The following is a 104,876-nucleotide window of genomic DNA, read 5'->3' as shown; positions in this document are numbered from 1 at the left end:
AAAGAAAAATAGTTTTCATGCAGGATGGTGCTACAGCCCATACAGCAAAAGCGAGTTTGAGTCTCATCAAGACGCAAGTTTCAACGGTCTGGAGCAAGGGGGTGTGGGCCGCTAACGGCCCAGATTTGAATCCCCTGAAGAACCAGTGGTCCATACTTAAGGAAAATGTATACAAAGAGCCACAACCCCGAACGAGGGAAGAGGTAGTAAAAAAAAGTTCAAGATGTATGGAATTCGATTTCCAGAGGCACATTGGAAAAATTAGCACAGAGCCTTAAACAAAGAGTTGAGGGCATGGTTAAAGTAAATGGTAACAAGACCAAATACTAAGGTAAATATGTCGAACATTTTTTGTAAGTATCACGGGTAGTTTTTTTTTATACTAGCCTTCACTTTTTTACAGGAAAAATGGGATCGGACTTTATTAACACCCTGTATAAAAAACTTTTTGCTGTGGCATCAAAGATGAAATTAACCCCCTCATCCTCACCCATTCGGACATCCGTATATATTCTCGTCAAGACTATTTAGCAACCAATGATCCCATACATACATATGTAAATATGTATGTACATATTGTAACATGAATTAATAGTACGAGTAACTCTTAAAATTAAGGCCATGTTTTCTGTCAAAAAATACGTCCAGCTTTTCTAAAAAATCCAAAGGTTTTATTGAATGATTTTAAGCTAAATTTAATGTTGTAGGACACACTAAATCTGACGATTTAACGAGCAACTGCAGGAAAGCAATCCACTTTTATTTGGATGTAGTAAAAGGATACTACATAATTTCTCCATACGAAAAGCATCCAAAATTTTCCATTTTTTATGAAGTTCAACTATGTATACGTACTTCTTTTGGAATGTGAACATATGTTGTCACCATTTACAGAAATTATAATCCATTATTTGCATACATACTTTACATACATAATGTATATATATATATATGTATGATACATATATTCCCACAAATATATGAATTAACGGCTTGCTGTTTAACATCCTGACACCCACAAGAAAGACTTGTAGCAAATTTGTGAGACAACCGATTTTATTCAGATATACATAAAATCACAGAAACGTGAAAAACTCAAAAAATTAAAAATTTCATTTTTTAATATAGACTCAAACAAGTAATACAGATACAGAAAAAGTTAAAATTTTTGGTTGAAAAATTTCACTACAATTTTTCCACCAATAAAATAAGATTCACATTTTCATTTTTCGAATGTAAAAAAAATAATAAAATATTTTGAAATTATCCCCGTTCCAGATTTCCAGAACGCTGCAAAAATTAAAAAAATTTCAGTATGTTTGCAAAACTGAATATAATCCCATTGCTTCTCTTCATTGGAATCTTATTAATTATTTCAATAAACGAAGCGTCCGCCCAATGTGCTTGGCATTGTCAGAGACTCCGAAAATGTACCGGGTTGGGTTTCATAATGCCCACGTTGGACTGTAGACCTGCTCCGGCAGGATGCTCTTGTTAATGTCATCACTTCCATTGGAATATTTCCTCACATTTTTGTAATTCCTACTTAAACAAGAGAATATCTAGGTAAATATATACATAATTACACACCATCAAATGCATAAATCGCTTACGAGGAAAACCTTTTTGGTGCCATGAGCTCCCAGCATAACCACTATATACATTGGACGTATTTTTTAATACTAGTCCAATGATGTGACAATATTTACGTGTTAAAATGACATTTGGTCACGTGGTGACGACTTTTCTGACGCGCGGAACGGTCACTTTCGCCCATGCTATTAGCAGCGTAGGCATACTTTTCACCTCACGCCCCTCGCTCATCTCGCTTCTGAAATCTGAACCCATTTACTCACAATCTGAAATTTTTAAAAAATGTCTGAAATTTCGAAAAAAATTTTTTGAACACAATCCTGAAATTTGGAAAATGCTACAATTTTTGAAAAAATTACAGAATTTTTTTTCAGAATTTCAAAATTTTTCAAAATTTCAGAAAAAATCAAAATTTAAAAAAAATTCTTAAAATTCAAAAATTTAACTTTCAAATTATGAATTTTTAAGAAATTTTTTTGAATTTTGATTTTTTCTGAAATTTTGAAAAATTTTGAAATTCTGAAAAAAACATTTTTGTAATTTTTTCAAAAATTGTAGCATTTTCCAAATTTCAGGATTGTGTTCAAAAATTTTTTTTCGAAATTTCAGACATTTTTTAAAAATTTCAGATTGTGAGTAAATGGGTTGAGATTTCAGAAGCGAGATGAGCGAGGGGCGTGCAGTGAAAAGTTTGCCTATGCTATTGAAATCATGGGTGAAAGTGACCGTTCCGCGCGTCATAAAAGTCGTCACCACGTGACCAAATGTCATTTTAACACGTAAATTTTGTCACATCATCGGACTAGTATTAAAAAATACGTCGAATGTATATAGTGGTTATGCTGGGAGCTCATGGCACCAAAAAGGTTTTCCTCGTTAGTTAGCAAATTAAAATCACGATCACAAGTTTGTTTCAATTACGAGTTGGAATCAGTCCAGAAAACTGAAACATGTATTTTTACAAAATTCAATACTCTGCTGAACATTTCTAGCCGTGTGTATGCACAAATTGATAATGTACGTAAATAAACTTGATACTGTCTTAAACAAGATTTAATTCCGTACTACTTGTTTTTCTCATTTGCGCACTACATTTTCATTACAAGTTTCATGGTCTAATTATTATCCTGAATAGTTTCTCCGCCGGTTTCTCAAAATGTAAGAAGGATGGGTTGGGTTGGCACAGGACTGCACAACACAGCTCTAAAAATACATAATAAAAAATATATAAATATTTTACATAATTACTTTTAGCACATACTAAAAATGCCGGAAATAAGTGAACCAACTCGGACTTCTTTAGGGCAGTGAAACATTGCTAATTTTTTTCAACTGAATTTTTTTCGACCATTACTGAATACACATTCATTTTCACTTCACTATCAAATCCACTTACTAGGAACCCTACCAAATTTCAAAATTTTCTCAAAATTTAAAAAATTCGTTTTTTTTTAATTTTTCAAAAAGTTTCAAGTTACGAAATTTTGAAAATTTTTGAGAAATTTTTGAAATTTTTAACACAAATTCTGAAATTTAAAATTTTTTGAAATTTTGAGAAAAACTGGTGAAAAAATCAGTTGTTTAAAAAATAGACAAAAATATTGGTGGGATTTTGAGCATGGATTTTTTCATCAACAGGGCAGTGTAAACAAACGGAGAGGATGAGCGGAGTCGATCTCTCCGGAGAGGAGAGAGAGGAGTCCTGGGCTGAGTCATGGCAGACACACAGTTTTATCGCTCTCTATATATTATATTTTTACTGAGTTGTTTTTACTTGTATTTCGTAAAGTTTTATATCGAAATACTCCCAGTTGATTCCGCTACACAACAAGCTAACTCTCCAGATTCGAAACCGCAAGATAAGTGCAAATTCAATCGAAAACCAGAAACACGGAAAATATCTAGTGAATTAAATATTCATAAACAGAGGTGCACGAACCCAACTTCACTGGATCATCTACATAACGTGATAGTGAGTCCAAACTACACAAATTCCACATTACTCAGAATAGTGATAACAGAAAAGTGGAACTATGTTGGTTCAGCACAACTACAATCTCGTCATAAGTGTAGAAAACTTACCTTGACCTTCACGTATCGAAGGTCTCGACGACAATTACTTCTCTATCTATTGCTATGCGGCACTAACCTAATCAATCCGGGCCCCACATGTTACAAATGCTCTCAGCCACAAAAAGCAAATCAGCTAATGATAAAATGCACAAAATGCGACCGCCACTCCCACAAGTTCTGCCTAGATGGTAACATTTCCTACAAAGAGTTCCATTCCCTCAAAGTGAATCCGGATTGGAAATGTTCAGTTTGTAATGCAGTCTGTAAAATCTGCAACAAAACTGACCGACGGAAAAAAACAATCCAATGTGACCAATGTCCCAACTTCTATCATACAACATGTATATTAAAACATTACCCTCTAATTGACCTGAAACTTCGTCCTTGGACATGCTGTAACGAGAGAGATAGCACGCCACTTACTCCACCCATAGTATACTTGGTAGAGAAGTGTGTACGTGACACGAGCCACGTCCACCAAATCCATCAGTCACTTTATAATGTAGTTGTTAGTGTGTTAGTGAGTCAGTCGTAATAAAGCGGACCTCGGAAGAAGAACTTGTTGTCCTCCTCCGGGCTCATTATTTGTCGTCGCCTCCCACCAGCATACTCCAGCATTTACATCATCATCCTCATCATCCACGGGTCATCATCATTGTCATCTTAACGGGAAGGTAGCGGTAATTGTGAGACCGGGTATTTCGGGTATTTAGTAATATATTCGAATAAGGAGAGCATTCACAGTTTCAATGCTGGGACTGCAGTGCATCTTCAACTTCGTCTACAACTCAATCTGCAAGTCAAAACTACGCCCCACTCGTTCTTCCCAAAGGCTTTAAAATTGGACATGCCAATGTTCGCGACCTGTGCTCCAAAAACAAAAAAGATGATCTAAAAAGCATCATTCTTCAACACTCCTTCGATATATTTGGAGTCACAGAAACATGGCTTATGACTGATATGCATAACGACGACGAATTCCACATTCCTGGCTATCAGATTGTCCGCAAAGATAGACCCGACGTAAAAAAATGGAAAGAACGAGGAGGTGGACTTCTACTCTACGTTAAGGACACATTTGACATCATCGAATGCAAATCTACGTTCACAATTCCAACTGAATATTTGAATGTCACTATAAACAAACAATATCTTCCACCAATTAACCTTACCCTACTTTATCGTGCCCCAACTGCCAAAAAGTGTTTCGAAAAGGAGCTCGAGAACCACCTTATCCAGTGTCAATCAATGGAATCTTATCTCATTGGAGACTTCAACCTTAAACCTCAACCAACCTCACGACCAATTATCCAATGATGCATCAGTAATTAGCTTCAAACAAATGCTAGCACAGCTCAACTTCAACCAGTTAATAAAACTTCCCACCCGCATTACAGAGAATACTCAAACCCTGATTGATCTGATTGTGACAAATAAGCTCATATTAAATCGGCACAGTGGGGTACTACCCGATGTCATCAGCGACCATGAAGTCATCTACACCATTCGCAAGAAAGGAAGGACAATGCGATGTCCAACAAAATATGTGCTGATTCGCTCCTTTAAAAAAGCCCAACCGGAAGCCATCTCCAACATGATAAAAACTGCGCCATGGTGGATACTTGACTACTGCACTACAGGATTGCAAAAATATGACATGTTTTATAAAATACTAACATTTATTCTTGACACACATGCACCACTAACGAAGATGAGAGTTAAAGCAAACAGACCTTTCTGGATGACAAAAGAATATTCTGATCTAAATATCCAACTTACGAAATCACGAAAGAGTGCACTCCAATCCAAAAACAGCAATGAATATGCACAATTCAAACAATTACGCAACAAAGTCTCACACCTTAAAACTCGTTTGAAAGCTGCACAAATACGTAAAAAAGTGGGAGAAAGCAATTGTGATTCCAAAACATGCTGGAAAATATTCAACAATGAAATCGGAAAACTCAAGAAAGATGAACGTATCCCAGACTTGAAACTTGACGGAAGAACTGTAACCGATGCAAAAAGTAAACTCAACATAATGTGCCAGTCATTTCTTAAAAATTCTCAACCAACAATTATAAACATTCAAAATCACCAATTTCATTCAAAACCTTGCGATGAAGAGCAAACGATTGACCAAATTACGTTAAGCATAAACGAGGTCACACAAGTAATTAAGGAGCTGGAAACTTCTAAACCGATGGGATATGACAACATACCAGCCGAGATTATCAAATCCAACCACGAAATACTTGTCCCAATTCTGACCGATATCTTCAATAAATTACTGGAGGAAGGACAAATGCCAACGATCCTTAAAAAAACTCTCATCGTTCCACTGTATAAAGGGAAAGGAAGCAAATCATCCATTGACAGTTATCGCCCCATCTCCATTCTGTCAACAATTGCCAAAATTTTGGAAAAAGCAATCTATAACCAACTTGTACTGTTTCTCGACAACCATGGAAAGATGAACGACCAGCAACATGGCTATCGCCGATGCCGATCAACTACCAGCGCTACATTGCTGTTGACAGAGTCGATACGTCACGCCGCCGACAATAAACAATTCTCCATTGTCACATATGTAGACTTTAAAGCTGCCTTTGATTTCATTAGCCATGAGATCATGATAAAAAAGCTTGAAGAAATTGGGATTACTGGACAGCTACTACAATTTTTCAAGTCATACTTCGTTGAGAGGTACATCATCGCCAAAAAAGACGTCATCTCCTCGGACTCCTTCCTCCTGACCTCTGGAACAGCCCAAGGAAGTTCCCTCTCAGGGCTTTTTTTCTCCCTGTACCTTGATGACCTTCCTGAAAAACTACCCAACTCCCAGAGCATTCTTTTTTGTGACGACCAATCCATGAGGACCAGCCACAAAAACTTGAAGGAAGCCCAAGTACAAATGCAGGCGGATCTCGACAGACTTTATCTTTGGGCTGAAGAAAATGGCATGGTCATAAATACATTAAAAACAAAATTCATGGTATTCAGCCCACCCGGGACCCGCACAAAAGCGGACATAACACTACACCTGCGAAATGAGAAAATTGAATGCGTCGATAAGTTTAAATATCTAGGTATAATATTAGATAATAAGCTTAGTTATAACGACCAATTTAATAACGTATGCCAACTCATGACACGACGGACTTACCTACTTAATAGATACAAAAGACTATTTGATTTTAAATGGAGACAGATATTTTGTACATCACTTATTATTTCACTATCTGACTATTGTCTCTCTGTATGGGGTAATCTTCCCAAATCAAAATATGATCGACTTGATAGAATCATTTTTAGAGCAGGGTCACTATTTGTACTTAATCAAAAATTGTCATTTACCCAATTTCACAATGTATTAGAAAAATTGAATTGGTTAACGGTAGCAGAAAGATATGAGCTATTCTCATTAAGATTTATGTACAAAAACGTGTGGAATTCTTCAACTCTCTCACTGAGCTTCTCCAAATTCTTCAGAAAGACACCCAAACAGAAGTCTCTAAGAAGCTAGAGCAACTTTGACCTACCCAGAATGAACACTGAATTTGGTAAAGCGTCATTCAGCTACCAATTTATCAATGCATGGAACCATTTGCCTCATTAACTACTGGAACTTGAAAATTATGCTCACTTTGATTTACAACTTCGACGTCTGCTACTCAAACATCGGAATAACAATCATGAATACTGTAAAACTCGAATTGTTTGTCAAAGAATACAATATTAATATGAAGGCACATTACGAATGGAAATATTAGAATAGGACTTACTTGTTAATTTTAATTATTGATATATTATTCAATTTTACAATATTTTAAATAGCTAGTGTGACTAAATGTTGGAAACAACGTGAACCCATGTTATACTTTTTTGTCACTCGAATAAAACATTCAATCAATCAATCTCCCCATTGCACTCGATGGTCAACCGCTCGTCACAAACATCGTCACAATTTGACGAAAAGTGAGTTTTAGACGGAAATTCTTTCAGTTCACCAAATAAGTCATGCATTATGCATATTTTGGTATAGGTAGGAACCCTGGGTTCGACCGGCACCTCGGTAGTATCCCTAGTTAATTTAAACTTAACCAATAATTATATTTCGTTAAAATTTACACAATTTACAGAACTTACACACAATTTTAAGTACGATCAAAATTATATTGCTGTAAATCACTTATGTATATAGGTGGATGGAAATTACTTTTGCTTATTTTTTAACTAGTTTTATAAAATCAGGGAAATTATAGATTGATGTGCTGCACGTGATCATGTCAGGAATCTTTTTGACATACATATTTTTGTTGTAAATTCCCACAAGTTAATTCTCTTGAAATTCAAGAGATCTTTAACACGGAGAAGTTCGAATTAGTCCTAAGTCAGCAAAACCCTTCTTAAGGATTCGTAGAGTGTAGGCTGTACATAAACCAGACTTGTGTATCTCACATGTATACATATATTAATTTAAGAAACGCTGAAGAGCTAGGAATTTAAGGGTTTTTTTCTATTAACACCCAAATCAGTCCACTTCCTTATCCTTCTCCTGAGGATAACTTTCTCCTGCCAAATGACCGGCCAATACTGTTTCATTCTGGTAATAAACGATACCCTTCTCTTAACCGTATACGAAATGTATGTAGCGATCGTTATATTGACCTGAAATCCAAAGAATCCACCAACATTTTAAAGATGCCCAGCACTTAAGGAATAACCCTTTATACTTTTCCAGTATCTTAACACATACATATGTATAACACTAAGCATACGGGAGGATAATTATAGACAGGCTACATTTTCCAAAAGTTATTCTTTCCTACTAAATGAATACATGCTGTAAATCGGCAAGACTTTCATAAATAAGTGGTTGCGTTAATATATACTTATAAGCAGCCCATGAAAAAAGGTGCTGTCGACCTTTTCTCTGATTATCTTATTAGCCGTATGGTGGATTATCGTTCAAATGGAAATAGAAATAATCCCTTGAAAATATTTAAAACATACCACTAACAGTGGAACTTTTGTTAAACTTGGTACATTGGCCTGAAGTACTTCGTTGTTAGGAAAATCTAAAATTTAGTCGCATTTTTTTTTACTTTTAAGTTAGTTTTTGGTACACACGGCACACGTAAATATCCACTTTAATTTTAGGAACAGTACATTTTTGGTGTAAAACTGTTGAAATAATTTTTGTTAAATAAATTTTACCATGGACTCCCCCCTCTCAAATCAAGTGGTAAGTAGTGTCATTTTATTTACCAAAGATTTCCGCCCATACTGACACGAGGAATGTTTGTAAATTCTAAATATTTTCAGATTTTGAACAAAATATTTTCAAAGTTGGACCTCCACACAATCAAGTTAGTACGTTTCGTGTCACAAGAATGGTCTGAAATTGGCGCTTCTTGCATCGGTCGTCAAATCATTCTCGATCCTTACGACGTTTTCCTTCCCAAAAGTTCTGAGCTTGTTGAAAATCCGGGAACCGTTTTCACTTTCAATCCTAGATTAGCACGAAGGATTAACATGCATGACAGCTACTATTGGCCTGCTCGAAAACCCCACAATCTACCCGTTGATAAAATTGCTGCCATGCTATCCCTTTTCTCCACCCATATTAATCAATTCACTACCCAGGTAGAATTTTTCGTACAAAAGGCTACCTGTCAAAAATACGTGACAGCGTTACTAACCAGGAATGAATTTCCATGTCTGAAATCCATCAGTGTGACTGTAGAGGAGGATGTATTTCACGTAATCGATGACGAATACCGCATGGAAATCGATCCACTCCCTGTTCGACCGTCGATAAAAAGTATAACTTACAAACTGGACCCACTCGTAAATTGCATTGTAGCGAATACGTTTCCATTTCGTGGCGTCTTCAACGCTATGTTAGCTTCAGCCCCAAACTTGCAAAAAGTTTCGATTGTGGATAATTTCTATCCGAATTTGGAAAACTGCCGTGCCCTGGATTCCTTAAAGTTGGTGGGTTCCTTAATCACTCAGAAACCTCTTGTTGGCCTCCATGGCTTGGGCGGGTATTCTTACATTTTTGGTAAGGATGACGCATTCGAAGAGAAGAAATTTCTTAGAACGATTCTCCAAGTGCAGAAAACACTTCGACATTTAGTTATTGGAGCGGGACCAGAGGATACACCGTTTGGCTGGAATCCATCATCGATACCTGACACAGCAACAGATTATCGACTTCCATTGCTCCCCAATTTAGAAAGCTTAGAGATTCTTGGGTTCGGCTGTTTCGATAAGATTGGAGAAACTTTGAATTCTATTATCTTACCTAGAATGAAGTACATTTCCCTCGTGGAAACTGAATTAGGGAGTACAACTATGGACCAGATTTTGGCCAAGGTAAAACCTGACAATAGAGCGGTGGAGGAATTATCTCTTCAATTTTTGCGAGACCCAGAAGCCTTTCATAGATTTGGTGTATTATGGCCGAATGTGAAGAAATTGACGGTATCCTTCAAAGGAAAATACCGTTTGGCCGCGTCATTGAATTACGCGGTGATAATTCAATCTCTTTCCAACTGCTGGGATAAGCTGGATCAATTCCATGTTAAGCTTCAGTTGTCGTGTTATGAGTGGGGGACGTTTTGCTCAGAAGCGGTAAAGAGCCTAGCGAAATTTTCAGGTGGGGCAATTTCAGATTCTTTTGTGTATGTAGTTAAGTTTTAAATATGGAGCTAATAGGTTAATTATTTTATTGACTAGGTGTCAAATCCATTGATGTGCAATCAAGTGTCATCCCAGACTTTTACTATCGAGAGGCCGCAGTATATCCGGTGGATTGGGATTTCTTACTTTTGACGAAGACATTCAATTCGTTTACATTTCGTGATACTGAGGTTTGTCAACATAATAAAAATACAATGGAAGTTATGATACATATATTGTATACATTTTTTAGTTTACCATCCCCACGTTGGAAGGGATAGTTCGGTTGAGAGAGGCCCATCAGCTGCCAATCCAGTTTAATAAGTGTCAAGCTTCAAGGCAGGGTTTTAGTTGGGCAACCACGTTGACAATTCCGTTGGATAAGTGGGTAGACTTTTGAGAATTTGAACAGAATTTGTTATAAATTCAGAACATTGTTTTTAATTTCGTTTAAAAACTTGCAAACTTTTATCATAAAGGATAATGTTTGTATTGCCAAAACTGCTAATCAATATTTCCACATATTTCAAAGCTTACGTCGTTTGTTAGTTTGGCTATAACTACATAAACATTTATAATATTCAGTTAGCATAATTTAATTTCCAATTTCAAATTTGGTATGACACACTACAATAAATTACATACATACATATATATATATATGGTTTTTTAAATTTATTGCACAGTTTCTTCTACGGGCACTCAAATGATAACACCCATACTAGTTCGTGATGAAGAGGAATGCCGAATTTCTTGATTCATATCTTTTGCAAATTTATACAGTTTACAAATTACAATTTATACGTTTTTGAAGTGAGTGGGAAAACTTGTTTTGACGGCCTTTAGTATTTTGTTTAAGTAGTATCCATCCATTCCATTCCTATTCATAAACAATAAAAAAATTCCATCCATTCCATTCGTTATTTAAAAAAAAACCATTCCATCCATTCCATTCGTTATTTAAAAAAAATCCATTCCATCCATTCCATGGAGTACACAATCCATTCCATTCCATGGAATAAAAAATCAATCCATTCCCATCCGTTAATTTCAATAAATTCCAACAAATCCGTTTTCTATGTAAATTAAAATGACAGCTTGCCTTAAAAATATTTGCAAAGCGCGTCAAGTAAAAGCCAATATTAGAAATTATTTGTTCTCCACCATTTAAATAAAATTGTAATATCAATTCCCTTAATTTTATTCTAAGCTGTCATTTGTCAAATAGCTTAACCTCTTATGCACTACTTTTTAAATCGAACTTTCCGAAATGATTCGATTCTCGACAATTTCCGTGACAAAGACTCAATTGAAACTTATCTCTTTTTTCATACATGTACCAATTTGCATCAGGCAAGAAGATGGTAGAAATTTCGTCTTTATAATATCACGCCAGGCACTACGTAAAGATCGTAACTGGTTGAAAATAAAGATATCGTCGTACTAATTCTAAAAGGCCGTAAGTGCAGTCAGATCTTAATTTTAAAAGGCCGTAAGTGCAGTCGGATCTTAATTTTAAAAGGCCGTAAGTGCAGTCTATACTTAATTTTAAAAGGCCGTAAGTGCACTAAAAAAACTGGTAAAAAGCCCTAACTGCAATTCTAAAATTCTAAAGCTAACTTGGAAGTGTAAAATTATGAAAAAATTTAAAAACCATTAATATTTCCAAAAATGTAAGACGATGGGCCAAACATGCCTTCTCATATTTTTCAATTGGACGATAAAAACCTGATAATGTGGTCATGAAAACACGATCAACCTTTTTAATTTGAATAATTCTTGACGAAAACTGTGAATGTACTCAGGTCATAAAACACAACGGTTATTCACATCGGCTGGTTTGGTGTGATAGTGGGGGTGGTAGCGTATAGTCAAAAAACAAGTACAACTAGCTGGCGATAATGGGTGTGGCTATCGCCGCTTTTGTTAGTACCCAAGTAATGCATGCCATGCGACATATTATTTTTCTCAGGTACTCGACGCGATCTCTACCAAACAATTTTAATGTGCTAACCACACCCTTTGGGGGCGTGGTTCTGCCAGAACCGTTCTGGGGATAGTTAACCATGTAATGGTAACCCGCCCCGGAATATGTCAATTTACTCTGCTGGACAAGTTGGTATATTAATTTTGTTGTGGTTCATTTTGCATTCTTCAAGCTAAAGAACTAATTAACGCATGCTATTTTGGCATGTGATTTTGTCGCTTTGTGATATGTCATTTTGTTCGGTCGTTAAAAAAACATTACAACCATATTATTCAATTTGAGTACCCCTAATTTGACCGTACTTAGGATTATTGGATTAACTGACAATATTTTTATTGCAAATTCCAATATTACAATGTCATTTTTGATGTATGTAAATACCGTTTCAGGGAATTAAAGTAGGGGGGTTTTTCATCATTATCATAACTTAAATAAGCAGTAAAAATAAGCAATAAAAATGATATTCATTCAAGTTCATGGATTATTTAATCCCTGTAGAAAATGTTTCCAAGTTTAATTAGGTAGATTAATATAAAATTGATGAAATTGTTGTGGGATAACGTCCAGTAGATCTTGGAGATCGTCGTATTTCCGTTTTGGAATTTTTAATCTCGAGTCATACAGCTGAGGGAAAAAAGTTTCTTGGAGAAGTATGGGATTTCTTGGGAGCGTCATCCAGACAGAACGGTAGTTCAGCTTGTACTCAATGGTGCCATCTGGTTTGTAATTAAGTTGGCGGATGTCTGTTACACATGGATCTCCGGTTTTGGATCCAGGGCGAATGCTGAGGTATCGCTGCAGGTCTTTGCAAGAATAGTTGACGAAGTAGCTGTGGTTCAAATACAGGACCTCGTATGGAGAAGGTCTTGTCCTAGCATCTAGACAAACTTGGATGTAGTCTGTTGGTAAATAAATCACCTTGTTTTTCAATTTGCATTCTATGGCACTGTGCACAGAATCAACCTCCATTTGCGTGTGACCCTTCTCTAAGAATTTTTGTGTAATGCTGATGTTCATTTTAATTGAGAGATCCAATAACGCGTTCGACATCATGGCATTCCTATTTTGGTTTGTACATCCATCACTATAAATTACAATTGGGAGACCGTCTGTGAATTTATCTTCAATGTATTTAACCAGGCAGGTGGCGAAAACTGAAGCGACCAATTCGCCTTCTGACTCATCCCAAAGACAGCATCTCGCATTGTTACTTTTGAGGTCGTAAATGGTGAAGTTGTGGACAACAAGCTTGGTCTTGTAATAGCATGCGCTGGCGTTGAGGAGTGGGGCGATTTTTACCGCTTGAACATCGATAACCAACACATGACAATTCCCCTCGGCGGCTCCTCGTTTATCGGTAGCCTTTGCGTCGCGTGCATCGTCCTTTTTCTGTAGATGACTTTTCCACACTTCGCCACTTATATTTCATACTTCATAAGCACAACATGTATCACATTTGTCCTTCTTCGGCTTGTATAATCCAATACTCATATCGTGCAAGATGGAAATAAATTTTGGCATTGATACGACTTGTTTTTCGCGATGTTTGGTATGGGCTGAATATTCTGAGTAAAGCTGACTCTTGGACGTGAAAATAGGTTCGAGATACAATTTTGCAGTGGATTTACGGCAATAATGAGAAGGCAGTTTTGGCATTTGATCCAAGAATTCTCGAGCAGTTTGAGATTTGTCGATTCCTATATTGTTGTATGGTCCTTTCCTCCTCGTGGTACGATCAACTTGGTCATTTTTAAGCCAGCATCTCAACTGCTTTTCTCGAATCCCCAAAGTATTCAAAAACATACTTTTACAAACTTGATGTTTCTCGCCATCCAATTTTAGATAGAAGATATAAGTGTTCGATCTGCGAGACCCTCCCCCTTTCTTTACCTCCCTCTTCGGCGAAATCTTGTCCACATGGGATATAACATAAGCACGCTTCTGACCCCAGTCCATTTCCTTCCAGAAGTTGTGAAATAAATACAGCCGACGAGATTCCGAGAATTTTTGGCAGTGCCTGGTTTGACCCTTCTTGCATTTGCTTGATTCACAAGTCTGCCCGATTGATCTCGGAGGTCTCTGCTTGCGAATCGCTGATGTCGAGGAATTATTCTTTGTTCTAACAACGCCTAAATATGCATCTCCCTTCATTCTTCGCATTTTTTGTTGCTCGACTGTCCATCCTTGCTTGTCTGGTTTTCTTAACCTTTTTCGTCCCAATGTCAGATCACCGTGGAAAACGTTCCCCGGATCCAAATTTTCAACCTATAAATACGACAATGCAATGTAATAATATAATCATAAACGCCGATGTATGCAACATTGTTAAATGTAATTATACAATAAATAATAGAAACGGATAAAAATGTATTAAGTTTATTACATCTGTGCCACTGCATGAATTTTCTGCTTGTGGCGTTGTGCACGGTGTGTTTGGTGGAGCCTAAATATTTAATTGATATAATTATTTAGACGCCTGTGCAAATTTCAAATATCTTCAAAATAAACATTCCGAAATTAACATTCATTATTTTTACCTGTTCCGACTCCGTGGTTCCATACTCTACCAAATTGGTAAAATTTCCTGTAATCGGAGCAAAGTATATATTTATATGTACATATATTTGTTTGTTATTAATTTGTGTCACAAGTTTACCAAAGTCAACACCCGCTGCTTGTACAACCTCCTGAATGGAAAATATAGGGTCACTATCTTCGTCCTCCGTGGTCCCTTGATAGGAGCAATCAGACGAATCATCCTCAGTGTCAGACCCTGACATAGTTGCGAAGTGCAATTTGTGCCAACGTTGACAAACAATAAGAAAATCTAAACTTTATGAATATTCGGACGGCAAAAACATTCTTAACACCATTCCAGAAATCATCCAGATGATCGTCCACCACTGCCGCCTGTAAAAAGTGGCACCATACCCCAGCAAAATTTTGCCGTCATGAAGTTTTAGTATGCTTTTTGGTACAATTTCATGAGAATTTTTAGTCCATTAGGTGTAATATACACAATAATGATGTATACTGCAAACTTAATAAATATAAATATCCCCTTGTTAACTATCGACAGAACCACGCCCCGAAAGGGTGTGGTTAGCACATTAAAATTGTTTGGTAGAGATCGCGTCGAGTACCTGAGAAAAATAATATGTCGCATGGCATGCATTACTTGGGTACTAACAAAAGCGGCGATAGCCACACCCATTATCGCCAGCTAGTTGTACTTGTTTTTTGACTATACGCTACCACCCCCACTATCACACCAAACCAGCCGATGTGAATAACCGTTGTGTTTTATGACCTGAGTACATTCACAGTTTTCGTCAAGAATTATTCAAATTAAAAAGGTTGATCGTGTTTTCATGACCACATTATCAGGTTTTTATCGTCCAATTGAAAAATATGAGAAGGCATGTTTGGCCCATCGTCTTACATTTTTGGAAATATTAATGGTTTTTAAATTTTTTCATAATTTTACACTTCCAAGTTAGCTTTAGAATTTTAGAATTGCAGTTAGGGCTTTTTACCAGTTTTTTTAGTGCACTTACGGCCTTTTAAAATTAAGTATAGACTGCACTTACGGCCTTTTAAAATTAAGATCTGACTGCACTTACGGCCTTTTAGAATTAGTACGACGATATGTAGGGTAGCCGGGGGCGACTGCGGCCACTTTTTTACGAAGCTGTGTGCTTTAGTGAAACAAAAATACTTCGGAGGCAAAAATACTTATTTTAAGAATTTTGTATTCCTAATTAACTATTTGACTTTACATTAAGATCAACAAGTAGTTAAAACAATAATTGCAATCAATAGTTTTAAATCATTGATAGCAAAAAAACAGGTGGCCGCAGTCGCCCCTGCAAATGGGGCGACTGCGGCCAGTGGTTATACAATTGTTTAATTTTAAAAATATAAAAAAATACATGGTTTTTAGTTATTTTTCTTGTTGCTGAGTTTCTTGTTGACATATTGACGGGTTTAGCTTTTGTTAGGTTTCATATTTCGTATTTGTGGAGATATGTTTGTCGGCTTGGCTCTTTCTTGGCGTCTTCCGGATTCAGCTCCTCAGTTTGAGCTTAAGTTAGGTTTTGCTTTACGCATATTGCGTTTTTCTTATGTTTTTTGATCTTGGAGATGCAGGAGATAATTTTGGGCTGAGATAATTTCTGCGTTGTTAAGTTTCCTCCCTGTTTTAATTGGTGCCTCGCTATATGATTCAATCGTTTTCTTTGAACGACTTTCAAATTAGTTAACTGGAGGAGTAGAACAAAGATATCTAGTGAATAATGGTAATGATAATCAACTAATAATTTATGGTTCAATTTAGGGTGAGGGGTGTGGAGGGGGAGGAGTCAGAGGGTCAGACTCTTAGCATCAGCGTGGTTGGCGCCAATACTGTGCTGGCATCGATATAATTAATCAGGACAATTTTTTTTGGGTCAACAAACATTTTGTTGACAAGAAATATTCCACTGACAAACAAAACCAGAGCCGTACCGCCAAATTCTCAGGCCTGGTATAGACCGGCATTCGGGGCCTTTTTATGGCATGTTTATTTCGCACGAGAAATTGGCACTTGTTTGAATCGGTGTTTCTTTTTGTGCGGACAATATTATTTTTATATTCGTGCACACAAATGCAAAAAAATTAATGTAAAGGCAGAAATCAATTAATTCCATACTTCACTTTCATGGACGATACCATTTTATAATAGTTGAAATGGTAGAAAGTTGTAAATTATTACAAACGTTTTCAAATTCAAAAAGTTGCATAATGGGTTGGTATTACTAATATTGATTTAAAAGTGTCGCAGCACATCCCAACATTATTCCAAAGCATTCAACATTTAACCAATAGCGTTGTACGCAATTACATTATTTTTGCGCGTTTTGTGCATTTCTTTGCACTTTTTCGGATTTTGGGTGGGTGCTATTAAACGCATAAAAATATTATTATGCACTAATTTTGTGCAGGTATTTTGTATCAGCAGAAACACTGGTTTAAATATCCCAAACAAAAAACAAACATTTGGGGGACTGTAATTGGCCAAAATTACTTGTACGATTTGAGTTACAAAGAATTGGATTACATGTTTTATATAGTTGTGGTTAAACACATATTTATAGTGTACGACAGAGGTCGACGCCGACCAATTTTCGGCGGCGGCGGCGCCAATTATTGGTGATTTTTCGGCGGCGTCGGCGGCGCGGCGCGGCGTCGCAATGTTAAAGGTATAGGAAATCGGATTTATCGGCGGCGGCGGCGCTTAAAATGCTACCGGCGTACGGCGCGGCGGCGGCGTGAGATCGGCGGCGTCGACCTCTGGTGTACAAGCAATTGTATAAAAGTAATAAAATTTAAACACAAATTGCAAATTACTGTAATCAAAATATGTATTTGCTACTTCTGGGGGAGGTTTAATTTTTATAACAACTAACTTGCATAGAATTTTGAGAACAAAAAGTGTTGAAATGCAAATGGGCACATATATCCACGCAACTTAGTCAATCCAGTTGTACAGCGAATCAAGAAGATCAAGAATTGGAAAACGGTAGCTATTGTTTTTCATTGGTACTACCAGACCAATTAGTAATCTGAAACTAGTTTCTTTTCGCAATGAAGGTTAATATTAAAATTTATTTTTTTGATCTTTCAAGATAATCATTTCCAAATTCAATAAAACTAATAAAAATATGTTTCATCTGATTCATTTCTGCACGAAAACATGTTCAAGGACATTTAAGACACTACGACAGGTATTTATAAATACCTGTCCTAGAAAATGCTTTACCATAGTTGTAGCTACATATTTCGTTATTGGTAATAAAGAATAACGATTCAGCTAGATAAACGAAATCATGGCTTTGTATTTGGCTTTAATGTGATTACCACTTATAAGTATGTATGCGCACCCCTCACCATAGGAAAACAACCTATTGTGTATCGAATCTATTTAATTACAGACAATCACCACAAAGCGAATTTGCAGAATGCATTTGGCGGGAATTTCACAGTCTCCGTATTAGTTTTTATTGAAGGATAAACCTAAAACTTTTAACACCTCCCACACGTTACGCACATAGTTTTAAATTCTAGCAAATTTTACACCAGATCAACTTGTTACTTTGTTGGGCATCGGAATGACTGAATATCACAGTAGTGAGATTTGACATTGGAAAATATATAAACATACCAAATTCTTTAAAACGCGTGTCGTATGCAAAATACCGATGTCGGACACTAAACACATTTTTGGATGTTTATGCATGTTCCAGGTTTTCGATCTCTTCTCCAAATATGTATTACCGCATCAGGAGGAACTTACTCTTACACTTGTATCGTGAATACCTTAATTGCTAAGCTGAATTATGTTGATAGCAAATTTCTGGAGTTATAGGCATTTGTCATATTCACATACATGTGCTAGGCGACAATCTGCATTTGCATGTACATATTTACATACGATAGAACCTACGTATGTATGTATGTAGTGGAGAACCACCATGTGAAAGTGATAACAATGAGGGAGTAAATAATATGTACCAACATATTTAGTTATTGATAATGCTCAGTTGAGAATTTAACCAGACAAGAAAGAAAATAATAATAATAATAATAATAATGGTTTATTCTCAGCATTTCTTGAAAATTATATATTAAATGAGAACATTCATACCCTGTAAACAGGAAATACATGAATGTCTTAAAAGTCACAAAATCAAAATCAGCTCAGCATATGATGACACAAAACCATATAATCAAGTTATAAAAGCCACAATAGATCAAATTTAACCTTATTTTAAACCTTATTTTAAGCATCTCAATGTAACATTAGTATTTTTAATTTGTTTTTGAAAATGGAATATGAGCTTTCCTCTTTAACATCAATCGGTAATGAGTTCCAAAAACCAATGGCTCTGTAATGGAAAGATTTTTTAACAAATTCAGTTTTTGGTTTGACAATACTCCTAAAATTATTTGATAACCTAGTACCGTGCTCATGAATACTACTCGCTCGCGTGAAATAATCATTAAAAAACGGGACCTTGTCATATTTTATAAGTTTGTACATAATACATAGAGTTTTAAATTCACCCAATTTACGAGGAAACAACCATTTCAAGTCAGAATTAATTAAATCGGAAACTGGGTCATATTTTTTAATTTTAATACCAACCTAGCAAGACTCCTAATAACTATTTCTGCAATTTTTAAATATTTTGCCGAGGTAGCACACCATATACATGACATATAACTCAAAATGGATAACACCATTGCAACACCAATAGTGGTCAGGGAGGAGGTCGAAAAATACTGCTTAACCGAATACAAACATCTTATTCTATAATACGCACGCTTTGCAACATAATTAATATGATGTTCAAAAGTAAGATTACCATCAAGTACAATTCCAACACATTTTAACCTATCGGATGGAGTGATTACAACATTGTTTACAGTGATATTAAACCATTATCTCTTACATATGTAACAACATGGTTCATATCCTGATTTACCGTATCCTGTAGTAACTTTCCATGAAAGCATTAATTCAGAAATGGTAACGTTGTGTACATAAAATTTACCATCCTTAGTATCATCTGAAGAGTAATTACCTAAAGTATCATAAGGATCAACCCCTTCTGGAAACCCCATATTAATAAAGAACTTATTTATATCATCTAAACAAGCATTATTACCAATATCACCCACATTCTTGCCAAAATTTAAACCAAAAGTTTTTAGCGCTTTCCATGGACCATTTTTAAAAATCATATGTTGAGTATGATTGTACATATCAAATTGAAGGGATTTCTTGATTGACTTGTTTAACAATTTGTACTCACAATAATTATAAGCAGCTTTGGATAGTTTCCATAATTGGTAGTAGTGGTCACGTTGAGTGATGAGTTGCTTGGTTCGCGACGATACGAACTTGACTTTGGAATCCTGATTAAATTTAACACATTCAATTGGAGCATGTCTGGTGAAAGCAGAAATAATCGTATTAATTAGTTGACAGCATTGCATGTTCGTATTACCATCACTACAATTTTTATCCAACATTTGTACAATTTCAGGAATAAATAAATCATAATTAATATTTGCAAAGTGTCTTCGCTGAATTATCTGAGTACGAGATTTGTTGACAATTGTCTCAGCAGAACATAAACAGAATTTGTGGTCAGAAATGCCTAAGTCTAAGACTTGTACGTCGTGAATGTCAGATTTCTGTTCGCTTTTAATCATGATAAGATCAAGTAAATTATCCCCCCGAGTAGAAGATTTTACGATTTGTACAAAGTTCTGACGTGATATTAAATTGTGCGTCCGCTTTGCATCTGAGGAGAAATTTAACAAATTTACGTTGAGATCACCAACAAGAAAAACTTTGTTAGGCAGAGTATTTAGGTAAGAAAGTATGGTCTCTAAATTTTTTAAATCATTCAAACAAGATGAGGTTTGGTTTATACACGAGGTTTATATATAACACCGAAAACAATAGAACGTCGATGACTAGTTTGAACTTTAAGTAGTAAGTATTCAAGACAGGTTTTTTCTAAAAGAACAATTTCAGATTTATCAATAATACTGACCTTGTAATCAGACCTCGTAATAATAGCTACACCTCCTCCCCTTGAACCTCTATCACATCTATACATTTTATATCCGGGTGGAGTACAATATTCACAATCAGAGTTAAACCAGGTTTCCGTAAGGCAAAGTATATCTAGATTGTAAGTACGTATTAAATTTAAGACCAAAAGATATTTGTTATTGTATGAACACATATTTTGATGACAAAAAGTGATTAAACCTTTCCCCGAGTGTAGTCATTCCCCATGGTCCGAATTCCCAGTGTCCATCCTGATTTCTTTAGATGAAGGGGAAGATCCGGTGTCGGAGTGCTTTCTCTTTGAACTTGATTGGCTTCGAGTAGCCCGTCGAGATTGCCGTTCCACAGCTTGAGCTTTCCATTCGGCTTGTTGTTGTTTAGTGAGGTCCTTCCTTACTGATATGGTCTTATATTGATCCAGTCCTTTTAATAATGTGCAGTTCTTAAGGGCAGAAATCTTCCCTTGAGCAGATCGACAGGTTATGCGCAAAGGTCGAGGGATGGATTGGTTTGGTCGATTTGGATCCCCAATACGGATGTCCGGAATCTCGTCACACCATGATGGTACAATTATTTTCATGATACTATGCGCCGCTTTGATCCCTTCTTCTGATTCTGGTACACCCATCATAACAATGTTCATAATTTTATGCATCCTCCTTGATTGTTCATGAATCTCTTCTCTAACTGTTGCAATTTCTACGTGCATCTCATTAGCTACGGTATCAATTCTTGATTCAATTTTGTCCTGACGTTTTTCTAAATCAGCCACTTTGTCCACAATACTACTGATTTTGCACATAAAATCTGATGCAAGAGTTGAGAACTTAGTATTCATCGTTTCACCGACCACTTTGGCAATAGTTTGTTCCAATATTGGTAACGACACTGTAATTTCACCCCCACCATTTTTATTTGGACTGTGAAGAGTAGGCTAAATTATTGAAAAAATTTCACACAAGCAAAAACTCAGACTTCAACAGTGTAGAATAAATAGCACGTCTTATGCCATAGAAGTAAGTAACTTTATACTGCGAGGTTAGCTGGTAAGAGTCCAAACATTCACACTCGAAAAATTGAGTTAAAATAATTAAGATTACGTTGATAAATTATAAATTTTATGACTGACTTCCGCTTCAACATTATACCCCTACCTTCCGTAATACGTTAGATGTACTCCAAATATGTACTCCAAATATACTCCAAATATGTAAATACATATGTAATGGAATCACATTACATAATTATTTTTGCAACAAAAGTTTTGCTAAATACTAAAATTCTAATTTAATTTTGTCATAGGCGGATTCAATTATATCTAGTGTAAAGCTACCGGTCAGGCCCGGGCCCTTCGGGCCCCGGGCCTGGTTATCCATACCACCTTATACCACTGACGGTACGCCTCTGCTACAAGGTGAAATTTTTCGTTTTTGAAAAATATGCGGTTTTGACCTTGAAAACTTCACTGGCCACAATTGCCTCGTGGCCGCAGTCGCCCCCGGCTGCCCTATTCTGTTTAAGCGTATACTCTTTATTTCTCTTATTTAACGGATTGTGTTACCTTGGATTGAAAACCTTACATCTGGACGAAAAAACTTTGATAGCCCTTATTTCGTTTTGCATTCCTGTAGTAGCATTTGTCTCGATAAGGTCGTGGTATCAGTGCCCAGACGATTTGGTATCATTGTTAAATATGCAGCTAATCCATGAAAGAAGAATATTTTACGATAAAGAAGGAAGTCGCAAACTTGCAATATTCCTGAAACGCGCATTACAACTAGTGGGAATTGGGGGCACTACGGCCGTACAACTTTTCCTAGTTATTCTAATATTTGTCAAACCGGGAAGGCCACCATTTCTGGGATCGATGGTTTCAGGTAGTAACATGAATTTTGATATTTGAATGTAAACAAACGGATAATTCTTGATTTTAAATTTGCTGTCTTTTCTGATTATTAGTTAATATAAGCAAGTTCATCCGAAGCAGATATGTCACTAAAGTTCGACTAGTCGGACATCTTGCCGCTCTGCTAATTGAATGTTGGCAATACGGCGTATTAAGTCGGCTAACTATTACAACGACTATAAATATATTTATGACCTCCATATTCTGCGTGTTCCATGGGCTAGGCTGGATAATAAGGTAGCGGTTGATATTTGAAATTTAATACATTTATTCTACATTACATTGATTTTATACTGTCACAGAATTAATACAGCTAAGAAGGACATCAGATACAAAACCAAACTCGAGCAGTACATACAACTTCAAATTATTGTCGCGCAAATCAATACCTGCTTTCGAAAAGTGTTCCTGCCTGGAATTTTCTTCGCTTTCGGCATCTGCAACATTACCTGCTCCTACTTTTGTGTATCCTATGCGTCCAGTTTGTTTCAAAATTTGGAGAATTTGTTCTTTTTCTCTTGCCTGATACAAAGTAGGATTTTTTTACGTTCGTTGGTGGTTTGTGCGGTATGCTGAATAAGAAGTCAGAGATTTTACTCACTCAATTAAAATTTCCCCGTGTGGGTAAGAAGTTTGACAGGACGCGGTTTGTCATGCGGGTTTGATGAAAACAATCTGTCAATTTGTATTATTTAGTCTGGCTAATTGTTCAGTACTGTGCAATGTATTTAATATTGTCATTTTTCATGCTCAAATCTTATGTATGTACTTGTGGATGGGAGTCGATTTCTGTCCAGTTTCTCGTAGTCTCTTCGGCTCCTCCACACTCTCATTCGGCCAGTCAATCAGCCAAGATATTATTTTATGTTACTCGTCAACTAAATTCATTTCGAGAGTCAATGAGTCCACTTTGTAATCATTTAAAAACCTACATAGACCACACCTCCAAACACTAATTTTAAAATGCTCCAATTTCTTAACCCATTTGAATACGCGTTAATTTTCGGTGTAAGTTATTGTTGGATAAAACCTGTAACTTTTCTGAAATCGAGGTAAATAAAATTTACAATTTCAACTTGGATGCCGTTTTGTATTTTTTGTATTTAAACAAGTAGATAATCAAAGATCCATTTCTACAGTACTTGAGCGCATACGAGATACACATAGATATGCACATACGAGAGGCTACAAATAAATAGTGGCAATCTATACGAAGGAGATAAGATACTGGACTAAAATTATTTTCATTTTAATCCGCTTTCAGAAAGAACATAGGATGCCACAAAACATGGAAATCCGCTCATTCTTCTACAATTTACCCACAAAGTTGAATGTGATCCCATATCTTGCGACCCAGATTTTTATGTATAGAAAATTGCGCAAACTTTTGCATAAGTACATAAGATTATGGACATGGCAAAGTTCTTGTGTATATTTTAATATTAAATTTTGCACGGTTACATATTCTCGTACGCTAATTCACTCAGTTTTCAAGTATAATATTTAGCCTTTAATTCAGCCTACATATTTCTGAAGGAGTAATCCATGCATACTTATTTACAACCCATTTTTAGATGGTTTTTGAATTTCAAAATCTGCAACATCCCGAAAAAAATTCGAAATTTCAAAAAATTTTGAAAATGGATTTTTATATTCTAGAGCACGTAATTCTAAGCAAACATGTTTTTAGTTTTTTGAATTCGCGCCAAAATTCAAAAAGTTATAGCCATTTTAATAACAGGTGTTTTGGCTGAAAAAATGTTTGAAATGCCCGCCACGCGCTTAAATTCGCGCATTATCGAAAGAGCAAAAATACGGGTCCGCTTATTTTTTCTGATGAAGAAACTAAAATTGGTCCCATGCAAATCCGAGCGTACCACTTCACGGCTTCGCATTGTAAGTCGTTCCATCCTCCTCAATCCCAACTTCGATGACTTTACAGTAGGTAAAACTGCAACTCTGTTAGATCATGATAGATAATCACACGCAAATCACAAAGTTGGGTTTTACCTGTTTTTTATTGAACAACAATTCTGTACATACATACATTTAAATTTCACAGGGTTTTTGACATTTTTTTATACAAACTAATACATACGTGCATAGGATACTACATTTAAAATTTGTTAATTTAATATATCATCAAACTACATATTGTGATAATATGCGAACTTGCCTGCTGTTGCTGGCAACCTAGATAAATAAACCAAATCATCTTTTATTAAACCAGTTAGTCGATTCTGCCTTGTGCATTTAAGTGGCTGCCCAGTACGAGCAACTCATGCTGGTAAAAAGTGACCGATATCTGCATTGCATGAATAAGCCAACATTTTTTGAGGTACATATTATTCGTCATCGCCCTTGCGATATCTGACCGCTAGCAATCTGCATTGTTGCCCAGCTTTACAATAAATGTTTCACATTCTCAAATACTTACTCATGTATTAAATAGCATCTTGCGGACCACATGACACACGTGGTTGGTTGTGGTGTGGGAATCTGCTGTTGCTGCTGCTACTGTTATTGATGAAACCTATGCATAATTAAACATAATGTTATTCATTGCGAAACGATGAAGCATTTCTTAGCGAGTTACATACCGCTAACAATCGTATGTTGCAGGTCATGTCTGACTCGAGAGTTTTGCATCAGAAAGTCTAACATTTGCATAATGACAGGGGTAACAAAGGCATTGTGAATATTCTACGTTCTGTGGTTATTGAATCCACTTTCGTATTGCTGGCATTGACGTCTGGATTGATAGCCCCAATTACTAAACCAGAGCACTCCCACCCCAGATGCAGCACAAGCAGGATGAAGAGATGACCATCCAAACTATTACCAAAGAGTACTACTGCTAAGAAAGAAAGCAATTCCGTGGATTTAGTGAGGGAAGGGATGGCAATTGGTTTGGACCAAATTAAAATTGTTCTTCATATATACGGGGTTTGTATTTGCTTGGTAAGTTTTGTTTACTTTATGGAGAGGAAAGAAAAAGTTCGCCTCAGGTGGAATTTCAAAATTAGAACAGTTACATCCAAAAGGAGAAAAGAAACAAAAGTGGAAAACAGTATATTAAAATCTATAAAAGTAAATACTGGTATGGTATGGTACTATTTAAAATGAATTTAGTATCGGAAATATGTGGGTCACTACTAACAAGGTATGGTCCTGGAGTGTTTCCCGACTTAAGGGTTCTCACCATATACATTTAACGTATCATCTAATACTAGTGACCCAATCTAAGAAAATTTTCGTGTAAAAATCATAATTGGTCAAGAAATGACGATTTTTGTGACGCATGAATTCACACTTTTCTCATGCAACTCGTCGCCATCACGGTCAGCTGCGACCGCTTGGCTCCAACCCTTTATCCACTACATTACTACTCTCATTTTCACATTGGATTTTAAACTTTAGTTTTAATAATTTCGAATTAAACTAATTAAATTTAATTAAGAATTTCATCTTAACTCACCTTCACTATTTTGTTGCACCAAATAGTTAATCCTGACGATTAATGTGATTATGATTTTCGACAAAGAAATGATCAAAACAAAGATGTAGATTGCAATGACCACACCGGATAAAGTTCTCGTTTTGGCACATATCACTTTCACATTTATCATAACTCATTGTAAATAAAATCTCGTTTACATTTTTAAATTCAATTCATCTGTTTATGTACAAGCATACCATGCATATTGAAACATTGGAACAAAAACTTCCGAGTTCATTTGATCAAAAATTAATGAGTGATTAATTAATGAGTGATTAATAACCTAATCTCAAAACATTTTCTCGTTTACGCATGTCCAAGTTGATTTCATCAAGAACAACTCTTTCAAAAATCTTTCTTCTGAATATTTTATATTGGCGAAAAATGTACTTGTCCAATGGTTGAATCAAGGACGTCGCACCGGCTGGTATTTGTTCGCGCTTGCATTTTTCGCCAAGATCAGAATATATTTCGTCATCTACTTGACCACACCACGAATTATAAATCAACATAATTTCATTTTAATTTATAAGAGGCTTCAAACAATCGTTTGCCCAATTTTTCATTATCCGTTTGTCCAATTTTCCTGATTTTGAAGTTGTTAGATAAATGTTGTCCGGAATTAAAAGTGATTCTGAAACTCGAGGCCCCAGGACACCTGTTGCTTCTTGTAGACAAACGAGAAGTTTTCCAGCAAGGCCACCAGCCATTGAAATGAGTGGCATTATGGTATAGGAATGACTTTTGGCATTTTGAGATTTGACTAATCCATACGTTTCCTTCTCTCCCTTATGGGATAGAGTCCGTTTCGGCGAGTACTCATAGTTGAAGCCCGACTGGTCAAAATTAAAAATGAACTCTTGAGAAATTCCGACACGATTCATATTCACTTCTTGTACAAAACAACAAGCTTCATCTTCAACACTACTTTGATTCTCAATTTCTCTTGCTGTAACATATTTCGTAATTTTTCTTGCAACTATCCTGTTTCGAACCTTAAACGAATGCAACCAATTCCGACTCGCCTTGAAATCAACCTCGACCTCTCTAGCTTTTGCCATTCCCCAGCGTTTTAAGTCCAGCTCGCTCACATGCAACATCCAAAGTCTGGCACAATTAAATCTGTGAATAACAAAATTTTCGACTTCCTTGAATTAATTTGCAACCGTGTTCTTTTTATTCACATATTCGCGAATCCTTAAAATTGTGGTGCGATGTTGTACTTTTTTATAACGATGTTTTGTCTGCTCCAATTTCCGTTTTTTGATTTTGTCGTAAAATGATAAAATGTTCACCATTTCTTGATAAGTAAGCTTCACATTATCTATCACCGTTTCCTCCTCTTGCGAAGTAGGCTGGGAAAGTGTATCACTATTTCCTTCACCTTCACTGTCGTCGTCACTATTTTCATAAACACTTGCACTTTCATGGGTATTATTATCTGGATAAATGTTGAGATCTCTATCATAATCGTAATCTAGAGATGTTATGGTTTCAAGATCAACGAAATCTGGATCACTAATCATGTATTTAACTATGTGAATAACTTCTTCAGCAATCTCTATTTTATTCGGAATGTCTACTAAATTTTCGCCCCAACTTCCATACCGGTCTCTTGCTAATGTAAGCGCTGCTTCAAAAACACTAACTATTTTTGCCATTATTATTATAAGTAATTTAAAACCCGTATTTGAGTTAAAAAATGTATTTCTCAAAGCTAATATTATTGTAAGTCACATTAATGAAAGAGTGGCACGAGCGACGCGTCAGCTGGAACTCAGCTCAGCCCGGCGACCGGGAGGTTGTGACGAGTTGCATGAGAAAAAATTCATGCGTCACAAAAATCGTCATATCTTGACCAATTATGATTTTTACACGAAAATTTTATTAGATTGGGTCACTAGTATTAGATGATACGTTAAATGTATATGGTGAGAACCCTTAAGTCGGGAAACACTCCAGGACCATACCTTGTAAGAATAAGATTACTCATTGTCCTAATTTAGATTATGAATTTTTTACGTTAATTTTTTTAAACTCATTGATCGAGGTTGAGCTTTATTGCTTTCATTCTTAAAATTTACTGTAGCTTACATATATAATGATCCCGATATGACTAAAGAAATCAGTAGTTTTTTGCGCAGCAGGAAATTTCCAAACCTGCATTCCATATTCCATTTAATCAAAGAAAGTGGTCAATAAATATAAATATTAGTTACTTCTTCCACGGCTTCAGAGGATATTGTTTGAAACTTGATTTATTAAATCAGTGCTGGCGAGCTTTTTTCTTAAACTTTAGACTTCATCAGACAAAAAGTTGGAAAATATTCTCAATTGTACATTAGCAATCTTGACCATTAAATAATTATGGTATATAGTTGCCTTACAAGTTGCATAGGTAGGTATGTTTACATATACCATTGAAATTAATTATTTTCATGATTGACGTTGTAAATATTGCAGAAGCAATCTGCATTTCTCTACCTTTTATAATACACAGTACGCTTAATTTTAAAATATTTGAAATTTGCCCAGCTTTTGAAGTATATCAAAAGCATTAACCTACACTCCACAGCCAAATAAGTAGCTGCCGTGGTGACGGAACATCCAAACAATATGAATGCTGTTAAAAGCGACCCGGTTATCCTAACCGGCATTTCGCCGTCTTGATAACTATTTCTCTGGACGATTGCTTTCCTGCCCACATATTCATTACTCCATTGTTCCATTTCCAGCCTGCCATATATTCCAGATTCAAGCATAAACTTGAAATATGTTGGAACCCTCGAGATTCCTTCATAACTAAAAACTAAACCAAATGGTAAGGCATATATGGGTTTCCCCTTGTAGAAATGTATCCAATGATAGTTCTTCCGCACAAATGATAATTCCGAATGTACTGATTCCGACGTTCCCGCAAACACAGCCCTCCTGCACGACGAAATTTCCTTCTCCACTTGGCTTTGAATGTTTCCCATGGTGTACGTACCCTCTGAATAATTTACTGAGGTTGGAATGTGGGGGTGAACTGGATTAAATAAATTAAACATTAAGGCGAAAACTGGGCTAACAAAATGTTCCGATAACGTTTTCCGGAAAGCAGCACTTGGATCTAGCAAATAGAAATGAATGTTGTAAAGTAAGTCTAAAAACTGAGGAATTAGTTGTGGAGAAATTGATTCAGGAACAAGCTTTGACAGCAACTGAAAACAATTAGAAGATTCTATCGGATCGAACATGGAAATATTTGTTTGCTCTTTAATCAAAAAGTGGAAGATCTTATTATGGTACGCTTTATGTAATGAAATATACAAGTCGGATAGATTTCCCCCAATGCTTAAGACATGGTCAAGATTTTGGTTCGAACGTTTTATTTTAGAACACACCAAATCATTAAAGGTTATTGGATGTCGTCCTTGCAATGGAGCATTCAGTTCGGACGTCATTATTCCAGTGTAGCAGTTTGTTAAGATAACCGTCATTAGACACCACGCCCCCAAAATTAAGCGAAAGAATGGCTTCCTTTCAACACTTGCAACAATTGGGAATCCCTCCTCGAACATAGTTGCTAATAACAACAGCCACACTGGAAATACGTACAACTTTGCATAATGTAAATAAATAGATAGCATTGTGCAGAGAAGAATTAGCCCAATGCCAATAACGAGCCATAATTCAGGCTGAAATGGTGTAATGTAAAATTGAAACGATATGAATGTTTCTGTGTAACAAGACAAAAACTCTATAGCACTATTTTTAGTGACAATTAAGGTAGCAGAGTAACCATCAGATACAGAACTCAGTGGAATGTCGTGGCGTATGATAGCAATACGCTTACTAGATATCAGCATAGAGTACTCTTCATCAAATACTGTTTCATTAATATGGTCGAACACACCAAAATACAAATGGTTAGCAAAATAATAGTTTACCGCAGTTTTGAATGGATTCGGTGGAACATCTTGCAAGTAAACCGGTTGATAGTCGGAATTATAGACAAGCCAAGATTTTAGCGGCGAAGCAATTTTCAAATAAAGATCTGACATTTTCGTCGTTCGATGCGTTATGCACACAAATTATTTCTTCTGGACTGTATTTAGGCATAAGGCCAAGCCCAAACGGATAAAAACATAATTCCAATAAGTTTGTGTAATTCAGATAAGCAATTGCGATGAAATCCAAATAATCAGATATTAATTGAATATAAAAATAGTGAACAAGAACCTCCTCGGGTGAGTATGGCGCCATAGTTTGTACAGATGAATCGGCAATGAATAAGATGAATGCTTGCTTCAACCGGGTCCATTTTATATTACCTGGTTCCGACGATGTTATAAAATATTCTGATAACCATTCGCGTTGAGCAGGGACGCGCACGAATTGAGTTATAACAATTTGCAAGGGAATTAAAAAGATCATGATGAGCTTGCATTTAGCAATGCGCCCGGTGTGAATATTGATACCTGTATAGTTTGACTGGACTCTGTAATTTGAAATTATAGTGGTAGGAAGCAGCAGATCATTTTTCATGTGACAGTGGAATGGATTTAGTTCATATTTATTTCCGTCGTCAACAAATTGCACGTCACATTTCGAATTAATGTCGACTAGGTTTGCTAGCAAACAGCCGTCAGACCCGAATTTCACTTTTGCCGCTACAGAATGTAATAAAATACGGAAGGAAATAAATAATATCGGATATTTTCTAGGCTGCATTTTGGATTAACGTTGTAGAGCTTCTGGATAAACCGCGATCAATGTGTCGCATCCGTTGTTATTTTTAGAGCTGCTATTATAAAATGTAGCTAGAAAACAAAAAAATAATTATTAATATAAAAGTTTTTTTGCGTGTTTAAATTTTCATCGGTTTCTTTTGTATTCGTGTGAGCTCAAATATTTTATCAACTACTCTCCGCCAAGGAATGGGCGGATGTTTGCACGAAAGTGGGAAGCTGTAAATAATTGATTCAATAATGTGATTGCTTGGAAATCTAACTCCGTATTCGTGTTGTCCATTAAATTCTGAGAAAAAAGTTGGTAATACGGTAATTTGGAAATTTCAATTTTTTTTAAAATGGATTTCTATATTCTAGAAGACGTAATTTCAAGCACACATGTTTTTAGTTTTTTGAAGCACCAAAATTCAAAACGTTAAAGCCATTTTAGTATCGGATGTTTCGGCTGAAAAAATATTTGAAATGCCTGCCACGACTTAAATTCGCGCATTATCCGAAAAGAAATAATACAGGTCCGCTAATTTTTTTTTATGAACAAACTAAAATTGGTTGCATTGAAATCCGCGCATAAGTCAAATCAAGTCAAGTCAAGTAAACTTTTATTCCGTTGTCAACAGACATCAATTCATTACAAATTGGTTTAAAGCCCATGAAAACCTGCGCATAATATATAAGAAGCGTAGAAAGCAAAACAAAATGAATAATATAATCAAAGATCTATCCAAGTTATAACCAAAATTTATATAATAGCTAAATTACTCTATGTCAAAATTTTATGTCATAATTTTTTTACAACCTTCAAAAATTCTTTTGTCAATTCTGGAAAACTTTTGGGACAGCAAATTTTTTAACGCATCGGTTTGGGTAGTTCACTCATATAATTTCCGGGTTGCTATTTATCGGCGATAAGTTGGGAAATGTGGCCTTACCGCAGTTAAAATATCATTAATATTAGCGGAAAATTACCAAAATAATTTGTAAAAGTTATGTTATTATAAGGATATATAATTCCCGTTTTACACAATTATATGTAACGATCTTAAAAAATATATAAAGTACGTAAGTAAACTATCTGTAGCTATAAATGTCAATACTAGAATCCGGAATTTAACGCTATACCTAGGTAATTACATTTTTGCGAAATCAAATATATAAATTAGATTTAATTGATGTGCAAAACATTATAAAATTGAAACATTTTGTAGTTTTACCTTTAATATGCTCCATGCGTCTTTATTTTTTAGTAATAAATTATAATTGAAAAAATAGATTTTGTTCAAATAAAAATCGAACTAGGCCAAACTGAAATTTTGAAAAAAACATTATCAAAGCAAATATATGTACACATCAAAAATATGTTGTGTATTACTTGAGTTACGTAAGTCCAGTCGATTTGTCGTATTTTTGTTACTTGTATTAGCAACGTTATCAAAACAAAGTATTTCGTTCAGTTAAAAAAATAATGGGTAAATAGTAAAATAAAATAATTTTCATTAATAATTTTCGAATCTTTATATGTATATGCACTTTATTAACTGATATTTCATTGATTAGAGAATAGAGTAATCAGTTCATAAATATGTTCACCACCAATGCACCATGGTCCATGGAATATAATTTACATATAGCCAAAACTTCCATTTCTTTAAGTAAGCTTTCATTCATTTAAAAGTATCAAATGACGTTAAAATATTTTAAATGCCAATTTACAGGTATATAAAATTTACCAATGTAACAAAATTATTTAATCGAGGTCCAAAAAATCCAATCCTGGTTTCTAATAAGATATCCAACGGATAACTGGCGAATAACAGACAGCGAGATTCAATCAAGTCAATTTGAATTACAACTAATTTTACTATTTTTTGAATGTTCGGCACTCAAAATTTAATATAAGATTGAATATTTTTGAAATGAAGAGATATCGACGGGAGTTGACGTCAGATATCAAATTATGCAGAAGTACTGACCAAGATTAGATTAAAAGATGATGTTTTATCTGTTGCACTATGGGACACCGTGTGGCCAAGAATAAAATAAATTGTAATTAAATTAAATTAGCCGTAAAAATGCAATGTCAATTGACGATAAACAAATATTTGAATTAGGTATTTCTTAGTATTCAAAATTTACTAATGCACTAAATTATTTTATTTCTCCTAACTATGTATCAATCATATTTATGTTATTATAATCAATTTGAATTGCTTTGATAATTTCACAATGTTTTTGGTTCTGGGTTCATCAAGATAAAATAAAATGTTATCATATTTCTGATTTGTTCGTCTTCCTCAGTTTGAGTAATACTTCATCATGAGAATAAATGAACCCGATCTTGGAATTCCAATGCTTTGAGGCGTAATTACTTTTATAGATTTGCAGAGACGATAGAACATTTACAGATACATAATCTGTTACAAAACAGTGCTACATAATAATGTAGCACTGTTTTGTAACAGATAAATAGCTCAATAGAGCTATTTATCGGAAATTTCCTCTACTGAAAGTTATTCTTTGCAATGACTATGTAAGATAAGCCAATCAAATTGAGTGATAAACCAAAAAAATTCATTCCAATTTGACCACATTATTGTTTTCCTTGCGAGTCATGACAACAATCTTTCTTGCCTTTCGAACTTTTTTGTATTTTGATAAGTACGTTTTCACGTTCCTAACTATTTCCAAACAAAATACAAAGGCAGTTATTCCGAGAAGTAATAGCCAAAGAAATAAGAATGACTGCATATGTTTTAGACCAACATAGCTTTCCTCAAAAGTAACTTGAGCGTACAATTTTTTAATACGCGTAATTGTGTTGAAAAGTCTGTGACGTACTCGACTAAAATAATTGCGTTCCCACACATTCAAAAATCCAAATTCTTTTGACGCCATATCCAATTTCGTCAGACTTTTAAGAAACGGGACCCTGTACACATTGTAAAAGTATGACACGGACCCGGCATCTAACGCATAACATTTTCCAACTTCTAATCGTTGTCGCAACTGCTTAAGGCGAAAATCCATTTGCAACGTGAATATATGCAATTCTAAGCGTTGTTTAACGGTATCAACGTCCACCAACACTCCATACAATGCCAAGTTGTTGACAACGCTGTCCGCCATGAGTTTAAGAATCCTTTCTTGATGTATTAGCCAAGGCCCGATGCCATATTTGCTAGTCAAAACTTCAAAAAACTTATCCATTTTTTGTAAGATGCCATTTTTTGCAAAGGTGGCGGAAATATCCATGGTCTCGTTGATAAGATAATTACAGCGAACTGTATCAATGCACAATACCTTGTTTGAATCGTTCACAAATTGGCCAATGTTTTCATACCTTGAAGGCTCTGTTGGTGCAATTATTCTTCCAGTGAATAGCGATTCATACGACGTGACTAATATGATGCAGGTGATTACAAATGGAAGATGCAGTAACCTCATTGGATAATGCATCTGTCGCAAGATGGAGCCTAACACAAATATGATTTCTTTCACGACACCGTCGTCGACTACTTTTGTCTTGACGAGATAACATAAGACCATCAAAACACATGTTATTCCGAACGCTAACCATACGTTTATGTCTAATGGGCTTACCCACACATTCGAATCTTGGGATAATCTAACCTCACTTCTGCAGTATATTATTGACGGCCTCCACTCACGGGATTGTATGTGGTACGGTTGATACGATGATGACCTCCGATCGAAAATAATTGTAGATGATTCTATACCCTTCAACTCATAATGGAATTTATGAGTGTGCGAGAAATTTAGCAACTGCTGATAAAATACAATCGCAGCCGAATTTATCGTACAAATGGCAATTGGGATGCGTAACCATTTCGGAGTGAAGAAGGGTGTTTCATAACAGACTTTTTGTAAATCATTCAAGCGAGGATCTGATACAAATGAACAAATATTTTTTATGTATATCAATATTATCAATTGCATCGTTTTAATTGCTTACCATATTCCATGTCATTGTAAACAGTGGGAACTCCACAAGAAAGAAATGGGATTGAAACGATTTGGTTAGCAAAACTTTGGAGAAATGTTAATATGGAAAAACCTGCTTGCACAATGGGAACCAGTTGAACTCCCCTCGTATCCCGGCGAAGATAGTATTCCTTGATTTGAATTACATCCTCAACTAGCAAAATGCATGGTGCGGAAATGAATACTTTATTAAATTCCAAATCACTTGATGCGCGTAGAAGGATGAAAATAGTTTCCGAACGCCAGATAAGATTATGAAAAGATTCTTGGAACTTTGGTTGATCAGATTCTCTTTCCGTTTCCAGGAAAAATATAATGTCGCATGAAGTTGAATGTTTTCGAAATTCGGTGGATACATTTGATTTGTTATTTGCCTTCTGAGTCGCAGTGGACGGCCATTCATCGTAGAGTAGCCAAGAAATACCTGTAGAAGCCAAAGATGTGTGAACTCCCCCTTGAAGATCCACTATACTATTGACCTTTCCAAACTGATAGTAGTGCCAGGTACACTCAAGGCACACTGAAATATTGGAGATAAGGTAGCTTAATCTTACTTCCTGCGACAGTTGCATCCAATACGCGACACTCGTATGAATCACTGCGGCAAATACAAGGATTAGCACAATATTTTTTTGAAACATTGTACAAGATATTAGTCGAAATGATTACTGTAAATTTTACAACCCAACTGCTAAAGAATTGTTACATCTGGTATACGCGAACGAATGGGGTGATTATTTATCCATGCGTAAACTTGTTTCACGGTTTTGAATAAATGCTCATTTAACTAAAGATTTTGATCAACGGTATATGGTGTTGCGCCACAAGTCGTGCAAACATTAAATTAATGCTACATAGAATAACGGTGGGCAACCCTGTGGAAAACAGGGCGGAAAGAGGAATGAATAAAAAATTCATAAAGTTTATGTAAACTACATTAGCAAATCATGAAACCAAGGCCAGCCACACTCACTCTGTCAATGTGTTGCTTCCCTAGCACGATATGACTCCAAGGATGGCGTGGGTTGCAATTTGAGAGAGGGTCACGCATGTGGATATGACGATCGGGACAGAAAATGTCTTGCAGGTTCTAACTTTTGTAACGCGCATAAAAATTAAGTAACTTTGGGGTGTATCATTTTTATGGTACCAAAGTTGAACCCAAATTCACAGAATTACACGGAAGGGGCCTTTTAATAATAATATTTTTATGTGCAAATATTTGACTTGGTATAATTTAGCACTGAACTAGATTCACGCCAGAGCGAGCACAAAGGATAAATTAAACAAAGCTTGTTTGCAACTCTTAATCCTGAAATTTTGTTTCTAGCCAGAGTCAAGTCTTATGGAACCTTCATGTCCGCCCGTCTGTCTATCGATAACTCTCTTCAAACTTATCCGATCTGGTTTGAAATTTTGTAGACATATTTGTTGTGTGAAAGTACGGTCAAGTTCGAAGATGAGCCCAGTTATCGGTGGGGGAAAAATAGTGGTTTTGGTATTATGCACTCAAATATCAAAATTATCGTAGAATGCTGAAATTTTACATGAACGTGATTAATGTCCCCCTAATGAAATATTATAAAGTAAAATTTCAAAATTTTTGAACTGGCAAGACCCTATTGGGTGACCCACACCGGTTTTCATATTTAGTTGAAGTAAGGTGTCATTGGTTATAATGACATCTAAATCGGTTCCATGGAGCTACCCAAATATACATCCCCCACCAGTTTTCGAATTTAGTAAGATAGACGGCTGATCCTTAAAGTATTATTCACCTGGCTCGAGTTACATATGTATATCAACACTGCCTGAAGGTCTTTGTATCACGAATAATGAGGATTTGCATACGTCATTTATTTATTTATTAAAATGAAGGAATTATTTGATTTTGTTTCGGATCGTGTACACAAACCAACTTGCATTTTAAATAGTCTGATTATGTAAACGTAAATTTATTAACGCGAGGTACTTTCTCCAGCGAAATCGAGACGACATGAAATATGATATTTTAATTCTTCCCGCCTAAGGAAAGTTTTATTTCAAAAAAAAGGTTCAAGAATTTGTTGTGTAAATCAAACTCTGCATGTGACCCTGTGAACCGTTTATACTGATCATTCACCCAGATCATTGAAAAAATATTTAGTGTCGACAGATTGAAATAGAGCGGCAACGGGGATAATTCAAATAGTTTTCGAAATATCGAAAAACTGTAAGCGTACCCTATCCCTACTTTTTTGGGATGGTCATAATGCCGTTTACCGGATTATTCTATCTGTCAAGGGGACCCCATAGGACCCTCTACAAATGGGAAAAAATAGAAAAAAGTAGTTTGAGTAGTAAGGCAAATTTATTGGTAACCTACATTTATTTCTATATGTAGTTGTTAGTGTGTTTCTAATAAAGCGGACCTTGGAAGAAGAACTGGTTGTCCTCCTCCAGGCTTATTCATTATCGCCGCCTCCCAGCAACATCCTCCAGCACTTGCATCGTCATCATCATCATCATCAATGGTTTATCATTTTGTCCTTATGGGGTCATAATCATCATCTTAACGGGAAGGTAGCGGTAACCTGAGGCCGGGCATTTCGGATATTTTGATAGTATGTCGCAACACCGTTTCACGATATGGGGGAAAGTGTGGCAATAACAGTAGTCGGCATATGCAGACGGCTTTGTGAAATTAGTTTAATATTTTTAAAATAATTTGTTCCTATGTGATTTGCAACAAAATTTTTTAGAATATTGGTAAGTGGCGAATATTGGTGAGATACTTATTAATGTATTTATAAACTTATATACATAAATATTTAAACCTCAATTCATTTTGCATTGTAATGGTAACGTTGCGATTGCTGATTCATTTTGCCTCTTCAAGAAGTATGTAACTTAGTTGACATCCCATTCAAAATGTGACAAGAAGGGATGCAAGATTACTCGGAATGAATGACGCAACGGCTAGCGTCCACTTATTGGAGATTGTCCCAAATGTACCACATCTAATTCCAAAATGGCCTTAAACTTCCTGTTAGCCTTTTATCATACTTTCCCGTACATCTGCGCTTAGCCGCTTGCAGAAAATGATTCGTCATCTCAAATGACTTGCCTGCCATAGGAAGAAGAGTCACCAAAAATATTGTTGCACCCAAAGCTACAATTGGAGCGACCATGTATATTAATATGGGCAGAATTGTGAATGCTCTTAGGGTTGTATATGTTGCCAGTATCATTGTTGCAACTCCGCAAAATACGAGTGGTGGTACGCCAAAGTAGCAAACATTTTGGTTAATATATTGAAGCCACAATTGCAATTCACAATATAATGCAACGCATTGAAGTAATCGATTATGTCGATTCCTAAAGTGTTGTTTATCAAAACATTCGAATTGTGCCACAAGCTCAAACATTGACTGACTGCTGGAGCAAACAACTATAAGTCCTATCACAAGGAATCCTATCGTCCATTTTGCCACTTCCGACGTGGCACAGACGCATACGCCGGTCCGCAGTAAGAGACTACAAAACTTGAAAACCGTGCAAGCTTCACATATGGTGGTATTCATCAACAAGAACAATGGATCCAGATTCAATATTGTTAGTGTTGGAATGACCATATATGGTATTAAGAGCAATATGTAGGTAAGAATCTTAATCAGTAGTGCCAGCTGTGGACTTGATGTTTTTCGCCGACTTTTCATACCTGAAAAGCCCCCAAGTTCTGCAGCATAAAATTAATATCAGTTAATAATTTAGAATAATATGACCATACATTTTCAAATTACCAGACAATTTATATTCGAATTTCACGATTAAATTAATAAGAACTGGGATCACTTTCGGGGTAATTGCAATTGTGAAACCCATGCCTACAAATGGCGTGGGAAATAGAAAAAACATGAGGAGGATCAAGGTACGCAACGTCTGGCTTGTTGTATCGTCCTCGTCTCTTAAATCGTATTTGCCAGAGAAAGTCCATATAAGAATTGTTCCGCACAGAACGCAGAGAATCAGAGGAAGCGCGAATTGGGTTACAGATCTCATTTTCGTCGCACTTGTTGACTCTAATACAAGCGTAACATTCTTCTTACTCACGTGTATATCATACGGGAGAACGGATATCTTTTTGTAGTTACGAAAGAATGTGTCCAATGCCACCCACATTTTACAGGAAACCAGGTTACATACACTTTTTTGTGTCCCTTCTCCCATTTTGCATGCTGTCCACTTCAAATTTTGTAATATTTTAGTATTGGTTTAAATGTACTTTGTTGTTGCGGACAGGGAAATGCAAGGGATTTTACTGTTCAATTGACTTATTTTTTGATTGATTGATTTGTCTGATCATATCATCATGCGCTGGCAGTGCTCGTCTTATACTGTACAGTGTGGTGAGATTGCCATATTCGCAACGGTAGTTCATTAATTGGTTTTACTACCTCTCACCGGATTCTATTTTCACCAACTTATTTCAAATCCGAACTACATAGAGTACTAATTTGAATTACAAAATATCCCGCATTATACGTCCATGAAACCTGATATTAATGAGAATTTAATTTAATTTTTACCAGCCTACATAGATTCGAAGCAACAAAGAGTAAGGCGATGCTTATAGTAAAGAACCGACTATTTAAAGAAGCAGAAATCGATATTTTGGAGAGCCGTATGTATTACACTGAAATATTCATAGGCAGCAGTCACATAAGTTCGAAGCTAATATTCACAGCTAATGCAATATTCAGTAGTTTAATATAATCAAAAATATTCCATACTAAAATGATTTCTATTAGGCCTATCAACTTCCGAAATTGGTTGAAATACCTTGTGATATTGTTCTGTTCGTATTTTCATTATGCAAAATTTATCGGTATCATATACCACGATTTTATATAAATAAAATAAAATATTTTACAGACTAATTTAATCTACATACCATAGGGCAGATAACCATAGGAAACTTATATACTCCGAACTGATTAATGACGAAAATCCTACTACCGTATTTTTCAAGACAGAAATATTGATTCATAAATAGCAATAAATTGTGGTTGGAAATGAAATTCTGTGATCCCCGAATTTATGAAGATTTAAGGACTTAAAGTATACAATACTACAAATACAACAAATATGACAAATAGCTTAACAAGCTAAGCCATAAGCCCTTATCGGTGTTAATTTCCCGCTTAAATTATATCAGAACAATGTAGGTATGTTGTAGATGAAGACGGTGTGATTAAAATCATGTGCACAATTCGAGTTCATTTACATATAACCTTACTTCGAATTACAATCAATTTATTTATCTACTTATACATACAATTACTGCATTTGTCATACTAATTATTCCCTTGGTACCAGTGTTATTTCAATACTCGGCTTCGTCTCCAACACTATTCCATATACAATTTTTCTATTCGTATATTTCTGCTGGGTCGTCACTTTGAACTTCCTTAAAATATGCGCTAGGCATGTCTTCATTTGAATCTTGGCGTATTTCATTCCTGCAAATGGTAACCATTGATTACAATTGAACATTATTTTCTCCCTAGCATTCTAAACCAGTTCCTCAACTAACCTATACAATTTCGTGGTCCAGCAGAAAACGGAATATACGCGTACGGATGTCTATTCACACATTCTTCTGGCAGAAATCGATCCGGATCAAACTTATCCGGATTTGGAAAATATTTCGGATCCCGATGATGCTCTGGGATTATAAATACCATCCCACACCCTTTTGGAACCACTTGCCCGTTGTCTTTTCCAAGTAAAAACATTTTCAAAATATTCTCAATTCAAACTTATTGCATTTAATTGGTTCACAAACCGAGCTCAATATCCTCCACAGCATCGCGCATCATTACGGGTGCAGGCGGGAAGATTCGAAGACTTTCCTTGATGCACATTTCTAGATATGTCAGCTCCGCTAAATCAGCGAAAGAAACGTCCCTTTCTCCACTTTCGTTCCCAAAGATGGCATCCAACTCCTCATGAACTTTTCTTTGACATACCGGATTTTGCGCGAGTAGAAAAAGCGTGAAGTTCATTCCGTTTGCGGTTGTTTCAAAACCCTACAAAATTAATATTTTGTTTACAATTAATTACCAAAAATTTAATGAATCCTTTTAATTGATTACAGCTCCAAAAACTGTAAGAAGGTGGGCCGTTATATCCTTGTTAGATTTCGTGTGAATGAGTGCATCAACAAACGGTCGCGTTTTGCCCATTGCCTCGATTTCTTGTTCTGATTCTTGTAAGATTGCCCTTCTTTTGGCAATCAACTAAACATAGATAATATTAATAGATTATTCAAAATATTGAAGGACTCTTTAATATAATTTTAATTATTAATTGATTACCTGGGATGAGAATTCGTCAAAGTATTTTACTATAATTTTGTCTTGCTTCCCTAATCCAAAGATGTCCCAAATTATTGGAAAATTTAGCCATGGTCGAATCACACGGACACGGAAGGAATCAAATGCCCTTTTTTGTTAAACAGAAGACAATTAAAAAACAATTTTATCCAAGTAACATTATGGTCTGTGTAAAAATATCAGTCCGACATCCTCTGGAAATTTATCTTTAAAGTTAAATTTCGCAAATTGTCGTTGTCAAGAATTACATGTACGTCAAATTTGGTAAAATTTTTGATTTCAAACTTTCACATAGCCTCTCAGATTTCTAAGGGACTATTTTCATAATAATAAAAAAATAATGATGAATAAATTAACTATCATCCAAGTTAATTAAAGTACGTAGGGGTAAATTGATGGGTTTATCTTACATTTGTACATGTTCAAAAAATCCGATATCAACATCCACCTGGTAGTTGGATTGCTGGCCAAACGCTGCTTCCGTTATGAAATCCATAGTAGCTCCATACAAATATTTATTCACACTCTTCCCCATTCCGTTTCCCTTTTGATCCCTTGCTAAAAGTTGAGTTAGAATTCTACTGTGATGATTAAAATTCGCCAGAAATCCGTCAAAACTTTGATATTTAAAGGATGGACTGAGCATTTTTCTATCTTCTTTCCAAATGTGGCCTGCATACTTATTATAATTATTAATTAGTTAGAATTTAAATATCTTACAATGCAGGGTTTTCTCGTGTAATACTCCGATATTGATGGGACTAATTTTAATTTGTTCCTACCCAAAAATAAGCGGACCCGTATTTTTGCTTTTTTCTTAATGCGCGTATTTGGTGGGCAGTTCAAATATTTTTTCAGCCAAAACGTCCGATTTTAAAATGGCAGTAACTGTTTTAATTTTAGCGCGAATTAAAAAAACTAAAAACATGTATGCTTAGAATTACTTAATTTATAATATAAAATTTCATTTTTAAAATTTTTAGAAAATTAAAATTTTTACCCAAATTTCGAATTAAAAAAAATAGCAACCCCTACAAAAATTGTAATTTTCTAAAAATTTTGAAAATGAAATTTTATATATTATGAAGGAACTAATTCTAAGCATACATGTTTTTAGTTTTTTTAATTCGCGCTAAAATTCAAAAAGTTACTGCCATTTTAAAATCGGACGTTTCGGCTGAAAAAAATATTTGAACTCCCCGCCACGCGCTCAAATGCGCGCATTAAGAAGAAAGCAAAAATACGGGTCCGCTTATTTTTGGGTAGGAACAAATTAAAATTAGTCCCATCAATATCGCAGTATTACATGAGAAAACTCTGCATTGTTAGTAACAGACGTCTATAACCTTTTGAAGTAAGTAGTCCATTGCCAAGTAACCATCTCACTTTTTCATATTCTTGGCCTTTCTCTATATGTTTTGTGGAAGATAGGATTTTCTGAAACGTTTACATGAAATATTATATTTCTTTTTCTTTTGTGCAAAATTGTTAATTATGTACCTGCGCTCCGTCCGCATCTAAAATCAGGAGATAAGGAGCACCTCCAACCCAAATTACAAACCGCCGGCCCATCAACTTAACCATTCTGCTTATCATGTTATGCAAATCTATAATCATGACAATAATCAACATGATCTATTTATCGAATTGTTAGATAACTTGGTAATTATGCACTGATAAAAATTCCGTAATAGCCGGTAACACTACATGACTCTACCGAGGTGGTAATACCATTTTGTCACCTGCCAGTAATGTTGTTGCGAAGGGAATATATCAGCTACCCGCTGATAGCTTTCGCGAATTGTGGGTGAGGTTTTGATAAGGTCTGCTTTCCGATGGCAACACAAAATAAACCCAATGCACACTTATCGGCTAGGGTTATTTACTTAAACTGGATTTTATTTAATTGAATCCCAATTTTACTAATATTTTACAAAAAATGGCGAGAGAGCTAAAAAACATAACTGACTCTCTGCTCATAACAGCGTAAACTGACGACTTTCTCTTGCCAAATTCTTGCGGGAACTTTGCATGAAAACGTGGTGTGGGAAAAATGAGATTTCTCAGAACTCACTACTATAATCATTTACAATATCCTCCCACTTTCTTTTGTGAGAGGAGCAAACAAAAGAAACAAACATGAAAACATTACTATTACATTGAATCATAAACACCACATTTTACTTAAATTCAGAGCCATTTCTTCAGGGAATTCCACTTCTAGGTTGTCCTGTAGAAACATGGCAGGGGTCAGGGGCACCAAGTCGTCTTTATCTTCAGAAATATAAGTAAGAGGTCGGCTGTTTATCACCGCCTCCACTTCGAACATACATGTCTCCAACTCTTTCAAATGAAGCTTCCTCGGACCCAACATCCTCTTCAATAAATCTTTGCAGGACCGGATGAGCCTTTCCCAGAACCCTCCCCACCAAGGAGAGGAAGGAACAATAAACTTCCATTCGATTCGAGTGACCTTTGTTTCTTGCTGGATCCTCTCCCAGTCCAACAAATTAATCGCATTTGATGCACCTTCAAAATTAGTCCCATTGTCGGTATAAATAATACTTGGTCGTCCTCTCCTGCTTATAAATCGATGGAGACTCAATAAGAATTCTTCAGCCGTCAACCGGGTTACTATTTCCAAATGCACTGCTCGGTATACAGCACAAGTGTACAAAACCATCCACACCTTCTCTCCAGTTTTCAGAAATAGTGGTCCAGCAAGGTCGATTCCTATGACTTGAAACACCCTGGCTAACTTGACCCTGGCCTCGGGTAGTGGAGCACACGGAACTTCACATTTCTTTGATGTAAATCTCCTACACACAGTGCAGCGGCTCAGAACTTTCTTTATTGCTTGACGAGACTGTGGTATCCAGACTTTCTCTCGTAGTTTGCTCATCATGATCTGCAGACCGGCGTGCTTGTTGCGGAGATGCTCTGTTCGGATCAACTGATCAACAACCAGACTATTCTTCGGGAGGAGGACAGGTTTCCGGAAGGCATCAGTATCGGGTAAATTCAGAATCTTCGTTTTCACTCGCAATAGTCCATCGTGATCTTGTTCAACTTGGAGACCATCAACGACACTGGATTCAAACACTTTCTGTTCTTCCATAAAAATAAACTTTTCAGCTTCCGACAATTCCCATTCCTGCAAACCCACTGCTGCATTTTTCTTGAAGCGATTCCTTATGGCTCTCATAATATATGCCAATACTCGGACGTTCTTATGAAATGAAGGCGACGCCTCCATGTACCACGGCAAGGAGGAGACGGTCGTAACCAGCACAATCTTTGCTGCCTTTTTCTTCTCCGCTAAAATTTCTTCTTCATCGGGACTTGCTTCCTGCAACGGCCACTCTTCTTCTGGCCCTTTTAACCAGCCTGGACCTTCCCACCACTTGGAACTTAACAGTTGGCTCGGAGTACATCCTCGTGATGGCAGGTCTGCCGGATTAATCAACCCGGGGACATGTCTCCATTCCTCGGCTTTTGTTAAGGAACAAATCTCTTTCACACGGTTCCCCACAAATGTTCCCCACTGATCGTTTCTCTTTATCCATGCGAGGGCTGTAGTCGAGTCGCTCCAGCATACGATTCGTAACCCCTCTATTGACAACGCCTTGATAACACTTGTCACCAGTCTCGCCGCGATGCTGCAGCCTAATAACTCAAGTCGTGGAATTGTTACCGGCTTCAAGGGGGCTATTCTTGCTTTTGCTTGTAAAAGTTGAATAGAAACACCATGTTCTCCTTCAATTCTCGCAAAAATTACAGCAGCATAGGCTAACTTGCTGGCATCGCTGAAAACATGAAGCTGGACATTATTGGCATTCTCTGAATTGAAAGCCCATCTTGGTATTCCAATCTTCTCTAAAACTGACACTTCTTTCCACCAGTCAATAAATTCTTTCTTGACGGAATCTTCAAGTTCTTCGTCCCAAGATTTCTTATCTTGCCAAGTCTTCTGGAGCAACCTCTTCGGAATCAACGTTGCTGGACAAACAAACCCCAATGGGTCAAAAATCTTCTGAATTTGAGAGAGGATGAGTCTCTTCGTCATCTTCCCGGTTGGCTCGTTTTTTGGGATTTCGACAAACAGCTCGTCTGCTTCCTTATCCCACGTAAGACCAAGTACTGTAGTAAAATCCTGGCGACCTCTTTTTATGACAGATGAATGCTCCCATTGTCGGAGTTCCATTCCTGCTTCCGCCATCATCATCACACAGGCCTTTTCAAAATCTTCACGTTCTTGGTGTGAATCCACCGATGTCACAGAGTTGTCGACGTAGAGTGAGTGAAGGAGTTGTAGCGCTATGAGACGTAAATCTTCACTTACTGACTTCAAGTGAAACTCAATAACTGCACCTAACAAGAACGGACTGCAATTGACTCCGAACACCACTCTTTTATGTCGCAAAATTTTGATTTCTTTTGTTTCCATATTTTTCCACCACAGAAACGGCTGATAATCTTGATCCTTTTCTGCAACTTGGATCATCTGGAATGCTTTTCGCACGTCGGAAATAACTCCTATTTTCTTCTTCCTGAATCTTAGTAAAATTGCAGGGATTAATTCCAATAAGTTGGGGCCTTTTTCAAGACAGTCGTTAAGCGAAGGGCTCCTTCCAACTTTACATGAAGCATCGAAAACGGGTCTTACTGGTGTTGTCTGACTTTCAGGCTTGATCACCGCTCGATGGGGAAGGTAGTGGCATGGTGAATCTGAATCCACTTTCACTTCGTCAATGAAACCCTCTTTCTCCCACTCAGAAAAGATCTTGTCATAATTTTCAAGTTGACCTTGACTCCTTAATTTGTTGGTGGTGGAGACGAGACGTTTTTCCGCGACCGATTTGTTGCCCGGAATTTCAGGCGCTCCATCCAGCCATGGAACTGTTACTGTGTACCTTCCATTTTCACTTTTTGAAACAGTTCTTAGGAAGTGCTGTCTCGCTGCTTCCTCACATTCTTCTCTTGATTTACTTTCAGACGGATCAGTAATTCCTATTGTCTCGAGATTCCATAAATCCTGGACACTGGACTCTGTAATTACTTGAGAGATTCCCATCATTGCTGTTGTACTTTTCTTGTCCCCATAAATAGGACCACTGAGTGTCCAGCCAAAAATGGTATCCACCGCGACAAGCCCACATTCTAATAATACTGGCTTTCCAACAACTAATTGTCCCCAGTAATCACTTCCGATTAAAATTTCAACGTCTTGACTGTCGACTATAGTATTTTCAAAATCTGTGAGCCATATCTTCCTCCTTTTCAGCTCCTTCATCCATGGGCCGACAGGAATCCTGGCAATATCACCACAAATAGTTGGGGCTTCTCTCATAAGAATTTCACGTGTGTGCTTTCCATCTAGACTTTGCACCTTGACATTGAAACTTTTGACTTTTCTTGGAGCTGTTAAGGTTCCACCAAACAGAACGTTCCTGGCCCACTCTTCGCCAACTAGCTCACTGCCCACTTTCTTGATTATGGCTTGACCTCCGGTCGACTGCTGGCTCCCTTCATCAAATATGAGGCGAACAACTTTTGACCCCTTCGGCCCAAGCACTCGAACTACCAAAGTTTTCATTAAAACATCTGTACGACACGTATGATTGGCATTTTGGGCGCTGGTGACTGGAACCGTGGCTTGATTCTGGTTTGGATGGCACACTTCATTTCTCCGTTCAATTTTCTTTTGATTAATTGGTAGAGTGGGACACATCGATCTAACATGAGATTCTTCACAAAAATTACACTTTAATTTTACTTTGCAATCCTTTGATCGATGTCCACCAAGCATGCACCTGAAGCACAATCTATTTTTCTTCAAAATGTCACTCTTTTCACTCCAAGACAGATTCTTCTCTGCTCGATAGCACTCGGTGCTCCGATGATTACTTTTTCCGCAGAATACACACGATGCACCTTGACCTACAAATAGGCCAGCCCCAGTCGGAATATCTTCTTGGTTGGAGAGCTTGTTGTGGCAATCCTTCTTTTTCTTATTAACGTGTAGAGTAGAGAATCCAGACTGGACAAGAGCTCTCTGATCCTCAAATTCTACTTCTTTCTTCAAAAATTGCATAATGAAATCTAACTCGTTCTTGGGGGGATTAGGTTAGGTTAGGTTAGGTTATGTTAGGTTAGGTTTAGAGTATTTTTTAGGGTGTGTCTTACTTTTGTGTAAGGTTAGGTTGGGGTGGGAAGGTGGGTGAAGGGATGGAAATTGGTTGTTTTAGGTTGGGTTTTTTTTGGGTTTTTCGTGTAAAATATATGGTATGCGTGATTTTGTGGGTTTTAGACTCTAGGTAAGGGTTAAAAGATTTAATATAGCTGTGACAACATGTGGTGTAATGGGATATTGATGTAAATTAAGCGAGCGAAGGTTAGGTTAGATTAAGAAAATGGGGAAAATGTGTCCTAGAAATTTGGTGAAAGCGTGTCCTAGTTGTGTTAGAAAGGGGGAATCTAGAGGGTTTGGTTTGGTTAATTTTGATGTAGTTTGGAAAAAATTGGTTAGGTTAGGGTTAGGGTTTATATTTCGGGCTGGGGGGTTTGGGTTGTAATTAATTTGGCTAGTTTATTGGTAGGTTAGGTTAGGTTAGGTTAGGTTAGGTTATGTTAGGTTAGGTTTAGAGTATTTTTTAGGGTGTGTCTTACTTTTGTGTAAGGTTAGGTTTAGAGAAAAGTTTTGAAATCCCTTATTTTTCCAAAGTAGGATTCATGGTCCACGGTGGACACGCTCTCGGGTAGTGGTTTCATGAAAAGGCAACAAAGACTTTTTCATGGTCCGTGGTGGACAGGCCATGAAACAGCTTTTATTTTCATGGTCCGTGGTGGACAGGCCATGAAACAGCTTTTATTTTCATGGTCCGTGGTGGACAGGCCATGAAACAGCTTTTATTTTCATGGTCCGTGGTGGACAGGCCATGAAACAGCTTTTATTTTCATGGTCCGTGGTGGACAGGCCATGAAACAGCTTTTATTTTCATGGTCCGTGGTGGACAGGCCATGAAACAGCTTTTATTTTCATGGTCCGTGGTGGACAGGCCATGAAACAGCTTTTATTTTCATGGTCCGTGGTGGACACAGGCCATGAAACAGCTTTTATTTTCATGGTCCGTGGTGGACAGGCCATGAAACAGCTTTTATTTTCATGGTCCGTGGTGGACAGGCCATGAAACAGCTTTTATTTTCATGGTCCGTGGTGGACAGGCCATGAAACAGCTTTTATTTTCATGGTCCGTGGTGGACAGGCCATGAAACAGCTTTTATTTTCATGGTCCGTGGTGGACAGGCCATGAAACAGCTTTTATTTTCATGGTCCGTGGTGGACAGGCCATGAAACAGCTTTTATTTTCATGGTCCGTGGTGGACAGGCCATGAAACAGCTTTTATTTTCATGGTCCGTGGTGGACAGGCCATGAAACAGCTTTTATTTTCATGGTCCGTGGTGGACAGGCCATGAAACAGCTTTTATTTTCATTGTCCGTGGTGGACAGGCCATGAAACAGCTTTTATTTTCATGGTCCGTGGTGGACAGGCCATGAAACAGCTTTTATTTTCATGGTCCGTGGTGGACAGGCCATGAAACAGCTTTTATTTTCATGGTCCGTGGTGGACAGGCCATGAAACAGCTTTTATTTTCATGGTCCGTGGTGGACAGGCCATGAAACACCTCATGTTTTCATAGTCCCTGGTGGACAACCTCTCGGGTGATGGTTTCATGGAAAGGACAACGGATTTATTCATTGTCCGTGGCATATATGAGCGATCTTGTATATATCGCGGACTTGCCTTCACACGACTTTCTACCACTACCACCGCCACCACCACCACTGTGATGAATCTCTCTTCCCTGCTCGGTGTCTTTTTCGCAGGGTGATGGTTATGGTTGTGCGTGAACCAATCATAGTGTTGCATTCTTAGTGCTAAGTGCACCATTCTTTTGGGTATTTTCTTCCCTGGCACTGGGGCCAGGGAAGAAACGACTGGGTATTCCGCGTTCCATAAGGATTGCTATTCCATGGGTCCGTGGAGGACAAATTCTAGTATTGTGGTTCCATGGAGGAGGCAACGAAGATTTTTGCATAATGAAAGTGGGCGCATACAACAGTCACTACATGTTTTTCATGTTCTAATGGTCCAATAGTAGTCAAGAAAGGCTTCATTGTGGTTTCAACAAAAAGACAATGCGATTTCCAACTATCAGGTTTGGTTTGAAAAGACATGCCAATCTGTTATGCTTGGTGGTTGCTAGCTATATTATTAGCTGGAAATGTTTGTTGGCAACGGAGGTGAAAATAATTTTCCGGAACGGAAGTGATCTATATTATTAGCTGGAAATGTTTGTTGGCAACGGAGGTGAAAATAATTTTCCGGAACGGAAGTGAAAGTGGAGAAAGTTAAGTTTCGAATGGCGCGAAAATTCAAAATAAATTAAATTCAAAAAATTAAATGCCAGAACGTGTGGTACTCTTTGTGGGCGGTTATCTGAGAGTGGAGGTTATTTGGGGCGATGGTTATCTGGGGGTGGTGGTTATCTGGGGGTGGGTGGTTATCTGGGGGTGTGTGGTTATCTAGGGATGGCGGTTATCTAGGGATGGCGGTTATCTGGGGGTGGTGGTTATCTGGGGGTGGGTGGCTGTACCCCCAGATAGGAGGGGCAGTTAGGTAACAAGATTCGATTCGAACGTTCATGTCATGGACTGTTTGTGTTTAGTGTGCACATGTTTGCACTAAACAAGATCGTCGCCTCATGCCGTGAACTGTTTGTGTTTAGTGTGCACATGTTTGCACTAAACAAGATTGAAATTGGTTATCGGGGTATGTCTGCTGCATGGTGGTTATCGGGGTGTGGCGGCCTGCTGGTGGTTATCAGGCTGTGGCTGCCTCACGGTGGTTATCTAGGAGTAGTTATTTGATGGATTGTCGTTTGGGTGTGGTTGCCAATGCAGATCATTGCCAATGGCGGACTAGGCTGGTAAAGATGGCAGAGCCAAGTGAGTGCCAGACAAACTGTCAGTGGCACTGTCATTGCCAATGCCAGACTAGGCTGGTAGATATGACAGACTGGGATGGCAGAGATGACAGAGCCAAGTGGGTGACATTTAATTGTCCACTTTAACTTGCGTTGCAAATTGCTTTCACTTCCGTTCGCGTCAAATTGTTTTTTTAAAATAAATATATACAAAATATTTAACTGGTGAAATTTTGATAATCTAATCATCTCTCGCCCGGCGGGAGACGGGCTTATACGCTAGTACGATAATATGCTGAACGATTTAGTAGGTACAAGGTTATGAGTGATCTCCATTTGATGCCAGATGCAGAGTTATGATTCGATAATCAATAGTATAAATCATGCACACTTATCATTGAAATGTATTCTTAAAGTGGTCCAAACTATCCTATAACAGAGTTTGCAAAAGTGTCTGTAAATATGATAACAATAAAAATTGATAGAATATATATACATAAACAAACCATAAACAATAGCTGGGATTTGATGTTTCTAGTAACAAGAGAAGGAGAACGGAAGTATAAAACTGTTTACACATGTCAAAATTAGTTACTAAGAGGGATGCTTAATCGCTATGTTTCTCATCAGCGTGCTTAAACATTATTTGAAAAGTTTCCTTGAAAGGGTACAATGGTCCAAAATAGGTCAAAAAGTCCACGAGAATGTCCAAAGCCTCTTTAGACTCTAAGAATCGTCGTAGTCGAGCTTTCCTGTCAGTTGTAGTGTAAGCCTTGATGCGGTTATACTGCGACCAAGGAGTAATTTTCTGTTTAACGGTGAATAATTGAAAAAGACAAACCTATATACCTGCATGAGTGTGGTCAAGACGTTGTCCGTTATTGATTCATTCACGATTGTAATTTGCTGTTCCTTTACTGCTTCACACCACTTGAGGATGCAATAATTCTTTACTACAATAAATTTTTGTTAACATCCGTAATTATATATTGTGGTTGTAGTCGACTTCTAACCATTGAATACGAGGTCAAATCCGACGTGAAATGCAGCAACGCTCGCCGTCTTAAATCCGTCATTCCTACTCATCTCGACGGGAAGATTAGTAGCCAGCCAGGTTTCATAAGCTCCATTTCTCTAGAAAATAAGTGCATTGTGAGAGAAATATTTGGTTAGGTTAAAGTCTAGATGTGAGTGAAACATACCAGATCATTTAGTCCAACTTGGTTATCCGCTGCAGCCTCGAGTACCCCAGTAACCTGGAATTGATGACTTTACATATTCATATTCCACTACACATATATGGATTTGGTACCTCGGTTTGCGTACTATTGTCCTTTATCTCGAGCAAAGGAGTACTCACTCTGAAATCTGCATGGCTTCTATTTTCCTTGATAATAATTAAGGTTTTGATCGATATTTAGTAGAGATTTAGCATTGGTAGGCCATTTTTTAAATTTTGTATATAGGAATGGTACCAATGGATCATCAGATGATGTATTTACTGCAATCTCCGCAACACCAATATTGGAATCCATTGTGGTCTCCATGGATGTCGTTTTGGGGATTGGAGTAGGTTCGACAATCTGCACTTGACAAATTTTCATGTACACGTATATATTTCTGCATTCTACGTATATTTTTTCTTTTACCTCCGTCTGGGTGGATTTGCTTCCAATCAATTCAGTCCGTTGCGCCCCTGCTGGGATCCTGCCTCCAGTCACCGGATCCAACATGGTGTCCAAGTAGGGCATTCCACCTATGATGAAGAGCGCAAAGGAATGTAAAAATATTTTTTATAATGAATGTAATTCGTCCGAGATTCCTGACCTCCTCTTATCCAGTTTGAACGTGTAATGAGGACATGTTCGTCAAAGTAGCAGAGGGATTCGGACTCCACTGACGCAAAGATAAAAGTTGGGAGGTAAATGTCGTGTTGATGAGTGTGCAAAAACTTGTCCATCTTGGAGTTAAATTCACCAAATCCAATGACGTATGCGTCATGGGCTTCCTTCACCTCACTCTTGTTTAAAAGTAATCCACCATGTTTCTAATATAGAATTACTAGCGCATAAGCCCGTCTCCCGCCGGGCGAGAGCTTAATTGATTTTCATGAAAATTGACTGGGATTGTGCATAATTCAACCGAACTAATTTTTTTATTGTATCTATACTATTAGCTGGAAATGTCTACTGGCAAGGCAGTGAAAGTAAATGTTCCGCAATGGAAGTAAAAGAGGCTTCCATTTAACTTTAACTTCACTTAACTCACTTCACAAGGTTGGCCAAGACAACCAATATTACTATTAGTAGACAAACCCTCAGGACAACCAACCCTAAAGAACCATCGTCAGACAACCATTCCCAGATAACCACTATCAGACAACCAACTGGAGATGCGTTGTGTCACGTCACTGTACCACTGTACAGAACAGCCCAGCATAACCGTCCCAGTCCCGATCTGGCACAACCAGTGGACCCTGTGCTGTACCCACAGCACAGCCCAGCACATTGGTCCCACTGTCGACGTGACACAACTCGTCGACCGTGTGCTGACATCACCCGATGATCTTGTGCAGTGCAAACATGTGCACATTAAACACAAACAGTCTAAGACTCGACATGGCGATCTTGTTTAGTGCAAACATTTGCACACTAAACACAAACAGTCTATGACTCGACATGGCGATCTTGTTCAGTGCAAACATGTGCACACTAAACACAAACAGTCTAAGACTCGACATGGCGATCTTGTTTAGTGCAAACATTTGCACACTAAACACAAACAGTCTATGACTCGACATGGCGATCTTGTTCAGTGCAAACATGTGCACACTAAACACAAACAGTCTAAGACTCGACATGGCGATCTTGTTTAGTGCAAACATTTGCACACTAAACACAAACAGTCTATGACTCGACATGGCGATCTTGTTCAGTGCAAACATGTGCACACTAAACACAAACAGTCTATGACCCGACATGACGATCTTGTTTAGTGCAAACATGTGCACACTAAACACAAACAGTCTATGACCCGACATGACGATCTTGTTTAGTGCAAACATGTGCACACTAAACACAAACAGTCTATGACCCGACATGACGATCTTGTTTAGTGCAAACATGTGCACACTAAACACAAACAGTCTATGACCCGACATGACGATCTTGTTTAGTGCAAACATGTGCACACTAAACACAAACAGTCTATGACCGACATGACGATCTTGTTTAGTGCAAACATGTGCACACTAAACACAAACAGTCTATGACCCGACATGACGATCTTGTTTAGTGCAAACATGTGCACACTAAACACAAACAGTCTATGACCCGACATGACGATCTTGTTTAGTGCAAACATGTGCACACTAAACACAAACAGTCTATGACCCGACATGACGATCTTGTTTAGTGCAAACATGTGCACACTAGACACAAACAGTCTATGACCCGACATGACGATCTTGTTTAGTGCAAACATGTGGGCACTGCACGGAACTGCTAGGTATGCATTTCACTGGCTGTTATCTGGGAGTGGTTATCGGACAGTGGTTATCTGACTGGTTATCTGACAGTGGTTATCTGACTGGTTATCTTGGGGTGGTTATCTGGGAGAGGTTATCTTGGGGCTGTTATCTGGGAGAGGTTTTCTTAGCTTGGTTATCTTGGGGTGCTTATCCGGGAGTGGCTCTCTGGTGGCGGACTAATGGGAATATTTCTCTGGGAGTGGTTATCTGATGTTGATTATCCTGTTTGGTTATTTGGAAGTGGTTGTAAATCAAAAATAATTTTGTTTTAAATTAAAATTTTTGAATTTTCGCGCCATTCGAAACTTAACTTTCTCCACTTTCACTTCCGTTGTGGAAAATTACTTTCACTTCCGTTGCAGACAAACATTTCCAGCTTATAATATAGATTGTTAGGTTCCTTTATTAACATCCACCATTACCGGTAAAGGCTTACCTTCAAGAGTCTGTAGCAAGCCCGTGCAAGTTCAACAGTGACATCATTGAGTTGCGAGTTGAGAAAGTAAAATGTCCGATCGTGAAAGATTTTTCTTGATGCCAACTCATCTGCATGATCAGTGTTTTGATCTTTATTTGTACCGTCCTCTTCCGTATCAGAATCATGTTCCACGTTTTCCGTATGGTAGTCATGAAATATGGCCCACTGCCGAAATTCTGAGACACTCGGATGTTCCCGTCGTCTTTTTTCATACTCTTCCCTCAACAGGCCTGTAACGCCTTGAGCCGGAGAGTATAACTGTCCAAAGTATTAAAATATATTTATAAACATAGCTTTGATGAAGATTTGCATTATTTCTCGCACAAACCCGTTTAAACTCGAGGAGCGTTGTATTAAGGTCAATCATGCCGGACTCATCTAATCTCCCAAAAAGAAGCTTGTAGAAAGCCCTAGTGTCCCCTAGTGTTAAACTTGACTTTGGTTGCTAAAAATGAAAAGATGGATCAATCATCAAACATAGTCGTCACATAACAGCGATGACATGGATGACAGAGAGTATTAAAAAACAAAATCAGTGATTGAAAGCAACTAGATTACCTTATTGCCACGCTTGCTCGACATGATAAGAAGGATCGATAGAATGGAAGCAACGAAACAAAATAAATGAAGATAGGTTTTGACCGATCCGCCCAAATCGAACAATATTCCGTATCTTGGTAATGTTTTGCACCAGCTAGATATGGCTGAGAATCCGTGTGAGTGATGAGTGTAAAATAAGGATTTGTACTGGTTTACTCAACTGGAACTCGAAAGTAGCAGCCTGAGGCGAGTTGCGTCCATACCCCCTTCATATCTCGATATGTCAACACTGGGGCATCGAAGGGCGTTGAGGGGTAAATACTTGTTATTTATCCATCCCCAGCCAATTTGGCCACGCGTACTTCTTTCTGATCTACGCACATCATATTAAAAACTCTTGGGAAGAATGCCACAGAGAGACAACTTGGCTTTTGTCTTGATCAACACTGTAGGCGTAAATACCACCTCGCTACATCACGCGCTCGCTTCGATCCACCCTAGTAGCATCGTAGGGTTACAACCGCCGGAGCTAAATTTTGCTCGAGGTTGCATACTGGCCATACTAATCAGATAACGCAGAAAATCACAATAAAGCAACCCATACTCTGTGCGCACAGGAATTCCAGATCTGATAGTACTCATGGACATTGTGCTGTGCCATCAGTTGCCCAAACATAATATGAGCAAAACAACCCCTGACATGGTACGTCGAAACATGTGCACACTAAACACACTGTGTCTAACATGACACGAAGATCTTGTTTAGTGCAAACATGTGCACACTAAACAAACAGTTTATAACACGACATGTCGATCTCGTTTAGTGCAAACATGTGCACACTAAACAAACAGTTTATAACACGACATGTCGATCTCGTTTAGTGCAAACATGTGCACACTAAACAAGCTCTTCATGACCCAACATGGTGATCTTGTTTAGTGCAAACATGTGCACACTAAACAAGATCACCATGTAGAGTCATGAAGATTTTGTTTAGTGTGCACATGTTTGCACTAAACAAGATCTTCATGACCCTACATGGTGATCTTGTTTAGTGCAAACATGTGCATACTAAAAACAAACAGTTGATGAGATGACCCGAAAATCTTGTTTAGTGCAACCATGTGCACACTAAACAATCAGCTTGTGGCGTGACACGACGATCTGGTTCAGTGCAAACATGTGCACACTGCCCAAACTGTGTGTGTGCTGATGTGACACCAACGATCAAATAAAGTGCAAATTAAACTAAATGCAAAGTTAAAAAAATCACACCTCGTCGCCATCGTCGTCGTCATCGTAGTCGCCCCTATGCACCCCTACATTCATGTCCCTCTTGTCCCAGCACATGCGAACAAATACAAAATTTAACCTCTGTCCTTTCCCTCATTTTTCGGTACCTGGACAGAGTAAGAGTGTTAAATTTGGTAATGAGATTGTGTCATCAGGATGGTGGCTACTACCATTGACGTATAATAAAACTGAACTAGATAATAATACAGAATACTAGAGTTGGGTGAAATGGCGGGTAGGCAAATTTGGAGTTTTAGCGAGACACAGGCTTTGACAAAGGAGCTGCTCAATCAGGGGCGACTCTTTGCACCCACAGGTGAGATTGACATTGGCCCCTTTGCCAACAACAAGGTAAAACGCACTCAAACATGTATATATTTTACTATTGTGATACAATTGTTTAATTCAATTTTTGTAGTTTTTGTCAAACCGATCCCCGATCCAAATAAAGAAAAAAATTACAACATTGCGGGAGAACCCTCTAATGTGGTCCAGATATATGACATTGGATCAACTATTGTCGGTAAAGCACAATGAAACCAGACCGTATTTGATTCTACGATCCATCCTGACGGCAAGAGTCGAGCGGGAGAGAGTAGGATTAACCACGAGGAAGCAGCTACCTCCTGCTCCTCCTCCTCCTCCGCCGCCGCCGCCGCCGCAGGCGATTAAACCAATTAGATTAGATCATGGGAGCAGCCCCCTCCAGCACAACTTGGATTCAAGGCCTCTCAGCCGGGGGAACATCACAACACAGAAATGGACAAGAAAGGAGACACAGAGTTTGACAAACGAGCTGTCTAGATTGGGACTCTTGTATGCAGAAATGAACAAGATTGATTTTGCCACATTGTCACAAATTCAGGTAGAAAAAGAAATCCAGAATAATACGTACGATTATTAAGGTTAATAATAATAATAAAGGTAATAATGATAAATTAGGGGTTAGAAGCAAGAACAATCACTCAAATCAAGACAAAGCTTCGTGCCCTGAGGTGCAATCCTTCACAATGGGCAAAATTTTTGACCCTTGGGCAATTTTTAAAGGGTGGTAGAAGCAGTTTTGACTACCGAGTACAATTCCGTGAACTGTGCGCCATTTTAACGGGACGCGAAAAAAAACAAATACCAGTTATGACACTGTCCGATGATGACGATGACAAAGACGAGGATGGTGCCGAATCATTAGTCAGACCAATACTAGTTAAAGCTCCAGAGACAAATCATGTGACGGAAGAGTACAGCAAATCAACATCAGAGGACCCAGAAATTCCTTTTGCTGACCGAGAGCAAGGCTTAGATGATTGCGAAGACCCCCTGGATAAAGCGCTTGAATACGTATCCAAGTTTCAAGGGTGGTCTAGGGTGGATAATATTGGAGAATTTTTTAAAACATGTGCTAGAAAGGTTGGATAACTAACCTATAACATATATAACCAAGCAATGATTGACTCTTTTCTGTTTTTGCACAAACACACAACAGTACAATTGTGATGCCCAGCAGCTTGGATTAATTTGTACTACATACGAAGGCGACCGCCACCGACAGGTGTCCACACAGGATCGGTTGTTTACACGGCCTCTACCGTCAGCGTCGTCATCATCATCAGACGGATGCGAGAAGCAGCCGGATGCCCTGAAATTCGCCAGGCTAGACCCAACCTTTCGAGACACTGACCAGAACTGGAAACGATTAATGGACAGTGTAAGTTGTTCCATTTTGATCAGTTAGCCAAAACTTGAAACTTGCAAAGTACGTTTTTTTTTGGTTTGTTTATAGGACGGCTGGGACATGGACGTTATTGGGTTCAAACATATTGTCCAGACGACCCGTGTGCACAAGTCAAACAATCTGGATCCAAATAAACAGATACAACCGGAGCGAAATGTTGCAATCCACCACCCCACAACCATTGTCCCTCTCCCGCTAAACCGCCAACAGCAGCAGCAACCGGACAAGAGTAGAAGCAACATTCAGACTACCGTGCGTGGAGAACCAATAGGGAGGGGTATGACAATCACCGCCGCCCTACAAGCCACTATCGTGAATCGTGATCTTCAACAACAACAACAACAACAACGACTCGAACCACCGAGTGCTCCTAGTATCAATAAACCCCTGTCACCCACAACCTTGGATGTCATGATGAACGGCACTTTAGAGGAGCAAGCTAATGACAACATGGCCAATAATCTTGAATGGGACAAGTGGGTAAATCAAGAGCTTGAGCCACGCAAACTGCCGAGCCCGATGGACGGCAATTACCATCCTCACACTGTGACTGAAAAGGAGCATAGAGACCTCATGACCTGCTTTAGGGGGTTGACGGACAGGGAGTGGGAAAAAATGCTTGGTATCATTGTGCAGTTGGATTTAGGACCAGAGTTGTTAGAGGACTCTACATGGGATAAAATTGTTTTAAAGGCTCAGGTACGTCCTCTCAAATCTTTAGTGGTGTAGGTTTTACTAGTCGCATCACATATAGAGACCAAAACACGTTTAATCCTTTATTTAGATCATTACGTCTCGAAAGCCCAAGCAGTTGAGAACCACGTTTCTAAACGATATCGTCCCAAATCTGGCCAGCAGATTTAATTTTCACGAGGAATCTGTGCGGTATCTGAAGCGATTCGGGCGTCCCACCTTCCGGATAGTAAACCCCTTCATTGGCATCAAATTGCTCAGATCAATTTATAAACTCTTGTCCCTTGCCCAAGTAAACAAACTGTTTCAGAAACAATTTGGCATAGTCCTGCTCAAGACGGATAACTTGACCAACTGGGAAGACTGGGAGCGCGAGTTTTTTTACTCTATACACCGGCCCGAGTTTACGGAAATGATGGACCAAGAACACGTATCTCACGCACTAACAATTATGGACGCATTAAATTATAACCTGGCGGCCTTCAGGTTTTTGTTTTCTGAAACCAAAACCAATGATTTGCAACGAGCCGCACTTGCATCAAGTTGTGTCGAGTACTTGAAACTCTTGTCAAAAAAGAGTGAGCAGTTGGTAAGAGTAATTTAAGAATGCCTTGCTAATCTTCTATCTTCTATATTATAAGCTGGAAATGTTTGTCTGCAACGGAAGTGAAAGTAATTTTCCACAACGGAAGTGAAAGTGGAGAAAGTTAAGTTTCGAATGGCGCGCGAAAATTCAAAAATTTTAATTTAATACAAAATTATTGTTCATTTACGACAACTAAATAACAATACAAGATAATCTCCATCAGATAATCACTATCTGAAAACCCGCAGATAATCCATGATAACCACTCTCAGATGACAGCCAGTGCAGTGCATACCGATACCGCTGCTCCAACAGTTTCCTGCAGTGTGCACATGTTTGCACTAAACAACATTGTCGTGTCATGTCATAAACTGTTTATGGTTGTCTGATGGTAGTTATCTTTGGGGGGCTTATCTCTGAGTGATTGTCTGATGGTGGTTATCTGGGAATGGTTGCCTGATGGTAGTAATCTTTTTTTTTTTTGGGGGGGGGGGGTTATCTCGGAGTGGTTGTCTGATGGTGGTTATCTTGGGGATTAGAGGGGGTTGCTTATCTTAGAGTGGTTGTCAGAAACTTGACTGTCTTTACTTTCACTTCCGTTGCGGAACATTTGCTTTTATTTCGTTGCCGGCAGACATTTGCAGCTTATAATTCTCGCTCGCCCGACGGGAGACGGGCTTATAAGCTAGTGAGTTTATATTTCTTTTTACATTTTATTGTTTAGATTTACAATATTATTTAGCCCTTAATCATTTTTTTTGCGTGCCAATCTAACCAACAAAACCTAAAACAACTCTAATTTAGGTTTCCACCACCACCACCACTTTTGCTGACAATGATCCCGAAATTCTTTTTGCCAGTGTTGATGCTTTACCAGAGGATTCGGATTCAAGGGAATGGGCATTCTCCTTTTTAAAGAAAAATCTACATGCTCTTTACAAATAAATCGACTATTTTACAAAGTAACGTACAAAAATAGACAAAAATTAGTGTACCACATGAAATTGTTGTAGTACCTTGACATGAAATATAGATTAATTAATTTAATTTCCCAACAAAAAATAAAACTCGGATTCAATCAAACGTTCCATGTGGAATTGCGTAAAACACTTTTGCATAACACACTTGCGGCATAAGATTTATTGTATAAATTCCACTTACCATAATAACCAGAGCTTTCTACATTTTACCGTTTGACATAATTACTAAATAGTCAAGATTAATCATAATCATAAAAAACCAGTGTACCTAGTACTAATATGATTCTTATATTATACTAAATTTCAAGTTATCTATTTGAAAATTAGTATGTCTTAAAAATATTTCAAAGTCGAACTTGATATTAAACATCATCCACTAACGAGTTGGACTGACGAAATAAATTGTGCAGAATTTTTTACACAGTTTATGCAATTTCAAAAAAGTTACATATGCTTACTACTAAAGGGTTTGGATTGCCATGCAGTTCCAATTTTAATGATTCAATTCCGCTGTCTGCTACAGATTGTAGTTTCTTCTTCCGATTTCGCGTCAAATTCCGCCCATAGACTGCACCAACTTTCAAGTTGATTTTCTTCCATCTGTTCTTAAATTTTCATAAGCTGTCTGGCGTTTCCGAAAGCTTAGAATATTTGGACTTGGTCAGCGCTAAGAATTTCTCAACTGGTCCCAGTTGAGGAAAATTTGGTGGGTTTCCATTTTTTGGCACAAATTCAATTTTTTTCAGATGTCGGTAATGAGTGACCTTTTTGGTGTCATGGGACCTTGCGAGGTCAGGCCAAAGCAAAACTTTATTTTTTATGATCCTTGGTAATAAACGATTCCAATCCCCCTTTAATGCATGATTTAAGATAAACTCCGTGGTTTACAATGCCCTCCAAAATAACGGGATCGGAAACATGACCAATGCTAGACAAGCTTTGCCAAATTCTTCGTTTTTTTTGTGAATTGGTCTTTCTTTTGGACTCTATGGCTATGGAAAAAATGCCTGGAAGATTTAAAGGGTCAGCTGTGACATGGTGCTCATCGTCCATGATGACCACGTTCCCCCGAATTTTCTTCAACTATTTCTTGCATCACATATCAATTATCATTTTGTGTTGGTTTGTAATTTGGTGCTGGTTTTTTTTCCCCGGCTACAATCCCGAGTTTGTGGGCTTTGATTTTGCCTATATAGCTTTTTGAAATGTTGACCTTCCTTTCCGCTCCTGCCATTGTCGTTGATGGATAATTTTTGAATATTTTTTTTATCTGATTATTTTTGACTTTGTCGTCGGTAGCTTTACAGGTCGACCAGTTGGGACTTTGAGTTTGACGTCATTGGATTCCCCGTACTTTTTTACGTAAGAGTAACTTAACATTTGAATGAGGAATATCTTCTTGCTTGAAAAAGTGCCAAGTGATTTTAGAGATTTTAGTTTGTTCGATTTTTGTGAAACTCAATCACTTTTTTTCTACTCTTGCCTTTCAACCCAAATTGTTCTATTCTTAGCCATGACTCTATAATTGTTGACATGTATCAATGGAATGCTTATAACTTGGTCTATTCAAAAATAGTTTTTTCGAAATTTAATGCCGCCTAGCGCGCCTTTTACCGGAAAGTCCAATTCGTTAGTGGATGATCTTTAGGTATCAAAGCAACCATCTGCAATCAACAAAGCACTAAAATTCGAGTAAAATTTGCTTTTCCATCGTGGTTTGAAGAGGGAAAGCAGTGATTTTTCGTGAACTTGACCGTGTGCGGTGGGCGCAAATCGGGCCATGCAAGAAAATATTCTTTCCCCTTTAGTACACTAACATACATTTTAATAATACTGATTAGTGGATGGATAATGTCTTATCCAAAGTGATTTGCGATGCATGAAACATAATATTCGATGATAGAGTAATGTCATAGTCATTCAATTCATGGGTAAGCATAAGAGTTTGCTTTTGCTAATTTCGTATAATACGAGCATTATATCATAGCATAATATAAAAAATCCTGTCAACATAACTGGGAATCATTCAAGATTAATCCATGCAATAAGGGTACTAAGCAAAAAAATTGAATTTCACCCCATACGAAATCAAACAAGACAAATATTATCTGTTTTAGCAACAACCTAGGCACCTGTTCAGCCCTTGCACCTCCAATCAAAGAAGATGATCTATATATAGTGATATCCAACAACAGAAGCCGCGATGTAATCAACTTTGGGGCGCAATATTCCGGAAATATACTTTCAAATGGGCAGTATGGTAATGAAGTTTTGTATGAATAGTTATGCTTGATGGTATAAAAAATCCATATTTATTGCATTAAATTTTCATGTTTTAACAATTCACATTTTTTGATTTTTTGATAGCATGAACAACAAAACTATTTCATAACATTATTTTTTTAACGTGATATAAATAGCACTAACAAAGAAAGATTCGACTTATTAATAGATGGCTACAGCTGGATGGGATAGTATTAACTGTTTTTTTTTGAAAAATTAATATAAATTTTTGATTAAACCTCTACATTCAAGAAATTAATCTAAACTAAATACCCAGTCTCGTCAATACTGGTATAACACACTAGTTCCATATGATTAAAGAGTTCAAGGGATTGACAAAGTGGACACTTGAACCGATGCCCAATGAAAATGTCCTTTATGAGACAAGAGCAGCAGATAAAAGTATTAGCGGAGCAGTCACATTTCAAACAATTATTCTTGTAGCGGCAGCATAGTTGACAATAGTAAGGTTTTTGGCGCGAGTTAGTTCCCAAATCCACAGTTGGTGCGGGTGCTGCTGGATCCACGACCACCACCGCCCCTTGATCCCTGTTGTGTCTGTTGTCCCCTGCTGCTATTGACATTTCCTCTTCCTCTCCCCTCGGATGTTGTTGTTGCTGCTGCTGCTGCTGATAATGATGATGATGAGGCTCTGGGCGACTGGGATCAAAAACAGAGCCGGCACTGGTGGTTCTCTGGGGGTTGACAGACAGTGATTATCTGGGCGTTATCAGATAGTGATTATCTGGGGTGGTTGTCTGATGTTGATTATATGTGAGTGGTTGTCTGTCGAGGTTATCTCGTGTGGTTATTTGGGAGTGGTTGTAAGCGAAAAATAATTTTGTTTTAAATTAAAATTTTTGAATTTTCGCGCCATTCGAAATTTGACTTTCTCCACTTTCACTTCCGTTGAGGACAAATTGCCTGGACAGACATTTCCAGCTTATATTATAGATGTTATCACAATTTATTGGTACACTAACCTAGATGAACTTTATCAATTTCAAAAAAACACTTGCCAACGCTCGTGATGAGAGCTTTGTATCCAGCCAATCTGCTGACAGGTTTACAAACACCGGGGAGATTTAGGGCAACGATAAGTAAGGATGACATGAGACCAGTAGGCTATACTTGGTGACTGACTATATCAACATCGGGGCGATTAGGGATGACTTTGAGCGAGGTGGAGCAGCTAGTTTAACAAAGTACATCATGTGCGGAATCCTGAGCGTTCGCGGATCGCCATGTATGAATAGTGGCAACGGGGTGTGAGTTGAACTTTGTAGTTAGCTCAGTTTTGAACCAAACTTCTACCGCGGATGAACCCCTTCGCAGGCAATGTTTGTGCAGTGAGCACATGGTTGCACTAAACAAGATTTTTGGGTCATCTCATCAACTGTTTGTGTTTAGTGTGCACATGTTTGCACTAAACAAGATTGACGTTTCGAGTCGTGAACTGTTTGTTTAGTGTGCACATGTTTGCACTAAACATGATCGTCGAGTCATGTCTCAAACTGTTTGTTTAGTGTGCACATGTTTGCACTAAACATGATCGTCGAGTCATGTCTCAAACTGTTTGTTTAGTGTGCACATGTTTGCACTAAACATGATCGTCGAGTCATGTCTCAAACTGTTTGTTTAGTGTGCACATGTTTGCACTAAACATGATCGTCGAGTCATGTCTCAAACTGTTTGTTTAGTGTGCACATGTTTGCACTAAACATGATCGTCGAGTCATGTCTCAAACTGTTTGTTTAGTGTGCACATGTTTGCACTAAACATGATCGTCGAGTCATGTCTCAAACTGTTTGTTTAGTGTGCACATGTTTGCACTAAACAAGATTGGCGTGTCGAGTCGTGAACTGTATGTTTAGTGTGCACATGTTTGCACTAAAAAAGATTGGCGTGTCGAGTCGTGAGCTGTTTGTTTAGTGTGCACATGTTTGCACTAAACAAGATTGGCGTGTCGAGTCGTGAACTGTTTGTTTAGTGTGCACATGTTTGCACTAAACAAGATTGGCGTGTCGAGTCGTGAACTGTTTGTTTAGTGTGCACATGTTTGCACTAAACAAGATTGGCGTGTCGAGTCGTGAACTGTTTGTTTAGTGTGCACATGTTTGCACTAAACAAGATCGTCATGTCGGGTCATAGACTGTTTGTGTTTAGTGTGCACATGTTTGCACTAAACAAGATTACACAATGGTACAATGATCCTGGTCGTTCTCTTGCTGCATTGATTTGATCAATGAGGAATACCACGTATCGGTACAGGATAATTTATCAGGCGCTCCATTACGGAACGCTTCAAAGGTAATGTACCTCGGGAGTAATGTAGGTTAATGGTTAATGGATCTTTATGTTACGCCCCGTGCCGCAGTAGATTAGAACCAGAACCAGCTCAGGAAAGGGTTTCAAGCGCCCCGTTGCGCCCATCTACGCCCCAGAGTTAAGGTACTAAGGGAGCGAGGACGAGGATCAAGTACATGAAAATTTACCACATGCTCAATCAGCCAGACTTTAATCTTTGAATCAGCATGGCCATTCGCCAAATTGACGTGCCGCGGTTTAAAAAGTATATTTGTAAGGGAGGTGAGCAGTTTTATTTTGTGGGCAATATAATAAATAGTCGGGTGGTACATATACTAATGGAATTTTTTCGCTTTGCAGTTCCCAAGGAATGGGATACACCACATGCGGGGGGATTAACGGAATCAACCTCTCTATCATATATTAAGGGCCCGGAGATGACCTATTCTCCAAGAATTTTGTCGACGACGGGAGATCTTACGAAGCAGCTGGAAACTCTTGGCGGCAATGCTCCATTATCTGGTCCACAGGTCGAGTTCCTTATACGGTGCTGTCAGCGGATGAGCGAACCAATGGTGAATGGTTTTCAGCCGGGATTTTTATTGGGTAATTTTCACTAATTGGAAGATTATGACAAAAAAATCCACACCACTTTTCATCTTTATTTGTCATAAACTACAAACAGGTGATGGAACAGGGGTTGGAAAAACTCGCGAGATTGCTGCATTGTTCTGGGAGCTTTACGTTGGCATGAAAGTCAAAAAGGCTGTTTGGCTCTCAACTTCGTCCGAGTTATCCTACGGGGCAATCCAGGAATTGGACTTTATAGCCAAGCTTATCGGGACTCGCACCACGCTTTATGTACGTGTAAAAGGAAAAATCCTAGAGTTCCAGATTGGCAATTCAGATGATAATCATGACGAAAATGATGATGATACGGAAGAAGAAGAGGAGGAACAGGAGGAGGAGGAGGACAGTCAGGATGGGGTCGAGTTTAATGATGCTGACGGGGGTATACTATTTGCAACCTATTCCTCAATGGCCAACCCCGACATTGATGACTTTCTGGTAGACAATGATTTTGATGGACTTGTGAGTGGTCAAACTATAATCAGAATACTTGAAAGAAAAAAAAATGTAAAACAAGATTCATTTGTTCAATGCTATAGATCATACTCGACGAATGTCATTTGGCCAAAGGATACGACACTGGGAGGACAACCATGGTTAATGGTCGTCGAAGGAAAGGGTCCGTAACGGGCAGAAACGTTGCCAACATGCAAATTCGCTACCCACGGGCAAAAATTTTGTACGCATCCGCAACCGTTGGGACAGAGCCTTGTCATTTGAAGTACATGTCGAGGTTGTCGCTGTGGGGAGAGGGATGTCTCTTCAACTCAATGTCCGAGTTTAATAAAATAGTTGTCAAGTCGTGTGGAGTATCCGTCACTGAGTTTCTCATGATTTATCTCAAGTCGCGGGGCCGGTTCATTGCAAGACATTTACCACCGGTGCTGGACTGGAAGGTGATTATTCGAGACATTACAGACCAGGACAAACTACTGTACAACGACTGTGTCGAGATGGTATGGCTATTTGATATTTAATTAAAATCACTACCAGCATCTATTAGGCTTTTGTAAAATTTAAACTTTATTTTTAGTGGCAAGCCATCCTTGCCGTCATGAAGGACAACAGGCAACCAAACATGGATTCAGCATCAAAAAAACTCGCTCGCAAAAATGATGGAAGCTACTGGGGAACTCATCAGAGTTTCTTTTCTGCCTTGCTACTAAGCTTCAGTTTACCCTCATTGGAAGAAATAACTAAAGCCTACCCGCAAGAGGATTGGGCCTATATCATTACTCTTGCCTTTACGGGTCAAAAGGCCCTCTTGAGAGACTATGCATGTGTGGACTCGAAGCTACCTCCCTCTATGACGCGGACAAGATTAAATGGTGCACTTGGTCTCGTTGGGTTGCGTTTCCTACCAAGTCTCAAGGATGCACCATTCAGCCAAGATGATGATTCATCATCCTCCATTATCGCCTCACCCATCACCACCACCACCAGCACTACAGCAGCAGATACAGGAGGAGAGTTGCAATGCGCTCAAGACTTATTACACCATCATGAAACTACTACTAGTACGGGCCCTCAAACCAAGATTCCTCGCTTGGATTTCCCAGACTGCCGAAGCAGCAGCAGCAGCAGCAGCAGTAGACAGTCGTCATCGCCTGAAGAAGAAGATGAAGAAGGATCATTCGTACACGAGTCTGACCAAGGGCAGGTGGATGATCATTGTCTTGAGGCAAGAAGAAATGACCACGACTGGGAGCATGTTCTAACTATGTGTGGGGCTGACGTGCAAATTAAAAAGGGGTTCACAGTTAGTGAGGACCAAATCAGATCCCTAATCTCCATGTATCAAGCTCTGGAGGCTCGTTTGCCCACTACACCAATTGATTACCTATTTGAAATGTTTGGAGGAGAGGAAAATGTAGCCGAAATAACGGGTCGAACGAATCGAGTTGTAGATGGGGAAATTGTTAGTAGGAAAATCGATTGTATCAAACAACAAAAGAGATTCCAGAATCAAGAGTGTAATGTGATCATCCTGTCTGACAAGGGCTCAACTGGCATCAACCTCCACGCCCAGGTGACTGAAGCAAATCTCACCCCAAAGAAAAGGCTTCACATTTGTGCAGAGCTCCCATGGTCGGCAGAGAGAACTACTCAGGGATTCGGGCGGACCCATCGAAGCGGAGAGAAATATCCTCCAAGTTACAAGATCCTAACCACGAATGTTCCCGGACAGTTGCGCTTTGTCGTGAGCAACGTGGAGCGTCTGGCCAAACAAGCTGCGATATCAAGTGGAGATCGGGTTGGGGTTGACTTGGACACTTGTCTCTCCATCGATGCAAAAGTATCAAATCTGGCGTGCCGTAAGGTGATAAGTGAGTTTGTGGCACGGATAGAGCGCCACGACATGGTTGAATATGCACAGGATGCTTACGCAACAGGACTTGTGACCAAGGGGGACGACGAGAATGATGGTGGTGGTTTGGGGAAACCAACGGTCGGGAGAAACTCAAAAACCTTGGCAAAAGTATACAACCGTGTGCTTGGAATGAAGATTGACACTCAAAAGTACTTTCACGCCTTATTCACCTGCGCCGCCCAGACCGAGTTGGATCATGCAAAAGAGATTGGTCAATTTGACCATGGTTTGAAACTTGTTAGCTTCTTGTGTAAACTAAAAAGCAACCCCAAGTATGATGTAATCTACCCGCTAAGAAGTGGTCAAGTCAGCCTCTGGACCATACTTGTAGATAGGGGACTCCCATGGAATAAGTTACAACTCGTTGTTAATGACTCTCCTAGTGCTAGTGTCGACTACTACATCAAGGGAGAAAATCAAATTATTTGTGCAATAAAACACAGGAAAAACTCGACAAAGCTTCGATTGTATACTCCTTATAATGTTGAGCATCGTCTAGTTGATGCTGACCATATTCAACGATTCAATTGGAAAAAGCTGGACTGTCCCGTTGAGGCGAAAACATGGTGGAATAGGATCTTGTCAATGACTGCAAAGCTAAACACTTGCCACCACAAAATGCTTGACATCGAGTCCCCCCTTTGTTCGTCCAAATGTGAGGATGGAGTTCGATGCGCTATTCGACATGTCATTGTGGGAGATGTCATTTCCGCATGGCACGAGCTCACCACTGTCCTTAGTGCGTGTCCTCAATCCATCTTTATGACCGTCTTTAGGAAACGGGATGACGGAAAATCTGATCCCATAAACCAAGTGGGAGTATTGATTCCAACCAACGCGGTTGACGCATTGCAAGAGGCTCTGGCAAACAGGGTCCGGCATGACGAGGAGCAACCCTACCTCTCTCAAGACCCAAATGATGATGATGAGGATGAAGATGGCGACGACGAGGCGGAGGATGATGAAGCTGTCAACTTTAACCCGCAAACGTCAGAATCCGATTACTCGACCAGTGAATCCGCTAGTGGGGATGATGATGATGACGGGTCAGATTGCGACGAAACAATTGACGATGAAACAATGTCCATTAATTCAGATGAGGATACAGACTAGAGAATGTTCTTGTAACTCTTGATGAAAGTCTAATTTTTAGGTTTATTATTATTATTATTGTTATTATTATTACCAATTGCCTAAAGATTGATTTGTTGAATTCATTAGATTGGCCAGTTTGTAAATTTTTATTGATTCTGGTCTGTATAGTCTGCCCCTTTCAATTCATTTAATAAAAACGAGCAGTTAATCATTACACGATTTAATGTTTTTTAATTAATTCTCAACACATTTTAAGACTTCTCATTCAAATTTTTCACAGTTCAACCATATAATTAATTATTCTAATAAAGGCTGGAAATGTCTCTTGGTAATGGAAGTCAAAGTGATTTTCCGGAACGGAAGTGAAAATGGAGAAAGTAAAGTTTTGAACGGCGTTCAAAAATATTAATTTAAAACCAAATTATTTTTTCACTTATAACCACACAAGATAATCTCGATCAGACAACCACTCACACATAATCACCATCACACCACACATAGATAATCACCGTCTGGCAACCACACCCAGATAATCACTATCTCACAACCCCTAGATAATCACCCAAGATATCAACATCGACACTATTCTACAGTGCAGTGCAAACATGTGCACACTAAACAAACAGTTCAAGACTCGCACTTCAATCTTGTTTAGTGCAAACATGTGCACACTAAACAAACAGTTCAAGACTCGACACTTCAATCTTGTTTAGTGCAAACATGTGCACACTAAACAAACAGTTCAAGACTCGCACTTCAATCTTGTTTAGTGCAAACATGTGCACACTAAACAAACAGTTCAAGACTCGACACTTCAATCTTGTTTAGTGCAAACATGTGCACACTAAACAAACAGTTCAAGACTCGCACTTCAATCTTGTTTAGTGCAAACATGTGCACACTAAACAAACAGTTCAAGACTCGACACTTCAATCTTGTTTAGTGCAAACATGTGCACACTAAACAAACAGTTCAAGACTCGACACTTCAATCTTGTTTAGTGCAAACATGTGCACACTAAACAAACAGTTTATGACATGACATGTCGATCTCGTTTAGTGCAAACAAGGGCACAATGCACATACTGTGCATGTGCATGTGCAATACATTGGGACGTGGGATTCATTTCACCCCGAGATGTATTTTGTTTGCATCCCCCAATGTCGCCCACGTCGCCCCGGGGTTGATATATACCCAGACCAAGTACCCACAATTTACCACGAGATGCATTTAATTCATTCCGAACGCGAACTACGAATTGTTTTTACTACTCTTTGTTCAACAATGAAGTCTATACCTTCAACTTCTGCATCTCGGATGCGCAAGTACAGAGCATCGCTATCGGTTGAAAATAGGGAAAAACAAAGAGCAGCAGACCGACTGCGAAAATCCCGTAAAAAAGAAGAGGCAAATCGTAAGGTGATTCCTGCAGCTAGCCAATTGGATATTGGCAATAGTAAAGAAGTGTTGAAATATTTTGTTTATAGCTTTCATTATGCAATTAATTATAGTAGCGTAGTGTACATTGATTACAGATATCGAGATGGTAGCTGCCCAGGAAACTTCTACTTCGGATATTGAAATCATCTCTGCTGACGAAAAAACTTCTAATTGTACGAGATCAACAATTTCATCCTGTTATTAATTAATTAATATTACATTCATTGTGTTTATTTACTTGAAGACATGGAGGTTGCTCAACAAAACCGAGCTGCAGAACAGACTGAAGAGGAAGAAGCTGCAAGAAAGACAAAAATTGCTGACCGGCCGAGACAGGATCGAGTAAGTCAAGAGTATGCTGACCCATCATCCCTGGACGAGATTTCAATTGCTGAGCATTACTGTGGTAAAGTGAATTTAATGTGTACCTCCTGCAGCTCCCAAAGTTAGAGATTGTCGACAAGGTGTTTACAAGAAGTGTTGTTAATAATAAAAGCATTGGTTTAAATGTTTATTCTTTGTTCATTTTATAAAGGTTTGATGAATTAATTCAATCAATAAATAAAAGTTTCTTGTGATTTTCGAACTGAAAACGCATTCATACATTATATTATTCAAAACTCCGCACAAATGGGGATTTTGTGAGATTTTTTCAATTTTGTAATTTGCCGCTAAAGCATCAATTCTAAATTTCTTTCACTTCCGTTGACTTTAAAGGGTGTCAGTTAATAAATCTCTTCAAAATTTTTCATTGGTGGAATTTTAAAAATCAACTCTCGCCCAGCGGGAGACGGGCTTATATGCTAGTCTCTTATATTGACAACACAAACCTATTCCACTTGATAATTTTTTTATAATCAAAACCTCTAAAGTGATTAAGTTTAAACTTTTCCGTCATTCCCTACACCAGTATTATAATGCACTAGCGTATAAGCCCGTCTTCACCGGGCGAGAATTTTTCCACACAATTTATTTTTTTTATTTGAACCTCTGGCGTCGATGGAAATGAAATTAATTTGCGACGCATGGAAAATTTATGATCTATATTCTATATCTATATTATAAGCTGGAAATGTCTGTCCAAGGAATTCGTCCTCGACGAAAGTGAAAGTGGTGAAAGTAAAGTTTCGAATGGCGCGAAAATTCAAAACTTTTTAATTTGAGGCAAACTTTCACTTACAACCGCTCCCAAACAACCACACAAGATAACCTCGATCAGACAACCACTCCCATATAATCAACATCAGACAACCCCCAGATAAGCATCCATGATAACCACTCTCAGATAACAGCCAGTGCAGTGCATACCACTGCACTAACAGTTCCGTGCAGTGTGCACATGTTTGTGGTGTCATATCATAAACTGTTTGTTTAGTGTGCACATGTTTGCACTAAACAAGATTTTGGTGTCATATAAACTGTATTTGTTTAGTGTGCACATGTTTGCACTAAACAAGATCGAAAGGGGTTATCGGGGTGTGGCGGCCTGGTAGCGGTTATGTTGTGAGTAATTATCTGATTTTGGTTATCTTGGGGGCTATCTGATGATGCTTATCTGGTGGTGGTTGTCAGGGTGTGGCTGCCTCGCGGTGGTTATCTGGGAGTAGTTATTTAATGGATTGTCGTTTGGGTGTGGTTGCCAATGGCAGACTAGGCTGGCAGAGATGGCAGATCCAAGTGGGGTGCCAGATAAACTGCCAGTGGCACTACTATTGCCACTGGCAGACTGGGATGGTAGAGGTGACAGAGCCAAGTGGGTGACATTTAATTGTCCACTTTAACTTGTGTTGCAAATTGCTTTCACTTCCGTTCGCGTCAAATTGTTTTTTTAAAATAAATATATCCAAAATATTTAACTGGTGAAATTTTGATAATCTAATCATCTCTCGCCCGGCGGGAGACGGACTTGTACGCTAGTTAAAAAATAAACTAACTATACACTTTCTTATTATTATATTTGTACAGGGTAATAATAAAATTCTGTATGAAATGCTTGAAAATCTTTATTTGAACGGTTTATTGTTTCGATATCGTATCAATGCAGCAAAAAAATAACAAGAGGGAATAATAGTCAAGAACCTAACCAGCACCGAATTATATACAACATTTTTTTTGTAAGCCAACCTCTCCTTCTTGGTGGCCCTTGTTGGCAGAGAAGTACAGTTAGTTATTCTTTCCCATAGTAATCTTCATTAATTCGAATCTCGTCCCACGCGTTCAAAGATTGGGTTTCTGGTTAATCATCTGCATCTTTCTTACGATTCGAACGAACTCGTCTATGCCGTTCAGCATCCTTAGCCCTTCTTACTGTCTTTTCTTGTTCAGTCTCTGCTGCACGAGTTTGTTGTGCCCTTATCCGTTCCAACCTACGCCTTTGCTCTATTGCAATTGCCGACGCTCTAGCCCTGTGGATCCTGGACCGCTCGGTTGACGACAACGGCGTTAGAGTGCACTCCGCAACCTCCATCTCGGTAACTACGAATCAAGGCAATTAATATAAAATTAACGAAAAAGAGTAACCCATGATCCGCAGTACCATTTGAATGTTGTTGGTAGTTTGCTATAAATTCTGACATTTTAGGTACTTGGGCATCGACATTGTTGATTTCTGTAATCAAGAAAATTAAATTAGCTTGTGTAATCTCTAAAGAAAAGATTTTAAAGTTTTTTATTTATAAAAAAATATAATACCCTGGTCAATAGCATTCAATTCGTTAATTCTTGTATCCGCCTGCTGTCTTTTGGATTCACTTCTTTTACGGGCTTTTCGAATTCGATCCGCCGCTCTTCGTTTTTCAATGTCTTCAATGGACAGTGATGCTCTGTGCTTCCTCACCCGAGATGTCGAAGTTGAAGGGATAGATTCCATGGTAGAACTAAGAGTAATATAAAAAAAAACAAGAAATTCAGCTGAAATTCAGCGTTAATAAAGCTGTGCGATCCGAGTTATACAACGATATATAAAACGATTTTAAATGTCCTCATGGCGAATCGTGTGTACTTTGTCTCGGGATATATGAACCCCGGGCGAGGCGGGGCGATGTTGGGCGACGTGGGCTGATGTGATACAGGTTTGAGTCAGTGATGATGTGACACACTTGTTGACCTTGTGCAGTACACACAGCACACTGGTGCCAGTGATGACATGTGCATACGAATGTGAAGACGTTTGTCGTTCGTTAATTAACGACTCAAATTTATACCTTACACGTTGTTTGGCAGTAGTTCAGGGTCATGTATTTAAATTTTTCACGTTTTAATAATCTGTCGTGAATATTAAACTCTTTGCCAATTAAAAATTGTGATACCTGCTTTTGTTTCACCACATCACTCAGCAAGAGGACCTTTTCAGGGGAACATCACAGGACCATTATTTGAATGATAATAATACTACTGACCAATCTCAGTAGGAACAAAATTACTTAGAGGTATGCAATGAGTACTTCAAATTTATCAGTTGTATAGATTGCCTGCTCATAATTTGAGGCAAATGCATTAGGATAAGACTCGACGACATCAACATGAAAGGAGTTTGAGACATTGTCTGATAAAAGACTGGATTTTGCAGATTTATTTATTTTATTCAAATATTCAAATGCTACTTGATCAATTCATGGTTAGATTAGGCTACTGTGACACCTTCAAATTAGAACGTAATAAACTTTACTTGCAAACATTACTATATATCCCATTCGTTGGGTCTGGAGAAAAATGCTCAATTCGAATACATGCAAGTATGGATCGGAACAGCACTACGTAGTCAAATGCATACAAATTAATTCAAATGAACACTCTACCGACGACAAATTTAACTACAACCATCAGTAGTAAATATAATTTCAAGCCGAATGAAAATCCTCCCATTAATGATGAGCTCGCTCATGAGTTTACAATCCTTATTTTTTAAACAAATACGATTGTAAGCAATCCTATATATATCGAATACAGAGCAACAAATAAAACTAGTATTGTTAGGCTAATGTAATAATGACAACTATTACAACGAAATAAATAAATAAGATGATGACGCTGACCAGTGTTGAACGTCAAAACCAGTTTGTTCATTCCCTCCGGAGGTAGATTTTTGCGTTGGTAAATATTTTGCCAAGTTTATCCATCCAGGTCGACGTTTTTTCTTCTTCATTTCCGTTTGTGTACACTTCCCGCTCCTCTCTATACTGTTCGACATCAACTATAATTTGTAAACAAAAAATATTCAAGTTTTGTACTATCCATGCATATATCCATTAATTATAATAACAAATTACCAAAAGGAGGTATGGTCATTATTGAAATAGGGACTTCCAGGATATTGAGGGTAGGGCAGGTTTGATTTCCACTGGGGTTAAAGAATATATGGATGGCCAATTCTAAATTATGCGTCGCCTTGATTCGAAGAGTGGTTAGGGTGGAAAATTTTTCTGCATAGTTCACTCCTAATTCCACTGGACCTTCAACAACAAAAGTTGGGACCACTTCTGCCATGTTTACTTCAAGCTCCTTCAACACTGGACAAGATGGGATAGGCCTAATAATGCGTTGGTCTTCGTCAAAGTATTCGTATACAACCAATGATTCAAGTGTTTGGGCATTTTTGGTGATGAGTTCGTACGAGTCACAATGATTTACTGCTAATCTGGTGAAATTCTGTGGAAACTCCTTCAAAAACCGGTTACCAGAATCCAAATCAAATGCAGTCAGATTTGGGAGAAGCTGATTTCTGGATCCATCTGAATTCTTAAGAGCTTCCAGGACACTACATTTATCGGAAAACCGTGATCCCAAATCTCCAACCTTGATTTCTTTGATTTGAGGAGAACCGATAAAGATTGACCTCAGAAACCTTTCTCCAATGTCCATATCTACCTGGCTGTCGAGTAGTTTAGGGATACACAATTTTGTCAATTTAGGAAATCCAATGTCGGTGTCGAGAAAAAACAAGCCTTTGACGGTACGCTTTCCTTCCCCAATCGAATTAAAGATTAGATGTATTTCTTCCAAGTCTGGTGAAAACTTTTTCAAAATAATCTTGACAAACTCCATGTCTTATGGCACTTTGATCGCAAAATCGAGATAGAGTCGTCTTGGTTTGAGAAATGAATTTTTGAGCGAATTACAAACTTGATTAAAGTAGGGTCCTACAACATGGCGTCCATATATTTCAAAGTCTGCATCCCAGATCAGCTTGACGTGCACGGTTTGGATATTGGCCAGCCGATGAAATTCTTCTTCTAATCTTGCCAGCCTCATCAATGTGATCTCGTTTTTGCCACACCGAATATTCAACCTGAGGGCTGCTCTTCTTGTCAATTCCAAAGTTGATACGTGGTTCCAAACCTTGTCCACTGTTCGCAATGATTTAATGTCTGATATTGTTAGATATTTGCAGATTTCTCTCATTACCTGTTGGTTAAATATAAATTGTTACTTGCATTATAGTAAATCACACCAATTTCAACAAAGTTGCCTCACCAGTTGATCAATTTTTATTAGGCCTGGCAGACTGCAATATAATAAAGATCAAAAAGTAAAATCAATGTGGTGAATCACAATCGAAAACATTGATAAACAATGTCTTACGCAGAAGGAGGTGAGGGATCGGGTGACTTTGGCTCTTGCAAAATTACTTTAGTCTCTTTCCAGTTGACAGGTGGGGTTGCAGTGGAAGCAGCCTGGAATCAACCAGTCTTTAAAAGTTGTACCTATTAAATCTTAATTTTTGCCGTATCTTCTTTTTAAATAATTTTTAAATATTTTTTTTCAAATAATTTTTTTTCAACACGTTATCTTCTTGATGACATTTAAAACTTGTTAAAAACAACTTTCAAGCGACTAAAAATCATTCATTCTAAACCTCTAAAAAAATACGCGAGTCTGATAATTATTTATTCCCAAATAAAACACATTCGTTATTTTTCTTTGGATTAAATTTTATTTTTACCTGTTTGTGAGACATGATGACGGTGGATTTAATCGTAATGTTGTAATGTAAGCCTTTAACCAAACTAAAAAAAATGTAGCCAAACGGTAAAACGGAAATGTGTTATCCAAAATCAATGATCACGACGGGTGAGCGCCTTTCAGCTGACAACCTCAGTATAATGGTTTTAGCACAATGTGAAATGTTAAAAATTTTTTGACTTTGTAATCAATCACCCAGTCCTGTGAATGGAAATTTCGTCGTCCAGTGATGAGTGAATATGAATTCAAAGTATTCAGTGATGTTTGACGTTAATTCCCGATGGATGTGAGGTTGGTATATAAACAACAAGGCGTAGTTGAGCGCCACGGAGGGCTTTGGGGTGATTGCATGGAATATGAAATAAACTAGGGGAAGAGGAACGACTCATGCAATGTATTTGAGTGAAGCTTATGGAAGAGCTCAGCAGCCAACCAGCGGAGCTTAATATTATTTTGTTCTTCCTGCAAATGGGCGGCTTTAACAGATCGGCCAAATAACTGTGTGCAGTTTCAGCATGAGAAAAAGCTGATGCAATTCAATCACCACCACATGGTTTCCTTTGCGTGGCAAAGAAAAATACAGTTCCAGTCCGATCGATTTTTAGCCAGCTTAAATTTCTTCAATTAATTATTTAAAAAAGTTACTTGCAATTAAACAGTGTACCCCTCGGCAGTACATGGTAAGTACACATATCTATTTGCACATTAAATTATATAATACACATGCACACGTACTGTAAACATTACTTGAGCAATTTTTTTTTAAATTAAGACATTAAATACATTGGGTTAATATTTTCCAGCCTCCACGTGTCCCTGCCTTCAAATGAAGTGACCCAGCCGTGGGGGTCACCACCACCAAGGACACTGAAAATAACCTGTTGTAAATATCCAAGGTGTGCTAAAACAAAACATAAAAATCCGGAAGCTCAGTTTTATCAATTTCCATCCCAGCCAGACAGGTCAGGCGTGTTAATAAATTAAATGGAAAATAATTTTGGCATTCTAATAAAGAATATTAAGTTGCAATATTTTCTATCGCTTCGATTCAAGAAGTGGTGTGAGTATTTGGATCTCGATTGTCAAAATGTTCCCCCCGTCTCCATGATTTGCGACCTACATTTTAAGGATGATCAGTTTAACAATTCTAAGAAGACTAAAACCATCCGCCCTTCCATCAAGATTTTTTGTGTCGCAGGAGCAATTATTAACAGTTTCTACACCCAGTGAAATTATCCGACCTAGTCCCAGTATTAAATTCATCCCTATTTTACCAAAAGAAGTAACATCAATTGCCGTGTCACCGCCGTCGTTGGACGTGTCGCAGCCGGAAATTAGTGGAAGCTTCGAGTCGCCTTGCTCCCCATCGTCATCCGTATCTAGTCCTCGACCTCAATCCAACATTTCGTCACCTGAAACCAGTCCAAGTTCAACCACGGACAACAAAAAAAGGATTCGCCAACTGCAACAGAAACTTCGTCCATCGAGGGTAAAAGTTCAGCCAGAAAGGATTATGGAAAGTCTGAATGAAGTTATGAATGATGCATACAGGACCAGTAGTATTAACGGGCAAAGGCGCCCCACAGGATTGATTTGGAAGTAGCCCAAAACTATTTTTATTGAATTTAACTGCAAATCCAGACATTCCTTGTATTGCTCGGTTTGTGAATGTCATGTCCATATATATTTTACTATTTCTGAAATAAACGTACGAAATGAGTGAAAATCTTTTTCTTTTTACAATCTCCAGATATGTATAAAATTAATTATATTTAAAGTATCTGCGACTAAATGTCCCACTAATCTCGAGTCATTTCGGTTAAACTGCTGGCAGCAAGCGGGTCGCTTTTGCACAATCAAATTGATGTTTCTCAGAGCTACATATTGCACCTAAAAATAATTCGAGAAGAATAATTAATATGTTGATATGTCTTTGTTTGTAATACAACTCAATTCTTTCATAAATGGCCCAAATGATTACCTCTGGTTCTGAAGACAACAATATACCAAACAACATTAATTCTTTAAGAAACTTTTCCAACCATGCACGTTGTGGCGACGGTGATGACGACGATAAGCCACGTTCCGGCGGCCGTGGCACGTCTTGCGACGGCGGAGACACGCCGGGTGTGACCAAACGGGAAGGTTTGACCTCTTGCATTCAGACGTCTTTATGTGTCTCAGTATTTCCAATTAATTAATTCAGCAAGAACGCAATTCCAATAGCATTTTATGCATTTGTCATGTTGATAGTAATTACAAAAACCACTAGGGTAATTATTTTTACAAATTTAATTGTAGTGAGAAATGTAAACACAAATTTTATGCAAGAGAGCAAGCATATGGTGAACTGATTTGGAGCGGAGGAGTACATAAAGCATGGTGGTGGCTGGCTGCCAAAAAACTGAAGCAAAGTGGTGACGGTGGTGGAAAAAGAGGCTGGACAAAATAAAATTAGACGAATATTACCGGCTCTCGTGTCTCTCAATGCGGCTTCACCGCCCAAGTTACTACAGTTCTTCCTTTAGAATCTCATTTTCCCTGGTTGCGGGGGACGGAGGAGAGTTCGCATAGGGAGCTGAGGAGCAGGCCGGCCACCTTGTCCTCCTTGCTCTCCTCGTGCAGCAGGGCGGAGCGGACGAGGAAGGTGATGGCTTCCGAGCCCCACTCCCGCATTCGGATGTGCGGGTGACGACACACTTCCAGGAGGTGGTTCGTCAAAGGCCGCCAGTAGATTTCTACCCGGTCCAGGTTCACCAGACCGATTTCCAACAGCTTGGCCACTGCGAAGAGGGAAGGTTCCTGGAAAGAGGGGAGTTAATTTCGGATTATTGCACGATTTTCGGGAAGGGTTGGGATTTTAAGGAGTGAAATTTGTCCGAAAAACAAATTAAAATAACCTGATTTTCTCGGATTTTGACTTTACTTTATCTCAACTCGGGAAAGTTGAGATAAAATTATTTAATAAATGATATGTAATTGCTGATTTAATTTGAAATTTTGACAAATTTCTGACCCGATTGGAATAAGCGATTTCCATAGTTTCCTGGCTCAGATTGGTGAGGGCGTTGATGACGTGGTGGAGGGAGACGTCATCGAGTACGACGGAGGTCTCGATGAGACGCATGACGCCGCCGGACAGACAGCTGACAAAGTCGACGACGACGCCCATGACGCCGACCCCCCCCCCCGGCGGAACTGGACCGAGAGCCGGGTCCTCCCAAGAGGGCCGACGACCCGTTCAATTTCGACGTCTGCGCAGACTTCATGACGCCCTTCGTGGAGGACGCGATGCTGAGCTCGGAAACGCCCGCCGTGATCCCGGACGTCATCTGCGGACCAGTCGAACCCCATCCGGTCGAACCCCATTGACCTTTCTTGCCGACACTGCCACGGGCTTGGGCTACTCGGAAGGAGCCATGTTGGGAAGTACGATCGGACTTTTAACCGTTTTCGGAAATGTAAAGAAATTTAATCCGTTAAATTAGGAAATTAAGTATTAATTATTATTATTCAACTTTTATTTGTGATTTCGTTTTGCAGATAATTTTGGGGTATTTGGGGGACAAGAAGTGGGCAAATTCCGTGACGATTTATGGCTTGTGTATTTCCATTTGTGGCATCGTGACTGGCCTGATGCCCTGCCTCTTTGGAAAGTTGTTCAGCATGGGGCTCACCTACTACTTCCTCGTCTTGCTCTGCGGAGTCTTTGGCTTGATGATTGCGGCAAATTACTCACTCACACCCGTCATCCTTCTTCAAGTAACGAGAGAAAAATCATAGCCAGACGTAATTAATTAGTGAAAGTGAATGATAACTAATAATTACCTGCTTAACGTTTAGGTCGTCAGTTTGGAAAAGTTTACCCCCGCGTACGGTCTCCTCCTACTCGTGCAAGGGATCGGAAACTGATCGGACCACCCATCGCTGGTATTTTACATTCATTTCTGCATAAATTTGACTAGAATTTGTGACTGGAGCTTACCCCTTATTTCTCCGTTAAGGCCTCCTGTACGACTACACGGGAAAGTACGCCTGGTCATTTTGGATCGCTGGGGGTGGAATCTTCATCTCCAACTTTTTCATTCCCCGCCCTAATCTATCAACGCCATCAAGCCCGGTACGAAGAGTCGACTTGGGACATTTCCGCCAGTCGCAGCAGTGGACGCAGCAGCAGCAGCAGTTGTGAAGAAGGACGGGTTCAGATCATGGCGATCGTGATCGTGGTCTCTGACGCCACCACACCCGCCGCACGGACATTCATCCTGCAGTACAAGGAGGCAGGAGCAGGTGTGATAAATAATGGCACGGCAGAGACGAAGATAAGCAATAACAATTCGTCGTGATAAGGTAGAGCCAAATATTTGATAATTTGTACTAATCGTACGTACGTATATGTAAAAGGAGTGACATGAAATAAAATTCAATATCGTCGAGATTTATGTGACATTGTTAAATTGTGTGCTTATCATTAGAAAAATAATCAATAAGAAACTGCTTTCTCTTGAATCGAATGCATATTTATTAGTCGCATCAAGATGATAAGCTAGATGGGTTATCTTTTATATGGAGAAAGTGAGTGGGTAGCGAGTGAGTGAGTCTCAACCTGCCTCTCGCCACCCGCCTGACTTTGACTACAACACGAGGACAAAGTTTCTCCTCTATTGTCGTCAACTAAAAGTGAAAAGTGAAAATTGCCATCTGGATTTTTCAGTCATCATTAATTTAATTTACTTGGCGTGATTATCCATTTCTAAACGAAAGCAACGTCGTCCTGAGTGAGGGCCGAGCCACACCACCCACCAATCACCAAAGTTGGAAAAGACCAAGACCAGGTAAGAAAGTTGATTTTGGTATATTGTTTGGTTTTGTTTGTCATATTTATTGTTAAAATCTTAGCGTAAATATTCGGTCTTGCGGTGATACAAAGCCATCAATTCCTGTAACAATGATGAGGCTTTTAAATAAATATATTTTTTAAAAGATATGCCCAGAGGTCTTATTTTTCACTTTTAGCAGCGCCTTATCTAAGCAAACTTTTTCTAAATTATTTTGCAGTCCTTCTTTCACCGTTTTGAGGATGACTTCAAGCCGTGGAGCGATGACCTCACCTACGCCCTGCTCCACACAAGAATTATGTCTCTACTGCGATGCCCTGTGCACCTCGGCGTCCTCCGCACACTCGCCCAGCATCAAGCACGCGACGATGAAAATATTCGGAGATCTTCACGTCTCCGCCACAGACTTTCGCTACGTCGAGAACGTAGGAGGACTCACCTTTTGCGACCGGTGTGCCCTGGTTGTGCGGGAGGTGAGCGGACTAATCCAACAGGTAAGTGTGCAGTTAATTAATTAATTAAGCATCAACTGCTGAGGAGATGCTGACTATTATTTTTCAATGTTGGGATAGATTAAAAAATCTAAAATTCTGCTCCAGTCGAAGGTCGAGCTTTTGGGTAGTTTTGTCCGTGATGGAGCGAGTGACAGTTTGACGAAAAAGTCACTGCCAGTTTCGAGCAGCAGTCGCACCGCGGCGAAGAGGAATGTCGTCTGGGAGAAGTTTAGGGAACCCGTCATTCGGAGTAAGAAGGCCATCAGATAACTAATTGTCTAGTTTTTTTTCTTGTGAAAATGCTCATGCAAGTTTTACTAAAAATCTGCCACGTCTTCTCTTCCAGGATACAACTTGGGTCTTCTCCCCAATTTCTGTGTGCATATAAAATTGGAAAATTACGACCACCTCCTTCCCCCCGGATGTGGCCGTACCGGACGGTTGAAACGATGTCGAAACGTGTCTCGGAGTCAAAATTTAACGCTTCCGATGAGCAAGAGACCTCGTCGAGAGTTGTCTGCTACTACTGGGAAAGTGACATCGTTGCCGAAGAAGAGGCGTCCGAGGATAAGACGAAAAGGGCGAGAAAACCACTGACTGTGAAGTCCAAGAAGGGCGCAAAAGCCGCCAGTCCGCCCTCATCACCCAAGAAGGTGTCACTCTGGAAGATTAAATCAAAGGCTGCCATCGCACCGCTACCCGCCAAACGGAAGGCCGTCAAAAGGAAGCAAGCCGTGGTGGTCGAGCCGAAAGGAGCTGCTAGTAATGCCAAAAAGGATAAATTAACGCGTAAGAAATATTTTATTGTTTTTGAGAGAGGTAAAACAGCTTACAAATATAGATGACAATTTTTGTGGGAAATATTTAGTACAAATTTTGAAAATGTTTCAAAACTAATATTGAATTGGATTCCAGAGTTATCCGTGCAACCGGTGGTCTTGATTGATAGAGTAAAAGTAGAAGACCAAATGAAGAAGAAGAAGCAGCCCTCCTCGAAAAAGTCTACCCCTGGAGGAGCATCTTTGAAAAAACAGTCTCCCAAGAAGAAGAACGATTCTTCATCGCCAGCCGCGAAGGTTGATATGAAGGTCAAGCCCCGGAATTGGTTGTCGGAATACGTCCCTACGCAAAGGACGGCTGGAGAGAAAAAGTTGAGCTACATGAACCAGTGCGACGACGACGACGAAGCGGAGGGAGCTACCAGTTCGTCTGTTTCTTCTTCTTCCTTGGAAACGCTCTTCACCCCTGTATTCTGGAAGAAAGTTCAAGTGAAGAAGCAGCCGAATTTGGAACCAAATTCTCCAGTCAAGGTGCCTATATTTTATTTTTTACTCGAAGCCGAATTTTAATTTCCTTTGATTCATCTATTTATTATGAGCTATATAAATATTTATGCACATTTATGTTGAAAAGATGGGATCAGAGAAGGATTCCACGGGTCACAAGAGATCTTTCCTCGCCATGACGGACGACGACGATGACGATGAAGATGATGATGATGACCTCATTGCCGTGGATGATGTCAAACCACTCGAGGATGAGGAAGACGAGGTGCAGGAATGTGAGGGTTCAGAATATGAAGATGACCTCATCAGCCGGGGACCGCGGGTAGAAGAAGATGAACACAATTTCGGTGGGTGCTAGAAATTTTGTGCCAAGTTTCCCCTAAAAAATTGTCCACATTTTACTCAAATTTTCCTCTACAGCGCAACTAATGGATGGTGTGCAAAGCTGGATTGATTTAATTCCCCCCACTTCAGAGCCGGAAAAGCTCTACACTTTGCTGCAGGACGTTTCCGATGAGATTTCTCCGATCCCTTACGACATTGGGATCATCCATTTGAAACCTCCCGTTCGTCTCGATGCCGTCATCCCGTCTAATCTTGTTGCTGCATTGACAAACGCCGTCAAAATCAAACCAAAAGATGACGACGATGATGACGACGACGTGCAGATAATCACTTATCGTACTAATCAGTCCTCACCGGCGGCGGCGACGGCAACGGCGACTAATCCTAATAAGGAATAGGTGGTGCTATGCGTGTCATAATGGGTCCCGAAATTTCTATTTTTAATTAAATCTTATTCATGAAATCTCAGCCAAACTACTGAACAAATGAGGGAACAATGAAACCAAAAATAGATTAGTCACTCAGTTCCAACCATTCCAGAAGAAGTTTAGGGTTAACCCTATTCGTTAATTATTATTATTAATTAATTAATTATAACTATTCCTATTAGTTAATGAATTTGTTGCATACGCGAGTTTTTCCACGAGTGGAAAATTAAGAGAGAAGGTTCCAATTTGTTAAAATTTTTCAGTAATTTCTTCATCCCCGGCCTGTGTAGTATTTACATACAAAGAGAGAATTAATCATGGTCAAATACTGAAATTCTTGTCAATCGGTATAAGTTGTAATACTAAATGTTAATTTGTAAGTAGGTTAATTAATTAAATTTATCCTTTATATAAATGGTGATGGGTTTTTTTTGAATCTTACTCTTGATTTCTTATTGTTTCTGTACAAAAAACTAATATAAATGTGATCATTTATAAAAGTCTAAAAATTTGTTATAAGTGCGTATGAAATTTAATTATTACTTAAGCTTGCGAGACAATATTAATGATCTGAAATGCTGCATAAATTTCACCAATGTTTCTATCCATCTAAATGCGGGGAGGATGGCGGCGAAGGTGGCGACTTGGGCGCAGGTTTTGGTGAGCAGGAGGTGCGCAATGTAGCCGGGGTCGGGAAAGGAGGGGAGGATGGCGCGGAAGAGGGATTTTTCCCCAGCCGTCCAGACCACCTCCTCCGCCACCTCGGGGGGAGGAGGAAATTCGGACTTTATTAGGAAACAGGCCGGGTTTTGGCAGAAGAATGGAGCAGGAGTGGTCGAGGACTGAGGTCGACGAGTGTTGAGGTCAATGTGGTCGTCACCATCTGGAAAATTTTGAGAAAAGATGCTATGAAAAGATGAGACGAGAACTGAGATTGGGCACCAGAGTGGGAATTTGAGACGAACTGTGCAACCTGGGAAATTGAGACAGTTTAAGGATCTGAGGAAAGTTGAGAAACTTGAGACTTTTTGGAATTTGCCACAAATTACAATTTTTGCAAAGAATAGTTTGAGAAATTTGTAATTCTTTTTCTCGAGTGTGCCAAATACTTTTACTCATTGTAAGACAATTGTTTATGTATCATAGGAAATTGAGACACTTTTAAGGATCTGGAAAAAGTTGAAACTTTTAGGACTTTGAGACGCGTAAAAGTGATGTGAAAGATTTTGGATAAAGTTCACATCCACAAAATAAGTTGTAAATGTAACTTTGTTTAAACAATGCAACCAGATTTTCAGTGTGGGTGTGGACCACTTACTGTGCCCTCTGGGATCGTACTGGTAGCACCGCCGGCAGAACAAGTACTGAAAGGCGTGCATGGACGCCTCTCGCGGCAATCCTTCGCATGTGGACCATCAATGTTCGGAATCGCGTAGGTTGCAGGGTCCTGTTCGCCCCGTGCTGGTGGAGGTGACCCCATATTTCTCGCTGCTACAATATTTTTCGCCAGGATGGATTTGTACCGGGCAGCGAGGTCTGGTCCCGTCCCATTTCCGGGCAGCGTGGCAGCGATCGAGGTGAAAATGAGGGGACTCGGTTGCGACGAGTTTGTGTCAAATTTGGGGATTTGTTCCAACTCTTGGACCAAAAGGAGGAGGATGTGGTCGTCGAGGCGAGAGGGCGTGGATGGAGGCGCAGAAGACGTCGAAACGGTCGTGGGGAGTGGCGGAGATACAAGACTCGCCGTCGTCGTGGATCGATTCGTCAAATCGTGCAAATTCCCCTGCAAAATTATCACGTTACAAAGTTCTACAAAATTTGGAGGAGATTTTCATAAGGTTATCTAAAATTTAATATTCGTGTTCCCTAAATTGGGGTAATTTTTTTTAAACTTTCCAGAAACGGAACTGTTTGCGTAATTTAATAAAAACTAGCGTATAAGCCCGTCTCCCGCCGGGCAAGCGTTTAACCACGCAATGAATTTTTTATTCTGAAACGCTCTGATGTTGACGGAAGTGAAATAAATTTACAGCACTTCGAAAATTAAAGATTAAAAAGAAATCTTCAAACAAATTTTCATGCTATGCTGTTTATGCGGGGCAATAAAGAATGCGTCACAATATTATGTATGAATTTTGAAAATTGAAATTCGTAAATTGTCCGGTTTATTGTTTGAGTAAATTCATTAAAACAGTACAGAAATTGAATAATAACTAGATATCTAACCTAACACCTCCTTATAAACAACATTTCTGGTAAATACTTTGTCAACACCTCTAACTAACTTCCCTTGTTTTACGCCATCCACAATTACAACCTTCACGTCACAGGAACGACGAACTCTTGAAAAAGCGACGTAAAGTTGGCCATGGCTAAAAACGGGTTCGGGTAAATAAATTCCAACCAAATCCATTGTCTGGCCTTGAGACTTGTTGATGGTCACAGCAAATGCAAGATTCACAGGAAATTGCCGCCGTCGGAGGACAAACGGTATTTCAGGGTTTATAGGGGCTAGTTGAATCCTTGGGATAAATACTGAATGGCCGGCGGCAGAACCAGTTAAGACTTGGGCAGTGATTAAGTTCACTTGCAGTTTTGTTACAATGAGGCGAGTGCCATTGCATAGCCCACGCTTGGTGTTTAGATTCCTCAATAACATGATTACAGCACCAACTTTGAGTCGTAAGATATGAGGTGGCGAAGGGTGGAGGCCATTCAAAAATTCCGTCGGATAAAAAACCGCGACTTGTTCTGTCCCATCTTCAATGGAGTCCACACTTAGATATGACGCTTCCTCGCCTTCTAGGATATCCAAAACTTCCCGATTGATCTTATGGGCATCCTCATTTTTGGGACACAGTATTGCACGGTTGGGCACATTCATGACGTCCTCAAAAGTCCCTAGTTTTTCACCAAAGATTTCTTGGACGATGGACTTGTCAGCAATCATTGCCAGAGGAATTTCCACAAAATCGTCGGGAAGATTGTCCGAGTTGAGTAGCTCGCCATTTCCCAACTTCAGCAGCCATTCGCTATATTCGAGGTCAACGGACCTAACATTCTGGACCAAGGTCAGCTTAGCAAATTTATCCCAGTAATTGCTGAATTTAATGGAACTTTCGACAATTGCTGATCTTGATCCTTTGAGCACCACTGGAAGTGTTTGTCGAAAATCGCCACCAAGCAGCAAGACTTTTCCACCGAAAGGAATATCCTTCGTCGTGATTTCTTTAAGAAGGCGATCTATAGATGATAATGCGTGCCTGGGAGCCATGGTCCACTCGTCCCAAATTAACAAATCTGATGCTTTTATTTGTCTAGCATCAGCAGAGGTAAGACGCACTGAGTTCTCTACCAGTGGGACTGGCAGCTTATATTGAGAGTGATAAGTTCGCCATTTGGTAAGAGATTCGCAGCAATGCCAGTGGAAGCTGTTGAAACAACGATCTTGTTCTCCCCTCGCAATGTGCTGATCAAAGTCTTATACAAATAAGTTTTTCCACTCCCACCGGGTCCATCAATAAAGTAGCATTTTGATTTCTCTGTAGGGTCAACTATGGAGGCACAAATTAACTCGAAAGCAGCAAGTTGTTCAGCATTTAAATTACGGGACATTTCTAACCCAAGTAACTCTTGCTCCAAAGGATTAAAGTTGGTGATGGGTGCCCCTAAGCCGACTGGTCTTGGTTTCGGGAGGCCAAAGTCATTACAGAATTTTCCATGAATAGCGAGGGTCTCTTGGATGTCTCGTAGTGCCAGGTTCATACAATGCTGACAGTCTTCTGGGTGGCGGTGACCAAAATCATCTTCCATCAATGAGACTTTGTACTTTTCCCAGAGAGAAACAATATTCATTGGACAGGCAAAAATGCATATTAGGGCAAACAACTGGCGCAATTGATATGGCATTCCAGATATCACCGCATCGTCCAAGGTTTCTTCCCATATTTCGTTACTATCTAATAATCCCAGAGCAGCAGCGGCTTGTTGAAAGTTATCGTGGATGGTTCCATTGATTGTTCTTAAATCCTCAAATGACGTAACACCCTTCTTGTGGAGGAGAAGCATTCGTAGGCAATAACGCTCGGTTTCTGAGAAGCTGACTGTATATATGCGGCCTATGGTTTTTTCACCACGGCGGTTCCTCCTTTTTCTCCAGATTTTCTGCTTTATTGTGTTATCCTCCTGGGCCGCCAAGTTTTCAAAGATGTAATGCTCTGGGACTTCAAAATAGAATAAATTCCTTGCGTCCGAGTCAATCTGGTTCAACTTAAACCAAGCCGTGAGAGTGGTGTCTGTAGCGGCGGCGTTCCTAACAGCAGATGGTATACTGTCTTTTTGAAAAACAATCATCTGCTCGTTAGGGAGGTGGACTTGCAGTCTGGAAACGGTGTGTGTTTGCTGGTGCATTCGGTACCCGAACAACCGCCACGCAGCTTCTGGAGGACTGATATATCTAGCATCAAGAAAGGACTTCACTTCATCGTGTTGATTAGCATTCTCACGAATCTCAACATTTGCACAGTCATGCCCTTTGTACACGTACTTGAATAAATATTTTACACTTTTAATTGTAGCACAAACTTCGATGTTGATGTGGCAGTTGTATTTAAGCAGCAGAAAAGGATTATAAGGCACGACCCATTGGTTGTTGATCGATTTTTGTCCCACCGTTGCGGTGACCCCATTTTCCCTTCTTCTGTATCTCGGGTAGCCTCCAATACTGGCGATGGTTTCAGCTGAGAAATCCTTAGGGAAGTCCTTTGTGCAATTATTCCCATCCATGCATGGACTATTCATGTTTTGGGTCCCGCAAGGGCCGTGAATCATATGGTGGGTAACCATAGAATGAAGTTTTGGATGGGACACTGGATCTGGAATTTCCGCGCAGACCAACTTGTCAATTTTATCATCAGTCGAAGGTTTATCCTCTTGCCTCAAAATTATTAAAATGTGAGCGTGGGGAAGGCCCCGTTTTTGAAATTCGATGACGTGAATTTTTGCCTTTTGCTTCCCAAGAACATGGCGCTTTCCGATATCATCCAACAGCTCATTCAATTTGATATGGAACACTCGAGAAACCAAGTCCGGGCGGTTTACGCCCGTTGATTGGGCTCCAGATTTTCTTGGATTTCTTTCCATTTCGGATTGCATGTCATTGTAACGAAAAGGTCGGGTTTTCCGTATCGTCGAACTATGGCCATTGCATCTTGATAATGCTGCTGCATGTTTCTAGGGCTGCCTTGAAAGGATGATGGTAAAATGATAGCTTTCCCCGGGTAAATTCCACCTGCATCAGATTGGAGATAATCAGCCAGACACTTGTACGTTTCGGCTCTCAGTTTCGATTGATTCATCTTGATGAAATTAAGGCGATTTCCTTCCGTCTTGATATAAGCGTCCACGAAATACTGCTGCGTAAGCTTCCCAGCGCTTAGGAACGGATTGAATGAATTCCGGACAGCGAAACGATAGCCGTAGTATTCCATTTGAGACACTCTTTTATTGTTGCCGCTGATGTGCTTCAGCTCAGGCGACCAACCTGGATCTCCGAATGGATGCAGAAGAGGATACATCATGGCGTCCAATAGGGGGTCTAAGACACTAATCCTCCTTGTGGATGGGGCTGAAGGATTGGAGGGATCTTTTCTCAGATGAATTAAGTGGAGGCTCACCATCATCACCTTGGAATACAATGGCTACTTCATTGGCTCTTGGAGCATTATAACGTATGATATCTCTTTCCTTTGTCTGGACGATGGCCATAAAGAGAAGGCTTTTTGGTTGGTTTTGTCGTCTGGCCTCCTCTTCCGCTTCAATCTCAACTTCATGTAACATTTTTGTCGCTTTTGCAAAAGGATTATTCAAAGCCATGAAACTGCTTAACTCTTTCATTAACTCAGGGGAACATTTGGAATTTTCGGTTAGCGACACACGCTGTTCAGCAGCAAGGCCGGAATCCAAGATGTAAAGTTGGGCAAACTTCCGTGGTTGTCCTTCTTCAGGATGTAGTGTACCCGCACGATGATAAATTTGCCCATGAATCCTGAAGCAGTATGGGCCATGACCAGGGGGACTTGTTAGGTTAGCACCGACGGATGCAAAAGCAAGGGAGCTGTTGAATGACCGGATGTACTCCATGAAGTTCTTACTCTTTTCATGTTGACCTTTCATTAAAGTTTCCAGGAGGTCAGTTGTTCTAACTGGGGGCAGGCCGACTTTTCCTTTCTGACAACACTTGGTGAAGGACGTGTCGTTGGAAGTGACCTCTCCCGGAAAATTTCGGGAGCTGCAGGAGGCACAAATTATACTCATTTTCCCACAGTAATGCTCATCAATTGAAATCTCGTCCAAGCTGTCCAGGGATTGTATTTCAGGTGGGTCAGCATTCTCTTGACTTAATCGAACCTGTCTGAGCCGGTCAGCAATCTTTGCCTTTCTTGCGGCTTCTACTTGTTCGGTCTCTGCAGCTCGATTTTGTTGGGCCCTGATCCTATCCGACCTGCGCCTTCGTTCTGTTGCATTTAGCGACTCGCCAGCTCTGTGAATTCTGGACCGTTCAGTTGAAGACAACGGCATTCGACGACAATCCCGAACCTCCATGTCTGCAAATAAATACACGCATAGAATAGTCGCTGGAATCACCTGTCGGTTGACCTCATCTTTTTTACGGGATTTTCGCAGTCGATCTGCTGCTCTTAGTTTTTCCATATCTTCGACGGACAGTGATGCTCTGTGCTTCCTGCCCCGAGATGTCGAAGTTGAAGGGACAGACTCCATTGTCGGACAAGCAGTAGTAACAAAAATAAATTCGTAGTTCGCGTTCAAGCCTGAATTAAGTGTCTCTCCTGGTGAATTGCGGGTCCTTGGTCTCTGATATATCAACCCCGGGGCGACGTAGGGCGACAAAGAGCGATGCAAACAAAATACATCAAACATGTGCACACTAAACACAAACAGTCTATGACCCGACATGGCGATCTTGTTTAGTGCAAACATGTGCACACTAAACACAAACAGTCTATGACCCGACATGGCGATCTTGTTTAGTGCAAACATGTGCACACTAAACACAAACAGTCTATGACCCGACATGGCGATCTTGTTTAGTGCAAACATATGCACACTAAACACAAACAGTCTATGACCCGACATGGCGATCTTGTTTAGTGCAAACATGTGCAGACTAAACACAAACAGTCTATGACCCGACATGGCGATCTTGTTTAGTGCAAACATGTCCAGACTAAACACAAACAGTCTATGACCCGACATGGCGATCTTGTTTAGTGCAAACATGTGCAGACTAAACACAAACAGTCTATGACCCGACATGACGATCTTGTTTAGTGCAAACATGTGCAGACTAAACACAAACAGTCTATGACCCGACATGGCGATCTTGTTTAGTGCAAACATGTGCACACTAAACACAAACAGTCTATGACCCGACATGGCGATCTTGTTTAGTGCAAACATATGCACACTAAACACAAACAGTCTATGACCCGACATGGCGATCTTGTTTAGTGCAAACATGTGCAGACTAAACACAAACAGTCTATGACCCGACATGGCGATCTTGTTTAGTGCAAACATGTGCAGACTAAACACAAACAGTCTATGACCCGACATGGCGAACTTGTTTAGTCCAAAAATGTGCAGACTAAACACAAACAGTCTATGACCCGACATGACGATCTTGTTTTGTGCAAACATGTGCACACTAAACACAAACAGTCTATGACCCGACATGGCGATCTTGTTTAGTGCAAACATGTGGGCACTGCACGGAACTGCTAGGTATGCATTCCACTGGCTGTTATCTGGGAGTGGTTATCGGACAGTGGTTATCTGACTGGTTATCTGACAGTGGTTATCTGACTGGTTATCTTGGGGTGGTTATCTGGGAGAGGTTATCTTGGGGTGCTTATCCGGGAGCGGCACTCTGGTGGTGGACTAATGGGGATATTTCTCTGGGAGTGGTTATCTGGGGGTGGTTTTCAGACGGCGATTGTCTGGAGTTGATTATCCTGTTTGGTTATTTGGGAGTGGTTGTAAATCAAGAATAATTTTGTTTTAAATTAAAATTTTTGAATTTTCGCGCCATTCGAAACTTAACTTCCTCCACTTTCACTTCCGTTGTGGAAAATTACTTTCACTTCCGTTGCAGACAAACATTTCCAGCTTATAATATAGATAACCAACTTTATAATTATCAAAACACAGAAATATTTAACAACATTTCCAGACAAGGTATGTACATAGGGAAACACTTATTGAGGTCATGATTTTTTGATTAAACTGTGCCCTTTTTGTCAGGTACTACTGGCCGCTGTTGGTTCTGAGCATGTACATTGTTCCGATCTGGATATTTCATAGCGTCTTTGGCTCGTTGGGGGCGTGCGAGTTGGTCTGCGTCAACTACGCCATGTACATCTCCACCCTCCACATCACATGGTAATCCATTTCTATTGCAATATTGAGATTCTGTATTAAAATTTGCATCAATTTCAAAGGCTCGTCAACTCTGCGGCACACCTCTGGGGATCAAAATCGTGAGTGATTTATATAAAGAAAAATGTTTCTTTTAGAGCTAAATAATTCATTTAAAAATCCTTTTTCGACAGGTACGACAAGTAAGCTCCCTCCACAATGCTAATTCCGACTTATTTCCTACCCAGGCATCCTTATTTGACCCTTTCTTATCTTCTTTAAGGGGTATTTACGCCTCCGAGAACGGTCTCGTCGCCCTTCTGGCCGTGGGGGTAAGCAGAACCACATTCAACTGTTTCCATTTTCCTTATATACTCAAGGCACGAAAATTATTGCTACTATTTGTAATAAAATATTTTGCAACCGGGAAATTATTTCGATGTTTGGTTATTACGGCAAAGTTGTTTTTATTCGTGAAGATGCATTATTAAATCTATAAACAACAAGGAAGTTTTATTCACATTAGATAACAATTTCTTTATCAATATTGCCGGTGGATACACACTTTCAGTGGTGACAACACGGCTGTGGAGTATGTGTTATTAGTTGTTATTTAGATACTTGTTAAACGTAAAGTTAGTAAAGTTGTATTTATGCTAAATCAATTTAGTCGCATCCGAATGAATATAATTTGTTGCAATAAATTTGGTTTTAAATCTGAATCACAACAAGTTCCAGTTTTTAATTAATTATTCGAACTTAGAAAGTCGCAAAAATTCTCCACTCGAGATGACGAAAATCTGTAAAAAAAATTAAGTCACATTAAATCCTTAGCATGGTTGTAAAAGTCTAACCTATCTTGTCCTTAAACTTACTTTTAATTGATGATGGTGGGTGGGTGTGGTCCAGCCCGAAGCACAAAAAACTGTTTTGTTTTCTGGGACGTAAAATATACAGTGTGAGGAGAGATGGTAAAGGGTAGAGTGAGACGGATGGTCGGAGCGAGTGCTACGGCTTCACTTACGCGGCATCAAAAATACATGGAGAAATTTGAACTGCGAACCAGCCAATCACATCATTCCAGCCCCGTCCTATACTGAATAACTAACATTGGAACTGTTTATCTCTATATGATACCATGATCATTGGCCGACTTCTGCAGCCCCCCATCACTCGCACTCACACTTCCCAACCCGTTCCCTCGCATCATCATCACGACACTTCCATCTCCTCCTCCGTCCCAAGGTCCACCACCCGTCCCCTCAAACCTTCCAATACGTTGCCGCGTCGTACTCCATCAACAACAGGACCAACTGGCCATCCTCACGTTGCAACTTGTCATCGTGACCAATGCGAAATAAATTTTCCAATCTCATTCTTTGATGATTCCTCAAGTTTGAGCGGTTTACATTTTCTTCCTTTGGTGTCGACAAAGAATTCGCATGTTTCCGCCTCGCTCGCTCCCTTAAAGATTTAAGATGACGATAGGTGACTCATCGTCTCAAAAAATCTCACGGCACAAGACATGGAGTAAATTAGCCGAATGAGCCGAGTTATTTTATTATTTGTTACCACTTATTCTTATTTTGGCGTTTACATTAGTCAATTTCGTATGATTTTTACCCCAAAATATAAATAAATGGTACAAAATAATAAAATAATTCGGCTCATTCGGGTAATGTACTCCATGTAACGTGAAACGGAGTTTAGGTTACTTTCCACACCATGATTTCAAAATTGTTTTCTAGAGGAATGGAATGGAAAATAGAAAATCTATCTGATCCAGTTGTAGCCAATAAGCTGATTAATAGGATGGCGATGATTTTTTTAAAAAAACATAAGCCAATTTTTTGGGCACCCAATTTTTCTGAAGGCCTTTTAACTAGAGGTCTTATCTTGGGTCTCCTCCTTCAAAACTTGATAAACTCTGGAGTGCATATTTTTAATAAATTGATACTGACCTGGTCTACAAATGGATCTGATAGAATTTAAAAATAAATTCCCAGAACGGAGAAATGCGTAAAAGTGTTCAGATTTTTAGACCTGTGACGATGAGTCACCTAATCCTACGTTAATCCCCTGGTACAAATCTGGATTATGAAGAGGTCATAAATTCGACATGGTTTTCAAATAAATTTCATCATTGTTTGGTCAATGTATGATGTACTTGCTTGCAAAAAGTGAAAATTCTCTTTTGTCGCTGCATGCAAATTAGATATTTTTTTATTGAACTGACAAGTTGATAAAATTGTATTTGCAAACCTTTTCTCTCGAGGTTTTGTATGATTTAGACTCACTTACCTTGTAGAAGTAATAAACCGTAGTAACGTTAGAAGTAGCTCACCCTGACATGATGATTAGACAAAACTTTGCACCGAAGGTGGGGAATAAGCCGGCAAAATAAATCATACCTCGCATATATTCTTGCACCCATGGTGCAACAAAAACGGCTAGCCGTTGCACCATTACTGCAGCATTGGCGACCATCCGGGATACATAATTTTGCAAACTTTGTCAAAATTGTATGACCATTTCTCCCAGAAATTTTGCACTATTGATGCGTTTTGCATCTCTTCTCCCAATTATTTCGCATCATTTTGTGTTACCGATTGTTAGATATCAAGGGTGCTATTAATTTATAAAAAAATTCGATTCGGTTTTTCCAATACCAATGGTGCGCCTAACTAATGGTCAAGGGGATGTTTAAATAGCATCAATTGATGCAAAAAACTCGTTAACAGACGGACAGACAGACAGACGGACAAGAGGAATTCAATAGCTCTCATGCGACGCAGGGTGAGCTAATAATTGAATGAAATTCATAAAAAGAGATGAACTTGACGCATAAATTGGAGTAATCCAATAGGTTACTATCATATAAGCCCGTCTCCCGCAGGGCTAGAGTTACTCTAGTTGGGTTTCAGCATGAAAGAGAAATCCATATGGAATGCGGAATACCTAGTCTTTTCGTCTGTGGCACCAGTGCAGTGCCAGGAAAGAAAATATCCAAAAGAATGGTGCACTTGGCACTAATAATGCAACACTATGATTGGCCACCACCACACCATGCGAGAAATACACCGAGCAGGGAAGAGAAATTCATGAAAGTGGTGGTGGTGGCCGGTCGTGGTAGGTGAGAATCGTGTGAAGGCAAGTCCGCGATATATACAAGATTGTACATATATTGAGTTTCAGTATTCTAACTAATTTTGTACGAGTAGCTGGAACTCTAATGGCGGTCGTCAAACAAATATTGATTACAAGAAGTTTTTTAATTTAAAAAATAATCTCTCAACCCACCTCGTGCAACGATATTTTTATGGGGTAATGAAGAGTACAAAAAAATGAGCGTCGGAATGCGAGTTTGAAATTTTTGACGATTTTGATCTCGGGGTGATTTGAATCATAGCGTGCCTGGTCGCCAGGTCGTGTACTGGCGACCAGGCACCATTTATGTCACCAACACCCGATAGCTGTATGTCGAATCTAGTACAATACAATGCACACTAAACGTTCATGAGATGACACGATAATTTTGTTTAGTGCAAACACGTGCACACTAAACAAATACTGTTGATAAGATGACACGATAATCTTGTTTAGTGCAAACATGTGCACACTAAACAGAAACACCTCATGAGATGACACGACAATCTCGTGTAGTGAATAAAGGGTGCCAAAATGTCAGGACCTAGACACGAACCATGATTTAGTGCACACTAAACGGAGTCATTTATGCGATAAGAAAGAATTTATGGTCAATAGTGAGCGGTAGGTTTTATATTTTTACTACTGTTAAAACCATTTGTATTAAACGGTTAGTGTTCAATTAACATTAATGTAGTAATATTAATGCAATACATACTTCCAGTCATAATTTGGTTGAAGATAATATTTAGCTATTGTGCGGGTGGGGTTAATAATAGCGAATAAATCGTCGCATCGCCATTACGTTGGAGAAGCTAAGGCGAAGCTGCATAATATTTTATTTCTATTATTATTAGTCCCGGCCTCGCCACCCATATTAATTTTAATCAAAATATAGTAAAAGGCTGAGGCATAATTAATTTTTCTAAATCAATAGAAATAAAGAATATATATATTAATAATAAAGTGTTGTTAATAAATCCAATAGTGATTGTTCACTGCGTACAAGGCATTTGATATGTTGTACACATAAATGTCAACTGGTATTGGTAACAAGATAACGAATATACTAATTTAGATGACATTCATGTGTCGACCAATGTCCCCTCCTCTTCCTCTTGCTCCTCGCTACTGCTACCACTACCACTACTGCTACTGCTACTACTTTCACTACTACTTCTAGCACTACTACTACTATCACTAAATTCAGCCGTCATTTCTGCAAGAAAAGCTGCAGATGAAAAGTTGGACGTTCCCTCTTGAGCTTCATGATCACCATTGTCCTCCTCCTCGCTGTCGGATATCTCCAGATCTACAAATTATTTTTATATTTTAAACAAAATATTCAACAAGTGTAATAACAATCGGTTTTACAGCAATTAGCTATAGATAATAAATCTACATACCCAAAGCTACAGTCGATTGTCGGGCTTTTTCTAGCACACCAGACGAAATGTCCGCTGGTTTGATGGATGCGTCTGCTCCATCAACAACATTGTCGTTTATGGAACCATCAGCACGACTTGTTGTAGTGGTGGCATTATCACCATCCGACACATTGCCGTTGTCATTAGTGTCATCTATGCGAAAAAGAAATGTAGAAAAATGTCAAATACAATACCTTCAGCCGATGTATTTTTCATAATGCAAGTACAAAATGTGAATCTTACCAGACATTCTGAACTTTGTCGTTGCCATTTGCGTAGTTGTTGTCATGTTGTTGTCATTGGCATAGTCAGTTGAAGGAGTTTGGATCGTCTTGGGCATGGCCAACCCTTGTTGCTCCTCTAGAACGGCCAGCTTGTCTTGGATGACCCTGACCAGTTCCCTTTCCAACTGTTGCTTCCTATGCTCGAGCTGAGCTACGGTTGGCTCGGACGTGCATATTGATAGCGGCAAATGAGAAGTCTCGTCTTTAGTTTGTCCCTCTTTTAGCAGGGTAGGGTCGGTGTCCCCTCCATTTGTTGGCGTTGCAGTCGCTGTTGGTGGAGTTGCAGCCGTTGTTGGTGGAGTTGCAGCCGTTGTTGGTAGAGTTGCAGCCGTTGTTGGTAGAGTTGCAGCCGTTGTTGGTAGGGTTGCAGCCGTTGTTGGTAGAGTTGCAGCCGTTGTTGGTAGAGTTGCAGCCGTTGTTGGTAGGGTTGCAGCCGTTGTTGGTAGAGTTGCAGCCGTTGTTGGTAGAGTTGCAGCCGTTGTTGGTAGGGTTGCAGCCGTTGTTGGTAGAGTTGCAGCCGTTGTTGGTAGAGTTGCAGCCGTTGTTGGTAGAGTTGCAGCCGTTGTTGGTAGGGTTGCAGCCGTTGTTGGTAGAGTTGCAGCCGTTGTTGGTAGAGTTGCAGCCGTTGTTGGTAGGGTTGCAGCCGTTGTTGGTAGAGTTGCAGCCGTTGTTGGTAGAGTTGCAGCCGTTGTTGGTAGGGTTGCAGCCGTTGTTGGTAGGGTTGCAGCCGTTGTTGGTAGAGTTGCAGCCGTTGTTGGTAGGGTTGCAGCCGTTGTTGGTAGGGTTGCAGCCGTTGTTGGTAGAGTTGCAGCCGTTGTTGGTAGGGTTGCAGCCGTTGTTGGTAGGGTTGCAGCCGTTGTTGGTAGAGTTGCAGCCGTTGGTGCTGATGATGATGATGCCAAGAGTCACGTTGACGGTTCTAATGGATAACGATCAGCGAGTTTGACGAGGTCCAAACGCAAGTCGTTAAAGAACTTGTTGAGAGGTTTAGACTTTGCTGCGTCAAAGATCTTGCAAAGTTTGGCCCTCAAGGTGGACGTTTCCATGTCTGTTTGACAAATCGTGTGTGCAAGTGGTGCAACGGTTGCCTTCCACACTAGCCTGGATTCAGTTCTGTCCAGCGCGCTTCTAACTGTGTCTAGAATGGATGTAATTGTTTGCCTGGTTTTCATGAGCCGGTCATCTGCCCCCTCTAGGCATTCTTTATAGCCCGAAAGAAACTCAAGTTGCTCGGCCGACGACAGCCATGCCATCCTAATGCTTATGTCATTCATCGTGACATTTTGAATGGGTGCAGGGTAGCAATGTTTGCCCTCCTGATTCGTCATCACGTCCAAGAACATGTCTATGTAAACAAAAAAAGAAGGAGAATATGAGTACAACAAATATATCAAACGAATTAAAATAATGAAGAGATACAAAAAACGTACCATCAGTTTCCATCTGATCAGCCTTAATGGTCGTTAGATTATAGGCATATGGATCCGCCCTCCTTTGCCTCGTGTAACCATCCACGATATCTTGTCCAAATATATCCAAAAGTTGGTTGACACTGGCGACCCGGCCTTTTTTTGCACCTAAGCAGAAGCAAAAGAGTTGTTGTTACCGTTTCCACATTTTTTAGTATTTATTGATTGATTGCGCAAGTAAAAGTTGTAACATTAAAAAGTATACGTGTTATTACCATACAACTTGCACACCAAGCCACTCAAGATTTGCTTGACGTCGGGCAAATTCAAAATTTTTATAAACGAAGCTTTGGCGACTTTTCCATCAGACGACAGCTTCTTGTTGAAATACTCTGAGAACTGTTTCATAAAAGAGAGAGAGGATTGTAAATATTTAAATACTAGCTTATAAGCCCGTATCCCGCCGGGCGAGCGAGAATTATAAGCTGCAAATGTCTTCCGGCAACGAAATAAAAGCAAATGTTCCGCAAGGGAAGTGAAAGTAAAGACAGTCAAGTTTCTGACAACCACTCTAAGATAAGCAACCCCCTCTAATCCCCAAGATAACCACCATTAGACAACCACTCCGAGATAACCCCCCCCCCCCCAAAAAAAAAAAAAAGATTACTACCATCAGGCAACCATTCCCAGATAACCACCATCAGATAACTCCCATCAGACAACCACTCGCAGATAACCACCATCAGACAATCACTCAGAGATAAGCCCCCCAAAGATAACTACTATCAGACAACCATAAACAGTTTATGACATGACACGACAATCTTGTGCAGTGCAAACATGTGCACACTGCAGGAAACTGTTGGTGCAGCGGTATCGGTATGCACTGCACTGGCTGTCATCTGAGAGTGGTTATCATGGATTATCTGCGGGTTTTCAGATAGTGATTATCTGATGGAGATTATCTTGTATTGTTATTTAGTTGTCGTAAATGAACAATAATTTTGTATTAAATTAAAATTTTTGAATTTTCGCGCGCCATTCGAAACTTAACTTTCTCCACTTTCACTTCCGTTGTGGAAAATTACTTTCACTTCCGTTGTGGAAAATTACTTTCACTTCCGTTGCAGACAAACATTTCCAGCTTATAATATAGATAGATAAAAGATCTTGTTGATGAGGAAAAGAATAGGCATACACACCATGCTAAATCGCAGATCCTCTTCTGTCGACAATTTGTCCTTGAATAATTCGGTCCAAGTGGATGTCTCATTTCGTTGGCACATTTCAAAAACTGACTCTGCTAGGGCTTGCGAGGTTTTGAGAGGTGTATATATTCGTTCAAAATCATAGCCAGTGGCGGACAAGATATTGTCTAGTCGAGATACAACGTGTCCTATAGAAATCCCCTTGTTAAGTACATCTTGAGAATTCTGCGATAGAAAATAAAACAGATTAACCAAAATAATACAATTCTATTGATCCACACACTCATTTTTAACTAAAAATCCACGAACCTTGTCCATCCGAGACACATATTGATAAGCCATTATTTGCTATGGATGTGGGGCGGGCAATGCAGAAAATCCTAGAGGTCGAGGCAGAATGGAGCGCTCAGCAGCGTAAAGAGACGATGGCTTGGAGCGGAATAATGCAGCGCTGTGAGAAGCGTTCAAAGACGTTTTTATATTGAGGCAAATGACTGGGGTCCTCGAGCCCGTGGCGGCATGAAGCGCTCAGAAGCGGTGAGATCCTTACACCCTTATATAAACCCCAAACAAATATAAAAAGTAGTGTCAGAACGATCGACATTTCCTTAAAAATGACTACACATTTGACAATTAACGCCGGGTTTAGACTTCACGTTAGCATCACGTTATCCTCCCAATCCGATTTTTTGATTGGCTAATCAAAAATATCACTAAGACAATTAAAAATTTCGACCAATCAAAAAATCGGATTTAGAGGAGGACGTGATGCTAACGTGAAGTCTAAACCGGGGGTAAGTATCCGTGCCCCTTACCAGTCTACATAAGGTTACATCACTTGATGGTAAGGGGCATAAGAGTTCCTTGCGCCAGTCCAAAAAATTTGAAAAAAATACCATCAGACGCAGAAACCCAAATTCTAAACACCGGGGAATGCATTTCCCTGAGGTCGACTCTTCCTCCCCACAGGGTCGATGCGAAGTTCCGAGATGTGTGATTCCATGTATTCTGCAAAGCGAGAGAAAAGGTTGAAACTGGGATATTGCTCCAAACTCAACAACTCACTCCTCAGAGCTTGAGGGTAAGCCTTAAAACCACTCCATACGAGGTAGCCAATTATGTACTTTTTTAACCTGTGACCTCGTGGTCAAGATCATGAGGTCATAATTTTAACTGTTGGTTTTATGAAATCGTTGCTCTATAGCTTGTCTTTAATGTGTTTTTTTACGTGTCAATTGTAGAAGAGCATGGTTATTAGACACTTGAATAAAGCGTCAATCAATCAATCAATCAATGCTTATATTTCTTAAACATGAACCAGATGCCTAATAAACTTTCATAAAAATTTAAAAAAAAACTTGTCCATGTAGATTAGAAATTTAGAACAGAAACAAGTTGGGCTTTATTATCAAATTACTTTCAATTTTGAATTACAACGATCAAATGGACATGAGTAATAATAGTAGGACAAATTTAACAACTAACAAATCTGATAAATAATTAATACATTTAACTATATTATAATCACGGATAATGATAAATTAAAGTGATGACAGGTGACATTATAAGACCAATAATACTAGTAATAATAAAACTTTTTAATAAAAACAGATATGGATCGAAATCCAAATGACGAAATGTCTCGGTGTAACCAGATTTAAGGGGCTTTCAAGAAAGCCTGTTGACCTCATTCCGGACTGCACAAAAGGTTCTGGGATCAATATTAAAAGGATTGATTACATATAGATATGATAAATTCAAGAATTATTTACGCACTTTGATATGTGTATCTTATATATTATTACCCAAACATGAGCCGTGTGATCCCCAAGATGTATTGATCAGGATAGTTGAAAAATTCGGCTGCCAGTCGATGAGCGTAAGGGATGCAATGTTCATTCGGACCCTGGGCATAGCGCTCCGCAGCCGCAATACCAGTCGACTTTTTCACTAGTTCAGCTACAAAAAATTTCATGAGGGTGAGGCAGATAATCTGCTGGCTGTTGTGAAAAAAAAGACGCATAAAATTTTTGATCTGGACATATGTAATAGTTTGTTGGCTTTGTGCTGTAATGACCAACTTGTAATATATTCTGGCAAATTCAAAGTACGACTCCCTGTTGGGTCCAGGTGCACGGGCCTTGTTTACGAGGACTTGGTAAAACTGGTTTAGATCCTGATATAGATCCAATAATCCAGCGTCCAAGAGGAAACCATTTCTTGGGATTGGTGGAGTCGGGATGATTGTTTCAGCTACTACAGCAGCAGCAGGAGCAGGAGAAGCAGCAGCAGGAGCAGGAGAAGCAGCACCAGTAGTAGTAGGGTCTTGAGAGTGGGTGGGGATTTGTTGATCGTTCTCTATTGTTGACTCCATTGGTTGCGTTGTTTAGGTATATATGGCTATGATGTGCTGTTTTTTTGTAAACAGGTTTAACTAGATGATGGTGTAGAGTGAAGAGGAACACGTAGTACCGCGACAGAGAAATTAAATCATTGTTGTATGCCAGGGTATACAACATCAGGGCGACGTAGGGCGATGAAGGGCGACGAGGAGCGTGTCATGAGATCCAGCCTTGTGGTATTGATAAATCAATAGTATATGATTTTTGTGACGCTTTGAATTATAACGTCACCACCGTGCGGATAATAATAAGTTTAAAACATGAAATTGTGCGTTCTCTAATGGACCATAAAGTGCAATAAGCCTTATGGATGCTCCACCCTCGATTTGCACATGTGTATAATGTATGTATGAAAAGTGCCAAAAAAAAGTCCTTATGTTATGTCTGCCTTGGTGGACGACGCTATTGGTTTCATTGAACAGTGATTTCGTGATGATGTCATTTTTTTCACAAATAACTATATGCATTGATAATTCTGGTTAATTTATTTATTAAATTGATTCGTAATGAACATACCCCGGACAAATATTTTTTTATCCTACCCTACTCATGTTGAGCTCAACACGAGTAGGGTAGGATAAAATATAAATAATGAATATAATGAATATAATGAATATAATGAAATATAAATTGCATTCAATCTATTCGAGTATATATAAATATACAAGAAATAACCTCTCTTGTACAACGGTATCCAAACATGTATGTGGTTACAGAATTGCTGTACTCATTAATGAGTTGATGTATTGGAATGACAATGGGCTTTTTTAATAATTAATCATCAATTATTTTGCTTAATCAATAGCAATAACTACTCGTAGTAAATGTAATAATTGGTAGGAAATTATCTAACTTGACATACATATATATCGCAACAATGTAAATAATAAGATTATATATGAGACGATATTTCAAGTTGAAAAGAATATGTATGGAGATAGTTTGTATATAATAATAATAATAATAATAATAATAATAATAATAATAATAATAATAACAATACAAAAAAATCATTTAAATGTAGCAAGCCGTAACCATTGTTTGTAAAGAATGCAAATATTGAAATTTACTCAACATCCCCCCTCCTCTCGCTATCCTGCCTAAACTTTTCGACGCTCTCCAAAGTCCGAGTTATCTCTTCAAGTGATAGACCCGAAAAATGGCCAATGACTTCCGTCAATAAGCCGACATCTGACATTTCAACATTGTATTCTTGAAAGACATCGACAATAATTTCGAGACACTTATCAAATGACTCCTTGTCTTCAATCCCTTTGATGAAAGCCTTTGTGTCTTCAATCTTTGCCAAGTTGATCCTCATGGAAGACTCTAGCTCGACTTGACGAAGCTCCATCTGGACCAGCTCTGCCTTGGCGTTTCCCAACACGTCAGTCCTTTTAACCTTTCCTTGCGCCAATTGGTTCAAGATAAGACTTGGGTCAGTCACGCTGGTGTTTAGCGCATCAAGGACAAATGTAGTGTCTTCGTCCTTGAAACTCGCAGATGGAAATGAAGCAGTCAAATCGTGATTCCTCTCGCCCAGGCAAATCATTTGGTCCCAGATGGGCCCAGCCGCGTATTCTTGTGCAGTCGCCAAAACGTATGGACTAATCAAATCCGTCATTGGTTTCGACGTGTCGTACTTGGGTTGTTTAGCGGCTAGGGATTTTTTAATAACAAAAAACTGTGGTGAGTAAAGAGTACAAACATTTTTTGACGGAAATTTTAGTGTACAGCAAAAAGTCTACACAGTATTTATTTTTACCTGCTAGCTTGGTCAGCAGTTTGCAGAGGAGTGATTCGGATTCAGCAATCACGTATCTAAAATCACGAACCTTATTTGTATCGTGAACAACCTTTCCTTCAGCACGTTTGTAAGCTTTCCACAATGGCCAATAGAGATCTCCTCGCCCACGTTTTTCACCCTCCAAAATGTCAGTTTTTCAATCAAGGGGTTCAGTTTTCCCAGTCACTTGAATAATGGATTTGTACAGCATAAGAGCATTGTTAGTGTCAAACCAAGAGAACTTTGAACTGACAATCCTGTGGATTTCGTACGAAATGTAGTCCTCATTCAATATGGTGAACTCCTGCATATAAAAAAAAGACATGAATCAATCATCTACACACACACACACACATACACACACACACACACATACAACCAAATTGTCAAGTTTAAAAAAAAATCTTACTAGAGTTGCGCGTGATGTTGTCGATGCAGCCTGAATGTTTTGCCGGGGTTGACGACGTGGTTTACGAGGTTTGTGTTGCCTGGGTGCTTTCATTTTTGTACTTAGCGATTGTTGAAACCTGGAGCCACCACCCGAGGGAGCACCTCCTACACCACTGCTGGGCTGCCCGTCCTTTATCCCCCCCTGTTGCCGCTTTGAGGGCCTCTGGTCAGGGGTTGCTGCCCTTCGTTTCTTATCCTTCTTGGTGGTCAACAACGATGATGACGAAGATGAGGCTTTTGCAGATGAAGCGGGCTTCATATTTAAGGAATACAAGAGTGGTAAGTGCACGTAGTAGTATGTAGTTGGACTTGGCTCTGGTCAATAATCTCGGAGCGTCTAGGAGCGTATTCGAGCGCTGTAGAGCGTCACTGGGATGAATAAATTGCTTGCCTTGATTCGACTATCCTCTGCTCTGGTCTATAACCTCGGAGCGTCTTGGAGCGTATTCGAGCGCTGTAGAGCGTCACTGGGATGAAAGGCGTTACTCGAGATTAGTGTGCAGTCCTGTGTAGTGCAAACATGTACACACTAAACAAACAGT

The 104,876-nt window shown here is 39.0% G+C and overlaps 10 protein-coding genes across 10 annotated transcripts; 7 read left to right on the top strand and 3 right to left on the bottom strand.

Annotated features, from left to right (window-relative positions):
* Positions 1–8,555: 8,555 nt before the first annotated feature.
* LOC118435671 lies at positions 8,556–10,967 on the top strand. The gene is made up of 3 exons (XM_035852044.1): positions 8,556–10,333; positions 10,414–10,547; positions 10,610–10,967. Exons 1-3 carry the CDS (start codon positions 8,968–8,970, stop codon positions 10,754–10,756), a joined length of 1,647 nt encoding a protein of 548 aa, XP_035707937.1. The 5' UTR covers positions 8,556–8,967; the 3' UTR covers positions 10,757–10,967.
* Positions 10,968–40,445: 29,478 nt separating this feature from the next.
* LOC110850562 lies at positions 40,446–47,580 on the bottom strand. Its single transcript, XM_022097996.2, has 9 exons — positions 43,671–47,580; positions 42,987–43,093; positions 42,873–42,923; positions 41,897–42,165; positions 41,469–41,595; positions 41,247–41,390; positions 40,956–41,180; positions 40,685–40,898; positions 40,446–40,610 (listed from the first exon to the last, which is right to left on the bottom strand). The coding sequence occupies exons 1-9, from the start codon at positions 47,578–47,580 to the stop codon at positions 40,450–40,452; spliced, it is 5,208 nt and encodes a 1,735-aa protein (XP_021953688.1). The 3' UTR covers positions 40,446–40,449.
* A 10,337-nt stretch (positions 47,581–57,917) lies between these two features.
* On the top strand, positions 57,918–58,545 carry LOC118435933. The gene is made up of 3 exons (XM_035852464.1): positions 57,918–58,021; positions 58,097–58,469; positions 58,526–58,545. The coding sequence occupies exons 1-3, from the start codon at positions 58,013–58,015 to the stop codon at positions 58,543–58,545; spliced, it is 402 nt and encodes a 133-aa protein (XP_035708357.1). The 5' UTR covers positions 57,918–58,012.
* A 6-nt stretch (positions 58,546–58,551) lies between these two features.
* LOC118435939 lies at positions 58,552–59,419 on the top strand. The gene is made up of 2 exons (XM_035852481.1): positions 58,552–58,747; positions 58,833–59,419. The coding sequence occupies exons 1-2, from the start codon at positions 58,568–58,570 to the stop codon at positions 59,343–59,345; spliced, it is 693 nt and encodes a 230-aa protein (XP_035708374.1). The 5' UTR covers positions 58,552–58,567; the 3' UTR covers positions 59,346–59,419.
* A 5,294-nt stretch (positions 59,420–64,713) lies between these two features.
* On the top strand, positions 64,714–69,011 carry LOC110850561 (protein strawberry notch). Its single transcript, XM_022097994.2, has 6 exons — positions 64,714–64,900; positions 64,971–65,179; positions 65,258–65,503; positions 65,583–65,989; positions 66,067–66,483; positions 66,561–69,011. The coding sequence occupies exons 2-6, from the start codon at positions 65,125–65,127 to the stop codon at positions 69,009–69,011; spliced, it is 3,576 nt and encodes a 1,191-aa protein (XP_021953686.2). The 5' UTR covers positions 64,714–64,900; positions 64,971–65,124.
* Positions 69,012–78,607: 9,596 nt separating this feature from the next.
* On the bottom strand, positions 78,608–79,563 carry LOC118435765 (protein MON2 homolog). The gene is made up of 2 exons (XM_035852180.1): positions 79,411–79,563; positions 78,608–79,196 (listed from the first exon to the last, which is right to left on the bottom strand). The coding sequence occupies exons 1-2, from the start codon at positions 79,519–79,521 to the stop codon at positions 78,927–78,929; spliced, it is 381 nt and encodes a 126-aa protein (XP_035708073.1). The 5' UTR covers positions 79,522–79,563; the 3' UTR covers positions 78,608–78,926.
* LOC118435932 lies at positions 79,520–80,775 on the top strand. The gene is made up of 4 exons (XM_035852463.1): positions 79,520–79,855; positions 79,938–80,156; positions 80,238–80,324; positions 80,399–80,775. Exons 1-3 carry the CDS (start codon positions 79,520–79,522, stop codon positions 80,304–80,306), a joined length of 624 nt encoding a protein of 207 aa, XP_035708356.1. The 3' UTR covers positions 80,307–80,324; positions 80,399–80,775.
* A 1,400-nt stretch (positions 80,776–82,175) lies between these two features.
* LOC118435931 lies at positions 82,176–83,075 on the top strand. Its single transcript, XM_035852462.1, has 2 exons — positions 82,176–82,515; positions 82,642–83,075. The coding sequence occupies exons 1-2, from the start codon at positions 82,176–82,178 to the stop codon at positions 83,073–83,075; spliced, it is 774 nt and encodes a 257-aa protein (XP_035708355.1).
* Positions 83,076–83,160: 85 nt separating this feature from the next.
* LOC118435803 lies at positions 83,161–84,187 on the top strand. The gene is made up of 2 exons (XM_035852230.1): positions 83,161–83,359; positions 83,433–84,187. Exons 1-2 carry the CDS (start codon positions 83,188–83,190, stop codon positions 83,753–83,755), a joined length of 495 nt encoding a protein of 164 aa, XP_035708123.1. The 5' UTR covers positions 83,161–83,187; the 3' UTR covers positions 83,756–84,187.
* A 2,949-nt stretch (positions 84,188–87,136) lies between these two features.
* LOC110850560 lies at positions 87,137–88,630 on the bottom strand. The gene has a single exon (XM_022097993.1). It carries the CDS (start codon positions 88,628–88,630, stop codon positions 87,137–87,139), a length of 1,494 nt encoding a protein of 497 aa, XP_021953685.1.
* Positions 88,631–104,876: the final 16,246 nt, after the last annotated feature.

Source organism: Folsomia candida, unplaced genomic scaffold (assembly GCF_002217175.1).
Source record: "Folsomia candida strain VU population unplaced genomic scaffold, ASM221717v1 Fcan01_Sc005, whole genome shotgun sequence".
In the NCBI taxonomy this organism is placed as follows: Eukaryota; Metazoa; Arthropoda; class Collembola; order Entomobryomorpha; family Isotomidae; genus Folsomia; species Folsomia candida.
Note: the sequence above shows the minus strand (reverse complement) of the source record. Positions and strands in the feature narration are given on the sequence as shown.

Excerpts from the sequence above, each read along its gene's own strand:
- LOC118435932 (XM_035852463.1), top strand. The coding sequence starts at position 79,520 with ATGACGCCGCCGGACAGACAGCTGACAAAGTCGACGACGACGCCCATG. Across the intron at positions 79,856-79,937 it reads TTTTAACCGTTTTCGGAAAT|ATAATTTTGGGGTATTTGGG; the intron begins GTAAAGAAATTT and ends TTCGTTTTGCAG. Across the intron at positions 80,157-80,237 it reads CACCCGTCATCCTTCTTCAA|GTCGTCAGTTTGGAAAAGTT; the intron begins GTAACGAGAGAA and ends CTTAACGTTTAG.
- LOC110850562 (XM_022097996.2), bottom strand. The coding sequence starts at position 47,580 with ATGCAATTTTTGAAGAAAGAAGTAGAATTTGAGGATCAGAGAGCTCTT. Across the intron at positions 43,094-43,670 it reads AGAAATGGCTCTGAATTTAA|ATTTGCATAACATGATAAGC; the intron begins GTAAAATGTGGT and ends TCATGATTATAG. Across the intron at positions 41,181-41,246 it reads TTCTTACAGTTTTTGGAGCT|GGTTTTGAAACAACCGCAAA; the intron begins GTAATCAATTAA and ends TTAATTTTGTAG.
- LOC118435933 (XM_035852464.1), top strand. Across the intron at positions 58,470-58,525 it reads CTTGGATGTCATGATGAACG|TGGGTAAATCAAGAGCTTGA; the intron begins GCACTTTAGAGG and ends GAATGGGACAAG.
- LOC118435803 (XM_035852230.1), top strand. The coding sequence starts at position 83,188 with ATGACGGACGACGACGATGACGATGAAGATGATGATGATGACCTCATT. Across the intron at positions 83,360-83,432 it reads AGAAGATGAACACAATTTCG|CGCAACTAATGGATGGTGTG; the intron begins GTGGGTGCTAGA and ends TTTCCTCTACAG.
- LOC110850560 (XM_022097993.1), bottom strand. The coding sequence starts at position 88,630 with ATGGTTACCCACCATATGATTCACGGCCCTTGCGGGACCCAAAACATG.
- LOC110850561 (XM_022097994.2), top strand. The coding sequence starts at position 65,125 with ATGGCCATTCGCCAAATTGACGTGCCGCGGTTTAAAAAGTATATTTGT. Across the intron at positions 65,504-65,582 it reads TCAGCCGGGATTTTTATTGG|GTGATGGAACAGGGGTTGGA; the intron begins GTAATTTTCACT and ends AACTACAAACAG. Across the intron at positions 66,484-66,560 it reads ACAACGACTGTGTCGAGATG|TGGCAAGCCATCCTTGCCGT; the intron begins GTATGGCTATTT and ends CTTTATTTTTAG.
- LOC118435931 (XM_035852462.1), top strand. The coding sequence starts at position 82,176 with ATGTCGAAACGTGTCTCGGAGTCAAAATTTAACGCTTCCGATGAGCAA. Across the intron at positions 82,516-82,641 it reads CAAAAAGGATAAATTAACGC|AGTTATCCGTGCAACCGGTG; the intron begins GTAAGAAATATT and ends ATTGGATTCCAG.
- LOC118435939 (XM_035852481.1), top strand. The coding sequence starts at position 58,568 with ATGGACGGCAATTACCATCCTCACACTGTGACTGAAAAGGAGCATAGA. Across the intron at positions 58,748-58,832 it reads AAATTGTTTTAAAGGCTCAG|ATCATTACGTCTCGAAAGCC; the intron begins GTACGTCCTCTC and ends TCCTTTATTTAG.
- LOC118435765 (XM_035852180.1), bottom strand. The coding sequence starts at position 79,521 with ATGCGTCTCATCGAGACCTCCGTCGTACTCGATGACGTCTCCCTCCAC. Across the intron at positions 79,197-79,410 it reads AAATCGCTTATTCCAATCGG|GAACCTTCCCTCTTCGCAGT; the intron begins GTCAGAAATTTG and ends CCCTCTTTCCAG.
- LOC118435671 (XM_035852044.1), top strand. The coding sequence starts at position 8,968 with ATGTTTGTAAATTCTAAATATTTTCAGATTTTGAACAAAATATTTTCA. Across the intron at positions 10,334-10,413 it reads GAGCCTAGCGAAATTTTCAG|GTGTCAAATCCATTGATGTG; the intron begins GTGGGGCAATTT and ends TTTATTGACTAG. Across the intron at positions 10,548-10,609 it reads TTACATTTCGTGATACTGAG|TTTACCATCCCCACGTTGGA; the intron begins GTTTGTCAACAT and ends TACATTTTTTAG.